At 45.0% G+C, this 144179-nt stretch overlaps 2 protein-coding genes and 2 non-coding genes across 6 annotated transcripts; 2 read left to right on the top strand and 2 right to left on the bottom strand.

Annotated features, from left to right (window-relative positions):
- Nucleotides 1-32048: 32048 nt before the first annotated feature.
- IGFBPL1 (insulin like growth factor binding protein like 1) lies at nucleotides 32049-98413 on the top strand. Its single transcript, XM_038770033.1, has 5 exons — nucleotides 32049-32566; nucleotides 83663-83772; nucleotides 85638-85754; nucleotides 95923-96075; nucleotides 98278-98413. The coding sequence occupies exons 1-4, from the start codon at nucleotides 32089-32091 to the stop codon at nucleotides 96049-96051; spliced, it is 834 nt and encodes a 277-aa protein (XP_038625961.1). The 5' UTR covers nucleotides 32049-32088; the 3' UTR covers nucleotides 96052-96075; nucleotides 98278-98413.
- Nucleotides 83056-83192, bottom strand: LOC119948317. The gene has a single exon (XR_005456722.1). It is a non-coding gene; the product is annotated as a small nucleolar RNA SNORA7 (small nucleolar RNA).
- Nucleotides 98414-113763: 15350 nt separating the features above from the next.
- On the top strand, nucleotides 113764-113901 carry LOC119948388. The gene has a single exon (XR_005456787.1). It is a non-coding gene; the product is annotated as a small nucleolar RNA SNORA7 (small nucleolar RNA).
- Nucleotides 113902-120695: 6794 nt separating this feature from the next.
- On the bottom strand, nucleotides 120696-127941 carry ALDH1B1 (aldehyde dehydrogenase 1 family member B1). Of its 3 annotated transcripts, XM_038769945.1 has the most exons (3): nucleotides 127873-127891; nucleotides 127033-127108; nucleotides 120696-122669 (listed from the first exon to the last, which is right to left on the bottom strand). In XM_038769945.1, exon 3 carries the CDS (start codon nucleotides 122662-122664, stop codon nucleotides 121111-121113), a length of 1554 nt encoding a protein of 517 aa, XP_038625873.1. In that variant the 5' UTR covers nucleotides 122665-122669; nucleotides 127033-127108; nucleotides 127873-127891; the 3' UTR covers nucleotides 120696-121110. The 3 variants fall into 3 exon arrangements, with proteins under 3 accessions (XP_038625873.1, XP_038625874.1, XP_038625875.1); XM_038769946.1 differs by lacking the exon at nucleotides 127033-127108 and having other exon boundaries at nucleotides 127873-127941; XM_038769947.1 differs by lacking the exons at nucleotides 127033-127108; nucleotides 127873-127891 and adding an exon at nucleotides 123518-123584.
- Between the last annotated feature and the right edge of the window lie 16238 nt (nucleotides 127942-144179).

Genomic DNA, 144179 nt, shown 5'->3' with positions numbered 1-144179 from the left:
TCACCCACGTCCTGCCTCCGGCCTGGAATTCCTTCTCTCCTCAAATCCAACAGACAGTTACTCTTCCCCTCCTTTAAAGCCTTATTGAAGGCACATCTCCTTCAGGAGGCCTTCCATTCATTCATTCAATCATATTTATTGAGCGCTTACTGTGTGCACAACACTGTACTAAACACTTAGGAAAGTACAATACAACAATAAAGAGATAATCCCTGACCACAAAGAGCTCACAGTCTAGAGGGGAGAGAATGACTTCCCTGACTAAGCCACCCCTTTCCTATTCTCCCACTCCCTTCTGTTCTTAACTTGCTCCCTCTGTTCTTCCCCCCTCCCAGTCCCACAGCACCCATGTACATAGCTATAATTTATTTTTTTCTGTTAATGTTTGTCTCCACCCCTCTAGACTGTAAGCTAGTTGTGGGTGGGGAATGTGTCTGTTTATTGTTGTATTGTACTCTCCTAAGCACTTAGTACAGTGCTCTGTACACAATAAGCACTCAATAAATACTATTGAATGAATGATTGAATTAGGCACTAAATACATACTGCTGATTGATGGATTAGCTGAGCAAGCACCTACTCTGTGCAGAGCACTGCACATGTGCTTTGGAGAGTACTGTAGAGTTAGATATGATCCTTGTCCTGAAGGAGTTTACAATCTAGTGGGGGAGGCATATACTTGAATAAATTACAGATAGAAAGAAGCAACAGAGTATATAAGTAACTCTGTATATATATTCATATATGTATATACACATATACATATGTATATACATATATGTATATAAGTAACCTAAGTGCCATAGGGGTTGAGTACTTAAAAATTGTTAGGTGGCACAGGAGGGCTGAAATGGCAGCTGGGGAAAGTAAAGTGGGGTGATTAGAGGTTCATAGAGTTAAACCTCCCATAGGAGATATGTTTTTCAGCAGGGCTTTGAAGATAGGGAGAGCTGTGATCTGGTGGATATGAATGGGAAGCAAGTTCCAGGTGGGAGTTGGGAGTGTAAGCAAGAGTGTTGGTGGAAGAGATGAGAGATGAGGCACAGTGAGTACATTAGCCTGAGAGAAATGAAGATCAGTCAAACATTCAGTCAGTGGTATTTACTGAGTCCGTACTTTGTGCTGAGCACTGTACTAAGCACTTTGGAGAGTACAGTGGACTTTATAGACAGGATCCCTACTCTTAAGGAGCTAATAATTTAATGGGGGTTACAGACATTAAAATAAATTGCAGAAAGGGGAAGCAACAGAGTATAAGGATATGTAAATAAGTTCTGTGGGAGTGGGGTAAAGTAACAAAGTGCTTAGGGGGTTTGGACTAAAGTACATAGGCTATGCTGAAGGGATGGAGGATGGGGTGGGGAAATGGGAGGTTGGTCAGGGAAGACTTCCTGGATGAAATGATTTTAATAGGGCTTAATATAATAATTGTTGTGGTATTTGTTAAGCAGTTACTACGTGCCAGGCACTATACTAAATGCTGGGGTAGATACAAGATCATTGAGTGAAGGAAGGCACAGTAATCACTCAACAAATATGCATGAATGAATGAGCAGAGGATATGAAGGGGGAAGGAGTGCCAGACAGAAGGGCGGATGTGAGCAAGATGTCAATTGTGAGAGAAAAATGGTAAAGGCACACTAAGTAGATTAGTGCTACAGGAGCCAAATGTGCAGGTTCGGATGTCACAGGAGAGAAGCATGGCAAGGTAGGAGAGGGAGAGCGATTGAGTGCCTTAAAGCCAATGGTAAGGAGTTTTTCTATGATTTTCTATGATGTGGAGGTGGATGGACAACCATTGGAAGTTTTTAAGGAGTGGAGAAACATAGATTAAATATTTTTTTAGAAAAATGATCCAGGCAGGAGAGTAAAATGTGTACTGGAGTGGGGAGAGTCTGGAGGCAGGGAGGTCAGTGAGGAGGCTGATACAGTAGTCAAGCCAGGATATTTATTATTCATTCATTTATTCAATCATATTTATTGAGCACTTACTGTGTGCAGAGCACTGTACTAAGTGCTTGGGAAGTACAAGTTGGCAACCTATAGAGACAGTCCCTACCCAACAGAGGGCTCAAAGTCTAGAAGGGGGAGACAGACAACAAAACAAAACATATTAACAAAATAAAATAAATAGAATAAATATGTACAAGTAAAATAAATGAATAAATAGAGTAATAAATACGTACAAACATATATACATATATACAGGTGCTGTGGGGAAGGGAAGGAGGTAAGGAGGGGGGATGGGGATGGGGATGAGGAGGAGAGGAAGGAGGGGGAGAGGAAAGAGGGGGCTCAGTCTGGGAAGGCCTCCTGGAGGAGGTGAGCTCTCAGTAGGGCCTTGAAGGGAGGAAGAGAGCTAGCTTGGCGGATGTGCGGAAGGAGGGCATTCCAGGCCAGGGGGATGATGTGGGCCAGGGGTCGACGGCGGGACAGGCGAGAACGAGGCACAGTGAGGAGACTAGTGGCAGAGGAGCGGAGGGTGTGGGCTGGGCTGTAGAAGGAGAGAAGGGAGGTGAGGTAGGAGGGGGCGAGGTGATGGAGAGCCTTGAAGCCGAGGGTGAGGAGTTTTTGCCTGATGCATAGATAGGTTATTACAAATGCCTTGGCCATTGGATCTGTGACCTTTGGGCATTTGATATTCATTCCACTCTCAGCCCCACAGCAATTATATATGTATCTTTGAATTATAGATTATAGATTATTTATATTAATGTCTGCCTCCCTCTCTAGACTTTAAATTCATTGTGGGCAGGGAATATGTCTGCTAACTCTGTTGTACTGTACTCTCCCAAGTGCTTAGTACAGTACACATGGTAAGTGCCCAATAAATTCTTTTGATTGATTGAACCTGCATGGGGTCCATTTGGCTGGAGAAAAAGGGGCACAGCCTAGAAATGTTTTTGAGGAAGAACTCACAGGATTTTGCAGCTGACTGGCTATGGGGGTTGAAATAGAGGGAGGAGTCAAGGATAATGCTAATATTTGTGGGATTGAGAGACATTGAGGATGATGGTGCTGTTACAAGTGATATAAAATTAGGCAGAGGAGAGGTTTTGGGAGGGAAGATGAGTTCAGTTTGAGAAGTATTAAGCTTTATATGTCCACTAGATATATATGTATAAATGTTCTGGAGACAGGAAGAAATGCAAGATTGCAGAGGAAGAGAGATGATTGGGTATAGTAAGGTAGATTTGGGAGTCAATCATGGGGATATGATAGTTAAAGCTGCGGGAGTGCATGAGCTACCCCAAGGAGTGAGTGTAAATTGAGAATAGAAGGGGATCCCAAACTGAGACTTGAGGGGCACATAAAGTTAGGGGGTGAGAGAGAAGAAGAGCCAGTGAAAGAGACTGAGAAGAATTGAAAAAAGTAAAGGAAGAACCAGAAGAAAATTGAGGAGCAGCATGGCCTTATGAAAAGAGCACAGGCCTGGGAGCAAGATGACCTGGGTTCTCTTCTGGCTCTGCCATTTGCCTGTTGTGTGACCTTAGGCAAGTAACTTAACTTCTCTGTGCCTCAGTTTCCTCATCTGTAAAATGGTAATTTAATACCTGTTCTTCCTCCTACTTAGACTGCAAGCCCATGAGGGACAGGGATCATGTCTTACCTGATTAACTTGATTAACTTGTAACTACTCCAGTGCTTAGAACGGTACCTGACACATTCATTCATTCATTCAACCATATTTATTGAGCATTTACTGTGTGCAGAGCACTGTACTAAGCGCTTGGGAAGTAGAAATTGGCAACATATAGAGACGGTCCCTACCCAACAATGGGCTCACAGTCTAGAGGTGAGACCAGCAGGTTTTGGTGACGGATTGGATGTGAGGGGTGAACGAGAGAGCAGAGTCGAGGATGACACCAAGGTTGTGGGCTTGTGAGACGGGAAGGATGGTAGTGCTGTCTACAGTGATGGGAAAGTCAGGGAGAGGGCAGGGTTTGAGAGGGAAGATAAGGACATATTGTCCTTATCTCAATATGTCTTGGACATATTGAGTTTTAGATCAATCAATCAATCAATCAATCAATCGTATTTATTGAGCGCTTACTATGTGCAGAGCACTGTACTAAGCGCTTGGGAAGTACAAATTGGCAACACATAGAGACAGTCCCTACCCAACAGTGGGCTCACAGTCTAAAAGGGGGGAGACAGAGAACAGAACCAAACATACCAACAAAATAAAATAAATAGCATAGAAATGTACAAGTAAAATAAATAAATAAATAAATAGAGTAATAAATATGTACAACCATATATACATATATACAGGTGCTGTGGGGAAGGGAAGGAGGTAAGATGGGGGGATGGAGAGGGGGACGAGGGGGAGAGGAAGGAAGGGGCTCAGTCTGGGAAGGCCTCCTGGAGGAGGTGAGCTCTCAGCAGGGCCTTGAAGGGAGGAAGAGAGCTAGCTTGGCGGAGGGGCAGAGGGAGGGCATTCCAGGCCTGGGGGATGACGTGGGCCGGGGGTCGATGGCGGGACAGGCGAGAACGAAGTACAGTGAAGAGATTAGCAGTGGAGGAGCGGAGGTTGCGGGCTGGGCAGTAGAAGGAGAGAAGGGAGGTGAGGTAGGAGGGGGGCGAGGTGATGGACAGCCTTGAAGCCGAGGGTGAGGAGTTTCTGCCTGATGCGCAGATTGATTGGTAGCCACTGGAGATTTTTGAGGAGGGGAGTAATATGCCCAGAGCGTTTCTGGACAAAGATAATCCAGGCAGCAGCATGAAGTATGGATTGAAGTGGAGAGAGACACGAGGATGGGAGATCAGAGAGAAGGCTGGTGCAGTAGTCCAGACGGGATAGGATGAGAGCTTGAATGAGCAGGGTAGCAGTTTGGATGGAGAGGAAAGGGCGGATCTTGGCAATGTTGCGGAGCTGAGACCAGCAGGTTTTGGTGACGGTTTGGATGTGAGGGGTGAATGAGAGAGCGGAGTCGAGGATGACACCAAGGTTGTGGGCTTGTGAGACGGGAAGGATGGTAGTGCCGTCAACAGAGATGGGAAAGTCAGGGAGAGGACAAGGTTTGGGAGGGAAGACAAGGAGCTCAGTCTTCGACATGTTGATTAGATGGTGGGCAGACATCCAGACGGAGATGTCTTGAAAGCAGGAGGAGACACGAGCCTGAAGGGAGGAAGAGAGAGCAGGGGCAGAGATGTAGATTTGGGTGTCATCAGCATAGAGATGATAGTTGAAGCCGTGGGAGCGAATGAGTTCACCAAGGGAGTGAGTGTAGATAGAGAACAAAAGGTGACCAAGAACTGACCCTTGAGGAACCCCTACAGTAAGAGGATGGGAGGGGGAGGAGGAGCCCACAAAGGAGACTAAGAATGAACAGCCGGAGAGATAAGATGAGAACCAGGAGAGGACGGAGTCTGTGAAGCCAAGGTTGGATAGCGTGTTGAGGAGAAGTCGGTGGTCCACAGTGTCGAAGGCAGCTGAGAGGTCGAGGAGGATTAGGATAGAGTAGGAGCCATTGGATTTGGCACACAGGAGGTCATTGGTGACATTTGAGAGGGCAGTTTCGGCCGAATGTAGGGGACAGAAGCCAGATTGGAGGGGATGGAGGAGAGAGTTGGCATTGAGGAATTCGAGGCAGTGGGTGTAGACGACACATTCCTGCCCACAACGCGATCAGTATTTTTGTGAAGGCAGCTTGGCTTAGTGGAAAGAGCAGGGGCCTGGGAATCAGAGGACCTGGGTTCCAACTCCAGCTTTGCCATTTGCCTGCTGTGTGACCTTGGGCAGTGGTCACTTAACTCCTCTCTACTTCAGTTTCCTCATCTGGAAAATGGGGATTCAACAGAACTTCTCACCTTCCCAGTCAAAGCCTGTCCTCTCCCCGGCTTTCCCATCACTCTAGATGGCATCGCCATCCACCCATCCACCCTATCTCACAAGTCCATAACCGTGGCGTTATACTCAATTCACCTCTCTTACTCACCCCGTGTATTCAGTCTGTCACCACATCCTTCGCATCTCAAAAATTCACCCCTTCCCTTCCATCCAAACCATTCCTATGTTGATCCAACCACTAAAAACCCACCTTGACTATTCTATCAATCTGAAAAGCAGTGTGGCCTAGTGGAAAGAGCACGGGCCTGGGAGTTAGAGGACCTGGGTGACCTTGGGCAAGTCACTTCACTTTTCTGTGTCTCAGTTACCTCATCTGTCAAATCTTAATAATAATTATTATGGTAAGCAGCGTGGCTCAGTGGAAAGAGCATGGGCTTTGGAGTCAGAGGTCATGGGTTCAAATCCCAATTCCGCCAATTGTCAGTTGTGTGACTTTGGGCAAGTTACTTAACTTCTCTGTGCCTCAGTTACCTCATGTGTAAAATGGGGATTAAGACTGTGAGCCCCTGCCGTGGGACAACCTGATCACCTTGTAACTTCCCCAGTGCTTAGAACAGTGCTTTGCACATAGTAAGCACTTAATAAATGCCATTATTATTATTTTATTATTTCTGTGTCAAGCACTGATCTAAGCATTGGGGCAGATACAAATTAATCAGTGACAAGCACTGATCTAAGCACTGGGGCAGATACAAGTTAATCAGGTTGTCCCACTTGGGGCTTACGGTCTTAAATCCCATTTTACAGATGAGATAACTGTGACCCAGAGAATGTTGATGATGATGATGACACTTGTTAAGCGCTTACAATATGCCAAGCAGTGTTCTAAGCGCTGAAGTGAAGTGACTTGACCAAAGTCACACAGCTGACAAGTGGCAGAGCCAAAATGAGAACCCATGATCTCTGACTCCCAAGCCTGGGCTCTTTCCACTAAGCCACACTGAGCCCCACATGGGACATAGATCGTGTCCAACCTGATTAGCTTGTATCTTCCCCGGCTCTTAGTACAGTGCGTGGCACATAGTAAGCACTTAAATACCATTGGAAAACAAAACAAAACAAAACATGTTTTGGCCTCCAGCCTCTCCCCTTTCCGGTCCATACTTCATTCATTCAATCGTATTTATTGAGCACTTACTGTGTGTAGAGCGAGAAGCAGCGTGGCTAAGTGGCAAGAGCCCGGGCTTGGGAGTCAGAGGTCATGAGTTCTAATCCCGGCTCCACCAGGTGTCAGGTGTGTGACTTTGAGCAAGTCACTTCACTAGTAAGTGCTTAACAAATACCATAACAATTTTTATTAAAATCATCAAAAAGATACGAGGCGAGATAATGCTTCCAAGGAGAAGGGGATGATCCACAGGGTTGAAGGTGGCTGTGAGGTTGAGGAAGAATAAAACAGAATGGATTCATTGGGGAACTTGGAGAGAGCAGGCAGTGGAATAGAGGGAACAGAAACTGGATTTTAGTGAGTCAAGAAATTACTTGGATAAGAAGAATGGAGATAGTAGATGTATAAACCTTGTTTGAGGAGTTTGGACAGGAATATTACCAGGTAGTTGGGGTTAAAATTGGATGGTGGGGTGGAGACAAAAGAGGGTTATTTTAGACAAAGGATGATGGGGGCATATTTAAAGGCAGAGGGAAAGGAGACATCTGAGAATAAGCAGCTGAAGGTGATGTCAAGGAGAGAAGAAGAGTGGGCACAAGTGTTTTATAAGGTGTGAAGGGATGGGATCAGAGACAGAAGTGGAGTGGGTAGATTTAGAAAGAAGTCAGGAGATTTCCTCTTGAAGGATGCAAGAGTGAATGCTGAGGTAAGAGGGAGCTCGGGAGGATGATGGGGAGACTTTGGGGCGTTCCCATGGATAGTTTGAAGTTTGTCAAGAAAATAGTTGCCTAGGTTATCAGGGGCAAGAGAGGTAGGAGATAGAAACACTGAGGGCTTCAGGAAGGAGTTACAAGTTTAGAATATGTGGTGGGGACAATGACCTTGGGAGTTGATGACAAAAGAGATACAGTGTTGTCTAATGGAAAAAGTACAGGCCTGGGAGTAATGAGAAGTGGGACCAGAACCCAGGTCCTTCAGACTCCCACACCATGCTCTATCCATTAGCCCACACTGTTTCTCTTAGCTTCTCACTGTGAGCCCCATTTGGGACAAGGACCGTGTCCAACCTGATTAGCTTGTATCTACCCCAGGGTTCATTGGGGTGCCTGGAAAATAAATAGGAAGTGCTTAATGAATACAATTTTTTTTAAAGAGAAGCAGTGTGGTTCAGTGGAAAGAGCACGGGCTCGGGAGTCAGAGGTCATGGGTTCTAATCCCAGCTCCACCACATGTCTGCTGTGTGACCTTGGGCAAGTCACTTAACCTGAGCCTCAGTTACCTCATCTGTAAAATGAGGATTAAGACCATGAGCCCCACGTGGGACAACCTGATTACCTTGTATCCCCCCAGCACTTTGCACATAGTAAGTGCTTAACAATTGCCATCATTATTAAAGAGAAATAATAGTGTTGAGTGGAATAGAGGGCAGAGTTATAGTTGGTGAGGATGAATTTGAAGAGGCTGAAGTCCACCTACCTGGTTTTCTGTGAACAGCACTCAATATTGTGACTTTGCACATAGTAAGTGCTTAATAAATGCCATCATTATTATTATTATTATTATTATGAGTGGAGAAAGCATAATTTGGAGGTGATCATATTATCTGGAGATTGGCAGTGTAAGACTGATGGAAGGGTATCTGAGTGAGGCATAGTGGCCTGGGATAAGTGAAGTGGCTGTAGAGATTGGAAGTAATTGCAGGGAGGAGAGATATTATAATTATATTTGCTTCACATTTTTCAACATTCATTCATTCAATCGTATTTATTGAGCACTGACTGTGTGCAAAGCACTGTACTGAGCACTTGGGAAGTACAAGTCGGCAACATATAGAGACGGTCCCTACCCAACAACGGGCTCACAGTCTAGAATGGGGAGACAGACAACAAAACAAAACATGTAGACGGGTGTCAAAGTCATCAGAACAAATAGAATTAAAGCTGTATGCACAACATTAACAAAATAGAATAGTAAATATGTACAAGCAAAATGAATAGAGTAATAAATCTGTACAAATATATACAAGTGCTGTGGAGAGGGGAAGGAGGTAGGGCTGGGGGGATGGGAAGGAGGAGAGGAAAAAGGGGGCTCAGTCTGGGAAGGCCTCTGGGAGGAGGCGAGCTCTCAGTAGGGCTTTGAAGGGAGGAAGAGAGCTAGTTTGGCAGATGTGCAGAGGGAGGGCATTCCAGGCCAGGGGGAGGACGTGGGCCGGGGGTCGATGGCGGGACAGGCGAGAACGAGGTACAGTGAGGAGGTTAGTGACAGAGGAGAGGAGGGTGCGGGCTGGGCTGTAGAAGGAGAGAAGGGAGGTGAGGTAGGAGGGGGCGAGGTGATGGAGAGCCTTGAAGCCGAGAGTGAGGAGTTTTTGCTTGATGCGCAGGTTGACAGGCAGCCACTGGAGACTTTTGAGGAGGGGAGTAACATGCCCAGTGCGTTTCTGCACAAAGATGATCCAGGCAGCAGAGTGAATTATAGACTGAAGTGGGGAGAGACAGGAGGATGGGAGATTAGAGAGGAGGCTGATGCAGTAATCCAGTCGGGATAGGATGAGAGATTGAACCAGAAAGGTAGCAGTTTGGATGAAGAGGAAAGGGCGGATCTTGGCGATGTTGCGGAGGTGAGACCGGCAGATTTTGGTAACGGATTGGATGTGTGGGGTGAACGAGAGAGCAGAGTTGAGGATGACACCAAGGTTGCGGGCTTGTGAGACAGGAAGGATGGTAGTGCCGTCTACAGTGACGGGAAAGTCAACATGCCATACCAACCCTACTCAGAGCTGTAATTAGGCATATTTGCTCTTGGAATAAGTTTCATGAATTGCATACCTCTGCCCTTCTCACCCTGCCCTGTATCCTCAGCTGTGGGAGGAGAATGCTGCTGTAGTCGATCTTGTCCCCCCATTCCACCTCACTTCTCTAGAAGTTTGGGCCTAATAATAAAGAATAAGTGTGGTATTTGTTAAGTGCTTACTCTGTGTCAAGCACTGCACTAAGCCCTGGGGTAGATACAAGATAATCAGGTCTGATACAGTTCCTGTCCCACATGGGGCTCATAGTCTAAGTGGGAGGAAGAACAGGCAGAAGCAGCGTGGCCTAGTGGATAGAGCAAGGGCCTGGGAGTCAAAAGAACTCTTCACTTAACTTGTCTGTGCCTCAGTTACCTCATCTGTAAAAAGGGAACTTCAGACTGCGAGCCCCATGTGGGACATGGATTGTGTCCAAGCTGATTAACTTGTATCTACCCCAACACTTAGTACAATGCCTGGCATGTAGTAAGCACTTAACAAATACCATTTAAAAAAGTATTAAATTCCCATTTTACAGATAGGAAACTGGACCAGGTTGGTGTGGGCCATAAAAGAAAACAAGAAAATTTGCTAGTTGGAGCTCTGCACCCCCTTCTGGACTATAGTAATAATGATGGCATTTGTTAAGTGCTTACTATGTGTGAAGCACTGTTCTAAGCACTGGGGGGGATACAAGGTGATCAGGTTGTCTCATGTAGGGTTCACAGTCTTAATCCCCATTTTACAGATGAGGTCACTGAGGCACAGAGAAGTTAAGTGATTTGCCCAAAGTCACACAGCTGACAAGTGGCTGAGTCCGGATTTGAACCCATGACCTCTGACTCCCAAGCTTTACACTAAGCTATGCTGCTTCTCTAGGCAGGGAGAGCATCCAGTGTCTGTAGATGCGGGTGCCACAAAGTATCATCCTTATTTTGAATAAACAGGAAAAATCCCCCAAGATGAATTGATGAGCTGCTGCAATTTCTCAATATCTCATCCACTGTTACAGTAATTTAAACTGTTAGTCTATGACATGGGGGTGGAGCCGGGGAAGAGAAAGGTGGGACATTGTCGTGACCTGGGTTTTTACCTCTTCTGGAGCAGTCTTTCTGCCCCACTCCATCTCCCCTAGAGGACCTGTGGAGGCACAGGAACAACTGCTCTTGGAGCCAGTAGTGACTGGGCAGTGGGGATGAGGACAGATACTGAGTTTGATTTTTTTAGAAGTATTCTCTCTCTGTCTCTGTGTCCCACTATGATTTCACTGTGTCAAAAGATTGGCAGATCTTACAGTCATTGAAATCCTGTCCACTGGAACCAATCAGAGGGTAAAGAAAGATTGCACCTAGATCTGCAAAGCACAGAAACTTTTCAGGACAGCGCCCAGATCTTTTCCAGACAAGGTGGAATTCTCAATTTGCCCAACAGCATGTATGCTATGTATGTACGTATGTACAGTGCTCTGCACACAGTAAGTGCTTAATCAATCAATCAATAGTATTTATTAAGTGCTTACTGTGTGCAGAGCACTGTACTAAGCGCTTGAGAAGTACAAGTTGGCAACATATAGAAACAGTCCCTACCCAACAGTGGGCTCACAGTCTAGAAGGGGGAGACAGAGAACAAAACCAAACATATTAACAAAATAAAATAAATAGAATAGATATGTACAAGTAAAATAAATAAATAGAGTAATAAATATGTACAAACATATATACATATATACAGCTTAATAAATACGATTGAATGAATTGAGTGTATGAATGAATATGCCAGCCGTAGAGTCGTAGAACAGGAAGGTCAAGTCTGTCGGGCAGGGTTTTTGGACTTCTAAACCTAATTCCTTATATCCAAAAGTTTGCAAATTCCAAAGTAGGCTTGTGCCTTTTTAGTCAGAAAAGAGGTGTAAGGGGGCAGCTGCTCTACTTCTCCCACCCTAGCTAGGCTACCAGAGCTTCCCATTTAGTTCCCTTACCACTACTATATTGTGAAAAAAGCATGACCTAGGAGCCAGAGGACCTGAGTTCTAATCCCCACTCTGCCTATTGCCTGTTGTGTGGCCTTGGGAAAGTCATCTACCCTCTCTATGCCTCAGTTTCTTCATCTGTAAAATAGGTATGTAATACCCATTCTTCCTCCCCTTTAGACTGTGAGCCCCATGTGGGACAGGGACTGTGTCTCACCCTACTATCTTGTATCTACCCCAGTAGTTAAAACAGTGCTTGGCCCATAATGAGTACCTAACAAATATATCTTACTATTATGCTTAATTATTATTGTTATTAAAAATTATTAGTAATTCTTATTGTTACTACTAATAATAATTCAGGGGAAATGTGACAAAATACATTTCTTTATGAATTAAAGAGTTTAGCCAGGGCCTTCAGCCATTCACCTGCCTCCTCACTCACACTCCTTTCCCCTGTAAATCCATATTACTCCCTCACAGAGATCTCCGCTCTCTTGACCCCATCCATCTTTCTGAGCGCCTCACACCCCACCTCTCCACCCTCTCCTCTCTACCCAGTTTTGATGATCAGATTACTGCTCTCAACTCTACCCTTTCTACTCAGCTAGACTCACTCGCTCCCCTTTCTCTTCGCCGCTCTCGTACCACTAACCCACAGCCCTGGATCACTGCCACTGTCCGCCTCCTTCGCTCTTATGCTCGAGCTGCCGAACGCTGCTGGTGAAAGTCTAAACACCATGCCAACCTCGTTCACTTCAAGTTTATCCTTTCCTGCCTTAACTCAGCCCTCTCCTCTGCCAGACAAAACTATTTCTCCTCCCTTATTGACACCCATGCCCATCACCCCCGCCAGCTCTTCCGTACATTCAACTCCCTTCTCAGGCCCCCGGTTCCTCCCCCTCCTCCTTCCCTCACCTGCAACGATCTGGCCTCCTACTTCATTAACAAAATCAAATCCATCAGGTCCGACCTCCCCAAAGTCTCTTCCCCCCTTCCCCAACCCCCCAGCTCTCAACACTCTCTGCTACTCTCCCATCCTTCCCAGCAGTATCCTCAGAGGAGCTCTCCTCCCTCCTCTCAAGTGCTACTCTGGCCACCTGTGCTTCTGACCCCATTCCCTCTCATCTCATGAAATCTCTCCCTCCATCCCTTCTCCCCTCCTTAACTTCCATCTTCAACCGCTCACTCTCCACTGGTTCCTTCCCCTCTGCCTTCAAACATGCCCATGTCTCTCCCATCCTAAAAAAACCCTCTCTTGACCCCACCTCACCTTCTAGTTATCGCTCCATATCCCTCCTACCATTCCTTTCCAAACTCCTTGAACGAGTTGTCTACACGCGCTGCCTCGAATTCCTCAACACCAACTCTCTCCTCGACCACCTCCAGTCTGGCTTCCGTCCCCTACATTCCACGGAAATTGCCCTCACCAATGACCTCCTGCTTGCCAAATCCAACGGCTCATACTCTGTCCTAATCCTCCTCGACCTTTCAGCTGCCTACGACACTGTGGACCACCCCCTTCTCCTCAACACGCTATCTGACCTTGGCTTCACAGACTCCGTCCTCTCCTGGTTCTCCTCTTATCTCTCCAGTCGTTCATTCTCAGTCTCTTTTGCAGGCTCCTCCTCCCCCTCCCATCCCCTTACAGTGGGGGTTCCCCAAGGTTCAGTGCTTGGTCCCCTTCTGTTCTCAATCTACACTCACTCCCTTGGTGACCTCATTTGCTCCCACGGCTTCAACTATCATCTCTACGCTGATGACACCCAGATCTACATCTCTGCCCCTGCTCTCTCCCCCTCTCTCCAGGCTCGCATCTCCTCCTGCCTTCAGGACATCTCCATGTGGATGTCTGCCCGCCACCTAAAACTCAACATGTCCAAGACTGAACTCCTTGTCTTCCCTCCCAAACCTGCCCTCTCCCTGACTTTCCCATCACTATTGACGGCACTACCATCCTTCCCGTCTCACAAGCCCGCAACCTTGGTGTCATCCTCGACTCCGCTCTCTCGTTCACCTCTCACATCCAAGCTGTCACCAAAACCTGCCGGTCTCAGCTCCGCAACATTGCCAAGATCCGTCCTTTCCTCTCCATACATACCGCTACCCTGCTCGTTCAAGCTCTCATCCTATCCCGTCTGGACTACTGCATCAGCCTTCTCTCTGATCTCCCATCCTCATGTCTCTCCCCACTTCAATCCATACTTCATGCTGCTGCCCGGATTGTCTTTGTGCAGAAGCGCTCTGGGCATGTTACTCCCCTCCTCAAAAATCTCCAGTGGCTACCAATCAATCTGCGCATCAGGCAGAAACTCCTCACCCTCGGCTTCAAGGCTCTCCATCACCTCGCCCCCTCCTACCTCACCTCCCTTCTCTCCTTCTACAGCCCACCCCGCACCCTCCGCTCCTCTGCCGCTAATCTCCTCACCATACCTCGTTCTCGCCTGTCCCGCCATCCACCCCCGGCCCACGTCATCCCCCAGGCCTGGAATGCCCTCCCTCTGCCCATCCGCCAAGCTAGCTCTCTTCCTCCCTTCAAGGCCCTACTGAGAGCTCACCTCCTCCAGGAGGCCTTCCCAGACTGAGCCCCTTCCTTCCTCTTCCCCTCGTTCCCCTCTCCATCCCCCCATCTTACCTCCTTCCCTTCCCCACAGCACCTGTATATATGTATATATGTTTGTACATATTTATTACTCTATTTATTTTACTTGTACATACCTATTTATCTATTTTATTTTGTTAGTATGTTTGGTTTTGTTCTCTGTCTCCCCCGTTTAGACTGTGACCCCACTGTTGGGTAGGGACTGTCTCTATATGTTGCCAACTTGTACCTCCCAAGCGCTTAGTACAGTGCTCTGCACACAGTAAGCGCTCAATAAATACAATTGATTGGTTGATTGGACCAAAGGAGCAGTGTACTCCCTCCAGTTTCAGGATCATTCCAAAGCATTCTGCTGAAGCCCCACATCCGAGTATTTCACTACAAATAGCCCCAGAAGATTATTGGTTGGACCCCCTTCTCAAAGGAGGGCAGGAAGGGTGAACACTGGTCTAGAGGGACTCACTTAGACTTCCTAAAGTTCAGTGCTTTTTGGAGACATACTGCTTCTGATCTTCCTACCGAGATGGCGCAAGGCACGAGAGGCTGTCTGACATAGAGCGGGAGCGGAGGGCCCGGGGCCAGGGGACCGAGTGTGGGTGGTTGGCAGGCAGCAGCCAAGGCCCTGACGGGGACAGGCTGCCCTTGTCAGTGGAGGAGTCCGGGCACAGGGGGCGGGGGGGGGGTCCAGGAGATTCTGGGGATCTGGAGGGTCCAGGGTGTGGCCTCGTCGGTGCAGGTGATCCCAGAGGCAGCAGGATCACCGGGAAACGCCCCCTCCATGCCACTGGACAAGGGGTCGCCACTGTGGGAGCACTGGGTCCCGCACGGGCCTAACCAGCAACAGGACCATTGGAGGGCCGCGCTGCGAGACAAAAAGACACGGATCGTCTTGATCGGTATCGGGATTTTGTTCCTGACCTCCATCTTGACTTCGCACCTACAGAGAAATCCCCAGCCGGCACACTGAGCTCTTCTGCTGCTAACCTCCTCACTGTGCCTCGTTCTCGCCCGTCCCGCTGTCGACCCCTGGCCCACGTCCTACCTCTGGCCTGGAATGCCCTCCCTCCACACATCCGCCAAACTAGCTCTCTTCCTCCCTTCAAAGCCCTACTGAGAGCTCACCTCCACCAGGAGGCCTTCCAAGACTGAGCCCCCCTTTTCCTCTGCTCCTCCTCCCCTTCCCCTCGCCCCCACTCCCTCCCTCTGCCCCAATGCCCTCTTCTCCCCACAGCACTTGTGTATATTTGTACATATTTATTACTCTATTTTATTAATGATGTGCATATATTTATAATTCTTTTATCTATTTTGATGGTATTGACACTTGTCTACTTGTTTTGTTGTCTGTCTCCCCCCTTCTAGACTGTAAGCCCGCTGTTGGGTAGGGACTGTGTTGACGAATTGTACTTTCCAAACACTTAGTACAGTGCTCTGCACAGAGTAAGCGCTCAATAAATACAATTGAATAAATGAACGAAAAGTATGGGAATGAGACTCCTCAGTTTCCTCATTTATAGAATGGGGATTCAATATCTGTTCTTCTTCCTACTTAAACTGTGAGCCCCATATGGGACAAGGACTGTGTATGAGCTGATTATCTTGTTACCTACCCCAGTGCTTAGTATATAGTAAGGACTTAACAAATATTATTATTATTATTATTATGCTAACCTTCTCACTGTACCTTGATCTCATCTACCTCACCACTGACCTCTCACCCACATCCTACCTCTGGCCTGGAACACCCTTCCTCCTCACATCAGAGAGATAATTGCTCTCCCCAACTTCAAAGCCTATTGAAGGCACATCTCCAAGAAGCCTTCACTGACTAAACCCTCCTCTCATTGAATTGTATTTACTGAGCGATTACTGTGTGCAAAGAACTGTACTAAGTTCTTGGGAGAGTACAATATAACCATCAAATAGACACATTCCTGCCCACAATGAGCTCACAGTCTAGAGGGGGAGACTGGGAGACTTCTCCCACTCCGTTCTGCATTGCCCTAACTTGCTTCCCTCATTAATCCTTCCTCCCATCCCCACAGCACATATCTGTAATTTATTTATTTATGTATATTAATATCTGTCTCCCCCCTAGACTGTGAGCTCATTGTGTGCAGGGAATGTATCTGTTGCTATATTGTATTCTCCCAAGTGTTTAGTACAGTGCTTTGCACACAGCGCTCAAGTGCTCAATAAATATGATTGATTGAATGAATGAAAGAATCTTTGGGCTGTTTTGTCCAAGATAATGATTTGGGCTTAATTTCATTTTAGTATTTATTAGATTTCTAGATATCAGATCAATCAATCAATCAATCGTATTTATTGAGCGCTTACTGTGTGCAGAGCACTGTACTAAGCGCTTGGGAAGTACAAGTTGGCAATATATAGAGACCGTCCCTACCCAACAGTGGGCTCACAGTCTAGAAGGGGGAGACAGAGAACAAAACCAAACATATTAACAAAATAAAATAAATAGAATAGATATGTACAAGTAAAATAGAGTAATAAACATGTACAAACATATATACATATATACAGGTGCTGTGGGGAAGGGAAGTAAGACGGGGGGGATGGTGAGGGGGACGAGGAGGGGAAGAAGGAAGGGGCTCAATCTGGGAAGGCCACCTGGAGGAGGTGAGCTCTCTGTAGGACCTTGAAGGGAGGAAGAGAACTAGCTTGGTGGATGTGGGGAGGGAGGGCATTCCAGGCCCGGGGGATGATGTGGGCCGGGGGTCGACGGCGGGACAGGTGAGAACGAGGCACGGTGAGGAGATTAGCGGCAGAGGAGCGGAGGGTGTGGGGTGGGCTGTAGAAGGAGAGAAGGGAGGTTAGGTAGGAGGGGGCAAGGTGATGGACAGCCTTGAAGCCGAGGGTGAGGAGTTTCTGCCTGATGCGCAGATTGATTGGTAGCCACTGGAGATTTTTGAGGAGGGGAGTAACATGCCCAGAGCGTTTCTGGACAAAGACAATCCGGGCAGTGGCATGAAGTATGGATTGAAGTGGGGAGAGACACGAGGCTGGGAGATGAGAGAGGAGGCTGATGCAGTAGTCCAGACGGGATAGGATGAGAGCTTGAACGACCAGGGTAGCGGTATGGATGGAGAGGAAAGGGCGGATCTTGGCAATGTTGCGGAGCTGAGACTGGCAGGTTTTGGTGACGGCTTGGATGTGAGGGGTGAATGAGAGAGCGGAGTCGAGGATGACACCAAGGTTGCGGGCTTGTGAGACGGGAAGGATGGTAGTGCTGTCAACAGTGATGACAGGGAGTCAGGGAGAGGGCAGGGTTTGGGAGGGAAGACAAGGAGTTCAGTCTTGGACATGTTGAGTTTTAGGTGGCGGGCAGACATCCAGATGGAGATGTCCTGAAGGCAGGAGGAGATGCGAGCCTGGAGAGAGGGGGAAAGAGCAGGGGCAGAGATGTAGATCTGGGTATCATCAGTGTAGAGATAATAGTTGAAGCCGTGGGAGCGAATGAGGTCACCAAGGGAGTGAGTGTAGAGTCCTCTCCACTCTGGCCAGGAGGGGAGATTATAGCTCAGCATGGTGTTCCTTTGAATCAGGAGGGAAGAGGGTTGATAAAACCACACAGACACCCTAGTCACTAACAGTGGCTTTATTCAAGACTAGGCCCTCTAATTGTTATTAGCTTAGTTTCATTGGCATAATTGCTCACTTGCCTAATGGGTAAGCAGACACTTATGTGCTCTGAAGTCCAACTCCAGTGGGCCCCCATTCAGTGACCCTGAGAGTCACTGTGTGAGCATTCCCACTACACCCAGCAGATGTGTGGGTCCAGACCAGTTGGGCACTGGTATTTCTAACCTGGCCTTTTTTATCCCTGTCACTGATTGCAAAAGCGCAGAGCTCTGTCATCACAGCCTTAGAGTGCTTGGCTCCTGGTTGGTACTTTTCTATGCTGGAGAAGATTGCAGGCCTAGGCACAAAAGGGGAGGAGAACACATTTTCACCCACATACCCTTCCCCCATGAACGTCCTGCCTAGATGCCTGTCTTATCAAGGCACTTGGCCTGTTTATCTCAAGACAGGACAAACTTGTTCCTTTCTTACTGAGGGTCAGGATCCCTGGTCTGTTTCCCGAACGATGATGATGATGATGATGGCATTTGTTAAGCACTTACTATGTGCAAGGCACTGTTCTAAGCGTTGGGGGGGATACAAGGTGATCAGGTTGTCCCATGTGGAGCTCACAGTCTTAATCCCCATTTTACAGAGGAGGTAACTGAGGCACAGAGAAGTTAAGTGTCTTGTCCAAAGACCCACAGCTGACAAGTGGCGGAGCACGGGTTAGAACCCACGACTTCTGACTCCCAAGCCCGGGCTCTTTCCACTGAGCCATGCTGCTTCTCGAATGAGCTTTAATCAGTTTAGGGGAGAGGGTGAGCATGGGTGGCACACTAGACTGTAATCTCCCTGTGGACAGGGATCATATCTACCAGCTCCACTGTACTGTACTTTCCCAAGTGTTTAGGACAGTAAGTGCTCAATGAATACAATTGCTTGATTGATTTAAATTCCAGAGACCCCAAGACATATTACTGTCTTTTCACATTTACCCAACATTGGATTAAAAAGCTCAGAGAGAAATCTACAATCCTTTCCACCCTGGGCACTCAGGTTGTCAGTCCTGCTGATAACAGTTGTGGTCTTTTTGTAAGGCTTCTCCTTAGTGTTCTACTTAATTCTCCCCCTGATGGGCTGTGCACAGTTTGGGCCCAGTAAAACAAGATGATTTCTGCAAAATGTTCTGCCCACTGCCATTGCCACCCAGTAGTCAATGGTTCTGCTGCACTGTGTGATGCAGGGGTTTCAGGGTACGGAAAGGGTACACTAAGGCATTTTCATGGACACAGTATGGAAGTGTGGAAGATTCTTTCTCAAAAAACACACCATCGGCAGCATCATCTTTGAACCAAAGAACAAGTCTACTACAGCATTAGGTATTGCTTCTGGTTTGTCACTTCTCTAACCTCCCTCCCTGTTTAAATCCACCAGTTGTAGTAGTAGTGTTTATTAAGCACTTACTGAGTGCAGAGCACTGTGCTAAGCACTTGGAAAGAATACACGGGTGGGATTAAGACATAATCCCTGGCACATCTAAGAATAGTTGGCAGGATAGGCAACAGACACATAAGGGGAGATGAAATACTAAAATACTAAACCAATATACACTATAAATATACAAAATAAAAACAAAGATCAGTAGGATACTGGGGGGCTAGAGAAGCAGAAGTTCAGGATGCTCAAGACTCAGTGTCCACAGTGAGCACTCCAGTAGCCCCCACCACAGTGTTACTGAGAATACAATATAACAGAGTTGATAGACACGCTCCATGGGAAGCAGCGTGGCTGAGTGGAAAGAGCATGGGCCTGGGAATCAGAGGGCCTGGGTTCTAATCCAGCTCTGCCACTTGTCTTCTGTGTGACCTTGGACAAGTCACTTAACTTCTTTTTACCTCAGTTCCCTCATCTGCAAAATGGGGATTCAATACTTGTTCTCCCCCACCTTAGACTGTGAGTCCCATATGGGACAGCAACTGTACCTGCTCGGTTGGTATTGTGTCTACTCCAGCACTTGGAACACAGTAAGTGCAAAACAAATACCACAATTTTTATGTTTCATTTTCCCCAGGTCATCTTCTTCTTCAAACAAAAAAGGATGCTGGAGAGACCTCTGATCTAATGAAAGGTATTGGAGAAATTCCAAGCTGTTGTGAAACTCTCAGTCTTATAAAGTGTGGGCATGTCCAAATCAATTTCATTGCAATGTTATGTAGAACTTGGATCTGTTTTGCACATTCTCTGTGCAATTTGCTGGTTCTTGGAGATTATTTTAAACTCTTGTGCCAGTTCAATGCAACCACTTGAAACCAAAAATGTTCTACTCTTTAAAAAATGGGAACACTCCATAGTTTATTTAAAAAACCTGAAAACTCCAAATGTCTTCCACCTATACTGTTATTATAAGTGGCCGCTAAAACTATGTTCCAAAATACTTCAAATGGGTAAATTTCTTTGTAAATACTGGAGGGAGGATAGGAGAGTACCAAGTACTAGTACCCAAGTACCTAGAATACCTTTGAGTGTTTCCACATAAATGGGCTCTTTGAGAGCTAAGACATTAAGGTCAGAGATTGAAGTTGTCCTCAATCACTTATGTTGGTTTTTTTAATCTCATTATTCAATATTCTCAGAAGAGGGGAGGTAGAGGAAGCTGACAAGACTGTCAGCACCCATGCTGCTGCTGTGGCCCAAAAGGGCAGGAAAATATTAAAAAGAACATGAGATCCAGAGATGCGAGGGAAGTGAATCTAGACTTCCCTATTCACAGCTTTAGATTCTGGAGGATCCTTCTCCACTGTGGGAACTGTTTGGGTTGTAGTCCACTCCCCACCCCAACCTGCACAACCAGTAGGCCAACAACAAGTGCTATGAAAGAACAGGAAAAATGAAGGGCTTCCCACTGGAAAATGCACCTGTGGTACCCAGGACACCCTCATGGGCAGAAGTGCCCTAACAGATTTTGCCTGTAGGAAATGGTGTGTAACCTTCTTGGTCTGCTGTGTTTCCACACAGATATTCTCTGAGTTCCAAACACAGCAAGTTGCTATGTGAACATGGAAGGTAAGAGCAAAAATTTCTTGGATTCTTTTTAGACTGGCAGAGGGTTCCATTGGCAGGGATAGTGTTTGCAGGGTAACATGCAAGGATGTTGAAATGAGCCTGCCTGTTTGTTGGATGTATTCAGCTCATTGCTCATAGACATTTCTATTACCCTAGAAATCACACATATACTACCCACAAGTGTTAATTAGAGCTCTGAGTTCATAATGAGGGAAGAAAAGGATCCATCAGACTGACCTTCTTTTGAATTTTTAAACAAAAACTCATGATTGCCTTTAATATTCAAGGTAATGTCTTCCACTCAGACTCCATGCTACACTACAAATATTTTATATTTAAAAATGAATATCATAATTTAACTCCAGCCAAGCTTTATTACCCATGCATAATGTATGCTGTCCAAATAAAAAAAAAGTGTAGATTGCATACAAATGCACATCAGTTTTTAATGTACTTTGGTATCTCGTTATGAATATGGATTCATTTTCTGTAATAATTACACCTCGAGGATTTACAAATTTAATGCTTGTTTAGTGTTTGCATAGGCATATACTTTATATGTGTATTTATTAATCACCATAATATTTTGTATAGCTGTCACATATTTTACCTGAGGACAATGTAGTGCTTTTATCATTAGGCTGAGCCTCAGGAGAGAGAGTCATACTCAGGCAATGGAAACGATAATCCTTTATGGCTCGAATTACACAATGCAAGACACTCATTCTAATAAAGCAATATACAATGTCCAATCATTTAAGTATTCTCTAGTGACTAGAACTTTTGGCTGGGAATCTACTTCTCTTATATGCCACAAGTTCTATGGTTGAATAATATACTATACACAAAGAGGTCTGGGCTTCTTGGACAGAGGGCAACATATAAATTCAAGGTGGTAAGACTCGTTAGCTAGGGGGATAAAAACTAATATCAGCCTGACACTAAATGATGATGGAATCTCCAATTGAGTGATCGATGAGTCTCAACTCCGAGACTTCAGGATCGAGAGCCTCCATGATGGAATTGATTAGAGTGAAAGTGGTTGGTGCATGCCACTCGCACTCCCTCATCCCTGCCAGTTGTGTTCCTGTTGGCACACAAATTGCCACCAGTGAGTCAGTGGGCAAGGTGTGCAGCATATTGCAGAGTACACTCAAATATACAGGATCCATTTTTGGCCAAAGTGACAGTGGCATAGTGCTTATACTCTGCTGTAGCCCTATAACTTAGTTGGTGGTTGCCTTGGCAGTCGCTGTGATCGTCACCGCCACCATTAGCCAGCTATTTTGTAGGATTATGGAAGCTAATTACTTGTTTTTTAAATGTTCACTTACTGATTTTTGAGCACAGACTAGAGCTGTTACAGGGTTCAACCCCCCAAACCAGATGCCCTGTAATCTTTTGCTTTAGATCATTTAAAGTGAGCTGGTCAGTATAAGCCAAGACCATATTTGCGATGTGTTACATAGGAAAGCAATAATATATGGTCAGCCAAGGTACGTTTACGTAGGGTGTGCTGAGACAGGCCAGCATCTGAGTGCCTTATCTCCCTCTAGGAACCACATGCAAGGTAGATGATCACTCTCCCTCCACCCCCTGCCCTGCCACCATGAAGCTATGGCTCTCGTCAAATGATGAAATCAAAAGCTTAATGGATGTACAGAAGATTTGTTTAACTGAGCTGTGTGGCAAAGAAACATTATCATCAATTCTGCTTTTAAGCCTCATCCCTGTGCTCTTTCTCCTCCTTCAATTCCAATAATATTTACTGAGCAACACTCAAAGGATGATTGACAATAAGAGCTGCTAAAGTTGGGGCACAGATCAAAGAGCTGACATTACCCTCTTACTTAGAGAAGCTATAATCACAGGCTCTTACTTTTCCTTTCTGGGCTCTTTGGGGAGGTGGGGGCAAAATTGGGTGAAATTGTCTACAGGTCTTCCTCCACTGAGGTATGCATTGGCAGTAGATGGGAGATCCAACCCCTGCAGATAACTTGCATGCTTTCTTTCCTCTTTCTTCCTCTCCCTTTCCCTGTATCTAATCGTGATAACTTATTGTTACGTTAAGGATCTTTCTGACCTCTCCCCTCTTACATCGCACCCCTGCAGTTAACTTCAACGTGGCTGAAGCAGTGTGGCTCAGTGGAAAGAGCATGGGCATTGGAGTCAGAGATCATGGGTTCAAATCCCGGCTCCGCCAATTGTCAGCTGTGTGATTTTGGGCAAGTCACTTAATTTATCTGTGCCTCAGTTACCTCATCTGTAAAATGGGGATTAAGACTGTGAGCTCCCTGTGGGACAACCTGATCACCTTGTAACCTCCCCAGCGCTTAGAACACTGCTTTGCACATAGTAAATGCTTAACAAATGCCAATATTATTATTATTATTCCATTCACTTTCCACATCTCTAGCTCCATTTCAAATCAGCACAGAGACAAGCTGTATCTCCTCTATCAAGTAGCGTGATGTAGTGGATAGAGTTTGGGTTCTTATCCCAGCTCTGCTACTGCTCTGCTGCGTGACCTTGGGTAAGTCACTTCAGTTCTCTGGGCCTCTTACCTCATGTGTAAAAGGAGGATTGAGACTGTGAGCCCCATGTGGGACAGGGACCGTCTAACCCGATTTGTTTGTATTCACCTCAGGGTTTAATATAGGGTCTGGCCCATAGTACTTAACAAATACCATCTTCAAAGCACTCAAACACCTTCATTCCCCCTCCCCCACGTCCCTACTGTTGTATTACAACCCAGTCCACACACTTTGCTTGTTTTGATGTCTGTCTACCCCCTTCTAGACTGTGAGCCCCTTGTGGGGAGGGATTGTCTCTGTTGCTGGATTGTACTTTCCTAGCACTTAGCACAGTGCTCTGCACATAGTAATTGCTCAACAAATACGATTGTATGAATGAATGAGATGATTAGTACAGAGAGGAGGGGATTGTAATGGGCTTTCAAGGAGTTTAGGGAGTCCACACTTAACTAGGTCCCCAGTACCTTCCTAAATCAAACAGCAACCTAGGAAGGCCAACCATCTCAGCCTTGAGGAACTCCTCAAAGTTTGATCAAAGCCTCCCTGCGCCCAGCACAGATGACAGTGCTTTAGGGTGACTCCCGGCTCTGTACTATCCCCTAGGGTAGTGGTCTTTGTTGGGTGACTCCCGAGTCACATTTTTCCTTAGTGTAAGCTCCTTGTGGGCAGGGAACGTGTTTACCAATGCTGTTATTTTGTACTCCCCCAAGAACTTAGTTCAGGACTCGGCACACAGAAAACGCTCAATAAATATGATGGATTGATTGTTAAATTCTAGGTATCAACAAACCCAGGCTCTACATGACCATCAGGAGTTTGAGCATGGGCGATGCTGGAGCAAGTGTCAATCCTGTTCTCCTTCCCCTGAAGATTCACAGAAGCTTGATCTTCGCAGGTTACCATTCTCTGCAACATGGCTGCGGAGACCTCTCACCACAGAGGAAGTGACTGGTCGCATCCCGCTTTGCACATAGTAAGTGCTTAATAAATGCCATTATCATTATTATTATTATTATTATTATTATCCAGCCTTGTTTGACGGCATATGCAGAAGGAAGTGACAGAGAGCTGGGGCTAGAGGTGTACGCTGCAGGAGAAGCCCGGACTCCTGAAAGGATGTAGGAAATGAAGAGAGTGAGGGCAGGAAAAAGGACCAAGGGAAAATAAGGGGAGGAAGGGAGGAAAAGACAAGAAAGGCCGAGGGGATGAGGGAAGGAATCATTACAAGGGAGGGGCTATCCAGCTGTATCCTGGAATGATGATGTAGGCTAGGATAGCAAGATGGGCTTTCAGGGGAAGTAGATGCTCCTCGAGGATAGGGATCATACCTATACAACTTCCTACTGCAACCCAGCCCACACACTTTGCTCTCGTAATACCTACACACTGTACCTCGATTCTGTCTACCTTGCGGCTGATCCATCACCCACGTCCTGCCTCTGGCTTGGAACTCCCTCCCCCTTCATATCTGACAGGTGATTGCTCTCCCCACCTTCAAAGTCTTATTAAAAGCACATCTCCTCCAAGGGACCTTCCCCGACTAAGCCCTCATTTCCTCTTCTCCCACTCCCTTCTGTGACACACTTGCACTTGTACCCATTATTCATCCCACTCAATACACATGATTAATTCCTAAGGGTTCAAATATTAATCAATCAGTGATATTTATTGAGTACTTACCATGTGTGGAGTACTATACTAAACACTTAGGAGAATACAGTACAACAAAATTGGCAGATATGTTCCTTGACCACAGAGAGTTTACAAACTAGAGGGGGAGACAGACATTAGTATGAATAAAAAATTATGAATATGTGCATAAGTGTTGTGGGACTGAGGTGAATACCAGGCTCTTAAAGGTACAGATCTGAGTGCGCTTAGGCGACACAAAAAAGAGAGGGAGTAGGGGAAAAGATGACTTAGTGAGGCAAGGCCTCTTAGAGGAGATGTGATGTTAATAAAGCTTTGAAGGTGGGGGCAGTGGCAATCTGTCGAATATGAAGGGGGAAGGAGTTCCAGGTCAGAGGGAGGATGTGGGGCAGGGGTCAGCAGCAAGACAGAAGAGTATTGTCCCTTGCATAGATTTGGTATTTAATAAATATTTTGCTGTTGGTGATGAAGATGAAGAATACAGGAGATAAGAAAGGAAGGGGTGGAAGGGATATTTTCTTATGAAAATAACAGTAGACTAGCTAGTGTTTCAAGGGATGCTAATATAGTGAGCCAGGTATTTTCACTCTGAGTTGATAGCTCCAGCATGTGCACGAGTGCGTGTACACACACACACACACACACCCCACCCCCAACCCCAACCCCCCGACCAAGATACTTATACCCCACCTGCCTCCCCAGGGCTTGTGGAACATCCTACTCTGTTTGAAGAGTGTGACTGAAGAACTGAGGAGGGAGAGTGTCCATGTTCATGAGGATGAACAAAGATTGAAAGCGTTTAGGAACATTCCTCCTCATCCCATGCCCTCCACTACATTTTAAGCACAAACCAGTTCACAGTTTTCCTGAGAAGAAATTCAGTCCACTAGCAAATCTGGAGTGTGGCATCCCTGATCTAGTGGATATAAATGTAGAAACAAAACAAGCTTCCTAAATGCTGCTAAAAACTACAGTTCACTGACCTCTCTCTCCCTGCTCTCTCTCTCTCTCTCTCTCTCTCTCTCTCGCTCCCTTCAGGCTCAGGTCTCCTCCTGCCTTCAGGACATCTCCATCTGGATGTCTGCCCACCATCTAAAACTCAGTATGTCCAAGACTGAACTCCTTATCTTCCCTCCCAGATCTTGCCCTCTCCCTGACTTTCCTGTCACTGTAGATGGCACTACCATCCTTCCCGTCTCACAAGCCCGCAACCTTGGTGTCATCCTCGACTCCGCTCTCTAGTTCACCCCTCACATCCAATCCGTCACCAAAACCCTCCAGTCTCACCTCCACAACATCGCCAAGATCCGCCTTTTCCTCCCCATCCAAACCGCTACCTTGCTGGTTCAATCTCTCATCCTGTCCCGACTGGATTACTGCATCAGCCTCCTCTCTGATCTTCCATCCTTCTGTCTCTCCCTACTTCAGTCTATGCTTCACGCTGCTGCCCGGATTATCTTTGTGCAGAAATGCTCTGGGCATGTTACTCCCCTCCTCAAAAATCTCCAGTGGCTACCAGTCAACCTATGCATCAAGGAAAAACTCCTCACTATCGGCTTCAAGGCTCTCCATCACCTCACCCCCTCCTACTTCACCTCCCTTCTCTCCTTCTACAGCCCAGCCCACACCCTCCGCTCCTCTGTCGCTAACCTCCTCACCGTGCCTCGTTCTTGCCTGTCCCGCCATCAACCCCCGGCCCACGTCCTCCCCCTGGCCTGGAATGCCCTCCCTCCGCACATCCGCCAAGTTAGCGCTCTTCCTCCCTTCAAAGCCCTGAGAACTCACCTCCTCCAGGAGGCCTTCCCAGACTGAGCCCCCTCCTTCTTCTCCCCTCCTCCCCCTCCCCATCCCCCCCGCTTTACCTCCTTCCCCTCCCCCCAGCACCTGAATATACGTTTGTACAGATTTATTACTCTGTTTTACTTGTACATATTTACTGTTCTATTTGTTTTGTTAATGATGTGAATCTAGCTTTGCTTCTATTTATTCTGATGACTTTGCATCTGTCCACATTTTGTTTTGTTATCTGTCTCCCCCTTCTTCTAGGCTGTGAGCCCATTGTTGGGTAGGGACCATCTCTATATGTTGCCAACTTGTATTTCCCAAGCACTTAGTACAGTGCTCTGCACACAGTAAGTGCTCAATAAATACGATTGAATGAATGAATAAATGACCTTCTTGCTCCCTCATTCGAACTGATCCTTTCATCAAGAAATTTATGTCATTCATTCATTCATTCAATCGTATTTATTGAGCGCTTACTGTGTGCAGAGCACTGTACTAAGCGCTTGGGAAGTACAAGTTGGCAACATATAGAGACGGTCCCTACCCAACAGCAGGCTCACAGTCTAGAAGGGGGAGACAGACAACAAAACAAAACATATAAACAAAATAAAATAAATAAATATGTACAGGTAAAATAGAGTAATAAATATGTACAAACATATATACATATATACAGGCGGGGAGGGGAAGGAGGTAAGGCGGGGGGATGCGGAGGGGGAGGAGGGGAGAAGAAGGAGGGGGCTCAGTTTGGGAAGGCCTCCTGGAGGAGGTGAGCTCTCAGTAGGGCTTTGAAGGGAGGAAGAGCGCTAACTTGGTGGATGTGCGGAGGGAGGGCATTCCAGGCCAGGGGGAGGACGTGGGTCGGGGGTCGACGGTGGGACAGGCAAGAACAAGGCACAGTGAGGAGGTTAGCGACAGAGGAGCGGAGGGTGTGGGCTGGGCTATAAAAGGAGAGAAGGGAGGTGAAGTAGGAGGGCGCGAGGTGATGGAAAGCTTTGAAGCCGAGAGTGAGGAGTTTTTCCTTGATGCATAGGTTGACTGGTAGCCACTGGAGATTTCTGAGAATTTCCCGTCCTGATGGCCCGTTCCGCGGGTTTATCGGGAGGGGCTTCGGAGGAAAACTCTTTGGGCCCCGTGCGGGGCAGCAACTTGTCACAGGGAGAAGGTTTCCTCCCCGCGGGCCAGTGGGGTGCGGTCAGGCCCCACGGACCCCCCCACCTCCGGCGGGCTGACTCACCCCGGCCTACAACCTATCAATCAATCCATCAATCGTATTTATTGAGCAGAGCGGAGCACCCCATATTCCTGCCCGTCCTCCACCAGCGTATCCACACTCCCCCACCTTCCATCCCTGGGCTCCATCCCCCACACTCCTGCCCCTCTGCCCTCAGCACGCACACACACACACACACACACACACACACACACACACACACACACACACAAACGCACCCCCCCACGCACTCATACACATACACCCATACACACACCCATACATACACACACACGCACCCACACACACACACACCCTTACCCACACACACCCACACTCACACATACACACACCCACCCACCTTCCAATCCCGGGTTCCGACCCCAGCGTGTGTACACACGTACACACACACACACACACACACACACACACACCCCTCTTCCAATCCCGGGTTCCGACCCCAGCATGTGTACACACGTACACAAACACACACAGTCCATCCCCGGACTATGTCCTTAGCTTTCTGCAGCTTCTGGGTGGGGGGGGGGACCCAAAATAAATACCTATATTTTGTTGCTGACTTGGACTTCCCAAGTGCTTAGTACAGTGCTCTGCACACAGTAAGCGCTCAATAAATACGACAATGAATGAATGAATTTGTCTATTTATAGATTCCATCCTAATCCTCCTCGACCTCTCAGTTGCCTTTGACTTGTCGACTACCCCTTCCCCTGGAAATATTATCCAACCGTGGTGTCACTGACACTGTCCGCTCCTGGTTCTCCTCTCTCTCTGGCCTCTCATTCTCAGTTTCTTGCAGACTCTGTCTCTTCCTCCCACCCTCTAACTGTGGGAGTCCCTCAAGGTTCAGTTCTGGGTCCCCTTCTAATCTCCATCTCCATCCACTTCCTTGGACAACTCATTCACTCCCACGGCTTCTACTACCATCTCTAAGTGGATGATTCCCAGATCAACATCTCCAGCACTTCTCTCTCTCCTCTGCAGTTTTCTTCTGCCTTCTTGCATTTCCTCCTGTCTTCTGGACATCTGTTCTTGGGTGTCCCGCCAATACCTCAACTTAACATGTCCAAAAGTGAACTCCTTATCTTCCCACCAAAACCCTGTCCTCCCCTGGATTTTCTCATCACTGTAGACAGTGTCACCCTCCTTAATGTTTCACAAGGCCATAACCTTGGCGATATCCTCGACTCACCACTCTCATTCAACCCACATAGTCAATCCATCACTAAATTCTGTCAGTCAACCTTCATAGCATCACTAAAATCTGCCCTTTCCTCTCCATCCAAACTGCTACCATGTTAATCCAAGCACTTATCCTAGCCTGCGTGGATTACTTCATCAGCCTCCTTGCTGACCTCCCTGCCTCCTGTCTTCCCTCACTCCAGGCCATACTTCCCTCTGCTGCCCAGATCATTTTTCTACAAAAACGTTCAGTCCATGATTTCCCACTCAAGAACCTCCAGTGGCTCCCCGTCCACCTCTGCAGCAAACAGAAACTCCTTTCCATTGGCTTTAAAACACTCAATCACCTTGTCCCCTCCTCCCTCACCTCCCTGCTCTTCTATTTCAACCCAGCCCACACACTTCGCTCTTCTAATCAATCAATTGTATTTATTGAGCGCTTACTATGTGCAGAGCACTGTACTAAGCGCTTCTACTTGTTGTACCTCAATCTCCTCTATCTGGTCAACAACCTCTCACCCAAGTCCTGCCTCTGGCCTGGAAGACCCTCCCTCTTCATGGCCAACAATGACTCTCCCGACCTTCAAAGCCTTGTCGAAGCACATCTCCTCCAGGAGGCTTTCCCTGACTAAGCCCTTATTTCCTCTTCTCCCACTCCCTTCTGCATCACCCTTGCACTTGGACTTGTTCCCTTTATTCAACCCTCCCTCAGCCCCACAGTACTTATGTATATAGTCATAATTTATTAACTTATATTCATGTAATAATAATAACAATAATGATGGCATTTATTAAGCACTTACTATGTGCAAAGCACTGTTCTAAGCGCTGGAGAGATTACAAGGAGATCAGGTTGTCCCATGGGGGGCTCACAGTCTTCATCCCCATTTCACAGATGAGGGAACTGAGGCACGGAGAAGTTAAGTGACTTGCCCAAAGTCACACAGCTGACAATTAGCAGATCCGGGATTCGAACCCATGACCCCTGACTCCAAAGCCCGGGCTCTTTCCACTGAGCCACGCCGCTTCTCTTGTCTGTCTTCCCCTCTACACTGTAAGCTCCCCGTGGGCAGGGAACGTGTTTCCCAACTCTGTTATATTGTACTCCCCCAAGCACTTAGTCCAGTGCTCTGCACACAGTAAGCACTCAATAAATATGATTTATTAATTAATTGTTAGGGACTGTGTCTGACTCGATTGAGATAGATGGATAATCTCTTAGCCTGTTCCTTCCAACCCAAGCCTTTAGTTCTGTCTTTTTTTAGCTTGTTCCCCTCCTCCTCCTCTTCTTGTTCCCCCAAAGTTCCTGCCCTGTTAAATTGAGTTAGCTCAGTCTGGAAACACTACTAATTTGGGAATCTGCCTAGGGTAAAAATATCAATAGCCGTACTAAATTCCTTATCATCGCCAATGCGCTGAGGTTATAGACTGTCTATAAAAAGTCTAACTGTCCATAGATTCTATGGACAATTGATCGGTTTAATGAAATTACACAAATTGGTTCTGTCTACCTGCAACAGCTGTACTTTAACAGGGATTTGCAGGCAATGCGGTTTTTAACGAGACGTTTTTCCCAAGTGTTATTTTTGCCATCAGTTGCTAATTTGAGATAAGCTAGGGGGGAGAAAGGGTCTTTTCAGAGCTTTCTCTTTTTCTACTTCACGTGGCCTTTGCCTGAGGAAAGGGACCCAGCTAGGACTGTTTCTCTGCCGCTCTTTGCTTCCAGAAAGCTGGGCGCTTTGCACATCTTAACATTGCGCTCACCCGCCCTGACTTACCAAGCTGACATCGCGCGGGGACGGGAAGTGGTGGGGAGGCTTGCGAACGGACTCGTGCAGAACAGCCCTGGGAGAGGCAGGACTTATGCTCCCAATCATCATCATCATCATCAATCGTATTTATTGAGCGCTTACTATGTGCAGAGCACTGTACAAAGCGCTTGGGAAGTACAAATTGGCAACACATAGAGACAGTCCCTACCCAACAGTGGGCTCACAGTCTAAAAGGGGGAGACAGAGAACAAAACCAAACATACTAACAAAATAAAATAAATAGAATAGATATGTACAAATAAAATAAATAAATGGAGTAATAAATATGTACAAACATATATACATATATACAGGTGCTGTGGGGAAGGGAAGGAGGTAAGATGGGGGGGTGGAGAGGGGGACCATGGGGAGAGGAAGGAAGGGGCTCAGTCTGGGAAGGCCTCCTGGAGGAGGTGAGCTCTCAGCAGGGCCTTGAAGGGAGGAAGAGAGCTGGCTTGGCGGAGGGGCAGAGGGAGGGCATTCCAGGCCCGGGGGATGACGTGGGCCGGGGGTCGATGGCGGGACAGGCGAGAGCGAGGTACGGTGAGGATATCGTTGAAGTGGTCCTATTGCCGAGACTTCCCCCAGCAGCGCTTCCCGGAGGGATCGGTCTGATGGTGCTCCTGGGTTGTATCATCTGGGACTCCCCAACAAACAGATGCTGGACCTTCCCTTAGAGATGGAAGCTCCCAATGCCAAACGGGGTAGCTTTTGCAATGCCTGGAGAGCAAGGGAGGATGGAGCGAGTGGGTTAGAGGGGGCGGAGCCCTGCGCCGGGCCAGCTCGGGTTGCCAACAGCCGCCCGCTCCTCCCCGGCGGGTGGGGGCCGAAGGGTGCCACCGTCGCCCAGCTGCTCTCCTCGTCTCGGGGCTACTGCCAGGGCGCGGGGCGAGCTCTAGTTAGCGCCCGCTTCAACCCAGCAGCCCATGGCGGGATCTGCCGCCCCGCCGCCCCGTCCCCTCCCGCTCCTCCTGCTGCTGCCCCTCTGCCTGCTGCCCCGCGGCTCGGTGGGGGCGGGGGCCGGGGGCCGGTGCGGCCCCTGCCGCCCCGAGAAGTGCGAGCCCGCGCTTTGCCCCGCGCCCGAGCTGACGGTGCGGGACGAGTGCGGCTGCTGCGAGCGCTGCCTCGGCGCGGAGGGCGAGCGCTGCGGCGGGCGGGGCGCCCACCGAGCCCGCTGCGGGCCCCGGCTGGTGTGCGTGAGCCAGTCCCGCCCCTCCCCGGCGGCGCCGCTGCCCGAGGAGTTGGAGGGCACCGGGCTGTGCGTGTGCAAGGAGGACGGCGCCGTGTGCGGCTCGGACGGGCGGGCCTATCGCAGCGTGTGCGCCCTGCACCTGCAGAGCTGGATCGCCCCGCACCAGGGCCGGGAGAGGATCCGCAAGGTGCACGACGGAGAATGCAGGTTCGGTGAGTCCGCCCCGGGGTCCCCTCTCCCCGCCTTCGAGACCCCCGGCAGCCGGGGGGCTGAGGACAGGCTGCCGGAGTGCCCAGGGTTGCGCCCGAAGACCTGGCGAAGTTGAGCGGCGTGGCCCGGCTGCTGCCGCCCGTAGGGAAGCAAGCATGTAGGGGCTGCACAGGGTTCTCAAACGTGCTAAAGGGGAAACATCTTTTGTGAAATTACTTAGGAATCTACTTGGCGGGGGGCGGGGAGGTGTAGAGTTGGAGGGCGTGTGTGTGTCTTTGTCTTAGAGAAGTGTCTGTGTCTTAGAGAAGCAGCGTGGCTTAGTGGGAAGAACCGGTCGTGGGTTCTAATCCCGGCTCCGTCGCTTTTCAGCTGTGTGACTTTAGGCAAGTCACTTCTCTGGGCCTCAGTCACCTCGTCTGTAAAATGGGGATTAAGACTGGGAGCCCCACGTGGGCCAACCTCACTGCCTTATATGTACCTCAGCTTTTAGAACAGTGCTTGGCACAAAGTAGCTGCCCGAGGAGCAGCGTGGCTCAGTGGAAAGAGCACGGGCTTTGGAGTCAGAGGTCATGGGTTCAAATCCCGGCTCTGCCGATTGTCAGCTTTGCGACTTTGGGCAAGTCGCTTAACTTATCTGTGCCTCAGTTACCTCATCTGGAAAATGGGGATTAAGACTGTGAGCCCCCCGTGGGATAACCTGATCACCCTGTAACACCCCCCCCCCGTGCGCTTAGAACAGTGCATTGCACATAGTAAGCGGTTAATAAATGCCATTATTATTATTATTATTAATCAATCAAGCATATTTATTGAGCGCTTACTGTGTGCAGAACACTGTACTAAGCGCTTGGGAAGTACAAGGTGGCAACAGAGACAGTCCCTACCCAACAGTGGGCTCACAGTCTAGAAGGGGGAGACAGAGAACAAAACCAAACATATTAACAAAATAAAATAAATAAAATAGATATGTACAAGTAAAATAGAGTAATAAATATGTACAAACATATATACATCATCATCATCATCAGTCGTATTTATTGAGCGCTTACTGTGTGCAGAGCACTGTACTAAGCGCTTGGGAAGTACAAGTTGGCAACATATAGAGACAGCCCCTACCCAACAGTGGGCTCACAGTCTAAAAGGGGGGAGACAGAGAACAAAACCAAACATACTAACAAAATAAAATAAATAGAATAGATATGTACAGGTAAAATAAATAAATAGAGTAACAAATATGTACAAACATATACATATATAGAGGTGCTGTGGGGAAGGGAAGGAGGTAAGACGGAGGGGATGGAGAGGGGGACGAGGGGGAGAGGAAGGAAGGGGCTCAGTCTGGGAAGGCCTACAGGTGCTGTGGGGAAGGGAAGGATGTAAGACGGAGGGGATGGAGAGGGGGACGAGGGGGAGAGGAAGGCGGGGGCTCAGTCTGGGAAGGCCTCCTGGAGGAGGTGAACTCTCAGTAGGGCCTTGAAGGGAGGAAGAGAGCTAGCTTGGTGGATGTGCCGAGGGAGGGCATTTCAGGCCAGCGGGATGACGTGGGCCAGGGGTCGACGGCGGGACAGGCGAGAATGAGGCACGGTGAGGAGACTAGTGGCAGAGGAGCGGAGGGGGCGGGCTGGGCTTCTAACGTGTCGAACCGGAGCAAGCGGTACGTGTTCCGCCATCGACCCCCGGCCCACGTCCTCCCCCGGGCCTGGAATGCCCTCCCTCTGCCCATCCGCCAAGCTAGCTCTCTTCCTCCCTTCAAGGCCCTACTAAGAGCTCATCTCCTCCAGGAAAACTTCCCAGACTGAGCCCCTTCCTTCCTCTCCCCCTCGTCCCCCTCTCCATCCCCCGCATCTTACCTCCTTCCCTTCCCCACAGCACCTGTATATATGTATATGTGTTTGTACATATTTATTACTCTATTTATTTTACTTGTACCTATCTATTCTATTTATATTATTTTGTTAGTATGTTTGGTTTTGTTCTCTGTCTCCCCCTTCTAGACTGTGAGCCCACTGTTGGGTAGGGACTGTCTCTATATGTTGCTAGCTTGTACTTCCCAAGCGCTTAGTACAGTGCTCTGCACACAGTAAGCTCTCAATAAATACAATTGATTGATTGGTAGTCTCGGGAAGAAGACTTGGACAGAGCGCCAGGTCCCCAACGGCCCCGGAGTCCCTCATCAGTTCTGGGGTCAGCTTGGAATCCAGCCAATCATAAAGCAGCTCCTGGGCTTCGGCATAGATGCCATCATGGTCCTGCAATTGCTCTGACCTTTCCAGGTCTGCCACGAACCTCGGGGGTTTCTGGGGAAACCTGGAGTCTTTCAGAGCAAAGGCTTCTGAAACAGCAAACTGAGGCCTGCTCCACTTTCTTGACCCAATGAGCCACAGTGTCGTTATCAAACCTGGGCTTGGCGTCCGCCATCCTCGCCCGCCGCTTCCAGCGGTACAGCCCCGGCCTGCTTCCCGGGAAGGCCATGCCACGGTTCCGCGGGTCCCCGCTGAGGGAGACGCGGCCGGAGACTACAAATACAATCATTATTATTATTATTATTTGTCCTACTAAGTTTCCCTTTTGTAGGTTTCTTTGAACGGGGTGCATATTGGTAAGGTTAAGGCCCCTCCAGCCCATATTAATGCCTGTTTGAGTTGTTCTGATGTGTTTGTATATATAGCTCTGATTTTGTTTATTTATATTGATGCCATTAATGCCTGTTTACATGTTTTTGATGTCTGTCTCCCCCCTTCTAGTCTGTGAGCCCATTGTGGGAAGGGATTGCTCTTTGTTGCTGAATTGTACTTTCCAGGCACTTAGTACCGTGCTCTGCACACAGCAAGTGCTCAGTAAATACAATTGAATGACTGAATGAATGAAACCATGCACCCGGCCTCAGATCCCGGAATCCGCAACTCAGGGGAAGTTCTGAGACAGCTTCGAATTTGGAGTCTCAAATGTCTCAGCCTTTGCTTGCTTCTTCTCTCCAAATGTTGGCTTCGATTGCTATAGTAATCCATATTTGTTAAGTGTTTACAATATGCCAAGCACTGCACTAAGCACTGGGATAAGTACAAGATAACCCCCCCCCACCTTACCTCCTTCCCTTCCCCACAGCACCTGTATATATGTATATATGGTTGTACATATTTATTACTCTATTTATTTATTTATTTTACTTGTATATATCCTGTTTTATTTTGTTGGTATGTTTGGTTTTGTTCTCTGTCTCCCCCTTTTAGACTGTGAGCCCACTGTTGGGTTGGGACTGTCTCTATGTGTTGCCAATTTGTACTTCCCAAGTGTTTAGTACAGTGCTCTGCACATAGTAAGCGCTCAATAAATACGATTGATGATGATGATAACCAGGTCGGACACAGTCTTTGTTTCACATGGGGCTCACAGTCTAAGGGGAAGTATCAGATCGGGCCCTTTCCACAGCACTTGCAGCTTCTCTTCATATGGGTTGGAGGGGCCTTAACCTTACCAATATGCACCCCGTTCAAAGAAACCTACAAAATGGAAACGTAATAGGGTGAAGACACAAACACACTGCCGCCCCCCCCGAAAGTAGATTACTAAGTAAATTCACAAAAGATGTCCCCACGTTTGAGAACTGGAAGTCATTTGACTATGGCGGTCATAAAAAGAAAGTTTTCTAGATGTACAGTTATTAAATCAGTTGAACATAGAAAATAGAAAAATAAATGGACAAAGGGGCTTTATTCATTTTACTCTTAATGAGGAGATAATATTTGGCTATGAGTTGCCAAACTGTAAGGATTCTGTCAGACACATTTTTCATCTGGCTTTTCCTCCAATCTTGTTCTTTTGCTTGTTCTGCAAATAGCATTCCTCAACGGTTAATCCTTAAGGGTTTCTTCCTTAAGAGTTGCTTTGATGGAGAGGCAAACAGTATTCTTTGGGATGCCAATTCATTAGATATTTTAATCTGCTCATTTTCTGCCAATTAAAACATACTAATAACCTAATGCAAGTAATTCCTCCTTGAGAGAAAGCCAGTTTTCATCAACAGTTAAGAACTGCCCAGTCTTTTCTAAGTGTTTCAGTCACGTAGTTCATTGTCAGGCCTGCTCACCCCTTATATTCCAAATCTTTCTAAAAAAGTTGGCATCCATTTTGGAACTGGCTAGGTGTGCCATTAGAATTAATATTCCATTAGTGTTTCAATGGTCAGCCTCTGTAATGGGTTTCAAGACCTGGCCTGGTTTCAATACAGCAGATTCACAGGGTACATGCTGATACTATGATGGTCATGTCGACAATATCTTTTGGAGATGTTTAAAAGATCAGGTTGTAATTGGGTCCTTTATGCTTGTTTTCTGTATCTAATAAGTGACACCAACTAGAATTGAGATTTTCCAGTCTTTGTGTAGTCGAGCCTCAGAACTTAATACAGTTTAGGTGTGTGTTCAGCACTGACTCCTTTTATTGTACTTCATCCTCTCATGCTGGTGAAAAATGAAAATGCAACCACATAGGGGTCAGTTTATGGACAAGTGAAGTACCTCATTATGTGCTGATCCCTGAAGCAGTCTCTTATTCAGATGCAGTCACCGAATAACAGCCTCTTTCCGGAGGAGGATTCAGTGAACCTAATCAACCCTGGGTAGCAGCTGCTATTTCTTCACTATTTGTTATAAAACTATCCTTTCAGTGCTTTTGAGTCATCTCATTTCTGAAATGAGAGTCCTACAAGTCCTTAAGAAAAAAAAATATTGAGTGAAAGTTAGTTTTGTTTTATATGGCATAACATTGAGTGTTTCCAGGGAACCATAGATAAAGTGGGTTTGGGGCTTAAGATATGAATAGGAAATATAGTAGATGTTAAGAACTCAAGTGCACCTCTCTATATTTGCATATTTATATATACATATCTACTCATGGTGTGCTTCTGAGATATTCCATCCCTGGCAATATGCAAGTGGTTTCACAGAAAACAAATGATTAAACTGTCCATAGCCAAAAGTAAATAATTCCTACCCCCATCACTGCCCATCAGTTTGGGTATTGAATAGCTTGTGAGCTTCTCAGCCTTAGTAACTGTGCTGCTCTTTGCATTATTAAGGAATAACTTCCTTTCATGTGCATCAGCCTTATACACTCTCCTTGCTAATTCAAAGCAGATTTACACCAGTGAAGATTAGAATGAACTGTGTCTTTTGTGGTATGTTTGGCATCAATTAAGTTGTGTGCTTCTTTTTTCTAGTGACCTTGAATTTCTCCATTTTTTTTTTTTGCTTTTGTGTCCTCTAGACAGACTATCCTTTAGTCCAGTTGAAGTCCCGTGTGTGTGTAAATCGAAGTTTGAAAGAGGAAGGGGTGGATCCTAGAAATGTTGCAGAGGATAAACTAGACAGAATTTGATGACAAACTGAATATACACGTTGAAAGAGAGAGAGGACTCCAGGATAATGCCAAGGTTGCAGGCTTGTGAGACAGGGAGGAGAGTGGGGTTGTCAATGGCAATGGGAAAGCCAAGAAGAGAGGCAATGGGAGGAGAGGTGAAGGAGTTCAGTTTTGGATACATTGAGCTTGAGGTGTCGGTGCAACATACAAGTACTCTGTCTCCCCCTCAATCAATCAATCAATCGTATTTATTGAGCACTTACTGTGTGCAGAGCACTGTACTAAGCACTTGGGAAGTACAAGTTGGCAACATATAAAGATGGTCCCTACCCAACAGTGGGCTCACAGTCTAGAAGGGGGAGACAACAAAACATATTAACAAAATAAAATAAATAGAATAGATATGTACAAGTAAAATAAATAGAGTAATAAATACATAAAAACATATATACATATATACAGGTGCCGTGGGGAAGGTAAGGAGGTAAGGCTGGGAGGATGGAGGGGGGAGGAGGGGGAGAGGAAGGAGGGGGCTCAGTCTGGGAAGGCCTCCTGGAGGAGGTGAGCTCTCAGTAGGGCCTTGAAAGGAGGAAGAGAGCTAGCTTGGCGGATGTGGGGAGGGAGGGCATTCCAGGCCAGGGGGATGATGTGGGCTGGGGGTCGATGGTGGGACAGGTGAGAATGAGGCACGGTGAGATTAGTGGCAGAGGAGCGGAGGGTGTGGGCTGGGCTGTAGAAGGAGAGAAGGGAGGTGAGGTAGGAGGGGGCGAGGTGATGAAGAGCCTTGAAGCCGAGAGTGAGGAGTTTCTGCCTGATGCATAGGTTGACCTCTAGATTATAAATTCCTTGTGGGTAAGGGAACATGTTTACGAACACCATTGTATTGTACTCTCCCAAGTGTTTGGTAGTGCTCTGCACACAGTAGACACCCAATAAATACAACTGATTGAGGTCTCCTATGCAAGAGGAAATATGAGATTGCAAAGCGGGAGAGAGGTCAGGAATAGTGGGATAGATAGAGAAGCAGAGTGGCTTAGTGGAAAGATCACGGGCTTGAGAGTCAGAGGACGTGGGTTCTAATCCCAGCTCTGCCACTTTGCTGTGTGACCTTGGACAAGCCACTCAACTTCTCTGTGCCTCAGCTACCTCATCTGTAAAAGGGAGATTAAGACTGTGAGCCCCATGTGGGACAACCTGATTACCTTCTAAGCTACTCCAGCGCTTAGAACAGTGCCTGACACACAGTGAGTAAGTGATGCACCATGGAAAGGTTGCAGATATTGTTTGAATGTACGCGGTCCTGTTGCCATATTTGGTATGGGCCTTAGACCCTGCAGCCCACTGGCTGGGTCCAGGAACCAAACCAAATAAGGAGATAGACTCCACCCAGCTCTGTACCAAATCTGCACCAATCCAGTCCCCACTGTTTTCAAATCTACCAGTCACAGTGATCAGCAACAGCAGTATATAAGCCCGTTGTACTGGGCACTCGGGCCCTTTTCCCCTAAGGAAATGAGCCCGCCGGGTGCGTTACCCCCTATTCGGTCTTCGGCCTTACCAATAAAACTATATTAAAACTTTCAGCAGTCACATGCTGTCTGACTAATTCTTTAGTCGCCCGGCGACCTTTGGTAGCCATCCGGAACAACTGCCGCCATCATTTAGTGCTTAACAAATACCATAATTATTATTAGTAGTAGTAGTATCTGGGAATCATCCTTGAAATTGAAGCCAAGGGAGCAGATGAGCCCCCCAGAGGGGCAGGAGTAGATGGTAAATAGAATGGCGTTTATTAAGTGCTTACTATGTGCAAAGCACTGTTCTAAGTGCTGGGGAGGTTACAAGGTGATGAGGCTGTCCCATGGGGGGCTCAAGGTCTCAATCCCCATTTTTACAGATGAGGTAACAGGCACAGAGAAGTTAAATGACTTGCCCAAAGTCACACAGCTGACAATTGGTGGAGCTGGGACTTGAACCCATGACCTCTGACTCCAAAGCCCGTGCTCTTTCCACTGAGCCATGCAGCTTCTCTACTGAACATCATGAATATATTACCCACCCAAGGAACAGCCTATATAATTCTACTTACAGTGCTCAGATTTCACCCTACATCCTCAGGTACTTCAAATTTCCTCTGGGCTTGGAGGAAGAAGGAGTGAAGGAGTTATGTGGTCCACCTCACCTAAGCCACCCCTGTACTTCCTATGGGCCAACAACTGGCTTTCTTGGGGAGCTGATACTCTTCATGGATTTAGAAAACTGGGAAGAAAAACAGAGAGATGGGAGGACAGAGGGATAACTAGATCCTGTATTCTTGTGCATTGGCAAATTCCCCCAAGTGCTCTCTCCACTCCCCAGTGCTTCCAGAACTCTTTTTATTAAGATAAGGAATTGTCCTTTCTCTTTCAATCTGCATATTAAGTTCATCAAATTTTGTCTAGTTTATCCAATGCAACATTTCTAGGCTCCACCTCTTCCTCTCCATCATCATCATCAATCGTATTTATTGAGCGCTTACTATGTGCAGAGCACTGTACTAAGCGCTTGGGAAGTACAAATTGACAACATATAGAGACAGTCCTTACCCAACAGTGGGCTCACAGTCTAAAAGGGGGAAACAGAGAACAAAACCAAACATACTAACAAAATAAAATAAATAGAATAGATATGTACAAGTAAAATAAATAAATAAATAAATAAATGGGAACTACATTGACTCCTCAAGCACTTGTCATATCCTACCTCAACTACTGTATTAGCTTCCTTGCTGACCTCCGTCTCCCAGCTTCCCCCTCTCCAGCACATACTTCACTTTGTTGCCTGGATAATTTTTCTAAAACATCGTTCTGTGCATGTCTCCCCACTCCCGAAGAAACCTCCAGTGGTTGACCATACATATCTGCATCAAGAAGAAATTCTTCACCATCGGCTTTAAGGTACATAGATTAGCTCTCTCTCCCTACTTATCCTCACTCCCCTTCCGATACAACACAGCCAGTACATTTCATTTTTCTGTCACCTAATTCAGTATGCCTCAGTCTCATCTTTCTTGCTTTCTAGTTCTTGCTTACACCGTCCCTCCTGCCGGTATGCCTCCTGGTTCCCTTCTATGCATATGATTATCGACCTCCTTTTTTGTGGTATTTGTTAAGTTCTTACTATGTACCAGGCACTGTACTAAGCTGTGGAGAAGGTACAAGCTAATCAGGTTGGACACAGTCCATATTCCACATGGGGCTCACAGTCTTAATCCGTGTTTTACAGATGAAATAACTGAGGCAAACAGAATTGAAGTGACTTGCCCAAGGTCACACAGCAAACAAGTGGCAGAGCTGGGATTAGAAGCCAGGGCCTTCTGACTCCCAGGCCTGTCCTCTATCCTCTAGGCCATGCTGCTTCACTTATTGTCTGTCCCCCAACAGGTTTTTTTTTTTTTTTTGCAAAATGCCCTCTAATGTTAAATTTGATTTTTAGATAAGGTTCCACAACAAAGGCATAAAAACCCCAAAAATCATGGGATTCAGTCATGGATAGAAAACCTGCTGAAAGACAGGAAACAAAGGGAAAAGATGAATAGCAACTTTTGAGAGTGAAGAATTGTACTAATGGTACTCCTCAGTGGTCCGTGGTAGGACAGTTTTGTTTAACATCTTCTTGTGCAAGTGCCATGAAATCTCCAAGTTTACAGATGACACTAAGCTCTTCTGGGTAGTGAAATGCCATGAAGACAATAATGATAATGATATTTATTAAGCACTTATGTGCCATGCACTGTACTAAGCTCCGGGGTAGATACAAGCTAATCAGGTTGGACACAGACCCTGTCCTACATGGGGCTCACAATCTAAACAGGAGGGAGTAAGGTTTAATCCCCATTTTATAGATGAGGAAACTGAGGCACAGAGAAATCAAGTGGCTTGCCCAGGGTCACACAGCAGGCAAGTGGAAGAGCTGGGATTAGAACCCAAGTCTTCTGACTCCTAAGAACATGCTGTTTTCCACTAGGCCACACTGAAGATGGGGAGAAACCGCAGGAAAGTATAATAAAGCTGAGTGTTCAGATTCCTCATCTGTAAAATGGGGATAACATAGTTGTTCTTCCTCTTAGACTGTGAGCTCCATGTGGGACAGAGACTATGTCCGATCTGCCTATATAGTATCAACCCCAGTGGTTAATATGGTGCTTGGGACATAGTAAACACTTAACAAAAACCACTATTATTATTATTGTTATAATTATTCTTATGAAAAATGGCAGATAAGCATCAGTATGAGCGAGTCCAAGGTAAATCACCTGGAGAAAAATAATTCTAATTACAACTACATGGTGATGGACTCAGTGCTATCAGTCATAACTTACGGAAGAGATCTCTGAATCATTGCTGACCGTTCTTTTTCATCATTGGTCCACTGCATGTTGGGCATTGTCAGGAAGGGGTTATATATATAAAAAAGGGCACAGTTCTGTGTTTTATAAAACTGTGGTACTCCCACACCTGCAATACCATATGCAGTTCTAGTTGCTGCATGTGAGGAGGGATATAATAGACCTGGAAAAGGTGCAGAGAAGGACAGCCAAAGTGACTAGGTTAAAGTGACAGAACTTGGACATTTCAGTTTTGAAAAATGCAATCTGAGAGGGGATATTGTTGAAGTTTGCATAATCAGGAAGAGTGTGGACAGAGGGAACATAAAATTATTCAAAATTCTCATTGAATAACGAGGTTATAGGATCAAAACACAGAAGGAACCAATTCTTTCAACAGCTTGTGCAAAGCATATGAAATTTGTTGCCACAGGAAATCCTATAGCTTGATACGATCAGCAGGTTTAAGGGGTTTTAGTGGAAATTATTGGATAAGCAGTCCATAACGAGTCACTAGAGGGATAATTAGGATTGCTAGATGGTCCATCCCTAATCATTAGGATGGATGTCAAAGAGGACAACCATCACATGGTTTCTTCATGAATCCTGTTTGTAGTCAGAGACAAAATATTGGGTTTAATGGTCCATTGGTCTCTGTAGGGGTGCCAAATCCGGGGGGCAAAGGGAGGGGAGAGGAGGCAGGGGAAGGTGATGGGGATCATCAGCCTCATGGACTTTGGAAGGAAGCAGCTTTCCCCCCACAGCATTTTGAGCTGCCTAGCTTGCTCCTCTCAGTAAGAAAGAGGCCAGCTGTTTTTTCTTATGGTATTTGTTAAGTGCTTACCATATGCCAGGCACTGTACTAAGCACTGGGGTAGGTGCAAGCTAATCAGGTTGGATACAGCCCATGTCCCACATGGGGCTCACAGTATTAATCCCCACTTTACAGATAGGGTAACTGAGGCCCAGAGAAGTGAAGTGACTTGCCCAAGGTCCCATAGCAGACAAGTGGAAGAGCTGGGATTAGAATCCAATGAGGGTATTTCTTAAGCGCTGACTAGGTGCCAAGCACTTTTCTCAGCACTAAAGTAGATTCTATTTATTCTGACAATTTTGACACCCGTCTACATGTTTTGTTTTGTTGTCTGTCTCCCCCTTCTAGACTGTGAGCCCATTGTTGGGTAGGGACCGTCTCTATATGTTGCCAACTTGTACTTAGCGCTTAGTACAGTGCTCTGCACACAGTAAGCGCTCAATAAATACGATTGATTGAATGAATGAACCCAGGTCCTTCTGACGTCCAGGCCCGTGCTGTGTTCCCTAGGCCATGCTGCTTCTTGAGTTGGAAGCTGCCTCCACGATAAGGCTCCAGGTCATGGCACTACTGACCCTGGCCTCAAGTCAGGGCTGGGTGCTCTGACCCCTCCTCCCCATCTGTGTTGTTGGCAGAGAAAAGGTGCTTTTGTTCTAATCTGGCATTGGCCTTGAACTCAAGGGCCTAACCATTTCCCTCTGAGCCTCTATAGCCCTTTGTGTGTATATATTTCCTGCCCCCTGTTCTGTGTCTGTATGTATGGTCATCACAATATTTGTAGTCTTGAGCTAAAATCTTCAATTGGGCAGGGAATGTGTCTACCAACCCTGCATGTAGTAAGCACTCAATAAATACTGTTGATTGATTCAATTGCTCTTGTTGATCCTCCTTGTTCTTTCATTGCATGCAAACATTTCAGCTCAAATTTAACATGTCCAAAACAGAACTCCTTATCTTCCCACCCAAACCTTGTCCTCCCCTTGACTTTCCCATCACTGTTGTCAGCGCCACCATCCTTACTGTCTTACAAGCCTGTAATCTTGGCATTACCCTGGACTCCTCTCTCTGATGGAACCCACATATTCAATCTATCACTAAATCTTGTCGGTTCAACCTTCAGAACGTCACTAAAATCCATCCTCTCCTCTCCATCCAAACTGCTTCCACGTTAAGCCAAGCACTTATCCTATCCTGCCTTGACTACTGTATCAGCCTCCTTACTCACCTCTCTGCCTCCAGGCTCTTCCCCACTCCAATCCATACTTCACTCTGCTGCCCTGATCATTTTTTCTACAAAAACGTTCAGTCCATGTTTCCCCACTCCTCAGGAATCTCCAGTGGTTGCCCATCCACCTTCGCATCAAACAGAAAGTCCTTACTGTCGTCTTTAAAGCCAATCACCTTGCCTCCTCCTGCCTCACCTCGCTGCTCTCCTACTGCAACCCAGCCCTCACACTTTGCTCCTGTATTGCCAACCCACTCAGTGTACTTTGATCTCGTCTATCTCGGCGCTGATCTCTTGTCCATCTTGCCCATCTCTTGCCCACCATTCAATCTGCGCATCAGGCAGAAACTCCTCACCCTCGGCTTCAAGGCTGTCCATCACCTCGCCCCCGCCATCTCGCCTGTCCCGCCATCGACCCCCGGCCCACGTCATCCCCCGGGCCTGGAATGCCCTCCCTCCACACATCTGCCAAGCTAGCTCTCTTCCTCCCTTCAAGGCCCTACTGAGAGCTCACCTCCTCCAGGAGGCCTTCCCAGACTGAGCCCCTTCCTTCCTCTCCATCCCCCCATCTTACCTCCTTCCCTTCCTGTGTATATGTATATATGTTTGTACATATTTATTACTCTATTTATCTTACTAATACAGATCTATTCTATTTATTTTATTTTGTCAGTACATTTGGTTTTGTTCTGTCTCCCCCTTCTAGACTGTGAGCCTGCTGTTGGGTAGGGACTGTCTCTATGTGTTGCCGACTTGTACTTCCCAAGCGCTTAGTACAGTGCTCTGCACACAGTAAGCACTCAATAAATACGATTGATTGCTTGATTGATTGATTGCCCACATCCTGCCTCTGGCCTGGAACACCCTCCATTTTCATATGATAATAATAATAATGGCATTTATTAAGTGCTTACTCTGTGCAAAGCACTGTTCTAAGCACTGGGGAGGTTACAAGGAGATCAGGTTGTCCCACGAGGGGCTCACAGTCTTAATCCCCATTTTACAGATGAGGGAACTGAAGCACAGAGAAGTTGTGACTTGCCCAAAGTCACACAGGTGACAATTAGCAGAGCTGGGATTCAAACCCCTGACTCCAAAGCCCATGCTTTTTCCACTGAGCTACACTGTTTCTCATATCTGACAGACAATTACTCTCCCCACCTTTAAAGCACATCTCCTCCAAGAGGCCTTCCCTGTCTAATCCCTCATTTCCCCTTTTCACACTCCCCTCTGCAGTTGCACTGACTAGCTCCCTTTATTCACCACCTCTGCCAGCCCCACTGCACTTATGTACATATCTGTAATTTATTCATTTATATAATATCTGTCTCCCCATCTAGACTGTAAACCTGCTGTGGGCAGGGAGTGTGTCTGTTCTATTGCTATGTTGTAGTCTCCCAAGCCTTTAGTGCAGTGTCTTGCATGCAGGAAGTGCTCAATAAGTAGAATTGATTGAATCATGTCTTGGACCTTCTGTTTTTCGAAATCTAGTATTTATTTAGTGCCTGCTGAGTGCAGATCACTGCACTAAGAGCTAGAATTTCTGTAATCTATGTGTATTACGTTTTTCCTGGCCATAGTGAACTGGGAGGTGTGGGGGAGACAGGATAAGAGATGAGGAAAATATGGGATATGGCTTTCTCCATTTTTTTTTTTTAAAGTTAAAAGGTACTTGAGCATTTTCTCTGTGGAACCACTGCCCTGGGGAAAAAGCATTGAGAAGCAACTTTAAATTTATGTGGAAAATAAATACAGGAAGGTAAACTCCAAGACAGTTGTACCCAGGAAAAAAAAAATCCCTCCCCTTCCCCTAAACACCAGGAAGAATGGAGTCAGGCCACAGGAGTCATTCTTGAAAAACATACTTTAAAGTACCCCTCACCCCCTCTTTTCCTTTTCCTTGTGATGATTCTCACTGATCTTTGAAGTCTCCCTGTACTGTTCAAGGAATTCTTAATCCCTCCCTCCCCCATACTCCATACCCTAGAGCTCCACCAGCTGTTTCCAGAATACTAAGCAGGTACCTCATGCAGTAGTGAGGTATCTCCACCAATCTTCCTTCTGCAAGGGGGCTGGCAGATGTCTGGATGGAAACAGCAACAGAAGAGGGATCACCAGCAGAGTCAGTGTTGGCATCATGCTGTTTTGAAGTCATTCTGCTGATTCTTTTTTCCTGGAATTTCTACTCTGGTTTTCTTCCACCACCTTGTTCAGAGGGATTCAGTGGAGGACCTTTGTTAGCCATGTGAACAGCTCCAGACGAATCTGTTTGCAGTTCCTGGTTGAGACTCCACATTATTTACTTTTTCTGTAGGGCACATCTTGAACAGAAACAGTGAGGAAGAAACAATTTGAGTGAAAGTAAGAAAATGTATAAGTGTAGGAGGGAAAGGAGAATGAATAAACCCAAAGGTCACCAATGAATAATAATAATAATAACAGTGGCATTTATTAAGCGCTTACTATGTGCAAAGCACTGTTCTAAGCGCTGGGGAGGTTACAAGGTGAGCAGGTTGTCCCACGTGGGGCTCACAGTCTTAATCCCCATTTTACAGATGAGGGAACTGAGGCACAGAGAAGTTAAGTGACTTGCCCGAAGTCACACAGCTGACAAGTGGTGGAGCAGGATTTGAACCCATGACCTCTGACTCCAAAGCCCATGCTCTTTCCACTGGGCCACGCTGCTTCTCTATGCTGCTGCTGCTGCTCTTCTCTTAAAATGTAAGGTTCAGGGTTTTGAAATGGTTAGGACAGCACCGGGCACTCACTGAGTAATATTTTTTAAGAACCAGGGGTTAAAATGCATTCTCCAGAGCTTACTCAAAGTGTCCATGGAAGAAATAATAATAATAATAATAATGATGGCATTTATTAAGCACTTACTATGTGCAAAGCACTGTTCTAAGCACTGGGGAGGTTACAAAGTGATCCGGTTGTCCCATGGGGGGCTCACAGTCTTAATCCCCATTATACAGATGAGGGAACTGAGGTCTAGAGAAGTTAAGTGACTTGCCCAAAGTCACACAGCTGACAGTTGGCGGAGCCGGGGTTTGAACCCATGACCTCTGACTTCAAAGCCCGCGCTCTTTCCACTGAGCCACGCTGCTTCTCGAAAGTATTCTTCCTTTCAAAATGGAGTCCGTAACCATGAGATTTGACTAAGATTCTGCTCTGACTAGACTGTAATCTTTGTTGTGGCAATGGAACGTGTCTACCAACTCTGTTATACTCTACTCTCCCAAGCGCTTAGTACAGTACTTGGAATACAGTAAGTGCTCAATAAATATCATTGATTGATCCTTCCATCTCCTTCCACTCCCTCTGCATTGCCCTGACTTTCTCTCTTCATTCATCTCTGCTCCCAAACCCATGGAATTTATAGCAGTAGCTGACACTGATAAAGTCTTCAAATTCTGTTTCAAATTGCCAACCCCTAGCTTAGTGCATTCCATGCCTAGAGTATCTTCCTTAATGACAAAATAAGTTTTCATTTTCTTTGAGAAGGTGGGTTTGAAGGAAACAGACTATTCCTCCAAATTGAGAGATAGTAAGTTGGTTTCTGCCGTTCTAGATAATAATAATAATAATGAATGCATTTATTAAGCGCTTACTATGTTCAAAGCACTGTTCTAAGCGCAAGGGAGGTTACAAGGCAATCAGGTTGTCCCTCGGGGGACTCACAGTCTTAATCCTCATTTTACAGATGAGGTAACTGAGGCCCAGAGAAGTGAAGTGACTTGCCCAAAGTCACACAGCTGACAATTGGCAGAGCTGGGATTTGAACCCATGACCTCTGACTCCAAAGCCCGGGCTCTTTTCCACTGAGCCACGCTGCTTCTCTAAGTTTTGTGAGTGTATAGTGTCTGTTCCCTGCCACCCCTCCACCACTAATGCTCATATGGTGTTATGCAGGAGCATGCTGGACACCCCTTCCCCCAACAGTCGTGGGGGGGACGGGGACGACCCTTACCTGTTCCAGAGCGGGACCTGTTCATTGTTCCAGAGCCATTGTGTGCCCCTCCAAGTTCCTATTAACAGACATGACATTTCTGACATGGCCTGGGCACTTTACAACTTCTAACTTCCACCACCACCACCGGTACCACACTGCTCACCTTACAGTTCCACACCTTGCTTGCTTCCTGAAGCTGGCCTTGGACTTCAGGACCAAGAACCTGGGTGAACGCTTGTGAAGGCACTGATTGTAGTGCTAGTGGTTTGCACTCTGTTGTTCCTGCCAGTTGTGTTCCCCCTGGGTCATGGAGTACAGCAATAGAGTAGGTGGGCGGGGGTGCAACACTGCAAAATGCATACTGCAAACACAGTAGCACACAAGGAACAACCTTAATTTGTGCATCCGATGGTTGGGCTCCTTAATCCCATATCGGTCTTTTCTATCGCACTCATACCCACAGGCAAATTTCATTATTATGGCATCAGCTTCAAGTATAAAAAGACTATGTATCTGATCTGCAGAGAAAATATTTTCTGGTTCAGCTTTGACTGCTTTTTTTGATGTTCAGAATTTTAAACATCTCCCCCCCTTCCCCTCCTCCCCCTTCTCCTCCCCATCCTCCCCCTCCCCACCCTGCCTCCTTACCTCCTTCCCCTCCCCACAACACCTGTATATATGTTTGTACATATTTATTCTATTTATTTTATTTTGTTAATATGTTTTGTTTTGTTTTGTTTCCGGGTACCCCTTCTAGACTGTGAACCTGCTGTTGGGTAGGGACCGTCTCTATATGTTGCCAACTTGGACTTCCCAAGCGCTTAGTACAGTGCTTTGCACACAGTAAGCACTCAATAAATATGATTGAATGAATGAATGAAAGAAACATTCTTTTGTTCTCAATTTAAAGGGGGCCAGTGGTTTTCAGTCTTTTAACTGTATTCACTTGCCTAGTTTCCTGCATTGCATAATTCCCACCCCACTCTAAGTTTTGAAGAGGAAATGAAAGATTATTTTTGTGAGCAATGACAACAATGCCTGCCAGGGTAGGAAAAGGGAGTAAGGTCAGAATGGCATCAGGTAGGGCACAGACTGCCAGAGTTTCTTTGAAATGTGCATGCATGAATACCAGGGTTGGGAGAGGATTAGGGTCAGAATGTGGATAAAGGGCTCTCCAGAGTTATGACCTCTGGGGATGGGACACCTAATTGAGTGCCTATTGTATGCAGAACTTGGGAGAGTGTAGTGGAAAGGCAGTAGAAGAATTACAGTCTCAAGTACCCACTTGTCTTTCTCTGGTTCTTGCTTCTTTCCTCTTTTTTTGTTCTCTTTTTCCTTTTCTTTGGTATTTGTTGAGCACTTAGTATGTGCCAGGCACTGAATGAAGCACTGGGGTAGATACAAGCTTGTCAGGTTGGACATGATCCCTGTCCCACATGGGGCTCACAGTCTTAATCCCCATTTAACTGATGAGGTAGAGGCACAGAGCAGTGAAGCACTCACATAGGAAACAAGTGGTGGAGCCGGGATTTGAACGCATGTCTTCTCAACTCCCAGGCTCTATCCACTGGGCCATGCATATCCTGTTCCCTTTGTTGCTAGATTTATTTCCCCATGTAATAGCCCCTCTGTTGTTTTAGGGTTGCCAAAATTATGCAAAAAGTTAGGCAATTATGCAAATAAATTTTGTTGCTATCTAGAATCAATCTGTCTTTTTTCCTTGTTTTATTCCCTCATCTTGGCTGCTAGAATTTTACTTCATGTGTCTTCACCTTCAACATTCCATGTTCATTGTCCTTCCCAACACACCTCTTTATTCCTTACGTAGCACTCCCATTTCAGGCCTTCTAAAAAGCATTCAATTTTTTCCCCCTTATATTGGGATTGTTTTCTATTGTATCTTGGTTCTTCTTCAGACCCCCTTTGTTCCATTTAACTTCTCTGGGTTCATTTCTCTATTTCTCTTCTTTCCGTGAGCCCCTTAGAGCTTAACCAAGATTTCAAGTTAGCGAGCTTTGCCCTTGGATGTGGAGCAAAATGAGAAGTGGACCTGATGGCGGCAGTTGTTCCAGATGGCCACCAAGTCGCCGGGCGACTAAAGAATTAGTCAGACAGCATGTGACTGCCGAAAGTTTTAATAAAGTTTTTATTGGTAAGGCCGAAGACCGAATAGGGGGTAAAGCACCCGGCGGGCTCATTTCCTTAAGGGAAAAGGCCCCGAATGCCCGATACAATGGGCTTATATACTGCTGTTGCTGATCACAGTGATTGGTAGATTTGAAAACAGTGGGGACTGGATTCGTGCAGATTTGGTACAGAGCTGGTTGGAGTCTACCTCCTTATTTGGTTTGGTTCCTGGACCCAAGCAGTGGGCTGCAGGGTCCAAGGCCCATACCAGATATGGCAACAGAACCGCATACATTCAAACAATATCTGCAACCTTTCCATGGTGCATGAGGGGCCCCCATCAGACCTTTTGCTAAGAATGTAATTTCTCATATTCATTAGAATTCTTAGTAAATGCCACACATAGGAACTGCCTAACCTTCCAGAAGTTTTGGGAGGCATGTATTTATAGTATTTTGTTGTAGTTCTTAAGGCTGGCTTTCAAATAGCATCATAATGTTCATATTGCATAATAACGTCCATTTAAAAGCCTCCCAGTTTTACTGTACAGATTTGTAATTCCTAGCGTTTTTTCTTCTAAAAGGAAACTATGTGAAACCTTTATCAGTTTGTTTAGAAAAGAGGATTTGGTTATCTTCAGTGCTACAGGCCATTTTACTTTGTGGCTTTCTACAAAGATCATTATCATTCCAATCCCCACATTCTGTTCTTGAAGCAGAGAGAATATTACCAGGAGAACTCACTCTACTTTTGTAATTGCACTTTCCCAAGCGCTTAGTACAGTGCTCTGCATGCAGTAAGCACTTAATATATGATTGAATGAATGAATTCGATAAATAAAAGTTAAGTACCATCCTCTTAAGGAGCTCATTTTCATTAGATAATAAAGATGTAATCCTGAGTATTATGGCAAAATCCCTTAGTAATTGTCCAAGTGTTTTCATGTCATCATAGAAGATGTTTTAGGACTTTTCCATGCTTAATGGTTATTTCAATTCTCACTTTGCTAATTATAACTAAATACCGGGTTGGCAATTCTATAGTTTTGTGGAAAACCAAAGAAATATTTTTTCAAGAGTGTTTTATTTTAACTGAAGTAGAACACATGTTCCTTTGTGGTATTTTAAATACCCTCCATAAAGGCTTGAACAGTGGCATAGCAATTCAAAAAGTCTGTCATTAGGGAGCAGTAGCTCACAGGACATTTTTTTTCTTTAGGCTATTTTACCTTTTCATCTCAGTGGGAAATGCAGACTACCAATCTACTTTTGTTCATTCGCTTTGTAGATGGTTGTAGAGTTTGAATGATATTTTTTCTTCAGTTATGTGATCATCAAACCAAAGTACCAATACATAACCATTTCTCTGTTAGAAGGATCCTCACCTAATAAAGATTCAGTTTTGTGTAATGGTAATTAGTATTGATATTTGCTTTGTTTGCATAAATGACCAACCAATTTGTGGTAAGTTGTAGATCCCTTGCTGGAAATTTGCATTTTAAAACAGCCCGCCACTCTTTCAAGAAGAATAATTTTCATTATATTAATGAGTCCAGGGTGAAATGTGAAGAATAAATTGTAAAACAATCAAAACTTCTCTGCCTCGATTGTCCCTAAGTAGAGCAGAACAGCGAAGGGAGTGTGTGACCTTCAGATTCACGTGTATAAAACAGAGCAGTTGTTTAACGATAGAATTGTGACCTTATTTCAACTTGGAATAGACTTGATAATTTGATAGACTTCAATCACAACAATCTTTAAAAAACAACAGGGATTTTCAGAGTAGTTATATACCCCTCCCATTAAAATTAGATTTGGTCGTATTTTGGACATCCACTGGAGTTTTGTGAGCAATATACTAGATTTCTAGACCTCTAGACTGTAAGCTCATTATGAATAGGGAACCCATCTGCTAATTCCCAAGAGCTTCGTACAGTGCTCTGCACACAGTAAGCACTCAATAAATACGATTGTATGAATGAATGAATTCTCTTGTATTGTACTCTCCCAAGAGCTTAGTACAGTGCTCAATAAATACCATTGATTGATTTCTGTAAAATGTTATGAATTCATAATTGTTTTTTATATCAAGTAACTTCAGTCTATTCCGTTTATAGTTTGATGTTTTCATTTGGAATGAATTAAGGTGGAGTGCCAGTTATACAAAAATAGATGAGCAGATGGATTTACAGGGAAGCATAAATACATTACTTAAATGCAACCACTACGTTTTTAGAGAACTGCAAATCATACTGGCCATTGACTTGGCAATGTAAATAGAGAGCTGGGAACATATTTTGTTTTGGTTCTATTGAATATTTTATAGTAATATTTGGGAAAAAAATATCCTGTCACCCAAAGCAAACTTTGGGAAAGCAGCATGGCTTAGTGCAAAGAGAATGGACCTGAGAGTCAGAAGATCAGTGTTCTAATCTAGGCTCTGCTATTTGTCTACTGTGTGACCTTGGGCAAGTCACTCAACTTCTCTGAGCTTCAGTTACCTCATCTGTTAGATAAGATTAAGACTGTGAGCCCCATGTGAGAAATGAACTGTGTCCAACCTGATTATCTTGTATCTACCCCAGTGCTTACAGTGCCTGGCTCATAGTAAGCGCTGAACAAATGCCATAAAAAAAAGTTAGGGAATGCCATAATTTTACAGGGAAAGTGCCTAAGGGAAATTGATGATTTCCCTTACTCCCACTACTTTGGAAAACTAATTCACTCCCACAGTTGCAATTACCATTTCTAGGTGGATGACTCCCAAATCTAACTCTCCAGCCCCTGCCTTTCTCCTTCAATGCTATATAGCATCACCTCCTGCCTCTAGGACATCTCTGTAAGAATGTCCCCACCAATACTTCGAACTCAACATGTCCCAAACTGAATTCCTTATTTTCCATCCCAAATCCTCTTCTTCACCCTACTTTCCCATTACAGTTGGCAACACCACTATCCTTCCCTTCTCCCAAGCTCATAACCTTGGTGTCACCCTTGACCCCTCTCTCTCTTTCAGTCCTCATATTAAGTCTGTCACCAAAGATAGTAGACACTTCCTCCACAGCATGCCCAGAATCTATCCTTCCTCTCCATCCTTCCATTTTAGGATCCACCATACTGATCCAGGCACTTGTTATACCCCAAATCGATTGCTGCATCAACTTTCTCACTGATCTCTCTGCCTGCAGACTCTTGTCTGCCCAGTCCATACCTCACTTCGCTGCCCAGAACATTTTCTCAACATCGTGCCATGCATATCTCCCCACTCTTCAGAAACCTTCAGTGGTTACCCATTCCTCTCCACATCAAGCAAAAACTCCATACCATCAGCTTTAAGGTAATCAGCTCTCTTCCCATTACTTATCCTCTTTCCTCTCTCACTACAACCCAACCCACACATTTTACTCCTCTAATGCCAAACTTACTGTACCTCATTCTAATCTCTCTCACCCCTGACCTTCTCCTCCCACAGGAGGATTTAACATGTCCAAAACAGAGCTGTTTATCTTCCCACTCAAACCCTGTCCTCTCCCTGACTTTCCCGTCACAGTAGACAGCACCACCATCCTTCCTGTCTCACAAGCCCGTAACCTTGGTGTTACCCTTGAGTCCTCTCTCCCATTTAACCCACATTCAATCCGTCATCACATCCTGCTGGTCCCACCTTGACAACATCCCTAAAATCTGCCCTTTCTTCTCTATGCAAACTGCTTCCATGCAGCGTGGTCTAGTGGCAAGAATATGGGCTTGGGAGTCAGAGGACATTGGTTTTAATCCCAGCTCTGCCACTGGTCTGCTGTGTGACCTTGGGCAAGTCACTTAACTTCTCTGTGCCCCAGGTACCTCATCTGTGAGCCCCAAGTGGGACAACCTGATTATCTTGTATCTACCCCAGTGCTTAGAACACTGCTTGACCGTAGTAAGTGCTTAACAAATGCCATCATCATCATTATTATTAATACCATCACTCATTCATTCATTCATTCAATCGTATTTATTGAGTGCTTACTGTGTGCAGAGCACTGTACTAAGCGCTTGGGAAGTATAAGTTGGCAACATATAGAGACAGTCCCTACCCAACAGCGGGCTCACAGTCTAGAAGGGGGAGACAGACAACAAAACATGACAAAACAAAACACTCATCCTATCCTGCCTGGATTGCTGCATCAGCCTCCTTGCTGACCTCCCAACCTTTTGCCTCTCCCCACTGCAGTCCATACTTCACTCTGCTGCTTGGATCATCTTTCTACAGAAATGTTCAGGACATGTCACTCCCCTCCTCAAATATCTCCAGTGGTGCCTAGCCACCTTTGTATCAAATAAAAACTCCTCACTTTAAAGTGAGTGCTTTAAAGCACTCCGTCATCTTGCCATCATACCTCACCTCGCTTCTCTCCATCTACAACCCAGCCCACACACTTCGCTCCTCTTGGGCTAACCTCATTGTGCCTCGATTTCGCCCGTCTCGCTGCCAACCCTTGGCCCACATCCTACCTCTGGCTTGGAATGCCCTCCCTCCTCAAATCTGCCAGACAATTACTCTTGCCTCCTTCAAAGCCTTACTGAAGGCACATCTCCTTCAGGAGGCCTTCCCAGACTAAGCCCCACTATTCCTCATATTCCACTCCCTTCTCTGTCACCCCGACTTGCTCCCTTTGCTCTTCTCCCCTCTCCCAGCCCCATGGCACTTATGTATATATCTGTAATTTTATTTGTATTGATGTCTGTTCATTTGTATTTATGTCTCCCCCTCTCCCCCCCCCCCCCCCAACTGTCCCTCTAGACTGTGAGCTTGTTGTGGGCAGGGACTGTTAGTTTTTATTGTTGCATTGTATTTTCCCAGGAACTTAGTACAGTGCTCTGAATGAATGAGTGAATGAATGAATATCTGGTAGACCACTATTCTCTCCATCCTCAAGGCCCTTCTGAAATCTTATATCCTCTAAGAGGACTTTCTTGATTAATCTCTCCTCTCCCCACCCTTTTTACCTCACTACTGCATATATATCTGTAATTCTGTTTATCCATTTTGATGCTGTTGATGCATGTCTACTTGCTTTGCGACTGTCTCCCCGTTCTAGACGTGAGCCCGTTGTTGGGTAGGGATTGTCTCTATCTGTTGCTGAATTGTACTTTCCAAGTGCTTAGAACAGTGCTCTGCAATCAATCAATCAATCGTATTTATTGAGCGCTTACTGTGTGCAGAGCACTGTACTAAGCGCTTGGGAAGTACAAGTTGGCAACATATAGAGACAGTCCCTACCCAACAGTGGGCTCACAGTCTAAAAGAACTCTGCACACAGTAAGCGCTCAATAAATACGCTTGAATGAATGAATGAACTACTGTCACTCTAGCCCTTCTGCATCACCTAAGCACTTGGGTACTTACTCCTCCTCACTATGGCCCATATGTACTTATCTTACATCCTATTCTCCCTTCCTCTTAGATTATGAGCTCTGTGTAGGAAAGGTACTGTATCTAATCTGATTATCTTGTATATCTTCTGGGATCCCTGGAGAGAGCTTTGAGGGATACCCACAGTTAGTGTGGTGGATGGGAGAGTAAGAGCCAGTGAAAGAGGTGACACTGTCTGAAATACAATGTCCCCTTTTCCTGGAAACATTATCAAACCTTGCTTCACTGAAACTGTCCTCTCCTGGTCGTACTCTTGTTTCTCTGGCTGTCAGTTCTCAGTCTCCTTCATGGGCTTCTCCTCTGCTTCCCACCCCCTAACAGTGTGTGGGGGGGGGGTCCCTCAAGGTTCAGTTCTGGGTTCCCTTCTATTCTCCATGTACACCCACTCCCTTGGAGAACTCATTCGCTTCCATGGCTTTAACTACTTCCTCTATGTGGATGATACCCAAATCTACATCTCCAGCCCATATTTCTTTCCCATCTGCAGTTTCATATCTCCTCCTGCCTTCAAGACATCTCTACTTGGATGTCCTCTTGTCACCTCAATCTTAATAGGTCCAAAACATAACTCCTTATCTTCCCACCCAAACACTGTCCTCTTCCTGACTTTGACTTTCCTATCACTGTAGAAATCTCCACCATCCTTCCTGTCTCACAAGCTTGTAACCTTGGCATTATCCTTGACTCCTCTCTCTCATTCAATCCACATATTCAATCTGTCACCAAATCCTGTCTCTTCCACCTTTACAACATCACTAAAATCTTCCCTTTCCTCCCCTTTCAAACTGCTACCACGTTAATACAATCACTCATCCTATCCTGCCTGGATTACTGCATCAACCTCCTTGCTGACCTCCCAGCCTCCTGTGTCTCCCCACTCCAGTTCATACTTCATCCTGCTGCACAGATCATTTTTCTACAAAAAACATTCAGGATACATTTCCCCACTCCTCAAGAAATTCCAGTGGTTGCCCATCCACCTCCAAATCAAACAAAAATTCCTCACCATTGGCTTGTAAATACTCAATCACCTTGCCTCCTCCTTCCTCACCTCGCTACTCTGCTACTAAATCCCAGCCCACACACTTCACTCCTCTAATGTGAAGTCACTGTGCCTCGACCTTGTCTATCTCGCCGCCGGCCCCTCACCCACGTCCTTCCTCTGACCTGGAATGCCCTCCCTCCTCAAATCCCTCCTCAAATTCCTCTCTCCCCCTTCAAAGCCTTACTGAAGGCACATTTCCTCCAAGAGGCCTTCCCTGACTAAGCCTTCCTTTCTTCTCCTCCCACTCCCTTCTGTGTTGCCCTGACTTGCTCCCTTTGTTCTTCCCCACTCCCAGCCCCACAGCACTTATGTACATATCTGTAATTTTTTTTATATTAATGACTGTCTCCCGACCTCTAGATTGTAAGCTCGTTGTAGGCAGGGAATTTGTCTGTTTATTGTTATATCGTACTCTCCCAAGCATTTAGTACAGTACTCTGCACACAGTAAGTGCTCAATAAATATGATTGTATTGAAATACCAAGGTTAAGAAGTGTTATCCACAGCACCAGAGGTATCCCAGAGGTCGAGGAGGATTAGGACCTTGGAGAGAGTGTTCTCAGTGGAGGAAAGGAGACAGAAATTGGCTTGGACATGTTTTTTGGACCTCCCCTTCCTTTACAACCAAACTGTTACCAGGAAATGCTAATGAGTTTAAACGACAGATATACCAATGTTAAGTTTACCTATAAGATGAGATGCTTTTCCTCGCTGACATAGATGCCCCACAGCAGGACAAGCCCCAAGCCAGTCCCCTTTCCTGGGATCACCATGTTGTGACCTTGCTGCCCAAGGGCAGCCTGGGAAAACTCTCCTGTTCATTCACTCGTTCAGGTCCCTGAAGCTGGGGACCGGGTCAAAATCCTTAGGGTTCAGTGTCCCCTTGTCCTGTCCATCCACTCTGCTCCCTCAGGCAGCAGGCACTGTGGTTGTCTCGGGGGCCCAAGTGGGAAAATGAATGAATGAATCAATCAATCGTATTTATTGAATGCTTACTGTGTGCAGAGCACTGTACTAAGTGCTTGGGAAGTACTAGTTGGCAACAAATAGAGACGGTCCCTATCCAGCAGTGGGTTCACAGTCTAGAAGGGGGAGACAGAGAACAAAACAAAACGTATTAACAAAATAAAATAAATAGGATATGTACAAGTAAAAAAAATAAATAAATAGAGTAATAAATACATACAAACATATATGCATATATACAGGCACTGTGGGGAAGGGAAGGAGGTAAGGCTGGGGGGATCGAAAGGGGGGGAGGGGGAGAGGAAGGAGGGGGCTCAGTCTGGGAAGGCCTCCTGGAGGAGATGAGCTTTCAGTAGGGCCTTGAAGGGAGGAAGAGAGCTAGCTTGGCGGATGTGCGGAGGGAGGGCATTCCAGGCCAGGGGGATGACGTGGGCCGGGGGTCGACGGGGGGACAGGCGAGAACGAGGCACCGTGAGGAGATTAGCGGCAGAGGAGTGGAGGGTGTGGGCTGGGCTGGAGAAGGAGAGAAGGGAGGTGAGGTAGGAGGGGGTGAGGTGATGGAGAGCCTTGAAGCTGAGGGTGAGGAGTTTCTGCTTGATGCGTAGGTTGATTGGTGGCCACTGGAGATTTTTGAGGAGGGGAGTAACATGCCCAGAGCGTTTCTGGACAAAGACAATCCGGGCAGCTGCGTGAAGTATGGATTGAAGTGGGGAGAGACAAGAGGATGGGAGATCGGCAAGGAGGTTGATACAGTAGTCCAGACGGGATAGGATGAGAGCTTGAACGAGCAGGGTAGCGGTTTGTATGGAGAGGAAAGGGCAGATCTTGGCAATGTTGCAGAGCTGAGACCGGCAGGTTTTTGTGACGGCTTGGATGTGAGGGGTGAACGAGAGAGCAGAGTTGAGGATGACACCAAGGTTGCGGGCTTGTGAGACGGGAAGGATGGTAGTGCCATCAACAGTGATGGGAAAGTCAGGGAGAGGGCAGGGTTTGGGAGGGAAGACAAGGAGTTCAGTCTTCAACATGTTGAGCTTTAGGTGGCGGGCAGACATCCAAATGGAGATGTCCTGAAGGCAGGAGGAGATGCGAGCCTGGAGAGAGGGGGAGAGAGCAGGGGCAGAGATGTAGATTTGGGTGTCATCAGCATAGAGATGATAGTTGAAGCCGTGGGAGCGAATGAGGTCACCAAGGAAGTGAGTGTAGATCGAGAACAGAAGGGGACCAAGAACTGAACCTTGAGGAACCCCCACAGTAAGGGGATGGGAGGGGGAGGAGGAGCCTGCAAAAGAGACTGAGAATGAACGACCGGAGAGATAAGAGGAGAACCAGGAGAGGACGGAGTCTGTGAAGCCAAGGTTGGATAGTGTGTTGAGGAGAAGGGGGGTGGTCCACAGTGTCGAAGGCAGCTGAGAGGTCGAGGAGGATTAGGTTGGAGTATGAGCCGTTGGACTTGGCAAGCAGGAGGTCATTGGTGACCTTTGAGAGGGCAGTTTCCGTGGAATGTAGGGGACGGAAGCCAGACTGGAGGGGGTTGAGGAGAGAGTTGGTGTTGAGGAATTTGAGGCAGCGCATGTAGACAACTCGTTCAAGGAAAAGGGCTGACAGGTTCCCAAGGGAAGATGGTCCTGCTTGTGGATCCCTTCTCCTTGTCCTCCTTGACATTTCTTTTATGTGCTGTTGCCACTTTGCTTTACTCCTTGGGAATGAAATGATGAGGAGTGGCAGTGCCCTGGAGTCCAGTGATGGGGAGTTAAATGATCTAGGTCCATGAGTAAGATCCTTGGTGCATGTAGGGTCCCGTGACCCTCACATTCTGCCAAATGACCACCTCTGTGGCCCTGTGTGGTCCATCCCTTGTCCCCCAAGGGCAGTTTTGGAAAGTAGGGAACTGGACCCTGAACCTCTGACCTACCTTGGACTCCCAGTCATGAGGGATAGGTTTTCCCATCTGTATCCAGGGACTCATCCTGGGCTCCATCCCTTTGTACTTGGCCAGGAACACGTCCATATTGATCTCAGAAAGTATCTGCTCCCTTTTTCCTGATTCAGCAAAAGTCTTCTTTATTCTTTTGGGGCCTTGGTGGACTTTGGCCCCTCTGCCCTCTTCTACTGGGGTCCCTTTGGACATATCCTCCTGGCTCCTGGAAGACTTCCCTGAGGGGTTCATTCATTCATTCAATCATATTTATTGAACGCTTACTGTGTGACAAGCACTGTAATAAGCACTTGGGAAAGTGCAATAGAACAATAAGCAGTGACATTCCCTGCCCACAATGAGCATACAGTTTAGAGTGGGCGAGACAGACACCAATACATATAAATAAAGTTACAGATATGTGCATAGTTGCTTTGTGGCTGGGAGGGGGAAGAGCAAAGGGAGCAAGTTAGGGAGATGCAGAAGGGAGTGGGAGATGAGGAAAAGTGGAGTTTAGTCTGGGAAAGCCTCTTGAGAATGTGCCTTCAATAAGGCTTTGAACCTGGGGAGAGTGGTTGTCTGTCGGGATAGAGGAGGGAGGGCATTCAAGGCCGGAGGCAGGACGTGGGTGAGGGGTCAGTGGCGAGACAAGTGAGATGGAGGCACAGTGAGAAGGGTAGCACTAGAGGAGCGAAGTGTGTGGGCTGGGTTGCAGATGGAGAGAAGTGAGGTGAGGTAGGACGGGGCAAGGTGATGGAATGCTTTGAAGTCAGTGGAGAGGAATTTTTGTTTGATGCGGAGGTGAATGGGCAACCCCTGGAGTCTTTTGAAGAGCGGAGTTACATGTCCAGAATGTTTTTATAGAAAAATGATCTGGGCAGCAGAGTGAAGAATGGACTGGAGTGGGAAGAAACAGGAGGCTGGGAGGTCAGCAAGGAGGCTGATGTAGTCCAGGCGGGGCAGGATGAGTGTATTAACGTGATAGCAGTATGGATAGAAAGGAAAGGGTGAATTTTAGCGAAGTTGTGAACGTGGGACCAACAGAATTTGATGACAGATTGAATATGTGGGTTGAATGGGAGAGAGGAATCAAGGATAATGCCAAGGTTATGGGCTTGTGAGACAGGAAGGATGGTGGTGACATCTACAGTGTTGGGAAAGTTAGGGGGAGGACATAGTGGAAAGATAAGGAAGATCAGCCTCTCCACTCTAATCCATACTCCATTCTGCTGCCCAAATCATTTTCCTTCAAAAACATTCAGACCACGTTTCTCCACTCCTCAAGAAACTCCAATGGTTGCCCATCCACGTCCACATCAAACAAAAACTCCTCACCATTGGCTTTAAAGCACTTTATCACCTTGCTCCCTCCTACCTCATCTCACTACTCTTCTACTACAACCCACCCCACAAACCTCTTTCCCCTAATGCTAAACTTCTCATTGTACCTTGATCTCGTCTATCTCGCAGTCAACCTCTCGCCCACATCCTACCTCTGGCCTGGAATGCCCTCCCTCCTCATATCAGACAAATAATTGCTCTCCCCCACTTCAAAACCTTATTGAAGGCACATCCCCTCCAGGAAGCCTTTCCTGAGGTAGCCTCTTCTCCCACTCCCTTCTGCGCCACTCTTACCTGCTCCTTCATTCATTGATTCAATCGTATTTATTGAGCTCTTACTGTGTGCAGAGCACTGTATTAAGTGCCTGGATAGTACAATACAGCAAATAGAGAGACAATCCTCACCCACAGTGATGCTGTAAACATGCATCAATATAAATAAATAGAATTATAGCAATATAGAGATACATAAGTACTTTGGGGCGGAGATGGGGGAAGAGCAAAGATTGCTAGTCGGGGTGATGTGAAAGGGAGTGGGAGCTGAGGAAAAGTGGGGCTTAGTCTGGGAAGGCCTCCTGGAGGAGATGCACCTTCAGTAGGGCTTTGAAGTGGGGGAGTGATTGTTTGGAGGATTTGAGGAGGGAGGGGGCTCCACGCCAGAGGTATGATGTGGGCCAGTGGTCCACGGCGAGACAGGTGAGATCAAGGCATAGTGAGAAGGTTGGTACTAGAGGAGCAGAGTGTGTGGGCTGGGATGTAGAAGGAGAGAAGAGAGGTGAGGTAGGAGGGGGCAAGGTGATGGAGAGCTTTAAAGCCAATAGTGAGGGGTTTTTGTTTGATACAGAGGTGGACAGGCAACCACTGGAGATTTTTGACGAGGGTGACATGTCCTGAACGTTTCTGTAGAAAGATTATCCAGGCAGCCAAGTGAAGTTTGGACTGAAATAGGGAGAGGCAGGAGGTTGGGAGGTCAGAAAGGAGGCTGATGCAGTAATCTTGGTGGGATAGGATGAGTGACTGTACTAACATGGTAGCAGTTTGGATGGAAAGGAAAGGGCGGATCTTAGTGATGTTGTGAGGGAGAGACCGACGGGATTTCCCCACAGCACATATATATCTGTAATTCATTTATTCATGTATTTATTTATTTATGTTAATATCTGTCTCCCCCTGTAGACTGTGAACTCGTTGTGGTCAGGGAATGTGTCTGTTGTTATACTGTACTTTTCCAAGTGCTTAGTACAGTGCTTTGCACACAGTAAGTGCTCAATAAATAAAATTAAATAAATGAATGAATAAGGAGCTCTGTTTTGGACATGTTAAGTTTGAGATGACGGAAGCACATCCAAGGAGAGCTGTCTTTTAGGCAGGAGGAGATGCGAGCATGGAGAGAGGGAGACAGAGGTCTGTGTCCCATGGTCCCTTCAGTTGAGGGAGGGAAAGGTTTGTGTCCCAAGGTCCCTTCAGTCTTTAGGACCTACTTTCCCCCTTCTTAAATGGGCCCCTTTACCTTTCTTCCCAGCTTTCTGGGTTGGAAATCAAAGCTTTTGATATGCTACTTTCCTTTTGCGCTTCCCCGTCATCTTGGTGTCCTAAGGGTTTGTGGTCTTATCTACATTTGAATGCTCCCTGCTGCCTTTCTGAAATCAGGGGAGTCCATCCCACCCTGTACTACCTTTGCCAGTCCTCACTGGTTTCCTGGCCAATCGGGAATAAAATTCTCCTGCACCTCAGAGGCGGTGTCCCTTCTGGCAGCCTTTTCATCTTCTAAAATTGCACTGTTGGGCACCCAATTTTAACTCAAACCAGGCCACAAAAATTATTCGATCGTCACTCATGTGCAAGTGTGTGGACGTGGAGGTGAATAGGGATAATAGGCTTGGAATTTAAAATATCTCATCCTAATAATGACAGTACAACTAGGGCATACTTATGGAAATGTATGTAGTATTTTAGAATCTTGGGATAGTTTGATTCCTGCGTTTGAAAGGATTTCTTAATGTAACTTTCTTTGCACATGCTGCATGAAAGGAACCTTGGGTATAAAATGAATAAAAAGGTGTGCAATTTTTGCTCGCTATTCCATTCATTTCTCATTTCTGTTTTTCTATGGAAATGGAAGAGCAAAGGAAGAGAAATGCACAGAGGATTTGCATTTTCCTCTGCTTATATTGTCATGTCTCCCTCCTCTAGGATGCTATCGTTTCATATGATTGTTAGAAATAGCATCTCTGTTTAAAATGTTGATCCATTCATGTTATTGTTTTGTAATATCATTGGCTAGAGGCAGCCAAACAGTAAATTGATCAAGTGTTTTGGATTCTAAACTAAGGGAATTAAATGTCCTTGATAAGCTCTCTAAATACTGAAGTCTTTGAATATTTGTCATGGTAGAAATTCTAACTGCCTAACAAATCAGGATTTCTCCACCAATGGAAGCACTGCTACTGATTTGCATTTGCAGCATGTTACTAAGTAACTGGGGGTGGCTTGAATGCCACATTAGAAAAGGGACAAAGAAATGGGGATCTTAGGCATGAAAGCTTTCATGCTAAAGCAATTTCACATGCAGTGGTGTAGTTAGTGAAATTAAGCCATTTCATGTTTTAAGACTGTAACTTCACTAGTGATTAGCATAATTTCTTAGTGTTGCTCAGTTCATTAGTTATTAATCAATCTCATCCCATGCTTTATGGCAGATTGTCAAGTGCTATTGGGCCCCCTCGGTGTACTTCAAAGCAGTGTAGACAGACAATGGGGACAGATAATGGAGTGGGCTGCAAGAAGCAGCAGCAGGGCAGGAGCAGGTGATGAAAGAGAGCCTTGTTTAGCTCTCCAGGTTTTGAGGCATACAGCAGCTGCTTTTTATCTTCTTTTCTTTCTCTTTTTGGTCTTTGTCACCACTGTTGCTACTTTTCAGGACAGCTGGTCTCCCATGAGAATGAGTATTTCTGTTGTGTGGGGGTGGGGGGCTTGCATGTGTTTTGTTGGGGTGGTGGGTGGGAAAGGGGCATGTGATGAAGGGAGAGGATATGTGAGGGGATGAGGAAGGATCTATTTCATGTGAAACTTTAAGAATGCAGGGACCCGGTTTCTAAGGAACGTTGAAAATTTTTACGTGGTGGCACAGGGAGGTGAAGTCTTCTGCTGTGTTTGGTAAACCTTTACATGGGTCACATTTTCTGGGCCAGACCTGATCTGGCCAAAATTCTGGGTCAAGTTTGCCAGACTCCCCCAAGTTTTCAAAGACTGTCTGGCACAAGATGGATGAGTTGCAGGCTTTAGATGCAGGCACAGCTTGCCAGCATGCCTAGGCTGATCTTTAAGGCCCAATTGTCTTTAGGGTCTACTTCAACAAGTCAAGGGTAATTTACAAGGCTGTGGGTTTGTTTTGCTTTGAAATTTCCATTTCTTTACTTTGTTAATGTTAGAAGTGGAGAGAGAAAGAAACTGAACAGAAGAGATAAGCCAAAACATTGGCAACTTGAAAAGACCCTTTCTTTTTCCTTCATTGCCCTGAGGACCCAACTTTTTCACAGCAATCATTGTCACCATACAACAATATTCAGTTACAGGTAGGATGGCCGGTCATCCAGTTTTATATTATGCATCTTGGCTTTCAGCTGGTCTGTCCCCTGTCTAGTTTTTAATGCTCAGGGCTGAATTTTCCTATGTCTTGGCTCCTGCCACCAAGTTCTATGGCTAGGATGCTGTTCCAAACTTCCCACTGACATGGAAGGGAACACAAAAGCTCTGGAGCAGTGTGAAGAGAGGGGGTTCAGGAGAAACACTCTAGGATGATGCATAAGCGATAAACTCTGCAAAATGCTGCTTGTGATGTTAGCATGTCATGCTGCATGTGTACAATATGTATAACATCATACACATCTCCCTCTCCAGAATTCAGGTGGGTTGGTTGGTGGCTATTGATGGCCGCCTTAGTTATAGGTGTTCCTCACATTACTTAGTGACATGTTGCACTGAGTTTTTTTGAAACATCTCTCTAGCGAAGAGTGAAACCAGTTTTACGAAGTGAAAGGGAGGATTAAATTCCAGTTCAAAAGAGAGCAGCACATTCATATCATAGCTAAAAGTGAGAACCTCAGAGTGTTTTCAAAGATACTTAATGACAAAGATGAGACAAAAATTTGATCCCTAGAAACCCAAATTCTTTTTGCTTTTTTTTTGTGAAGCTTTTTTGTGAAGGAATTTAGAGTAGAAGGGTCAAAGAATACTGCCCCTGAAAAAGGAGGGAAGCATTTGGCACAATTCCAATGTAGAACCCGCATAATGTGGACCCAAAAGCAGGGGTTAGGTTTCAGATTCTAAAAGACAATAAATGAAAATCATTATGCAAAGAAACCGTGTGAAGTCATGGACAACTGCACTCTTACTGGGCTTTTCCTACAAAGCTGTATAGGATAAACAGAACAAAGACTACTTAGTTATTCATGTAGGATTAAGCAATGATCAGATCCCTTAGTATTATTAATTGTAATGGATATAGAAAACCTTTATGGTTTCTACATGGCTCTGTACATAGAGAAATCCTAAATGGCTGCTACTGTTTGAGTTGTTTTAAATGCTATGCTCACTGTCCTTTGAAAGAACATCTTGAAAAAAGGATATTGAGTTCCACTATATGGAGATTGGCTAATCCTTTAATTTGATTGGATTGCATTGGTCAGTAGCGTCTTGCTCATGGTTGGAAGCACACATTTAGGCCCCGGGAGATGACATTATTATTATTCAAGAATCTTCATTCACTGTGGCACAGTTTTCACTTATTACTGTGCTAATCTTCAGGCTTTTTTGCAAATTATTGAGGGAGGTAGCATAGCTTGATTGGAAAAATAACTGGATTGAAAACTCCCTTATTTTTGTTCTTCTCTCTGAGTTTGCAGTTTCCCTCAGTCATGAGTGAAGCACAGTTGAAGGCTTGGTAGTAAGAAGACTTGGGTCCAGATATGGCTCTGCCATTTACTTGTTTTCTGTGGTTCCTGAACCCTGTACATATTCCCCACATATAAAACGGGGGTGATGATAATGCTTTGTCCCAAAGATTTGAGGATGTGTTGTCCATTAGGCATTTTGAAGCTCATGCACAGAGTCCTGGACAGATGGGTTGGAGAGGAACAGAATAATTCAATTCCTATTTGCATCGCAAGAGGAATCAAACTGCCTAGGTGAAACCCCACAAATGGTCTTCTAACTTCTTTAAGCCTCAAAAAAACCCCAAAGTATTCATTATGTTACTGGAAAATTGCATCTGTGGCATAATGTTTAGGTGGTCATTGGCATTTATGATCTGCTTTCAAACATGCCAAGCATTGTGCTAAGTGTTGGGGCAGATACAGTGCAATCAGATCAGACACAGTTTATGTCTCATGTTGGGTTCACAGTCTGAGGGAGGGAGAATAGATATTTATAGCCCGTTTTACAGATGAACTTCGATCTGTTCCCTTTGGGCACTTGGTATCCACCCCACCCTCAGCCTCACAGAACTTAAGTACATATCCATAATTTATTTACATCAATGTCTGTCTCCTCCTCTAGACTGTAAGCTCCATATGGGCAGAGAATGTGTCTACCGACTTTGTTGTATTGTACTCTCTTAAGTGCTTAATGCAGTGCTCTACACACAGTAAGTGCTCAGTAAATACCACTGATGATGATAATGATGGTGAACTCCTTGAGTGCTTCAAAGCCATCATTGTCCTGCATATTTGAGGAAGACACCAACCGATGAGTTGCAATTGGCCGTTTTGGTGGCTCCAGGGGTCCTTTAGGACATTCATTTTTTCATATGATCTCATTTATTGAGTGATTACTGTGTACAAAGCACTGTACTAAGTGCTTGAGCAGGGTACTAAGCTGTTGACATTCTAACACTGAAACCCAAAAAAGATAAGTAGAGGTGACAAGTGGAAAGATAAATGGAGAGTGGAGAGCCACCATCGCCCTCCAGCTCCTGAATTATTATTATTGTCCAGTTATTCTTGGACTTAGTTGTCGGTCTCAGAATGTTATTTATTTGTAGTAATGAAGCACTGATGGGAGATATTCATAACAGGTCACAAAATATATGCCTAAAATAGTAGAAATACTCTAACTCTGTGTACCAGGTCCTTGGGAAATACAGAATAACGAAGTGACACATTCCCTGCCCACAGTGAAATAATTATGAATTCATTAAATAACTATATCAGCAGTTGGTATTTAGGAATGTGTAGCCACCTTAGTTTTTGTAAATGTCCTTGGTCAGTAGGGCTTGAGAATCTGGGTGAGCTGGGTGGCCGAGTGGAAAGAGCAGAAGCCAGGAAGTCAGAGGACCTGGATTCTAATCCCGGCTTTGCCACTTGCCTGCTGTGTGACGTTGGGCAAGTTGTTGAACTTCTCTGTGCCTTAGTTTCCTTATCTGTAAAATAGGGGCTTAAATATCAGTTCTCCCTCCCCCTTAAACTGTGAGCTCCATGTGGGAGAGGGACTGTGTCCAACCTGATTATCTTGTATCTTCCCCAGTGCTTGGCACTTAACAAATACCACAAGTATTATTATTACAATTAAAAAGATGTCAGATTTCAAATATCCTTATCTGCTACTTTCCAATAGCAGGTGCAATTTCAATTATGTCATGACACATTAAAATGAGAAGAAAATATTTCATGATGGGTAGGGAAACACTAGTGTCCTTAATTCAAGAACAAAGTGTGAAAAACTGCAAATTTCCTATCTAGAGATATTCACACTTGATTGGATGACTAACTCTTAAAACAAAATTAAAGGCTCAGCTTCTTACTGAAAAAATTGTGCTTCATTCAACTTTGGGGGAAACTGCAAATTCAGAAAAAAGAACAAGAATAATGAAATTTGCAAAAGCTATTTTCCCTTCAAAGCCCTACTGAGAGCTCATCTCCTCCAGGAGGCCTTCCCAGACTGAGCCCCCTCCTTCCTCTCCCCCTCCCATCCTCCCTGCCTTACCTCCTTCCCCTCCCCACAGCACCTGTATATATGTTTGTACATATTTACTACTCTATTTATTTTACTTGTACATATTTACTATTCTATGTATTTCATTTTGTTAATATGTTTTGTTTTGTTGTCTGTCTCCCCCTTCTAGACTGTGAGCCCGCTGTTGGGTAGGGACCGTCTCTATATGTTGCTAACTTGTACTTCCCAAGCACTTAGTACAGTGCTCTGCACACAGTAAGCACTCAATAAATACAATTGAATGAATGAATGAATGAATAAGCAAGATCAAAGTTTTCTTCTGCTATAACAAAAACACTAAATGTCCAAGTAAAAACAATAAATCTTAGGTTTTCACATCAATTTATGTCAGTTTGTAACAACTTTTTTGATTCTTTGGTTGCAGGTTCATCTGTACAAGTACTTTCTTAAACAGTGGCTAGATATCCATGATAACCAGGTACAGGGTTAATGTATAGTTTAGGGGATTAAAATGCAATAGTCTCAAAGATAGATGGCCTTTGCTAGTGTCACCACTGAATGGGTACTTTTCTTTCACATGGGAGAGTTGGGACTGCCCCGTTCCCTGCTGGCCCTAAAGGGTGATCATTTTCGAATCCATATTTCTTTTATTCTGAGGAGGATTAATACTTTTCCAGCGATTGCTCTACTAGTAAAAATTTCTCTGTGCCTTAGTTTCCTCACCTGTAAAATGGGGACTCAATACCTGTTCTTTCTCCTCCTTAGATTATGAGCCCCATGTGGATGGGACTGTGTCTGATCTGATTATCTTGTTGGACTTAGTACAGCACTTGACACATACTAACTGCTTAAAAAACACAATTATTATTATTATTATTATTATTATCATTATGACAATCCCTGGGACTGCCAAATAGCCAGAGGGTTTTAAAGTGATGTAATTTTCCAAAAGAAAAAGCTTCAGTAGTAAATGAGTGTGTGTATTCGTGTGAGTTTCTTCCAGCATGGGTCCACCCATCAGCTTCAATGCTGCTCACTGTGTTTATTTGAGAAGCAGCATGGTCTAGTGGATAGCACCTGGGCCTGGGTGTCAGAAGGACCTGGGTTCTAATCCCAGCTCTGTCACATGTCTGCTGTGTGATCCTGGGCAAGGCAGTGCACTTCTCTGTGCCTCAGTTATTTCTTCTGTAAAATGGGGATGAAAAGTGTGAGCCCCATGTGGGAGAGGGACTGTGTCCAACCTGATTTCCGTGTATCTACCCCAGTGCTTATAACAGAGCTTTGCATAGAGTAAGCACTTAACAAATACCACCATTATTATTTTTACTATTCAGTGTTCCCTGACTATGCCCAGAAAAACTGACCAGGTAACCTGAGGTGGAGTGATTTAACTAGGCTAAACCTGTCTTTTGGGGATGAGAATTTTGTTTTTATGGTATTTAAGTGCTTACTATGTGGCAGGCACTGTACTAAGCACTGGCATAGCTACAAGCTAATCAGGTTGGACACACTTCTTGTCCCTCATGGAACTCACAGTCCCAATCCCAATTTTACAGAGGAGGTAACTGAAGTTAAGTGAAGAGAAGTTAAATAACTTGCCCTAGGTCACACAGCAGACATATGACAGAGCAGGATTAGAACCCAGGTCCTCTGACTTCCAGACTCATGCTCTTTCTACTATGCCACACTACTTCTCACATTTATGAATGAAGTACTTTTTATATGAATTGGCAAGAAGCAAATCTGATGCATTGCCAACCCACCATGTGCAGTTAACTAAGGTGCAGACCAAGGCAGTATGAAGCAGTGGACCACTTGCCCAGGAGTCTGTGATTGATATCAGCTTGTCTGCCTGCTTGCAAGTCAGACTTCCCATTCACTTCTTCTGGGTCCTTCCTGGCCAATTATTCTACTGTGGCTCTGAACCAGACTTAATCTTCTCCTATAGTGGAGGCCTACTGCTGCTTAACTCTGCTAAAGAACCAATTCTTCAGTGAATTGTGCACAAGACCCATTAGTCCACTTTCCTTAAAAGAAACCCATGTAGCTTTTAGCTGCCCTACTGAAGGAAGCATGTGGCTATCTTATATTGGGTATCTTTGGAAGCATTGTGGCTGAGTGGAAAGAGCACGGGATTTGGAGTCAGAGATCATGGGTTCAAATCCCAGCTCTGCCAACTGTAAGCTGTGTGACTTTGGGCAAGTCACGTAACTTCTCTGTGCCTCAGTTACCTCATCTGTAAAATGGGGATTAAAACTGTGAGCAGCCCCCCCCCCCCCCCCCCCGGGACAACCTCATCACTTTGTAACCTCCCCAGTGCTTAGAACAATGCTTTGCACATAGTAAGCGCTTAACAAGTACCATTCATTCATTCATTCAACCATCATTATTATTATTATGGTATGTACATTCACAGATATACTTTCCGTCTTTCATTCTCAAAAGTGATACCGCTGATGGAAAAATCCCATCCTGTGCCTGGAAAATGAAGAACTGCAATAGTACTCAGTGACAATGTCACATCAGCCTGATTGGAACAAAGAGCCCTAAGTATAAGCATGGCTTAATGGAAAGAGCACGGGTTTGGGAGTCAGAGGATGTGGGTTCTAATCCTCACTTCACCACTTGTCTTCTGTGTGACCTTGGGCAATCCACTTCAGTTCTGTGTGCCTCAGTTGCCTCATCTGTAAAATGGGGATTAAGACTGAGCCCCACATGGGACTTCCTGATTACCTTGTATCTACCCCAGGGCTTAGAACGTGCTTGGCACATAGTAAGTGCTTAACAAATACCATTATATTATTATCATTATTATTATTATTATTATTACAGAGATTAAGGTGAATAGTGAAAGAGCCCTGTGCCATCATTGGGGGCTTTCATCTCTAAATTCTGTCCAGAATAGCCTCTGGAATCACCTTAGAAGCTCCTGTTCCTCTGTTAGACTTGCTGCATCCTATAGTCCTCTAATTTGCCCCTCCCTGGAATCGGCAGGTTGGGGATCTCTGCCTAGTGCACCCCAAATCCTTGCATCCGTATCACTCCCAGCACTGCACATCTGAAACCCAGGCATCTCCCCAAAGGTGAGGTGGTCATCCTACCACCCCTTTCCCAGGGCTGGTTACCGGAAGCTTACCAAGAATGTGCTCTGTCCCCTGGCTTCCCAGGTCACTGCATCACTCTGGCTCCAGGTGCTTCTACTCCAGGGAGTACCACAGGCAGACACCAATCAATCGTATTTATTGAGCATGTTCTTGCAATAATTCATAATCAGATCACAAACAGACAGCATTCCAGTCCAAACTGCCTTTCCTTAGATCTACCACTTTTTCCTCTTCATCTCTCCTCAGGGCCCTGTGTATTTAATAATTGTGGTTTTTGTTAAGCGCGTACTATGTGGCCAAGCACATAAGGGTAGATACGACATAATCAGGTCCCATATGAGTCTCACAGTTTAAGTAGGAGGGAGAACAGGTATTGAATCCCTATTATGAAGATGAGGGAACTGAGACACAGAGAAGTTAAGTGACCTGCCCAAGGTCACACAGCAGGTATGTGGCAGAGGCAGGATTAGAACCCAGGTCATCTGACTCCCAGTCCCATACTCTTTCCACCAGACCACACTGCTTCTCTATTTCCCCGTAGGCTTCTGAGAGCTCTTGTTCCTCTGGTCATCCATTCGTATTTATTGAGCATTTACTGTATGCAGAACACTGAATTAAGCTCTTGGGGGAGTACGATGAGCTTACAATCTAGAGGAGGAGACAGACATTGTTATAAATAAATAAATTACAGATATGTACGAAAGTGCTGAGGGGCTGGGATGGGGGATGAATAAAGGGAGTGAGTCAGGGAGATGCAGAAGTGAGTGGGAGAAGAGGAAAGGAAGACTTAGTCAGGGAAGGCCTGTTGGAAGAGCTGTGCCTTCATTAAGGCTTTGAAGGCGGCGCAAGTCCCTGTCTGTCGGAAATGAGGAGGGAGAGCATTCCAGGCTAGAGGCAGAACATGGGTGAGCAGTTGGTGGCAAGATAGATGAGATCGAGGCACAGTGAGAAGGTTATCATTAGAGGAGCCATGTGTGCAGGCTGGGTTGTAGTAGGAGAGTAGTGAGGTGAGGTAGGATGGGACAAAATGATTAAGTGCTTTAAAACCAATGGTGAGGAGTTTTTGTTTGAGGTCCTTTCCTCTTCTCTTGGGGAATTACATGTTCCAGTCTGACCCTCTCTGTGTCCTTTGGTTGCCAGGGTTTCTCAGTGTCATTTCTTCCTCTCAGGGACAGGAACCCTTGTTCCTCCGGAGTCCTAACCTCAGGACCCCTAAATCTCCAGGACGTCTCTGATCCCTCCTTGTGTCCTGAGTCCCTCTGGGGTTACTGCTCTGAGCTTTCTCTGAGTCCTGCTCTCCCAGGGACACGGCTTCCTACCTTTCACCTCAAAATAACTGAAAGTCTTCATCCCCAACAACCTTCCCTCCCCCTTCCTTCCCTCTCCCCCTCCCCACCAGGTCCTTCCCAATCCTTCCCTCTGATTGGCCCAGTTCCAAGCTAATAGCTACTTAATTAAACTTCCCTCTGGGTTGGGCACTTAGAAGTCTATCTTCTGACTTTCTCATTTCCTTCCTGAGTGTTGTACTGATCCCGACAGGCACTTCTCGACCACACCCTCTATCAGGCAGCTATCAAGACTGGTCACCATCAGTGCATTATTGCTGTTATAAAGATAAGTCCCCATGAGTCTGGAGTGTCTGATCAATACCTGACCTGCTGCTTCCTTTGACCAGGGCCAGACAGGCCATGGAGAGAACCATCTTTGGAGAGCTTTGAGGAAAGCCAGGGGGTCAGCAGAGATGAGTTCCCCCAACCTGATCTTTCACTGGCCCACCTACCTCTCTCCCTCCCAGCCCACCTTGACTGGCTGTTTTTTCCAGCTGCCTGTCCTACCATTGCAGTCATGACTCCTTACTTCTCGAACAACTACTAGCCTCCATCATTTGATGGAGCCTTTAGACTAGTTGGTAGTTACTGAACATTTCCAGGGTGCATGGCATTCTACTGTTCTGTGAAGGGAAATGTCCTAGTCTCATGGTCGCTCAGTGACTTTTATCACCCTGTAGGGGTGGCTGTAAAGATAGCATTCATGCATTCATTTATCCAGTCGTATTTATTGAGCATTTATTCTGTGCAGAGAACTGTACTAAGCTTGGGAGAGTACAATACAGCAATAAGCAGTCACATTCCCTGCCCACAAAAGGCTTATAGTCTGGAGTGGGGGAGGCAGACATCAATACAAATAAAGAAAATAACACATGAGTACATAAGTGTTGTGGGGCTGGGAAGGAGGAAGAGCAAAGGGAGCAAGTCAGGGTGATGCAGAAGGAGTGGGAGATGAGCAAAAGTGGAAAGGCCTCTTGGATGAGGTGTGCCTTCAGGAAGGCTTTGAAGCAGGGAAGAGTAATTGTCGGTCAGATTTGACGGGGGAGGGTGTTCCAGTCCAGAGGCAGGACATGGGCTAGGGGTCGGTGGCGAGATAGGCAAGATCAAGGCACAGTGAGAAAGTTAGCACTACAGGGGCAAAGTATGCGGGCTGATTTGTAGAAGGAGAGAAGTGAGATGAAAGTAGGAGGTGGCAAGGTGGTGGAGTGCTTTAAGGCCGATAGTAAGGAGTTTTTGTTTGGTGCAACATCATCAACAGCATCATGCTGAGAGAGCCCGGTAGATTTTCCATCTATTTTTTGAGGTATTTCTAGAACATTGACTATTGGGGGATTTAAGTACCCTGGCAGAATGCTTAAACTAGAATCATACAGTAGAGTGGTAGAGATAATAATAATAATAATAATTTTGGTATTTGTTAAGTGCTTACTATGTGCAAAGCACTGTTCTAAGTGCTGGGGAGGATACAAGGTAATCAGGTTGCCCCATGTGGGGCTCACAATCTTAATCCCCATTTTACAGATGAGGTAACTGAGGCCCAGAGAAGTGAAGTGACTTGCCCAAAGTCACACAGCTGACAAGGGCGGAGCTGGGATTTGAACCCATGACTTCTGACTCCAAAGCCCGGGCTCTTTCCACTGAGCCATGCTGCTTCCCCTGTCTTCCCAACATTCCTTGAGCTGCACCTAGAGGGATTTTCCTGGATTTGAATTCACAAGTGTTTGGAACTAGAATTCAACCAGGAGGAAATCTTGGGTGTTTGTTTTTAAAGAGCCTTAGGTCTGGTGGAAGAAAACAGTGGATTTCCCTTATTCATTACCTTATGACTTGTAGCCACGTTGGCAGTTTTGTTACAGAAGGGTGACTTGATTGGGATAGATTCCGAGTAGAGATAGGGAAGGACCAGTGTTGTGGGTAGGGCTGGATGTGGGTTCAGAATTTATAATAGGGCCAAGAGCAGGCCTAAGGCTGAGAGGAGTCAAGCTGAGACTTGAGCAGGATTGACAAAGGGCTCAGTTAAGACAAGGAATGGAACTTCGTGAGGATTGGGATCATCTCTTTGGAATCCCAGTTGCGTTTGGTTGTTTCTGGGCTGTCATTCAGCTGCCTGGGCCAAGAATTCCCTTGGATGGAGCGTATCTAAAATATGAGTCAGATACTGACTGTCAACTGCCAGTAGATGGGCACATTTGTAATTTATTCCTGAAATTTAGCCCTTTTTTAGAATGTAACTCCCTAAGAGCAGGGACTATGCCTACCTAACTGGATTTGTTTAGAGCCTGACACACCACTGTTTGCCTGTGAATAATGAATAAATACTATTGATGAAATTGGGAATTTACCCCTGTTTGTTCAGTGATTCAAATGTTTTAGATTAATATTGTACATGCACAGGTAATTTCTTTCAAACAAAACAAACAAATACTAAAATACCACAAATATAAGCCCATTATGGGCAGGGAAGTGTCTGCTAATTTTGTTGTATTGAACTCTCCCAAGCACTTGGTACAGTGCTCTGCACATACTAAGCACTCAATAAATACAATTGTTGATTGAAATGAAAGAAAATAAAGACATACTAAACAACCTGTTGAAAAGTATAACATAACAAGCAATTTAGGAAATATTTTTATTGTGAGAAGTTATTTTTCTGACAGAAAGGTGGTTTAAGGAACAGAATTTCCACTAAGGTTTTTCTCAATTACTCTAGTTGAATGAAAAGAGGAAGAAGGGAAGTATAATTTACTGGATTATTGATCACTGACTTAAAAAAGTCTTTGAGGCTCAGACATAGGGTCACCTTTAGTTTATTTAAAATGGTATGTTGTACACGTGGAAAGAAACAGAACATATTGATTAACTTTCCCTGGAAATGCATTGGCTTAAGTTCGTTGTAGGCAGGGAGCATGTCAACTAACTGTTATATTGCACTCTCCCAAGAGGTTAGTACAGTGCTCTGCACATTATAAGTGCTTAATAAATACCATTGATTGATTGACTTAAAAATTCAGAGTAAAGTGAAGCCTCAGTTTTCCCCAAGGTGAAGCATTTGAAAAACAGTCTGTGACATTGTTTTTGAATCACAAAACCTTGGCAGGTTCTTGAATTACTAATGAAGCTTCAGGAGTGGGTGTGTGAGTATATTATCCAGTGTAATTTGTTATCAGCAGGAGACAAGGATGCACAGTCAATTGAACACTGGCTAGATCCAAAGCTCAGTCTGTCATAGTGTATTAAACTCCATTCTTTTGTTCTGTGATCCCTTTAGTACGTAAATGGAATTCTTTGAAAATATAGTCAAACCAGAGACCTACTTGAAGCATTTGGAAATTCTGGGTCCAGTAAGCTTGTGACTAGTCAGTTTCCTTCCATGTCAGAAAGGACTCTTCACTTATGAACCTGAATTATTTTGCTTTGGGTCATGACAGTTTGTTGCCCGGAACAGTGGAAGCACTCCATTGTTCTCAGGCAGTGGCCAAGAGGAAAATAGGGGTGGAATTGAGAGAAGAGATGTGAGGATTGTGGCTTTTTGTCTCTCCTCCTACCCCACAGAAATGTAAAGTTTGGGGGCAATCTTTCCTGCCAAATGGCTGCTTCACAGAGAAAAATCCCTAAGAAAACATGAAATTTAGAAAGTCACAGTTTCTCCTCCTTAAGGACAACTCCTCCATACCATCCCTGACCCCTGCCTGAGTTCATCATTGCCTAGGGAAGACAAGAGCAGGTTTCTGTTCCCTGGTGTGATGATTTGTCTGGCCTCTTTCTTGACTGCAGAATACCCAAGGCTTATCTCCTCACAATTGGTGTTTCTGCAACACTGCAGAATCTTCAGTCCTATCAGTTACCTACCTTTGTTTAGAGTGTAAATGATTTGGGTATGAATAAATGGCCAGCTTTAGAAAAATTCCACTTTCCAGAAATCTCTGTTTCTTGGGAAATCCCTTTTTTTGGAAAGCAGTCTATGGGATAGCTGCTGGGCCTTTCTCTGTGCTGTGTTCATGGGGCTATCGTTTTCCCATATCCTGAGCCAAAGTTACTGAAAGCTGCCTGGGAGGCAGACCGCCTTGGCGAGGGTGTGTGGCTCCTTCCTGCTTAGAAGAAGGACCTCCCCTAGATGCTCCAGAGGGAGCTTAAATAGACTTCTCTTTCTCTGGAAAATGTGTTTATTGACATGGGCTTGATCTTAGCCCTTTCTGATTTAATTAAAAAAAGCTCTTCTGACAGGCACGTATATCTGGATGGACTGCTGGGTAGTGTTGGAAGAAACAGCTTACACGTGCATGTGGTGTTGGTAAAATTGACTGAATATGGGGGATGAGAGAAGGAAAGAGGAGTCACCATACTTGTGAGATGCTAGACCCATTTACACCAGTTGTAATAGGCTGCTAAATGGTAGTCTGTGAAAACAATATATATTTCCAGCCTACTTAAATTAGCGGTTCTCCATTGGCTGCAAAGGGAGCAGATGATTTAAAGAGTAACCACCACATTGCCCTTAATCCTCAGTGCTTTGTGAACCACAGACTGTTAATCTTTGGAAAGCAAACCCGGGATGCACTGAATAGACCTCAGATAATTGAGACTGAAGTATATTTTGGTGCTTAGACTTTCCAGAAGTTTTTTGGAAACAGCCAGAGATTTATTTCTGCATAGCTTAATGGAAAGAGCACGGGCTTGGGAGTCAGAGGATGTGGGTTCAAATTCAGTTCTGCAAGCAGTTCCAATCAGTTTTCCCTTTAGAAAGCTTAAACATTTACACCTGAGTAACATAGTACCTCAAAGCAGATGTGAATCGTTAGGTTATTGGATAATCAGAATAGCTGGAACCTGGAAGGAACTCAGCAGGAATCAATCCTTCCATCCAAATAAGGTGAACTCTGGATTCTTCATGGTAGGTTTTTTTGTCTTTTTGCTGACTCAATTAAGTGGCATTACTGCAGATATTCAGTGGTAATTGTACAGATGGGAATACCTTGTAACAGATGGCCTTCTTTCTCAAAGAATAATGCATCTTGTGCCAACTCTCTTCCACTCCCAACCGCAAACAAATTTATATTTATTGTGCATAAGTTGAAGCCCTCCCTGCAGATTGTTCAATGTTCTGTCTATATCCTTGAACTGAATAAAGAGCAATGAATGGGAGTATCAGGTGCCAGACGGGTTGGCTGAGAAAATTGGTGCTTTACTCTTTAGCGAGCTCTGCTTAATTTGGAAATTGAATCAGAGGAAGTGACAGTGAATTTCAGGATGCTGACATGCTCGCCAGGGAATCTCCCCCAGGAATTCATTACTTTTGAGATGGTGAAGACATAATAAACATTAAATGACTGGAGGGCATTTCAAAATGACCTCTGAAATACACTGAAAAAACTGGATTAATTTAGCAGTAGCCAGCTCCAAGAGTCAGGCTCTATCACATAGGGTTTGGATATTATTTTGGTTACTGATACAGAGCAGCGTATAAGAAAGAAAAACGTCAAATAGAAGAAAACTGGAATACTGCCAGTTCTATCATAACATGTATTTTGGCTAGAACACTTTTGAGGAGTCTGGAGAAGAAGCTTAATGGAAAGAGCATGGGCTTGGGAGTCAGGATATGGGTTCTAATTCCGGCTCTGGCACTTGTTTGCTGTGTGACCTTGGGGCAAGCCACTTAACTTCTCTGTGCCTTAGTTACCTCATCTGTAAAATGGGTATTAAAAGTGTGAGCCCCATGTGGGACAACCTGATTACTCTGTATCTACCCCAGTGTTTAGAACACTGCTGGCACATAGTAAGTGTTTAACAAATGCCACAATTGTTATTATGAATTATTAAATGCTCTTCTGGCAAAGTCCATCAATCTGGGTGGTATTGGGAGAAACAATTGTGCACATGCACCTGGAGTCAGTAAAATAGACTGAATATGGGGGATGAAATAGAGGGAGGCAGAGAATACTTTTGCCTCCAGGGCATCACCAGATGGATGATTTGCTATACTGTTAGGTTTTAAACCAGCCCACTAGACTATAAGTCCCTTTTTCTAGATTGTAAGAGCCTCAAGGGCACGATTGCATTTACTAGCTATTATACTCTCCCAAATGCTTAGTGTAGTACCCTGCACTCGGTAAGGTTTGATTGATTGATTGCTGGCAACTATGAGTCAAGTGCATTTTGTAAATACCCCAATTTAAAGCCTCATTCACTTGACCCGCCACTTCTCTGGTTTTATTCTGGATTGTCTGGATTTTTGAAATACTGAATTTCTAGAGCTATTAATGCCTTTTCTGAAACTCCATACGTGGTTTTCATTAGTAGTAGTGGTGGTATCATTGTGAGGAAAAGAATCAAAATGAAGTATTTTAAGAATTTGTGAAAAAACGAGTACTCCAGTGGAGTGCCAATAAAAATTTGTTTATTCGTTCACTAGTATTTATTAAGCCCCACACTGTGGTGAGCACTGCTCTGGGAGCTGTAGGTAATTATTCATTCACTCGTATTTGCTGAATGCTTACTGTGTGCAGGGCACTGTATTAAGTGCTTGGAAAGTACAATTCAGCAACAAAATAGAGACAATCCCTGCCCACAACGGGCTCACAGTCTGGACTACAAGAACTAATCCTTGCCCTCAAGGAGCTGACAAATATTCTGTATAAATATATGTAGACATACTTCAAATAATACAGGGGTAAAGGACACAGAGGTTATATAAACACAAGCAATGGAAACAGTTTTTATCCCTAAAGCTGTTCTGTCTTCAGTGCAACAAACTCTTTGGGTTCAACAGACAAGAGGAGGTAGAGAGAAACAGAGAAAGAGATTTCTTCTTCCTTTTTTTAATGGTATTTGTAAGCGCTTACTATGTGCCAGGCACTGTACTAAGTTCTGGGGTAGATGCCAGTTCATAGGGTTGGACAGAGTTATTGACCCACATGGGGCTCATAGTCAATCCCCATTTTATAAATGGGGTACCTGCGGCACAGAGAAGTGAATTCACTTGCCCAAAGCTGGGAGCTGGGATTAAAACTCAGGTCTCCTGACTCCCAAGCCTGGACAATTTCCAATAGGCTGTAGTTTCCTGTGCAGAAGATGAATTGCGCATATCTGGGTTGATTGTTAATGCTGGATAGAAAGGAGGAATATTGACCAAGTGGATAGAAGCTCTGCAGTTCAGAAAAGTTGTCTTTTGTATTTGAAGATGATGATTCTAGACAGTGAAGTTTCTGTATAGGTGTGAGTGTGGCTGAAAGAAACGATGAAGGAAAGACTGACCATCCCTGACATCCCAAGCTCACACACAGATTGTCCATTGTTGTGCTGATGTAGTTGCTGTTGGTAGCTCCTGACACTCTTTTGTTTTTATTTATAAATTATGGTATTGTTAAGCAGTTTCTATGTCAAACACTGTCCTAAGTACTCAGGTAGACAGGTTAATCAGGTAGGACACAGTCCCAGTTCCACATGGACTTCACAGTCAAAGTAGGAGGGTAAACAGGTTTCGAATTCCCATTTTTCAGTTGAGGAAACTGAGGCACAGAGAAGTTAAGTGATTTGTCCAAGGTTACACAGCAGGCAGTTGGCAGAGCTGGAATTAGAACCTGGATCCTTGGACTCCCAGTACCGTGCTCTTTCCACTGGGCAATGCTGCTTTCCACACTGTTTTTCCCCTCTTTTACTCACCAACTTTGCAAAGCTCCTAGTTGAAAAAAGCTGCTCCTTTTTTCATTTCAGTAGATCAAGTTGGTCTGTTTACTGCAGTTGTCAACCACCATTCAACTATGATACTGTGTTTCATGAGACTACTTTTACTGCATCCTTTAAAGTGTCTTCTCTCTCTGTTTTGCTTTTGGTTGCCCCACTTCAGCTTACGATCCAGCAGCTGTTAGGTACTTTACTGTTATTCATCATCATCATCATCAATCGTATTTATTGAGCGCTTACTGTGTGCAGAGCACTGTACTAAGCGCTTGGGAAGTACAAATTGGCAACATATAGAGACAGTCCCTACCCAACAGTGGGCTCACAGTCTAAAAAAGTTATTCATTCTCCTAACACATCCCACCTAATGTAGTTGTGTTGAGGGGAATGTAGCTTCAGAGCCTGGAGACTGACTTTGTCTCAGGACTTTATTATTTGTGTTTCTGCCTTACTCGTTGTTGTTGAATATGGTCCAGAAATAATAATAATAATGATGGCATTTGTTATGCACTTACTATGTGCCAAGCACTGTTCTAAGAGCTGAGGGGTTACAAGGTAATCAGGTTGTCCCACGTGGGGCTCACATTTTTAATTCCCATTTTACAGATGAGGTAACTGAGGCACAGAGAAGTGAAATGACTTGCTCAGAGTCACACAGCTGACAAGCGGCGGAACTGGGATTAGAACCCATGACCTCTGACTCCCAAGCCCGGGCTCTTTCCACTGAGCCATGAAACTGCTCAAGGAGACAGGTGTGGTGGTTGTGCTGAGTTCAGGTCTCAGGAACATTAAGAAGATTGGACAGCATCAAGTGTTTAGCTCTTCAGTCTGGTGTGAAGCCTAGTGCCATGTTGCCACCACATTGTGTTGACACTTCCCCTAATAATATGCTGGCCTCCCTGGTTTCCAGCAAACTAGCTTCTCAAATGTCTCCTCTGAGACCTTTAGGGTTTTGATCTTCTATCTAACTTGATTTGTACTCTCAAAAATTCTATCAGAATTAGTTTGAGCTTTTGAAAACTCTCTGTTATGACTTCATTTTCTGGGCTTTTTTCTGATTGAATCACAAAGCTCAAACAAATTCTGGAGGACCCAGAAGAAAAACACTTGGACGCTGGTTCACCTGGGGCAGGGGGAGAAGGGATAATGCAACACTGAGAAGGTTCTGGTATCTTGAAGAAGCTGAAGCAGAAAACTTTGAACATCTGATGGCTAAACTGTAAATTCGTTGTGAACAGGGAATGTGTATACAAACTCTGTTATATTTTACTCTCCCGAGCGCTTAGTACAGTGCTCTATGCAAGGTAAGCACTCAGTAAATATGATTGATTAGAAACAGAAAGGAACAGAGAATAAGCCTTGTAAGTGGGGCCTCTTCAAGTGGGAGAAAGCACAATAAGAGTTTACAAAAGTGGGTTGGTCAATAAAAATGGAAGCAGTTACTTGTGAGGAGAGGTGTAGGGCAATAGTAACTGGAAGAAAGGAGGAAAGGGGAAAAAATCAACACTGAAAGAGTCAGGGACAGGTAGTAGAGTTGTCCTTCGGTTTGAAGATGATGCTGCAAATTTGAGCAGACTGTAAGCTAATTGTCGGCAGGAAATGTGTCTGTTATACTGTTGTGTTGGACTTGTTATCTTGCAAGTGCTTAGAACAGTGCACTGCAAACAGTAAGCACTCAGTGAATACGATTGATTGATTTAAACTGCAGTGAGAGTGCGTGTCAGAGAGAAACTCTTGCACACTATCCAATCAGTCAATTGTGTTTCTTGAGCACTTACTTTGTGCAGAGTTCAATCAATCAATCAATCATATTTATTGAGGGCTTACTGTGTGCAGAGCACTGTACTAAGCGCTTGGGAAGTACAAGTTGGCAACATATAGAGACAGTCCCTACCCAACAGTGGGCTCACAGTCTAGAAGGGGGAGACAGAGAACAAAACCAAACATATTAATAAAATAAAATAAATAGAATAGATATGTACAAGTAAAATAAATGAGTTGATAGATATATTCCTTGCTTTCAACAAGCTTACAGTCTAGAGTTACATTGCCCAGATGCAGGGCTACTCTTTGCGATGTGTGTCTAGCCCAGGTAAAATCTGCTTGTTTGGGACCCCATTAACCTCATACCCATGGGTCAGTTGAGCCTTCTGTATGCCACACTTCCTCCTCAAAACTTTGCTGAGGCTCCCGTGGGTATCATGCACACGGGTCTATCTAGAGGAACAGCTGTGTTCTCTTCTGGCAGTGGAAAGGGACAGGAATCAGACACCAGAAGAGAAAGCAAGTGTGTTAGATATAATTGGTCTCAGGAATATAAATAACAGATGCTGAAAGATAGGCCAGCAATTAGTGGATTGTCAGTTTGGAGCACCTATTAGGCTACAATTATAAGTGAAATATTGTTATCTGCCTTGCTACCCTTTGCAGTGGCGTAATTAGCCCTCCGAAGTGCAGGGCTAAGTGTGGTTGTCCAGATTTGCCATAGCCTGAGGGCAGTTTTCTCCATATCAAAAGATGAGCTTTAATATATGTTCCTGAGTGATTGCAAGGGGAGAAGTCTGAAATATTAGTGAACAGTGCTGCTTCTATCTCTTTTGTTATAATAAAACATTAATGTGACAATGAGTGTCAGGAGTGCAGTTTTGGTGAAAAATGATTATACTTCCACTGTATGTTGTTGTTGTCTTATACTGTCGGGTCATTTCCGACCCATAGCTACGCCATGGACACATCTCTCCCAGAATACCCCACCTCCATCTGCAATGGTTCTGGTAGCATATCCATAGAGTTTTCTTGGTAAAAATACGGAAGCGGTGTACCATTGCCTCCTTCTGCACAGTAAACCTGAGTCTCCACCCTCAACTCTCTCCCATGCCGCTTGCTGCCCAGCACAGGTGAGTTTTGACTTGTAGCAGATAGCCTTCCACTCACTAGCCACTGCCCAAGCTAGGAATGGAATGGGTAAGCCTCTGCTTGACTCTCCTCCCATAGTCAAGACTGGTAGAGTAATGGAAGCTCTCCAGGTGTGACCCTGAGAGGTATTCCACAGCATAGTATTGCTTTATTTAGATCCACTTCAGTTTGCACTGCCAAGGGCGAAGAACACGGATCAGTAAGTAACCCCCTGTGAAGCTCCTACATGTTTTCTCCTTTGAGACCTCAAGTATCTGGCCCACACAAAGCCTTGTAATTTTGTTTTGGCTGAGATGATGAGCCCTGTTGTGTGATTCATCCCTGTTTGCTGGTTAGGAGAAGTTTGGGACAGATGAAAAATACTTTTGAATAGAAGAGCCATACCATGGTGAAATACTCAGATTTTGCTTTTGTCTGCTAATTTTGGAGTACTCCTGTACTTCTTCAGTTTTTGCTTTAGCGAGGAATCCAAACAAATGGCTACTGAGCACACTGTACTTAAATGAATGGATGCTCAGCATTTTAAGGTTGGCCCCGAGAGCTCCGAGCTTGTCATCCATTGGTGAGAGCGTTCATTATTTCCTTGTTTTCATCCCAGCTCCTGTGATCGTGATGCCCCCCAAGAAGATTCACAATATAACTGGGGCCCAAGTCTATCTGTCCTGTGAAGTGAAGGCGGTACCAACCCCTCTCATTACTTGGAGGAAGGTATGTCAGAAACACAAGACTTATGTTGTAATTGTGATTTATGTATTTTAGGGAATCATGTATTTGGAAGCCTGGAAGGACAATTGGACAGCAGGCAGGGGCACCAAGCTCTAATTAATTCCTCTGTACTGGGGATAGAACCAGGAAGCATAGAGTTCTTTAAGGATCTTAGGCCTATGGGTAATCCTGAATCTTGGCCCAGTTCTGAAGCATTTGGGACCTTCAGGTTATGGGTCTGGTCTACAACCAATCTTGGGGATCCTCTCTAGGTTAGTTTACTTTAGAAAATGGGGGATTGGGGTGCTGTGGGCAGGTTTGGAGCCTTCTCAGTGTCCCAGGCTGCTCAAGGATCTGTTTATACTGCTCTTCTGATGTTTAGACGAGCAGAAATATGGTTCTGGAATTGTGTAGCGGAGTAGCAATTATTTCAACAGTGTAGCGTGGCAGTTAACACCACTCATAGTTAAAAATGTGAGAGGAGATTTTGTCTAGTAAACAGATTCTGTGATGTTGAATGCATTTTCCCCAGAACTATCTTCTACGGTAGATAGATACAAGGTAATCAGGGAAGACAGAGTGCCTGTCCTACATGGGGCTCACAGTCTAACAAGGAGTGAGTAGGCTTTAATCTCCATTTTACAGATGAGGAAAATGAGGCCCAGAACAGTTAAGTGACTTGCCCAAGCTCATAGAACAGGCCAGTGGCAGAGCTGAGATTAGAGTCCAGATCCTCTGAATCCCAGGCTCATGATTTTTCTACTTATGCTGTTCTGCTTCCACTTATCCATCTGTGCAGATTAGCTTGGGTTTAGAGCTGGTGTTCCTAATGCTTCTTTTCAGCTGAGGAGGGTCACCTAATAATGGGACACAGGTGAAGTTTGGCCCACTAACTAATCATATAGCATCAAGAGCAATAACTACATCTTTATACACTCCCACACATCACTTTTCAACTGGTAGCTATGATAGCAGCGTGGCTCAGTGGAAAGAGCCCGGGCTTTGGAGTCAGAGGTCGTGGGTTCAAATCCCGGCTTCGCCACATGTCTGCTGTGTGACCTTGGGCAAGTCACTTAACTTCTCTGAGCCTCAGTTACCTCATCTGTAAAATGGGGAGTAAGACTGTGAGCCCCACGTGGGACAACCTGATCACCTTGTATCCCCCCAGCGCTTAGAACAGTGCTTTGCACATAGTAAGTGCTTAATAAATGCCATTATTATTATTATTATATATTTGTAAACAGTTTCCTCTTGTTTAAACATATCAATCAGTGGTATTTATTGAATGTTGTATGCCAGACACTGTACTAAACACTTAGGGGAGAGGACAATATAACAGATTTGGTAACCATCAAGCTGTATCATTATTTTATTTTTATAAATGTTCATGGCCTGCATTTTGACAATCACTGGACTATAACCAAGAAACAGTAAATTCAGCCAAGAGCTTTGAATGAGTAAGAAGTTTGAAAATATGACCCTTTAAGCTCCTGGCAATTCCTCTGATTTCAGTGAGCAGTTCTGTAGTGTGGGAAGGTTGGGGAAAATATTGGATGATTAACTCCAAAAAGACTCCTCTGCAAATCAGTGGTAATTGTTATTATTTTAAGGTTATTTGTTAAGCACTTCTTATCTGCCAGGCACTGTACTAGGTGCTGGGGTTGGACACATATCCCACATGAGGCTCACATTCTTAATCCCCATTTTACAGGTGAGGTAACTTAGGCACAGAGAAGTGAAATGACTCACCCAAGGTCACATAGCAGACAAGTCGTGGATCTGGAATTAGAACCCAGGTCCTTCTGACTCTTGGCTCATGCTCTATCCACTAGATCACGCTTCTCTATAACTATTCTCTAACTCTAAAGGTTACAGAATCCCCCAAGGGAGTCAAACTTCTGGAGGAATTGCCTGGAGACCGAGTTAACATGGCTGTCCAGGTCCGTGGAGGCCCTTCCAAACATGAAAGCACAGGCTGGGTTTTGGTGAGTGTCATGTTTCACTTCATAACCTTTTTATCTTTTTACCTGACTTCTGCAATTTTCCCACAAATGCAAGTGTGTTACAAACTATTTAGCCTATCTCAAATATGTTACACCTCCCCTCTGACCAATGTGTTTTGTGTAGGATTAGCCCTGCACATTTGCAGTTGTCTCTGTGAATCTTTTTGCTCTGTGACAATGTCCCTATTCCTCGAGGAATAACCTCGAGGTTTAAACACCATGGGCAGGAGACCCACTTGTTCATCCCAGGAGCCAAGTGGCCTGCCCATCTTCATTCTGCTTCCTTTATAGTTTGCCCTGCATTTTTGATACCAGCACACTTCCTACCATCATCATTTATAATGTTGTCTCGAGGTGAAGCTAGGTCCATCTACTCAGTTCTGCCAAAATGCCAGTCTTTAATACAAGTCTTGGGTACACCTTAATTAGGGAACATTCTTTTGACATTGTGTGCTTATTTGGGCTTGGCACAACAGCATCCTCAAAGAATCTGCCTGTGTTCATGGAATTCATGGAATGGGTAAGTACTACCGAATAGGTTTCCCTTCACACAGTTACCAAAGAAAGCAACCCTTCCACCATATAATTGGGTTTACTTGGATCCACTTATATCCCGCCACGACTGCTGCATCAGCTTCCTTGCTGACCTCCCTGCCTCCTTTCTCTCCCAACTCCAGTCCATACTTCACTCTGCCAATGAAGAGTGAAATGTCCGGGTCATTTTTTTAAACAAATTGTTTTGTGCACATCTCCCCACCCAAAGGAACTTCAATGATCATCTATCCATCTTTGCATCAAAGAGAAACTCTTTACCATAGACTTTAAGGCACTCAAGGAGCCATTCCAGCCTTAGTAGAAGTAATATATTTATTAAGTGCTTACTGTGTGCAGAACACTGTACTAAGTACTGGGAGAAAATACACAGATGGGAATTAGACAATGTCCCTATTCCTCGAGGAATAACCTCGAGGTTTAAAAAAATGGAAACAGTTAATAATCATTGTCTAGATGTAATTTGCAGTTAAATAATGCACACAATTAATTCAGTCTTAAAACACAACATTCCCACTCTACAACCCTGGAGATAAAAGTACTAGACAAGTGAATATTCATAATAACTTCTGTACTGAATTACCTATCCTTTTCTCATCATTGTGTAGTGTTATTATTAATGTTAGATTTATTTAGTTTGACAGAGACTCTGGGACAAATTGACCTAAGGCATCATAGAACTGAAAAGGATCTCAAGAGATCAGCTGGTCCGGCCCCCTCCCTCAAGATAGATGAATAACTAAGCCATTCAGGTCAGGCAGTGGTCCACTCTGTCCCTAAAGATCACCAAGTGTGGGGGAAAATAATGATGGCATTTGTTAAGCGCTTACTATGTGCAAAGCACTATTCTAAGCATTGGGGGGGATACAAGGTGATCAGGTTGTCCCACGTGGGGTCCACAGTCTTAATCCCCATTTTACAGATGAGGTAACTGACGCTCAGATAAATTATGTGACTTGCCCAAGGTCACACAGCAGACAAGTGGTGGAGCCAGAATTAGAACCCATGACCTCTGACTCCCAAGCCCAGGCTCTTTCCACTGAGCCATGCTATACAACCTCCCTGAGAAATCCATTTTAGAGCTTTGTCATACTTAGTCAAATAAGTCTTCCTTCCACCCAGCCAAAATCTCTCCTGCTTCCAATTAGGTTTATTCCTTTCTTTCAGTCACCTGGAACCTGGGTGTTAACTAGAAGCTATCAAGCACATTATCAGTTTAAGGGAGCAGAGCAAAAGGGTTGACTAGCCTGTCTATAATGTGGGATTGTCCATAAATAATAGTGTTTTCAGATTGATGGAGACTAGGGATTGTTTGAAGGAAAAGTAAAAAGAAAAGAAAGAGGATGAGTGATTGAAGATGGCAGTAAGAGAGGAAGTGGATGAAAGTTTGCTGATCTACTACAACCCAGCCCACAAACTTCACTCCTTTAATGCTAACCTAGTGAAGCAGCGTGGCTTAATGGATAGAGTACCGGCCTGGGAATCAGAAGGACCTGGATTCTAATCCCGGCTCTCCAAGTTGTCTGCCGTGTGACCTTGGGCAACCCATTTCAGTTTTCTGTGCCTCAGTGGCTTCATCTATAAAATGGGGATTAAGACTATGAGCCCCATGTGGGATAGGGACTATGTCCAACCTGATTACTTTGTATCTATACTTCAGCGCTTAGAATAGTGCCTGGTACATAGTAAGCTCTTGACAAATGGCATAAAAAAACCCTACTGTATGTACCTCGTTCTCACTGCCAACTCCTTGCCCACATCCTCCCTCAGGTCTGGAACTCCCTCCCTATTTATATCCAACAAACTGCCATTCTCCTCATCTTCAAAATGCTACTAAAACCATATCACCTCCAAGAGATCTTTCTGGATTAGCCTCTTTACCACACCCTAGTCCCCCTCTGCCTCACCTATGTACTCAGATTTCTACCCTTTATGCATTTGATATTCACCCTAACTGCAGCCCCGTTGCACTTATCCTTATCCTCTGTCACTTCCTCTATCTATAATTTATTTCGATGTTTATTTCCCCCACTAGACTGTAGGCTCCTTGAGGGCAGGGATCATGTCTACCAGCTCTGTTGTAGTGTACTCTTCCAAGTACTTAGTACAGTGCTCTGAATACAGTAGCCTTTAAATAAATGCCATTGATGGATTCATAGCTCTTTGTGTCAGCCATCTTCTCTACCTTGACTCATGTTGTGGATCAGCAATCTAACCTGCATTCTCATTTATGGCAAAATTGTGGCATTGAAAAGTTCTCTTTTCTTCTTTAAGGGCAGCTCATCAACCATCAGTGAAATTCTGATTTGCTAGAATCTGATCAATATTCTTGTTGCATTCTCCACCATGTTTGCCTTATTTATTTCCTTGCCAAGGTTCACATAGCTTTCCATTTCTTCAATTCTTTCACCATTTACTTAAATCAGCCCTAAAGTATATTTATTGAGTGCCAACTGTATGCGGGGCACTTTACTAAATGCTTCTTAAATGAATTTTTCTGGGCAGTATTCATTGTGCATCTGTTTGTTCTTGAGGATACTCATTTGTAGCCCAATATGTGTGACCACAAATTCAATTCTTACACATTCCTTTACAATTCTGATGCATTGTTTGCAAATATAATGAAGCCATAAATACTTAGTCCCCTGCTGCACATTTGAAATTGTTGAGCAGAATTATCTGTAAATACCTTTGGCAAGATTGTGTTCTTCAGGACTTCTTTATTTAAATTTATATGCTTTGGAATATGGAACATTGTGATTTTTCTTATCAATTGTAGTCCATCTTCCCCCTTAGATCTATATTGTAATAGTAATAATAATAATAATAATAATAATAAATAATTGTGGTGTTTGTTAAGTGCTTACTATGTGCCAGGCACTGTACTAAGTTCTAGGTTGTTCATGGACACAGTCCATGTCCCATGGGGATCACAGTAGTGATCCCCATTTTGCAGATGAGCTAACTGCAGTACAGAGAATCAATCAATCAATCAATTGTATTTATTGAGCGCTTACTGTGTGCAGAGCACTGTACTAAGCGCTTGGGAAGTACAAGTTGGCAACATATAGAGACAGTCCCTACCCAACAGTGGGCTCACAGTCTAGAAGGGGGAGACAGAGAACAAAACCAAATATATTAACAAAATAAAATAAATAGAATAGATATGTATAAGTAAAATAGAGTAATAAATATGTACAAACATATACATATATGCAGGTGCTGTGGGGAAGGGAAGAAGGTAAGACGTGGGGGATGCAGAGGGGGACGAGGGGGAGAGGAAGGAGGGGGCTCAGTCTGGGAAGGCCTCCTGGAGGAGGTGAGCTCTCAGTAGGGCCTTGAAGGGAGGAAGAGAGCTAGCTTGGCGGATGTGCAGAGGGAGGGCATTCCAGGCCATGGGGATGGGCCAGGGGTCGACGGGGGGACAGGCGAGAACGAGGCACGGTGAGGAGATTAGCGGCAGAGGAGCGGAGGGTGCGGGGTGGGCTGTAGAAGGAGAGAAGGGAGGTGAGTTAGGAGGGGGCGAGGTGATGGAGAGCCTTGAAGCCGAGGGTGAGGAGTTTCTGCCTGATGCGCAGATTGATTGGTAGCCACTGGAGATTTTTGAGGAGGAGAGTAACATGCCCAGAGAGTTTCTGGACAAAGACAATCCGGGCAGTGGCGTGAAGTATGGATTGAAGTGGGGAGAGACACGAGCATGGGAGATCAGAGAGGAGGCTGATGCAGTAGTCCAGACGGGATAGGATGAGAGCTTGAACGAGCAGGATAGCGGTTTGGATGGAGAGGAAAGGACAGATCTTGGCAATGTTGTGGAGCTGAGACCGGCTGGTTTTGGTGACGGCTTGGATGTGAGGGGTGAATGAGAGAGCGGAGTCGAGGATGACACCAAGGTTGCGGGCTTGTGAGATGGGAAGGATGGTAGTGCCATCAACAGTGATGATGGGAAAGTCAGGGAGAGGGCAGGGTTTGGGAGGGAAGACAAGGAGTTCAGTCTTGGACATGTTGAGTTTTAGGTGGCGGGCAGACATCCAGATGGAGATGTCCTGAAGGCAAGAGGAGATGTGAGCCTGGAGGGAGGGGGAGAGAGCAGGGGCAGAGATGTATATTTGGGTGTCATCAGCGTAGAGATGATAGTTGAAGCCGTGGGAGCGACTGAGGTCACCAAGGGAGTGAGTGTAGATTGAGAACAGAAGGGAACGAAGCACTGAATCTTGGGGAACCCCCACAGTAAGAGGATGGGAGGGGGAGGAGGAGCCTGCAAAAGAGACTGAGAATGAAGGACCGGAGAGATAAGAGGAGAACCGGGAGAGGACGGAGTCTGTGAAGCCGAGGTTGGATAGCGTGTTGAGGAGAAGGGGGTGGTCCACAGTGTCGAAGGCAGCTGAGAGGTCGAGGAGGATTAGGATAGAGTATGAGCCATTGGATTTGGCAAGCAGGAGGTCATTGGTGACCTTTGAGAGGGCAGTTTCCGTGGAACGTAGGGGACAGAAGCCAGACTGGAGGGGGTCAAGGAGAGAGTTGGTGTTGAGGAATTAGAGGCAGCGTGTGTAGACCACTCGTTCAACGAGTTTGGAAAGGAATGGTAGGAGGGAGATTGGGTGATAACTAGAAGGTGAGGTGGAGTCAAGAGAGGGTTTTTTTTAGGATGGGAGAGACATGGGCATGTTTGGGGAGGTCAGACCTGATGAATTTAATTTTATTAATGAAGTAGGAGGCCAGATTGTTGGGGGTGAGGGAAGGAGGAGGGAGAGGAACCGGGGTCCTGAGAAGGGAGTTGAATGTACGGAAGAGCTGACGGGCATGATGGGCATGGGTGTCAATAAGGGAGGAGAAATAGTTTTGTCTGGCAGAGGAGAGGGCTGAGTTAAGGCAGGAAAGGGTAAACTTGAAGTGAACGAGGTTGGCATGGTGTTTAGACTTTTGCCAGCAGCGTTCGGCAGCTCGAGCATAAGAGCGAAGGAGGCGGACAGTGGCAGTGATCCAGGGCTGTTGGTTGGTGGTACGAGAGCGGCAAAGGGAAAGGGGAGCGAGTGAGTCTAGCTGAGTAGAAAGGGTAGAGTTGAGCGCAGTAATCTGATCATCAAGATTGGGTAGAGAGGAGAGGGAGGCAAGGTGGGGTGTGAGGCGCTCAGAAAGGTGGATGGGGTCAAGAGAGCGGAGAGCTCTGTGAGGGAGTAATATGGATTTACAAGGGAGAGAAGTGTGAGTGAGGAGTTAAGTGATGTGCCCAAGGTCATACAGCAGACAAGTGGTGGAGTCAGGATTAGAACCCAGGTGCTTCTGACTACCAGGCCTGTGCTCTATGCAGTAGCCCCGCTGTTTTTCTATATGTCAGTGTGTTCCAGTTTCACTGAGTGTATTGCAAGCAGCACTGAATTTCCTTCAATCAAATGCTTTCATGCATTGAACAAGGAACAAGCTAGGATTTGCTATTGCAGAATCTTTTAGGTAGCTGGTGGAGGAAATGATTATGGTCAGTAGTTGAGTTTCTAGAGCCAAATCCAGTTTATACTCTGATACATTTATTGTTCAATGTAACTTGTGATTCCTTTTAGTGTGACTGAGGTGAAAATTGTAATTATGAGAGGCAAGATATTGAGCAGTAGTTATTTTTTTTTTAGCAATAGTCTCCTTTCTTCATTATTAGGTCAGTGCTTGTCCTTTTCCAGATATTTGGAATGTGCATGTTTATGATAGAGAAGCAGCATGGCTCAGTGGAAAGAGCATGGGATGTGGAGTCAGAGGTCATGGGTTCAAATCCCTGCTCTGCCAATTGTCAGCTGTGTGACTTTGGGCAAGTCACTTCATTTCTCTGTGCCTCAGTTACCTCATCTGTAAAATGGGGATGAAGACTGTGAGCCCCCCGGGGGAAAACGTGATCACCTTGTAACCTCCCCAGCACTTAGAACAGTGCTTTGCCCATAGTAAGTACTTAATAAATGCCATTATTATTATTACTGATAGTTATTTTTCAAGAAGCGTAGCTCCCATTATAGATATTCCAGATATCTGTTATATCAGTTTGGGTGCTTTCCTCTTTAAGCATTGTGAATTCAATCCATCACTAAATCCTGTCTGTCCCCCTTCACAATATAGCTAACATCTGCCTTTTCCACCAAACTGCTACCAAGTTAATACAATCACTTATCCTATCCTGCCTCGATTACTGCATCAGCCTCCTTGTCGACCTCCCAGCCTCCTGTCTCTCCCCAGTCCAATCCATACTTCACTCTGCTGCCCAATCATTTTTCTTCAAAAACGCTCAGGACATGTCACCCTGCTCCTCAGAAAATTCCAGTGGCTGCCCATCCACCTCTGCACAAAACAAAAACTCCTCACCATTGGCTTTAATGCAGTCCACCATCTTGCCCCCTCCTATCTCACCTCGTGTCTCTCCTTCTACAACCCAGCCCGCACACTTTGCTCCTCTAGTGCTAACCTTCTCACTGTGCCTCTTTGTCGCCTATCTCTCAGCTGATCCTGCCTCTGGCCTAGAAGGCCCTCCTCTTCAAATCTGACAGACAGTTACTGTCCCCTCCTTCAAAGCCTTATCGAAGGCACGTCTCCTCCAAGAGGCCTTCCCAGACTAAGCCCCACTTTTCCTCATCTCCCACTGCTTTCTGTATCACCCTGACTTTTCCCCTTTGCTCTTCCCCTCTCTCAGCCCCACAGCACTTATGTACATATCTGTAATTTTATATATTTGTTTTGCTGTCTGTCTCCTGCTGCTCTAGACAGTAAGTTCACTGTGGGCAGGGAATGTGTCTGTTTATTGTTGTATTATACTCTCCCAAGTGCTTAGTACAGTGCTCTGCTCATAGTAAGGGCTCAATAAATATGATTAAATGAATGACTATATTGTGGATTCACTGTCTTCCCCAAATATTTCCAAAACTTGTTTTGGGTTTATTGTTGGCCAAATGTGGCTTCTTATGATTTAGATGAGTAGAATTTTGGGCACCTTTCTTCCATATTGGTTTTGTCATCCTCCCTCCAATTTTGCCATTTATTAGCACAGAAGTTAAAGCTGTTTCAGCTTTATATCAATACTGCTTTTTTGCATCTCTTTTTCATCCGCTGTTTTCCTGAACTTCTTTCTAAAATGTTCATTGCCTGCTTCAATTATTTTTTGAATGTCCTTGCAAAATATTTTTTATTCCTAATTATTTTTTTCCCTTGGCTTTCATGTGTGTACTTCTTGCCATCACTTTCATCTTCTCCTCCTTGGCCCTCATTTCTTTATTGGCCATTTTCACTTGTACCTTAATTGCTGATATGGCTATTTGTGTAAGGAATCCAACAACATGTTTTTAAGTTCTCAGGCAGAGTTATAGTCATAACTTAATGTATGCAGCTAATTCACTTGCAAACATTTCGCTTTTGATAAACTTATGAACTCTTTGAATTTGATCTTGGTCATTATCAATTTCAACTTCATTTGCAGCATCTGCTGGTCTGAGCTAGTGCATAGGATGCTTTACTCTATTTTCAATACAGAGAAGATTCTTTTTGGATCTTGCTCTTGGTGATGCAGTCGGGTCTTTGACCAGTTCACTGCTTGGTAGTTTATTTGTGATGGTGATATACAGATAACTGTGGCAAAAGTGACTGATTGTGTTCCTCACTTCACTATCCTTTTCCAAACTTGCCAGTGATGCATTCTTGGTCAGTCTTTTTCTGTCCTTGGACAACGTTAAAGTCCTCTTGTAACATAATAATAATTAATAATAGTATTTGTTAAGCACGTACTGTGTCACACACTGTTCTTAGTGCTGGAGTAGATACAAGCTAATCCCACTCAACCCAGGCCCTGTCCCACATGGGGCTCAGAGTCTCAATAGGAGGGATAACAGGCTTTGAATCCCCATTTTACAAATGAGGAAACTGAGGCACAGAGAATTTAAACGACTTGCCTAAGGTCACACAGTAGACAATTGGCAGAACCAGGATTCGAGCCCAGGTCTTCTGACAACCAGGCCACGCTCAGCATATTTCCTCAAAGAACCTTCTAGTTTCCTCATCCTCACTGATACACTTATACACTTAGTCCTTTTTTCAAACTGCTGTCGTGACTAATGCGTATGATGTGTTGCTACACTGAGAAATGGTATCACACTTTCTACCAACAGTATTCTGTTCTGCAACCCAACACACCCAATATCATGTTGATTGGCCTAATCAATCGTATTTATTGAGCGCTTACTGTGTGCAGAGCACTGTACTAAGCGCTTGGGAAGTACAAGTTGGCAACATATAGAGACAGTCCCTACCCAACAGTGGGTTCACAGTCTAAAAGGCGGGGGGGAGTCTAAAAGGGGGAAAGACCACAGACCTGCGAGTCAGAGGAATTGAGTTCAAATTTTGGCTCTGCTATTTGCCTGCTGTGTGATCTTGGGCAAGTCACTTAACTTTTCTGGGCCTCAGTCGTTTCTTTTCCTCATGTGTAAAATTGGGATTCAAAACCTGTTCTTCCCTCCTACCGAGACTATGAGCCCCATGTGGGACAGGGGCTGAGTCTAACCTGATTGTCTTGTATTTACCCCAGTGCTTAGTACAGTGCTTGGCACATAGTAAGCACTTAAGCATCCTCATCATTATTATCATTATTATTTCTGCTCTACTCAAGGTTAGTTGATTGATCCCCTAGAAGCAAACTTTGTAGACATCCTCAACAATGTTCCCTTTAAATCTTAGTTCCTCTGAGTTTTGCATTTACATTCCTTGTAGTATATAATTCTACTGGGCTTTATCTATCATACGTGGTGAGGACCCTGCTAGGTGTTGCTCAGGCCGAGAAGGAGTCTGCTCCAGGTTATTCTACTTTAAATGGCATTTTGGGTAGTTTTTGCTATAGAGCATTCAGGTTGCCAGCCCTTGTGCATTATGATTGAGCGACCCCCTCCATTTTTACCAGATTGGATTTTGAATGATAAATACATAAACTCTGTTTTTCTCTGGACCCTAGCTAGGCATCTGAACAGTGTAATTAGACAAACTGGAGCTTGTCCTCTGCCACACTTCCCTATCAAGATCACCTTCACAATACACTAACATTGGGGATTTTGTGACTCTTTACACTTTATGCCACTGGATTTAATAAGTATGGACCGGTATTATTTAGAAGTAGATATATGCATTTCGACTACGTTCAGGACTTCCTTTGAGCCTGCAGGAAAGAAAAGAGAAGACACACTAGTCTGAGAGTCCATCTTGGAAATGTCTGACCTATGGAGTGATGAGCCCTATCATGTGCTGCAAGAGAGAATAAGAACAGTCATGTAATGGTGTCAACCACAGAGCTACTTCATCCAGAACACTTACACTGCTGCCCCTGAAAATTTCAGTGGGTGGTGAAGAAGAAAGACAAAATACTCCAGTGGATATGGTTTTTTTTCTTTAAATTTGCCTATTGGGGGGAAAGAAAATGCTACTGGAAAGAAATGGCAGGGAAGAAATTGATAAGTGTACATTCCCCAAAGATTCTTGAAAGGAAGGAAACGTTTTTGAATTCTGACCATTAAGAGTTGGACTGTGGACATGGTTCTGCAGGTTTATAGCTTTGAAGACACTAAAATGCTTTCCCTTATCTTTTTATTAGATAAACCCACTGACCAAGGAAGATGAAGGTGTTTACCAGTGCCATGCTACCAACATGGAGGGGGAAACACAGTCTGAAGGAGCTATAAAGGTCATGGATCAGAGTAAATACAAAAGAAGTAATTTATAGACACAGATGACAACAAATAGTGGGGTAAATATAAAGATTTATAATCCATTCAAATGCTCAGAATAGTTAACATCCTTTTTTAAAAAATCCTTTTATGGCTAGAGTAGGGCTGAAAGAGCCATGCAAGCAGGTGTAGAAGTGGGGTGATGGGGGAGAGCTTGAGCCATTGTCCTTGTATTTCCACTGACGGGTCTCTAGGGACTGAAGCCCCAGCTGTAAAATTAGATATTAGTCTGGCTGCTTAAAATTTATACAGCCATTTGCAGCTCTTTGAAAATATTATCATTTAATAAGAGGATGCTGTATTCCCCCAATGCCCTGCAGCTTCAAAATTGGATTCTGCATCAGATAAAAGTGTGTTTATGTATAAATCAGTTTATGAGAACAATCAAAATGCAAATCTGAGGTTATTGCTCTGCATGAGAATAAATGCTGGCTTTTTAAAGATTTCATAAAGGTAGTACATAGACATTACATACATGTGTGTGTATGTATTTCAAATGTGAATACAGAAATCACCTCAGATCAATCTAGAGATAGCGCCAGAACTGATTGTTTTTCAGCTCTAATCTTCCTAAAGAGATCAAAGTCATTTTTCCACTTGTGCCTTTGAAAGATTTGATCCCCTAGCTTGAGTCTTGTTCAGTACATTTCTCTATGGGAATATAAAAATGTCTCATTCCTTTGAGGCAAGTGAGTATTTCCAGGTCATGGACATTATTTAATAAATGACCATTTATTCTTCCAGTTTCCTTGCATCTTACAAGGGTATCCAGTTAACTTGCTTAAGGCAGTGATTCTGAGGCAGCAAATGCAGGACTGTTTGTTTTACAGTGGAGGAATCTCAGATCCTGAAATAGCACCTAAAACATCAGTACCGTGCTCCCTAGTTCCTTCTTCTAAGTCACCTTGAAACCTTTATGGCTTGATTTAAAAAGCCAGAGAACATGAGGGCAGTGTCATTCCTACCAAATCTGTTCTATTCTATACCCCTGAGAGCTTAGTAAAGTGTTCCACATACAGTGCTTAGTAAATGCCATTGATCAATTATTGTTATCCAGGTTTTCTCTCCTCTCACACTCTCCTCTTGCTCTCATTTTGAAGCCTAGTTAAAGAGAGGGACCAGGTGAAACTCTCAGGGAAGAACCACTAGTGAATTCATTCATTGTGCTAGTGAATGAATGTCTCTATCAGAACAGAGAAAGCAAAAGCTATGCTGAAGATTATTTCCCCCAAATATATAATTGTACTTACCTTTACCATGGCGTGAATGGCAGTTTCATCCCTGTTTAACAACTAACTACGACAGGAGGAGGTTGAGCATTGCAAATTATTTTGCTGTCATTGCTACCATTTCCTTTTTTTTTTTACTGTATTTGTTAAGCGCTTACTGTGTGCCAGGCACTGTACTAAGCGCTGGGGTAGATACAAGCTAATCAGGTTGGACACAGTCCATGTCTTACATGGGGCTCCCAGTCTTAATACCCATTTTACAGATAAGATATACTGAGCCACAGAGAAGTGAAGTGACTTGCCCAGTATCACACAGCAGACAAGTGGCAGAGCTGGGATTAGAGCCCAGGGCCTTCTAGCTCCCAGACCCATGCTCTGTCCATTAGGACATGCTGTTTCCTTATGAATAATGATGGAACATCAGCTTTTGAGAGGGAGAGCCCATCTCTCTTTGTCCTCTATTCAATACCTTGTCTTTCTTCATCTGGTATATGTCCAAAAATAAGTGGCAAAGTAAAGTAATTACCTCTCCCACCAGACCCCGAAGATTTCAGTGAACATTTCCTATCAAATAGCATTTACCTACCCTGAAGTACCATAGCAGGTGGCCTTATGGCTTTAAAGGATACCTGAAAAGCCACTGGAAGCTACAAGTTGTGGAATCTCAAAGAGGTAACACAGTTAATTACTGGCAGAGGAATTTGATTTGGTGAGTAGGCGGTGATGTACAATTTTCTCAAAATACTAGGAAGGAAGGATTGGGGCACAGATTAAATTAAGACATTTCCTGAAGATTTACATAGAATAAAGATCTGGTTTCACATTCTGGCAACTTGGCTTTTTAATTGTTCAAAGATCTGATATAGATATATATAGTCTCACTGCAGGGGGAAAATCTCCAGCACACTTAAATGTTTTGAAGAGAAAGAACTTGGCACGGTCATTTGTTGATAAATTTCATTTTTCTCTAATTCTTTTTCTTTTTTTCTTTAGGGTGGACCAATTGGCCTTTCATCTAAGTGAGCCAAGAAAATTGATTATAGATGGAGATGTCAGTAGTGGTTTACTTTGTTTAGTGATAAGAGCTAGAAAACACATGTTTTTTAATGAACTTTTTGTATGTTTTACAATTTAGAGAGAAACTAGATTAATATCCAATTGTGTAGTTTTTATCTGGGAAAAATAATGAACAATATAAACCAAAAAGCAAGTTGTGTTTTTAAACATTTGAGAAACTTGCTGTGTATGATTTTTTAAACCACGATCTTCTGCATTGCTAGGGCAGTATTTATGTGTCATAAAGGGAAAAAAAAACACTCTAGGATTTTTACAGTACTAAAGTATTTAAAAAGAGAGGGTTTATACCATGAAAATCCATTGCAGATTAATTATAATTTAGCAAGTCATTTTTTCTTTCTTAGTCATCTGGAATGTACCAATGTGGAAGAAAGTTAAAATGAAACAAACAGGAAAGGTTTTGAATTTCCACAAACCTTTCCATAATGGGATGGATGCCATTTCTGCCCTCTAAAAAGCTTAAAATCTTAGGTTAAGTGGTGATGGGAAAAAGCCTAGAAAGTCTGCCCGATCTCGTCTTGAATGTCATCTAATGGAGTTGGTCTACTTTTTGACACAGTTGTTTGCTACCTGGTTTTGTGAACATTGATGTAGAATTATGTTGTTAGATGGTAAATGTGGCTGTTGTTGCTGGACACTGTGTGGATTTTATGTTTTAATGCTCCTTCATTTCCAAGCATATAAGGCTATTTAAAATAGAAAAAAATCTGGACTATAAACAGTAGTACCCAGTGTGACTTAAGCTCTTGACTGAGAATCTGGTCCCTTTATAAGGGTGGGCAAATTCAGTTTTGAGAGATTTATTCTAGAATTAGCTAATATTTTAAAATCAAGACAACTCCTTCAGTTTCTCAAGAATTTAACCATGGAACCCATCAGGAAGTCCATGGGATTTCTTTACTTATTAATGAATTTTATATATACACAAAAATAACTTTAATACTGGATTCAGAGGCTTTTATTTTTCCTTAGGAGATCACAGTTGGGGCTGGTTAGCTGTGTAACCCCAAATTAGAGCCAAAATAAGTCATCTAGTATTTAGTGCAATCCAAGGAAAGTATGGGATTGAAAAGCTCCAGCCAGGACCCAGTTGAACGTTCTTATAAAGGCCCCAGTGACCATGGATGAACCAGATTCCCATTTAAGCAGTACCACAAATTGAAAAGAATAACAACAGAAAATACTACATTTCAGGTTTACAAGGTAGTATTTTAAGCCACTGTGGTTCAGGACTGCCAGGGCCAACCTGATTGTCTGAATAAAAGAATCCAGACACCTGTATTTTGGCTATGCAGCTGCCTGAGACCTTACTTGGGGAAATGACCGGAAATAAGGCTTAGTCTGAAATAACTCCAAAATTAAATTGCCTTGGTTTCCCATTTATGTCAGGTTGTATTTTACCACATGGAGACAGACAGACCTCTTCTGGCTAGGTTTCAGGGGATTAGGCAGCAGGGCAAAAACTAAATCCTTTCCCCTAGTTCTTCCTGAGGGAAACTCAGCTCTGCCCTCAAGAGAGGGTGGGGTTTTCCTACTATTAGCTGAGCCAGTGTCCTCTCAGAAGGCCCCAAGAGATTCTGGGAAGCGTAGTCACAACCAGCCCTTTTGTACTAGGGGTTTGTAGTCCATGTTCCCTTCCTAACAACCTTCTTGCCAGTCATGTTCAAGCATCTAGATACAGTGATGGCCTTGCTTTTGTAATATTGGCCTTGAAATTTAGACAGTTTGGTGATGTGATTTTGACATAAAATTTTATAAATGCTTGATATCTTTCTGTGGGTATTTCTGTTTGAGTACACTTAGCCATACTTGGAGTAGACATTGGGCTATTAGGCACGTGGCCTATCAGAATATTTCTAAAGCGTGTGTATGTTTGTGGTTATTTTTACAATATATCATCAGTCATTTTGGAGTCCTTCTCCTTCCCCGATAGACTGTGAGCCCCATGTAGGACAGAGACTATTTCCGATTTGATTGGTTCATATCTACCCCAGCACTTAGAACAGGGCTTGGCACAAAGTAAGCATTTAACAAATACCGCAGTTATTACTCTATCAGATAAAAAAAGGTTTCCATCTGACTGAAGAATTTCTCTGTTCTGAAGGCATCTGGTCTGGGCAAAGCTTTTTCTACTTCTGTGGAAAAGGTCAAGGGTGATTTTGTTGACTGTTGGTTCTGATTATTTTTTATCTACCCTAGTGCTTAGCCCAGTGCCTGGCATCAAGTAAGCACTTAATGAATACTATAATTAGCATTCAGCATGTTGATGAATTGTCAAGGGTGGTGATTTTTGATCTTTGGAAATTTTTTGTAATGTCTGACTTAGTTCCTTCTATTGTCAATGATTTCTTGCTAAACAACCCAGCATTTAATGTCTTGGAGCTCTTTAGTGTTGTATTCTACTGAATGAAATAGTATTCAGATCAATGTAGCATTTACAATAGCAGCTCAGTACTTCTCGTGAAGCAGTGGAGTTAAATCCAATAAGATAATTTCACCAAGATGGATCCAGCTTAAAACATGGAATTCAAAGCAATTTCCTTAGTAGTTTTTTATGGTTTGGCTAACTCTAGAGTAACTGGATCAAATTCAGATTTAAGGAAGGTGGTATGGAACCTCCTCAGAGAGTTTTATAGAATTGAGTAGATCACTCACTGCCTGAAATGTTTTAGGTGCAGCCCTAGGTAGAAGCCAAAAATGGGCTAGACAACTTGACATAGTCATTTCAAACCCTATGATTACCAGATGTTATTGGGTAGAACTAAGAATAGGTAAGAAATGTGCAGTTATTGTAAATATGATTTCTCACAGTCTTCAAAATTGTGAAGTTTCTCTAATTTTGTGGTGAGTTAAGATTAGCTGTAATGGCCGATCCTGGTTTCACCATCCTAAATTATCCCAGAAACACTGTTTCTGAGGTTTTTACAAACAGTGTTTCTGAAATATTTTAGTGTAGTGAAATAAAGATCTATCATTATAGAAATTGTATGTGTCTGAGGATAAAGTTTTCATGCAAATACACACAGGAAATGTTTGAAGTGATTATAACAAATCTGGAATCTTTGCTGTTAGCTTGTTGTAGTAATTCTTAGAACCTGGTGTTTTCAAATGTCATTCTGAAGATTTCACCGTGGAACAGAGCTGGGAGGGTCAAGAAAGCTTGTAAAACAGTTGTTGGCATAATTTTAAAAACTAGCTATTTTCCATTCCTGTCTTTTGCTGTTTTTTCATAGATGTTGTGATGTCAAATTAGTCTAAAAATAAACTATTTTAAAGTCAGACTTCATGGTCTTTGTGTAGTGTTGGAACTAAACAGTTGTTAATGGGCAGACTAGTAGTATTTTCTTGGCTGCAGCCAATGGGTCCATGAAGGTTGGCACCTATGGCTGCTAAAGCTGGAAAAATGACTGCTCTCTCACTTACTGAAAATGACATTGGAGGGAGGAAAGACCGACATGAGCCAAAACCTGCGGTTTCACTTGACACAAGCAATTTCTAGCCAATTCTCTGTATTGATACTGGATGCTGGCTTTTCAGAGTAGTAATTTCTGCACTCTTTGCTCCATTTCCCCTCAATTATTTCATACACCTCTTGACTTAATCATCTGACTATAGAGTGTAAGCTCCTTGTGAGCAGAAATCATATCTACCAATTCTGTTGTACTTTCCAAGTGCTTTGCACACTGAGTACTTAATAAATACAATTGATGAATCCTCCTTAGTTCTTTAGCTTCAGAATGTGAACACTTCCCACATTCTGTCAGTCCATATTGATTCATTCATTCAATCGTATATTTTGAGCGCTTACTGTGTGCAGGGCACTGTACTAAGTGCTTGGGAAGTACAAGTTGGCAACATATAGCGATGGTCCCTACCCAACAACGGGCTCACAGTCTAGAAGGGGGAGACAGACAACAAAACAAAACAAGTAGACAGGTGTCAAAATCGTCAGAACAAATATGATTATAGCTATATGCACATCATTAGCAAAATAAATAGAATAGTAAATATGTACAAGTAAAATAGAGTAATAAGTCTGTACAAATATATACAAGTGCTGTGAGGAGGGGAAAGAGGTAGGGCGGGGGGGATGGGGAGGAGGAGAGGAAAAAGGGGGCTCAGTCTGGGAAGGCCTCCTGGAAGAGGTGAGCTCTCAGTAGGGCTTTGAAGGGAGGAAGAGAGCTAGCTTGGCGGGTGTGTGGAGGGAGGGCCTTCCAGGCCAGGGGAAGATGGAAGCTACGGAGGGGAGGGGCGAGAGTTTTCATAAGATGAGAGGGAATAGGGTCCAAAGCACAGGTGGATGGAGTAGCACTTGAGAGGAAGGAGGACAGCTCATCTGAAGATACTGCTGGAAAGGATCGGAGAGTAGCAGAGAGGGTTGGGGGTGGGGGGGAGGATGGAGAAGGGGGAGGGGTGACTTTGGGGAGCCCAGACCTTATGGAGTTAATTTTACTAATGAAGTAGGAGGCCAGATCGTTGGGGGTGAGGGGTGGAGGAGGGGGAGGAACAGGGGGCCTGAGAAGGGAGTTAAATGTACAGAACAGCTGATGGGGATAATTGGCATGGGTGTCAATAAGGGAGAAAAAATAGTTTTGCTGGGCAGAGTTAAGTCAGGAAAGGATAAACTTGAAGTGAATAAGGTTGGCTTGATGACTTTCACCAGTAGTGTTCAGCAGCTTGAGCATAAGAGTGAAGGAGGCAGACAGTGGCAGTGATCCAAGGCTGTGGGTTAGTGGTGTGAGAGCTGCGAAGCCAAAGGGGAGTGAGTGAGTTGAGTAGAGAGGGTGGAGTTGAGAGCAGTAATCTGGTCATCAAGAGTGGGTAGAGAGGGTAGGGGGGTGAGGTGCAGTGTGATGCACTGAAAAAGAAGGATGGGATCGAGAGAGCGGAGGTCTCTGTGGGGGTAGCAATATAGATTTACAGGGGGGAGGAGTGTGAATGAGAAGGTTATAATCAGAGAGGGATTTCAGAGTTGGTGAGGGTGGAGATAGTGCAGAGGTAAGAGACGATGAGATTGAGGGTGTGACCAAGTTGGTGAGTGGGAGAGGTGGGGTGGAGCAGAGGTTGGCAGTGACGAGGAGTGATAGAAGGCGGGCGGCAGAGGAGTCACCGGGGACATCCATGTGGATGTTGAAGTCTCTGAGGATCAGAGTGGGCATGGAAAAGGAGAGAAGGAAGGTGAGAAAGGGGTCAAAATCGTTCAAAAAAAGTTGGAGGTGGGGCTGGGGGCGATAGATGACGGTTACAAGAATCTGGAGGAGATGGTAGACACGAATACTATGGGTTTCAAAGGAGGGGAAGGAAAGGGGAGGAGGGATAGTGTGAAAGTGACACTGGGATGCGAGAAGGAACCCAAGAAGGAACCCGACACCTCCTCCTTTTCCGGGAGTCTGGCGGGGTGGGAGAAGAAGAGGCCTCCACTGGAGAAAGCAGCAGAATTTTTTTTTTCCTTCTGAAGAGGCTTTTATTAAAAGCAGGTGACCTCTAGTAGGGGACAGTACAAAAAAAAAAAAACTTGTCCATGAAAAAATGCAGTATCCGGTAGTAAAAACCTTCCCAGACTGAGCTCCCTCCTTCCTCTCCTCCTCCTCCCCCTCCCCATCTCCCACCTTACCTCCTTCCCCTGCCCGCAGCACCTGTATATATGTATATATGTTTGTACATATTTATTACTCTATTTTACTTGTACATATGTATTCTATTTTATTTTGTTAATATGTTTTGTTTTGTTATCTGTCTCCCCCTTCTAGACTGTGAGCCCACTGTTGGGTAGGGACCGTTTCTATATGTTGCTAACTTGTACTTTCCAAGCACTTAGTACAGTGCTCTGCACACAGTAAGCGCTCAATAAATATGATTGAATGAATGAAAAACAGTTATTCTGCAACAACTAATGATGGTATTTGTTAATCACTTTGTGCAAAGCACTGTTCTAAGCACTGGGGGGGATACAAGGTGATCAGGTTGTCCCACGCGGGGCTCACAGTCTTAATCCCCATTTTACAGATGAGGTAACTGGCACAGTGAAGTTAAGTGACTTGCCCAAAGTCACACAGCTGACAATTGGCAGAGCTGGTATTAGAACCCATGACCTCTGGCTCCCAAGCCCATGCTGTTTTCACTGAGCCACGTTGCTTCTCTGACAACTACTGGCCGAGGCCCTGAGCCTTCCCACCCAGGGCTGGCTTCCTGGGGCTCTGGAGGAAGGGGAGCGGGAGGCCGGGGGAGGTCGGTGCCCGTGTCCGGCTGGTCGCTGCGTTCTCTAGGTCGCCTGCTGGCCCCCCGTAGGGCTCAGATTGGTCCGGGGCCTTTAATAATGATAATAATTTTGGTATTTAAGCGCTTACTGTGTGCAAAGCACTGTTCTAAGCACTGGGGAGGATACAAGGCGATCATGTTGTCCCATGAGGGGCTCACAATCTTAATCCCCATTTTACAGATGAAGTAATTGAGGCACCGAGAAATGAAATGACTTGCCCAAAGTCACACAGCTGACAAGCAGCGGAGCAGGATTTGAACCCACTACCTCTGACTCCCAAGCCCGGGCTCTTTCCACTGCGACACGCTGCTTCTTTAGTGGGTGTGGGGGGACGCCCCAGGGTCTGGGCACTGGGGGAAAAGGTCGGCGGGGGGGGGGGGCGGGGGGAGGCCCGTGGTGAGGCTCCAGCCTGCAACTCGGCCCCGGGCAGCGGGCCTAGCAGCCCGCCAGCACCCTTGGAGAGGGGCGCGGGAGGTCGTTTGGGGTCATCCTTCCCGTGGGCAGGGGTGCCCGAGGTATGGGCTCGGGCAGCGTGAAGAGAAGCAGAGTGGCTCAGTGGAAAGAGCCCGGGCTTTGGAGTCAGAGGTCATGGGTTCAAATCCCAGCTCTGCCACTTGTTAGCTGTGTGACTTCGGGCAAGTCACTTAACTTCTCTGTGCCTCAGTTACCTCATCTGGAAAATGGGGATTAAGACTGAGCCCCACGTGGGACAACCTGATCACCTTGGAACTTCCCAAGCGCTTAGAACAGTGCTCTGCACATAGTAAGCACTTAAAAATGCCATTATTATTATTATGGGCAGAGCCTTGCGGGAGGAAAGGGTGGGGAGCGTGACCGAGGTGGACCGGGGCGGGGGGGACGGGACGGGACGGGAGAAGGGGGTCTCATGGGGAGGAAAGGGAAGCGGGAGGGGTAGGGAACTGCCAGCTTACAGACGGCTCCGGGGGCCTGCCAGGACCGGCTGGAGACTCCGATCCCCTGGCCCCCGACCCCAACCGGCCTCCTGTCTGCTGTGTGACCTTGGGCAAGTCACTTCACTTCTCTGAGCCTCAGTTCCCTCATCTGGAAAATGGGAATTAAGACTGTGAGCCCCACGTGGGACAACTTGATCACCTTGTATCCCCCCCCCCAGCGCTTAGAACAGTGCTCTGCACATAGTAAGCGCTTAACAAATGCCATCATTATTATTATTATTATTACTGTGTGCAGAGCACTGTACTAAGCGCTTGGGAAGTACAGAGCCCGGGCTTTGGAGTCAGAGGTCAAGGGTTCAAATCCCGGTTCCGCCACTTGTCAGCTGGGTGACTTTGAGCAAGTCACTTCACTTCTCTGGGCCTCAGTTCCCTCATCTGTAAAATGGGGATGAAGACCGTGAGTCCCCTGGGGGACAACCTGATCGCCTTGTATCCTCCCCAGCGCTTAGAACAGTGCAATGCACATAGTAAACACTTAATAAATGCCATTATTATTATTATTCCCCCTTGTCCCCCTCTCCATCCCCCCGTCTTACCTCCTTCCCTTGCCCACAGCACCTGTAAATATATATGTTTGTACATATTTATTACTCTGTTTATTTATTTTACTTGTACATATCTAGGCTATTTATTTTATTTTGTTAATATGTTTGGTTTTGTTCTCTGTCTCCCCCTTATAGACTGTGAGCCCACTGTTGGGTAGGGACTGTCTCTATATGTTGCCAACTTGTACTTCCCAAGCTCTTAGTACAGTGCTCTGCATACAGTAAGCGCTCAATAAATACGATTGATTGATTGAACCGGCTCCGTGCACATCGGATTCCCACCGCGGGGGTCTGGCACTAACTCTATGAGGGTCCTACCGGGACTGGGGCAGGCCCAGAGGTGGGAGTCTGGGGGCTGACAAGGCAGAGTGAGGGGCGGGTTGGGGAGGAAACAAGGATCGTTGGGGAAGGGCTAACAGTTGCCGTGTGGCCCAGAAACGAGGCAACTCATTGGCTCAGGGTGGCATATACTGGTTTAATCCAGAATTCAGTGCTACACTGTTACAGACAGCAGAGAGGTCTTGCTACGATAAAAATAGTTACTAAGTTACAGTTTAGGTTGCAATAGGGTGATGTAATATTTCAGGAAAATCTATACCTAGAGAAGCAGTGTGGCTCAGTGGAAAGGGCATGGGCTTTGGAGTCAGAGGCCATGGGTTCAAATCCCGACTCCGCCAATTGTCAGCTGTGTGACTTTGGGCAAGTCATTTAACTTCTCTGTGCCTCAGTTACGTCATCTGTAAAATGGGGATTAAGAATTTGAGTCCCCCGTGGGACAACCTGATCACCTTGTAACCTCCCCAGCGTTTAGAACAGTGCTTTGCACATCGTGAGCACTTAATAAATGCCATTATTATTATTATTCCCTAGAGAGAGATTTGTCCATGTGTGATCAGTCACACCCTGGCCAGGCTAAGGAGCTTAGCTCACTAGCTCTGGAGGGACTGGCAGGGAGTGATAGCAAGCATTAACACTCCCCCTGCCCCCCGGAACTACTGACCCCAGAGGAGCTGGGTGAGCAATAAGGTTGAGCAGTTAGATCGAGAATGAGAAAATAGCAATGGGTCTTGTCACATGATCCTTTTTCACCCTAAATGTGGCCAATGGAAAGGAAGAGGATTGGGAAGTAGCAAGGTATATCTGGGGAGGAGTCTTCACAAACACTTAGTAGGCTGGAACTCTGTCACACCAATGTGGAAATGTCTCCTCTACCCAGAGTTGGGGATGCGCACTCTGTCAGACCGTATGTGGCGTCAAGAGACTGATCGGACTTCCTCGCTGGAGCTAGGAGGAGTGAGTATTTTAGGAACTTTACCCAGGAACTTGAAAGGAAGCCCCTTTGAGGTGGTTTGAGAGGTAGCCTGTTTGGGGTTACTTGAAAGGAAGTCTGTTTAGGGTGGTTTCATGTGAATATTTTTCCTGCTTGGTCTTCCCTTCTCTCCTGGATACCATCTTTTAAAAAAGGTCATGGTACTGAATTTTATTTAAAAAATTTCATCTCTTATAGCATTTATGAAAACACATGTTTTATTGGCCCACACAAGTTTTTTGAAGCGAGAAGCTGCAGGTAGTTGAGATTGATAACTCTGGCAGGACGAAAAGACAGCAGAAGATGACAACAGTATAGGAGAATATGTAAAAAAATAAAATAAAATAGGCATGGAATCATTATTCTCATTAGGAAGTATAAACTATTTCAAAGTGGGCTAAAATACCAGTAGGTTGGACTTTGAGAAGCAGTGTGGCCTAGTGGTTAGAGCATGAGCCTGGGAGTCAGAAGGACCTGGGTCAAATTCCAGCTCTGCCACTTGTCTGCTGTGTGACCTTGGGCAAGTCACTTGACTTCACAGGGCCTCAGTTTCCTCATCTATAAAATGGGGATTAAGAACGTGAGCCCCACGTGGGACATGGACTGTTTCTGACCTAACTTGTATCTACCCCAGTGTGTAGTACAGTGCCTGGAACATAGTAAGTGCTTAACAAATTTCATTTAATTATCAAAAATAGCTTTATGTATAAGTCCAATTTGTGGGATATACTTTAGCAAATGTGTTATATGTGTAAATGTGAATTGCAGTTCTAAATTATTGGAAGATTATCCTGCCAAGGGGTTGTGAAAGATCTACCATGGTAGATAGTTTCTTCTGATGTGGGTAGGGCATATGGTAGCACGGGCTTTGGAGTCAGTGGTCATGAGTTCAAATCCCGGCTCCGCCAATTGTCAGCTGTGTGACTTTGGGCAAGTCACTTTACTTCTCTGTGCCTCGGTTACCTCATCTGTAAAATGGGGACTAAGACTGTGAGCCCCACGTGGGACAACCTGATCATGTTGTATCCCCCCAGCGCTTAGAACAGTGCTTTGCACATAGTAAGCGCTTAATAAATGCCATCATTATTATTATGTTTATTATTATTATTATGCCATCATTATTATTATTATGTTGCCAATTTGTACTTCCCAAGCGCTTAGTACAGTGCTCTGCACATAGTAAGCGCTCAATAAATACGATTGATGATGATGATGATGATTATATGGTGTGGATATGGAGGGTGGGACAAGGACTGACCACTTGTATTTTACCCATGGGATAATAGATTTCAGGACTTGATTTGGAAGTAACGGGTGGGATCCAATTCACTTAAGACAAAGTAAAGCTTTTGCTTTTGTAAAAAAAAAAATTCCAATAGATGTCGTGCCTAGACTAGTAGTGGGTAGTAACTTGCTGAGCCCAATGGTTGTTTAACAGAGTGGCCATCAGATGTCAGCAACTTCTTTAGCTTTAGAGCTGTTTGGAGACTGTCAGAGAAAAAGCCGGTGACCAGATAATCAGTCTCCAAAGGAGCTGAGAGCAAAATTGAGTTTCAGCATTTTTAAAAAGAAAACACAGTTTGTTCATGATTATATGTTACTTTGTGAAAAACCTTACAGCTATTTATTCGTGAGGAGCTTGGAGCTTCCCTTACAGAACAGGTCAGCAAACTAAGCCTCTCGAACTGTAGACGGCTACAACTTGAGAGTCATGGTTTTCTGTCTCCTCTTGATACCAGATGTGGCTCCTGATCATGAAGCACCTCAGATTTGGCACTGAGAGGGTGAAACCATTTAGCTTTGCCATCACAGCTTTTGGGGCAAGAAGTAACTGGCCTGTCTTCATTCATTCGATTGTATTTATTGAGTGCTTACTGTTTGCAGAGCACTGTACTAAGCTCTTGAGAGAGTACAATACAACAAAATCAATCAATCATATTTATTGAGCGCTTACTGTGTGCAGAGCACTGTACTGAGCGCTTGGGAAGTACAAGTTGGCAACATATAGAGACAGTCCCTACCCAACAGTGGGCTCACAGTCTAGAAGGGGTAGACAGAGAACAAAACCAAACATACTAACAAAATAAAATAAATAGAATAGATATGTACAAGTAAAATAAATAAATAAATAGAGTAATAAATATGTACAAACATATATACAGGTGCTGTGTATAAAAAACACACATTCCCTGCCCACAATGAGCTTACAATCTAGAGGGGGAGACAGACATTAATAGAAATAAATATATTAATCAATCAATCAATCAATCGTATTTATTGAGCGCTTACTGTGTGCAGAGCACTGTACTAAGCGCTTGGGAAGTACAAGTTGGCAACATATAGAGACGATCCCTACCCAACAGTAGGCTCACAGTCTAGAAGGGGGAGACAGAGAACAAAACATATTAACAAAATAAAATAAATAGAGTAGATATGTACAAGTAAAATTAAAAAATTAATAGAGTAATAAATACGTACAAACACATGTACATATATACAGGTGCTGTGGGGAAGGGAAGGAGGTAAGGCGGGGGATGGAGAAGGGGAGGAGGGGGAGAGGAAGGAGGGGGCTCAGTCTGGGAAGGCCTCCTGGAGGAGGTGAGCTCTCAGTAGGGCCTTGAAGGGAGGAAGAGAGCTAGCTTGGCGGATGTGGGGAGGGAGGGCATTCCAGGCCCGGGGGATGATGTGGGCCGGGGGTCGATGGCGGGACAGGGGAGAACGAGGCCCGGTGAGGAGATTAGCGGCAGAGGAGCGGAGGGTGCGGGCTGGGCTGTAGAAGGAGAGAAGGGAGGTGAGGTAGGAGGGGGCGAAGTGATGGACAGCCTTGAAGCCGAGGGTGAGGAGTTTCTGCCTGATGAGGAATTACAGATATGTACATAAATGCTGTGGGGCTGGGAGAGGGGATGAATAAAGGGGCAAGTCAGGATGATGCAGAAGGGAGTGGGAGAGGAGGAAAGGAGGGCTTAGTCAGGGAAGGCATTTTGGAGGAGATGAAAAGGGGGGGGCCAAGGTGGAGCAAAGATTGTAGCTCCACTCCTTGCCCTCTGCCAGCAGAATACAGCCCCACTTGGCCAGGGAACCATTACAGTTCCCATAACACTACCATCCCCATAGAGGTTGGGGAAGAAGTGTCACCCTCTTGAGTTCCTGGTCTGAAGCAGCTAAATGGTGGTGCTGACAGAAGAGGAGGTGATATGTGAAGGAGGCAGAGGAGGAGGTGAAGCAGCATGGCATAGTGGATAGAGCATGGGCCTTGGAGTTAGGTCAGGGGTTCTAATCCTGGCTCTGCAAATCACTTCACTTCTCTGTGCCTGTTACTTCATCTGTAAAATGGGGATTGAGACCACGTGATTTGCCAGGGGATGTGTCCAACCTGATTTGCTTGTATCCACCCCAGTGTTCAATGCTTGGCACATAACACTGAACAAATGCCATCATTATTATGTGAGATGGCAGCAACACCAGGCTTGCTGCATTGCCACTCTGATACCCTCATTCCCCTTACTTTTCAAATGAAAAGAAAGAACATTGTTTTGTTCTCACACTCTCTCCATTTATCTTTCTACTTTTTTCTGTCCTCTTCTTATTTCTTTTTCCCCTTTTCTCTTTCATTCTTTAATCTCCCTGTTTTTTTCTCTGTCCCCTCTCTCCAAATTCCATTCAGAAATAGCAAGCTGACAAAGTTAACTTCAAATTATTATTATTTTGGAATTACGCTCATTTCCTCCACTGCCACTTCAGCATTTTCGCGTCATCTATGCAGGAGGTTACTCACCCTCTAAGAACTGTTACTCCCCTCCAGTAGGATTTAGGTACAGATCTTTAAATACTATTGCTTCCCCCTACCTGTAATTTATTTTCATGTCTGTCTTCCCCCCTAGATTAAAAGCTCCTCGACGGCAGAGGACATGTCTAATTCTCACCTATGTATTTTTCCCAGCACTTAGTAAGCACTTAATAAGTACTATTATTAACTATTGTACTCTCCATGTGCTTAATACAGTGCTAAGTTCACAGTAAGTACTTAAATACTGTTTATTTATAGTGTTTGTTAAGCACTTACTATGTGCCAGGCACTGTTCTAAACACTGGGGTAGATTCAAGCTTATCAGATTGGACAAAGTCCCTGTCCCCCATGGGATGCACAGTCTTAATCCCCATTTTACAGATGAGGTAACTGAGGCACAGAGAAGTGAAGTGACTTGCCCAAGGTCATAGCAGACACGTGGAAGAGCTAGGAACAGAACCCAGGTCCTTCTGAATCCCAGGCCCATGCTCTATCCACTAGGCAAAGCTGCTTCCTGTGTGTCAAGCCCTCTTCTAAGCACTGGGGTAGATAAAAGTTAATCAGGTTAATCAGGAGGGAGAATAGGTTTTGAATTCCCATTTTGCAGTTGAGAGAACTGTAAAATTGTAACTAATATAGTAATTGTGTTTACATTGTTTTATTGGCTCTGCATACCAACTGCTCAAATGTTTCATTTTGTTTAGTTCCTTTACACAGAAACGTTGTCTACAGGATTGGGAATGAGGGAAAGGGGAAGGAGAATCAGAGAGATGTTAGCAATATTCAGAACTATCAGTTTTCAAACCTTGCTGCTTCCTTCCTGGCAACACTGGTTCCATCACTTATTCATCTCTGTCACCATCGCTTAATTCCATGTACAGTTCCTGATTATTGACTGCCATAATCTCCTTCTCATTGAATTTCTAGTCTGCTGCCTTTTCCCCAGTTTCAGGCATTCTGTCCACTGCAGCTGAAGTAATTTTCCAGGCTCTCTGCTTCACCCATGTTGTTTCATTCTGGCAGCTCCCCAGTGATTCCATCACCAGTAATAAGACAGTCCAACCAGTGTAGAGCTTCAGCCCAGGGCTTTCCCTTCTGCCAAGATATCACAAATATGGAGAGGAAGAAGAATTAAAAGAGGGCTTAAGCCATGAGGCTATCCTTGTGTTTACAGACTGGTGTTTAAGACCTATGCATTAAGAGCTACACACACTCTGAATTCACCTGCTCCAAGCTTCGTACCTGTAAGTCTGGGCAATTTGGGAGCTGCTGTGCCTATGGGCACAACTGTCCTGAAGTAGCCAGCCCCATAGTTGCCAACTTTTCATTTTGAGTATGGGGACATAAAGGGGACAGGGCTTTTAAGAAAGGAGCAAGCTGTTAGCCAGGCCACAGGTGTCACCATCAGATTGGTTCGGTCCTTAACTCCTGCAACCTTTCCAGGATGTTTGGAATGATCAGAGGAGGAATTGGCCCTCAGCCATTAAGAAGACACCCCCCCCCCCCGCTGCCCCCCCATACTGGTGGAGAAGGCAGAGCTGAGCTCTAAGTGAGAATGAGAGAAAGAAGCTGAGTTTCTTGGCTAGAGTTGAGCGGGAGGCCTGATTCCTTCCCCAAGAAACTTAGTCAGAACCATTCCCTCTGGTAAGATATTTCTCTCCCTTCAAGTTATACTTGGGATAAAAAGTAAGGGTAGTGTGAGGTCAACTTCTAGACTGTGAGCCAGCTGTTTGGTAGGGACCGTCTCTATATGTTGCCAACTTGTACTTCCCAAGCGCTTAGTACAGTGCTTTGCACACAGTAAGTGCTCAATAAATACGATTGAATGAATAAATGAACTTGGTTATTAATGCTATTGGGGGATAATTGCAACCTAAATTTGGGTTTTCAGGACTCTCTCAAACAGTTAAACCTGGGCACTTAGTGGCCTGCTGTTTAGGACTGATTTCTAGGTGGGTGGTCTGTTCATCTGTTCACAGAGAAGCAGCGTGGCTCAGTGGAAAGAGCACAGGCTTTGGAGTCAGAAGTCATGGGTTCAAATCCTGACTCTGCCAATTGTCAGCTGTGTGACTTTGGGCAAGTCACTTAACTTCTCTGTGCCTCAATTACCTCATCTATAAAAATGGGGATTAAGACTGTGGGACAACTTGATCACCTTGTAACCTCCCCAGCACTTAGAACAGTGCATTGCACATAGTTAGCACTTAATAAATGCCATTATTATTATTATTATCTGAAAAATCTGCAGGTTTGCAAAATTCTTCCCCAGTATTCTATGATGTTTCTCTCTCTGTTCCAAATTACATCCCATATTGTTATCTTTGTGGGTACAGCTCTGGGACCAATATGACCTTATTTAGGGGTAGCTAGTGGGTGGTCTCAACTCCATAGCTGCCTTGGGTGGTGTTGAACTTGGGGTGGTCAATCCTTTTAGCCCTAGTTTGATTGTAAACAGCAAAGCATCCCTGAATTCAGTCCAGGGAGAAAAATGTTTCTCCTTCTGATTTTAACACCAGTAGATAGGGCTTCCCCTCTCAGGATGGCACCTGGAGAGTTTCCAGTACTTGACCAGTCTCAGCTATGGGAGGGAGAGTCAAGCAGAGGCCTACCCATTCCATTCCTAGCTCGGGCAGTGGCTAGCGAGTGGAAGGCAACCTGCTACAAGTCAAAATTCACCTATGCTGGGCAGGAACGGCATGGGAGAGAGTCGAGGACGGAGACTCAAGTTTACTGGAAGAAGGCAGTGGTAAACCACTTCCGTATTTTTACCAAGAAAACTCTATGGATACACTACCAGAACAATTACAGATGGAGGTGGAGCGTTCTGGGAGAGATGTGTCCATGGAGTCGCTATGAGTCAGAACTGACTTGACAGCATTAAACAAGACAAGATAAGGCTTGGGAGAGGCAGGAAGGCATCTTAGAACTAAATGGTCAAGAAGATTGATTTGGGGGTGTTCTTTTGACCAGTTTGGAGGATCTGGGATAAGCTGACTTTTATCCCACAACTAGATGCCATGAGGGCAGTGGTCCCCCATAGCCCCCTTAGGCTTCAAATCACAAAGGCCTCAAGACAATTGGTTCAGTTGCCTTTGTGGAAGTTTGGTCCCAGCCCATCGTCCTCCAAATTAAATGCAAGTATCTGGTTGCTGTCTTCAAAGGGTTGCATGATGACTGACACCACCTTGTTTGTCTTGTATTCATCACTCATTATACTCCCAACCTTCTATTCCAACTAAGTTTGCTTGCTTGTAGCACCATACATATTTACACAAACCATCTTTTCTACTTAAATAAACATCCTTGGTCCTTTCTTTCATATCGCCCCCCCGCTGCGTGTTCCTACTTCTGCCAGGAAAATTTTCCTTATGAACCTCACCAATTTCTCCAACTAGCCTGCAAAATCCATAATCCTTACTCCCTTTCAAAAACTCATTCTTATGATTAATGTTTCTATAGTATATCTGTAATTTATTTACTCATGTTAATGTGTCCCTCCCCCTCTAGACGGTAAGCTTGTTGTGGGCAGGGAATGTCTCTACCAACTCTGTTATATTGTACTCTCTCAAGTGTGTAGTACAGTGCTCTGCACACAGTACCTTCTCAATAAATATGATTTATTGATATATTCATATTGATGGTATATTTCTCCATTCCACCTCCCCTAGAAAACTGTGAGCTCTTTGATGGCAGAGAATATGCTTGTTTTTTAACCTGGACTCCAAGTGTCTACCACAGATCTATGCATCCCGTGAGAGCACAGGCTTGGGATCCAGGGGTCATGGGTTCTAATTTCGACTCCGCCACTTGTCAGCTGTGTGACTTTGGGCAAGTCACTTAACTTCTTTGGGCCTCAGTTACCTCATCTGTAAAATGGGGATTAAGACTGTGAGCCCCACGTGGGACAGCCTGATCACCCTGTATCCCCCCCAGCGCTTAGAATAGTGTTTGGCACATAGTAAGCACTTAACAAATGCCATTATTATTATTTTATTATTATTCACTAATAATTAGCTGACTGATGGAACAAGGTGTTCTCCACTTTGGAGAACTTTGTTTAACCATGGCAGCTACAGCACTTGTGTATCCCAAGCAGTGGGCAAGGGATGGGGGTGGTTCATGCCATGAGGGATCTGGACAAGCACTCAGAAGACCCTGAATTGGGGTGGAGGAGGGGAAAACATGTAAATCCGGGAGGGAATTATGTTCATTGTTGGGAGGAGTTTCTTGGTTGTGATGGGTGTGTGATCATAAAGGGATATGATCCTCATTTCTCCCATTTGTCCTCCTTTCTATGTTGCCTTGGATCTGAACACTTGACTTTGGCCAAGTCACTTCACTTCTCTGTGCCTCAGTTACCTCGTCTGTAAAATAGGGATTAAGACTGTGAGCCCCCTGTGGGACAACCTGATCACCTTGTAACATCCCTAATGCTTAGAACAGTGTGTTGCACATAGTAAGCGCTTAATAAATGCCATTATTATTGTTATTATTACTTGATGCTTATCCCAACCACAGCACTTAAATATATATCTCTATACTTGCCCTTCCTCCATCAGTAATTTAATTTATTTTATTTATTTATTTTATTTTAATTTATTTATTTCATTATTTTATTTATTTTTATTTTTATTTTTATTTATTTATATATATTTATATATTTATATTATATATTTATATATTATTTACATATAAATCTCATTTATTTATTTATTTATTTATTTATTATATTTATTTTATTTTTTATTTTTATTTATTTTATTATTTTATTGATTTATTTTAATATCTGTCTCCCCCTCTAGACTGTGAGCTCCTTATCAGCAGAGAATGTGTCTACTAAACTCTACTGGACTGTGCTCTCCCAAGTGCCTAGTACAGTGCTTGACACACAGTAAACACTCGATAAATATCATTGATTGATTAAGTGATTGGTGATCCTCGCTCTGTCAGGGTTCTGCCTCCTGGAACATGCCTCAGTGACTAGTCAGGGACCAGTAGGAAGTTTCAGTTCAGAAAGACCAGTTGTGAATCCAGATCGCCATGTTTGGACCCTTTGGGAAATGTTAAGCAGCAGTGTGGTCTAGTGGATAGAGCACGGGCCTGCGAGTCAGAAGGACCTGAGTTATAATCCTGTCTCTGCCTGCTGTGTGACCTGGGTCACTTTGCTTCTCTGTGCCTCAGTTCCCCCATCTGTAAAATGGGGGATTAAGACTGTGAGCCCCCTGTATATATGTATAAATGTTTGTACATATTTATTACTCTGTTCATTTATTTATTTTACTTGTACATATCCATTCTATTTATTTTATTTTGTTAGTATGTTTGGTTTTGTTCTCTGTCTCCCCCTTTTAGACTGTGAGCCCACTGTTGGGTAGGGACTGTCTCTATATGTTGCCAACTTGTACTTCCCAAGCGCTTAGTACAGTGCTCTGCACACAGTAAGCACTCAATGAATACGATTGATGATGATGATGGGACAAGGACTGTGTCCAACCTGATTACTTTGCACCTATTCCAATGCTTAGAATAGTGCCTGGCACATAGTAAGCATTTAACAAATACCATTAAAAAAAATGTTGCCCTCACAACACAGTGTGTGATCAGAAACAGAAGCTTCACATTCAGCCAATCAGTAGTATTTTTTGAGCATCTACTTTGTGCAGAGCCTTGTAATAAGTGCTTACAATCGATTACAATTGAATTAGAAGACAAGATCCCTGCCTGCAAGGAGCATACTGCTCTACCAGTGTGTATTATCCTTGAACAGAAGGCTCCTATCTCACCTCCCTTCTCTCCTTCTCCAGCCCAGCCCGCAGCCTCCACTCCTCTGCTGCTAACCTCCTCACTGTGCCTCATTCTCGCCTGTTGACCCCCGGCCCACGTCCTCCCCCTGGCCTGGAATACCCTCCTTCCACCCATCTGCCAAGCTGGCTCTCTTCCTCCCTTCAAGGCCCTACTGAGAGCTCACCTCCTCCAGGAGGCCTTCCCAGACTGAGCCCCCTTTTTCCTCTCCTCCTCCCCATCACCTCCACCCTACCTCCTTCCCCTCCCCACAGCACCTGTATATATGTTTGTACAGATTTATTACTCCATTTATTTTACTTGTACATATTTAGTATTCTATTTATTTTGTTCATGATGTGCATCTAGCTTTATTTCTATTTATTCTGATGACTTTACACCTGTCCACATGTTTTGTTTTGTTGTCTGTCTCCCCCTTCTAGACTGTGAGCCCGTTGTTGGGTAGGGACCATCTCTATACAGTGCTCTGCATACAGTAAGCGCTGAAATACGATTGAATGAATGAATGAATAAAGAAAAGTCTGATTAGTTAATCATTCTAAAAGCACTTTTTAAAAGCTTTACAACTGATTTAACTACATTGGTGTGAACCCAAAGGCATAGCATCTTGTGTTTGTCAGCCTCTGAGCATCTTAAATAATAATAATAATGATGATGGTATTTGTTAAGCGCTTACTATGTGCCAAGCACTCTTCTAAGCTCTGGGGTAGATACAAGGTAATCAGGTTGTCCCATGTGGGGCTCACAGTCTTACTCCCCATTTTACAGATGAGGTAACTGAGGCACAGAGAAATTAAGTGACGTGGCCAAAGTCACACAGCTGATGTCGCAGAGCCGGGATTAGAACACACAACCTCTGACACCCAAGCCCGTGCTCTTTCCACTAAGCCATGCTGCTTTTTTTTGGATAGAGTGCAGTGCTAAGTGCTTAGTACAGTGCTCTGCACACAGTAAGCGCTCAATAAATACGATTGATGATGATAGAGTGCCTGTTCCTCAATACAGGGAAGCACTTTGTATAATCACAATTGCTTTATCTCAACCCCACCACCAAAACTGTTTCATTCTATGAAGTCTTCACTAGAGATTATTATCTTCACAGCCTCACATGTCCCTGTGAGCAATCTGCTGTTGAATGAAAGCTATGATATTTGATGAGGGGCTGGTGGATCCAAGGGAAGATTCTAGGTGCCTTCTGAATTTTTAATGCTGATTTGAATCTGATTTCCTCTCTAGCAAAGTTATCTTGAGCCATCAAGGCAGTGACTGTCTTTCACAATTAGTATGACTAGGCTAGAAAGATTGGCACATAGGAGTTTTATTGTGAAGGGGAATAAAGGGCACAAATGATCCATACCCTCAGTCCAGTGCAAATGACAGTCTACCTTCACGTCAATCACAATTAATGGGAAAGAATAAATCACCCAATTATTCTTGTTCCAGCAAACCTCAAAGGGACAGAGTTTCATTGCACATGGCTCTATAGGAGCTGTTAGGTTGAGAAGTTTGCCCAAGAGTTGCAAATAAGAAAAGTGGATATATTCATTGTGTTACTCCCTGAGTTTAAGTCCTCAGGCTGGTTTGCCTCTCCTTCTTAAAAATGCTATTAAGGATTGCCGGATGGAAACATACATTGAATTCCTAAAGAGAGATCTATATAAAAAATAATAATAATGATGGCATTTATTAAGCGCTTACTATGTGCAAAGCACTGTTCTAAGCACTGGGGAGGTTACAAGGTGATCAGGTTGTCCCACGGGGGGCTTACAGTCTTAATCCCCATTTTACAGATAAGGTAACTGAGGCACAGAGAAATTAAGTGACTTGCCCAAAGTCACACAGCCAACAATTGGCGGAGCAGGGATTTGAGCCCATAACCTCTGATTTCAAAGCCTGTGCTCTTTCCACTGAGCCACGCTGCTTATCTATCTTCCCCTCTACTGATGGCTACTGATTTTTTTCACCTCATCTGGTACTTTTACCTAAGGGGCAGGTCTAGCCTAGCAAAAGAGAAAAATAATTTAGGTATAAAGCTCCCACATACTTTTTTCTGCATTACCTTGCTATTTCAGGTGAAGGCTTTTGGGGAGCCTGAATCAACTGTATAATAATGATGTATCTGTTAAGCACTTACTATGTGTCAGGCACTGGGGTAGATACAAGGTAATCAGGTTGGACACAGTCCCTGTCCCACAAGAGACTCACAGTCTTAATCCCCATTCTACAGATGAGGTAACTGAAGCATATCAATTCTCTACTCCACTTTGCTAGCTGCTAGAGTAGATGTGGATTCAGTATGTACTTCTTTTTAGTGCCTAATAATTTAAGAAACGTCTTCTAGGGTTAAATGAAAGGACAATCCAGCCCAGGATTCTGGAGGAGCAATGTAGTGGTTTCCATCCTTGGCATCCAGCCTCAAGGATATGGATGTTCCTTCTAGTATCCCTAACTTTCTCTCCTCTTAACCCATTACAGACCTATCATCCCATAATTTATCTAAACCCTTTTTTGAATTTATTGATAGTTTCTGTCTGCACGGAGTCTTGTAGGAATTAATTCCACTGACCCCTCTCTGTGTGAAGAAGAGTTGTGTTTACCCTCAAGCTTCAGTGGATTTTCTCTAGTTCTGTTACTCCCCGTAACATTGTGCAAAGGGTACTGAGCCTTGGATTTGGAAGCGTCAGTTCAGGGAGTCTGTATAATGATTAAGTGATAATGCTTCCTCTACCTCAGCCTAGTACATAATTAATTTTTCACTGCTGCCCGTTCCTGAGAAAAATCCAATTCTGAAACCTTTGGCTTTCATTTACTTTTCATAACTTGAGTAATTAGTAAGAAGAAATAGCAATATCTGGGCAAAAGATGGGAAAAACATGGGATGAATTACTCTCTGGGTGCATTTATTTGTAGTCTAACCAGGAAATTTAGCTGCGAACTCATTTTTCATTGTAACATGTGGTCTTGCATGAAGTATTCCTTGACGCTCCTAGAGGGAGGGAGGAATTTTCTTGAATAGGTAGAACAAAGAGAAGGGAACTGTGTCGTGCTTGTGTATTTCCCTCTCTGTCTGTGGCTCTTCAGGAAAAAGCCTGTTATTCCATGGAGAAAACTTTGTTAGCTCCATCTATTTCCTTGTGCAAAAAGCAAGGAAAGCTATCATTTACGTAGCCCTGAGTAATGGCTCTGCTCATACCGGGAATTGAGGCCAGAATAGAAGACAGCCCCAAGTATTACAAAGAATGGTTGAAGTTGAGACCCAAAGGGGAGTGTTTATGTGCCTGAAGGTGGAGTGATGGATACAGACTGGGGGAGAGGGTGTCCCTTTCTGGCCAGGCTCTTCTCAGAGGTCAATTATTCAGGACAAGTCTAAAGGGAGTGAAAGAGGAACAAAGATAAGAGAGGATTCAGAATGTAATTTGTTATTCTGGAGCTATGGGGCAGGCAGAAGAAAGGAAAGAAATGGGGAGGAAAAATGAAGAGTCTGGCACTTTTCCAATGTGCAAAAATTGAAATGAGACTTCATCTGCAACTTCAACAAAATGCTATTCTTGGAAGTATCTTAAAATACAATCATTTCTTTTTCTTTTTTTGTGTTCTATCCTGCAGTCAAAATATGAACTTGAAATACTCTAAGGCAATTACAGCACCTTGGTAGTCATTAGTTTCACATTCTATCAGTTTATTTTATAAACTTCCACTTACAAAGATGGCTGAACTCATAGTCCAGAAAGTCAGTAGCAATTACTGTTTTTTTAAAAAGAGAGACAAGTAAAGGGCTACCAGTAGTAAAGGAAAATGAGATACAAATCACTGAGTAAAAGACAAAAAGAAACTACATCTACAAGCAGCAAGCATATTTCTGTTTAAAGCAAAGAACTTGACAGTGTGGGGATCTGCTGAGATTTAGGTTGCAATGACTGCTAATCTATAGTTTGCAGACCTTCCTGGGGTCATTTTGAAAGTTAGCATGGGAGTGCAGTCTGCACAGGGCTACGGAAAAGAAAAGTCCCACTGCTGGGTGGTTCCAGAATTGGCCCAAACTGGAACTGGACAAGTGGGGATTGAGATTTTTATTAAGAATTCTTCTGAGGAATCTTGATTGTCACCGTCTTCACTTCTGTGTAGGCTTTGAGCCCATCTTCCCCCAGCTCTCTTCCATTTCCAGACTCCTTGAAGCCTCCGAAAGGGGTGTGGCAGGTGACAATGTTGTAGGTGTTGACCCACACTGTCCCCGCCTGCAGCGCTTGAGTAACGTACATGGCCTTGTCTAGGTCTTTGGTAAACACTGCAGCTGCTAATCCATATCTTGTGTTATTGGCTCTCTTGATCACCTCCTCAATCTTCTTGAATCTGAAGACAGGCTGCACGGGTCCGAAGATTTCTTCCTTGGCAATCCGCATGCTGTCTTGCACGTCCCCAAAGACAGTGGGCTTGATGAAGAAGCCTCGCTCTCCAAAGCGCTCTCCCCCACACATCAGTCGGGCGCCTTCCTTCTGGCCAATCTGGATGTAGCCAAGGATTTTCTCAAACTGCTCTTTGTCCACCTGTGGCCCTTGCTGGGTGTTCAGCTCAAAGGGGTTCCCAACTTTCCTCTGTTTGGCCTTCTCCACGGTTCGCTCAAGGAACTCCTGGTAAATGGACTCCTCCACATAGGTCCGAGACCCCGCGCAGCAGCACTGGCCCATGTTGAAGAATAAGGCTTCGTGGCACTGCTCCACTGCGTGCTCCATGTCTGCATCGGCCAAGACGATGGCGGGGCTTTTGCCTCCCAGCTCTAGGGTGACTCGCTTGAGGTTGCTTTCGCTGGCTGCCTTCTGGATCAGATGCCCCACTTCAGTGGAACCCGTGAAGGCCACTTTGTCAACGTCCATGTGGTGGGCCACGGCTGCCCCTGCGGTTGGCCCGTAGCCCGTGATGATGTTCACTACCCCGGGGGGGAAGCCGGCCTCTTTGACCAAGGAGGCAAAGTACAAGGCAGAGAGTGGGGTCTGCTCTGCGACCTTCATGACCACGGTGTTGCCAGTGGCCAGGGCTGGGGCCAGTTTCCAACCCTGCATGACCAAGGGGAAGTTCCAGGGAATGATTTGGCCACAGACCCCGACAGGCTCATGCCTGGTATAGCAGAAATGCTCCCCATCCATGGGGATAGTCTTCCCATGCCACTTGTCTGCCCAGCCTGCAAAATAGCGGTACACTTTAATCACTTCATCTAGGTCCAGGACGTAGGATTCTTGGAAGGGTTTGCCATTATCCAGAGTCTCCAGCGAGGCCAGGTAGACGCGATCTCTCTCCACCAGGTCAGCCAGGCGGTAGAGCAAGCGGCCCCGTTCGGAGGCATCCATCCGACGCCATGGCGACCCCAGTTGGAAGGCTTCCCTGGCCGCTTTCACTGCCAGGTCCACATCCACCTTATCTCCTTCTGCTACGTGGGTGATGACCTCTCCCGTGGAGGGATTGACTGTCGGAAATGTTTTCTTGCTGACCGCATCTCTCCATTCATTGTTGATGAAGAGCTTGTCATAGTGAATGTCGGGTTTCAGAACTGGGTTTGGGAGGTTAGCTGAAGAGGAGTAGGAAGAAGTCATGGCCCAGAGGCTGGAGAATCGTGGGGTAAGAAGACGAAGCATGATGCCTTCAAAGGAAAGACCACAAATAGTCATGACTTTTCATGTTCCTGTTTAAATTGTGTCCTAAGTATGCCTCTGGTCAAGTGCAGGAGGACCAGAAAGCACAATTAAATATGTAAGATTTTCAGTCTTACTACAATGTTTTGCAACTGCATGACAAGTGAGATTTTGATTAGTTTATTTTTCTCTTGTTATAGCAGGCCGGAGTGGCAGGTAGGTGTGCCTTGTAAAGCCGGAAATTTAAAATTGGGGACATCCAGCAGGCCAGGCAAATTCTCATGCTACTTGGCCACTGGGCAGAACTTCCGGATAGGGAAGGAAGGAAATGATTTCCAAGGTCACCAGGGACGGGTGACACCTTGCATGATGACACAAGGGGGAATGGGAGACGAGAGAGGTGGTGCTTTGGAACAGCCGGCCAGCCTCCTCTACTGCCCCTTCGCTTCCCTCCTGAAAATGTGTGGGACACTCAGAGGGCCCTAGGAAGATTTGTGAATGTTCTCCAGGATAATCTATCTGTAGAGGTGTCATGAGAGAGAAAGAGAAATCTATATCACTTTGATGCTGCCTCCTTCCTCACTGTGCTGGAGTGAATATGGTGCCATTGGTCCAGGGGATTCAGGTGTTCCCTTTAAGTGGAACCTGTCCCAGTGCTCTCCCCAATGGACACTCAGTAAGCATTTTGGCAATGCTGATGAGCAAAGGAGAGGAAAAGCAGAGCATAGAGATATACCAAGACACTTCAACACCCACCACCACCCCAGTCGTATTTCTCTCCAAGTCAAAGGGACATGGAAAGAAGAGAGCAGCAGAAGTTGCAAACCCTCAACCCTCCTTCCATGGAAACATTTACCCTCTGGCAACAGATCTTGTTTTCAGATCAGTTTTATTTGTCCAGCAAGGATCCAAATAGTTCACTTGGAAGGAAAAAAAAAAAAAAGATTGTCATTCGTGAGTGATTTCTGGAGATTTCCTTCCAACCAAAATGGTGGTGGAAATTAGGAAGGAGGTAGATCAGAACAAAGGGGACCACAATCAATCAATCAATCAATTGTATTTGAGCGCTTACTGTGTGCAGAGGACTGTACTAAGCGCTTGGGAAGTACAAGTTGGCAACATATAGAGACAGTCCCTACCCAACAGTGGGCTCACAGTCTAAAAGGGGGAGACAGAGAAAAAAACCAAACATACTAAGAAAATAAAATAAATAGAATAGATATGCACAAATAAAATAAATAAATAAATAAGTAATAAATACGTACAAATATATTAACATATATACAGGTGCTGTGGGGAAGGGAAGGAGGTAAGATGGGGAGGATGGAGAGGGGGATGAGGAGGAGAGGAAGGAAGGGGCTCAGTGTGGGAAGGCCTCCTGGAGGAGGTGAGCTCTCAGTAGGGCCTTGAAGGGAGGAAGAGAGCTAGCTTGGCAGATGGGCAGAGGGAGGGCATTCCAGGCCTGGGGATGACGTGGGCCGGGGGTCGATGGCGGGACAGGCGAGAACGAGGCACGGTGAGGAGATTAGTGGCAGAGTAGCGGAGGGTGTGGGGTGGGCTGGAGAAGGAGAGAAGGGAGGTGAGGTAGGAGGGGGCGAGGTGATGGACAGCCTTGAAGCCGAGGGTGAGGAGTTTCTGCCTAATGCGCAGATTGATTGGTAGCCACTGGATGACCACAAGATGAGTGAACAATTTTTCTCTTGGTGAGTGTAACTGGGCAAGGGAGAAAATAAGGTAAGAGAAAGTGCTGTCACTAACTGATTTGGCCAGTCTTCACTGGGAAGGTTCTGCTGCTAATTCCATTACTAGAGCTGGGTAAATTGTGTTAAATAGTGTTAGAATTTGGGATGAGGCCGCATCACTACTACCTATGTGATCTTGTTTTAGACTTTTGTTTTTTCACCTCTATCAATTTATAAACATGCTCAAATTATTGAAATAATAGTACTGTGCACATTGCTAGAGAACTATAGATTTTTCTAGCAGTAATTTGCAAGGGTTTAAAGCCTTAAAGAGGATTTAAAAACAAAATGAAAACAAAAACAACAACAAACTATGCTATCAGAAATAGGATATCTGAAAACATCTGCAGTTGAAAGGAGGATTGGTCTTCTTTACGAAGAGACTATTGAAAATTGAAGAGGGCTTGTGTTCTTAATTCGATGTATGAAGACAGTTAAACAGAAAAGTATTCTGGTTATATTTTCTGGTGCTGTTCCCTACAGCAGCTGATGTAAGTTAAAGGGCTTAAACCCCAAGCAAGCCCAAAGAAGGGGCCCCACACCAGGTGGATCTGGTGTATGTATATGTATTGTTTATGTCAGCACCATCTTCTTCCTCTCCCTGCTCCAAAAATACTCCTGCCCAGCTGGAAATTGGCACCCTTACAAAACCCTAGAAGCACCAGGAGGGAAAAGGTGTGGGTGAGAGAATTCCAGTAGGATTTAACTCTTGTGGGATCACTCCTGAAACCCTACGAACTGCCTAAATGGAATTTTCTCCTCTAATTGTAGCCCAGCCCTTGGACATAATTAACTAAGAAACTGACCAGAAACACTTACAGAGCTGGAAACAAAGGATAATGCAGAAAGCAGTCGAAACAATTTCTCATGAAGCAGTAGGGGAAAAGGCATTAGAGTTGAAGATGGCTGTTAGGGAGGGGTCACGTGTTTTGATAAGGTGCGAAGGAATGGGGTCCGATGAGCAGATGGAGGGGGGTGGATTTTGAAAGAATGCAGAAGATCGTCTCTAGAGATACTGTCCTCTCCCCTGCTTGAAACTCCCTGCCTCTTCAGAGCAGGCAGACCACCACCCTCCAGATCTTCAGAGCCCTTCTAAAACCATATCTATAGTGGGCCTTCCCCCATTAATCTTTCCTCTCTCCACCCTGTATCCACCGCAACTGGCATTTAAGCATTTCCTGCCACATAGGCACTTGTCACCACAACTCTTAAAATAGTTACGTATGTATCTTATAAACTCTATTACTGCTCCTATTAATCAGTGGTATTTATTCAGCACTTACTGTAACTGTAATTTTAAGTGTCTGTCTCCCTGCTAGACTGTAAACTCCTTGAGGGCAGGGGTTATGTCTTCTAATAATTATGGCAATAATAATGATAATGATAGTACTTGTTAAGCACGTACTATGTGCCAAGCACTGTTCTAAGCCTCGGGTAGATACAAGTTTATCAGATTCTATCTCTCGCACACTCCGAAGCCTCCTTTACAATGTTCTGCAGACAGCAGGTGCTCAATAAATGCTTTTGATTAAAACAACTAGGAAACAGTAGGTTAGACTGTACTTGTCATTTTCCACTCATAACAACTGCTATTTCCAGTACTTAATTAGTCCTGGGAGAAAGAGATGGCAGGGACTTTCCCTGCTGTGCTCAAAGGTTCAGAGCCTAGGTGTCAAAGATATTCAACAACATCTCAAGGACAGTCATCAGGCATAACTGACTTGTCTTTTTGTAGATCTGTTTCTCGCTAAGACTGTGAGCACCTTGAGGATAAGGATGATGTCTTTTGCTTCTGGTTGTGGGCAAGAAATATGTTCATTATATTGTACTCTCACAAGCACTTAGTACAGAGAAGCAGCAAGGCTTAGTGGAAAGAGCCGGGGCTTGGGAGTCAGAGGATGTGGGCTCTAATCCCGGCTCTGCTACTTGTCTGCTGTGTGACCTTGGGCAAACCACTTAACTTCTCTGTGCCGCTGTTACCTCATCTGTAAAATGGAAATTACAACTGTGAGCCCCACGTGGGACAGCCTGATTACCCAGCGCTTAGAACAGTGCCTGGCACCTAGTAAGTGCTTAACAAATACCATTATCATGATTATCATTGCAGTGTTCTGCACACAGTAAGCGCTCAAAAATACGATTACCTGACTGTTGTACTCATGATGATGATGATGGTATCTGTTAGGCACTATGTGCCAAGCATCGAGTGCTTAACACAGTCCTCTGCACACAGTAAGCGCTCAAAAATACGATTACCTGACTGTTGTACTCATGATGATGGTATCTGTTAAGCACTATGTGCCAAGCATCGAGTGCTCAACACAGTCCTCTGCTCCCAGCAGGTGCTCAATTAATACCACTGATTCCATAAGGAGTTTTTTTTTTTTTCTGGCTCCAGGACAGGACACTTGGGTCTCGGCTATTCCTCCTCCGGTTCATCTCCCCTCCGCCCCTCCAAGCGGGGGCAGGGAATCGGGTAAAGTCCAACATTCCCCCTGGTCCCCAGGAAGGTGTAATGGTTTACAGCACTGGTACTGGGGGCAGCAAGGCGTCCTCCTGGTTGAGCGCGGGCAGCAGGGCATGCCCCGGGCCCTGGCAGGTGAGGGGGTCGGGGGGCAGGCAGACTCACGGGGAGCAGGTCACTCTCAGGGTGGCACCGTCACAAGTGTACACTCCTTGCACGCCACCGTCCAGGTCTTCCCGGCCTGGAAAACCCAAGGATGAGATCCTCCCGGAGTGATTCTTGGGACAACGTATGGTAGGGAATTCCGGTCCTGGGGGGCCCCTGGGGGTCTCAGGGGAGGGTCTCTGCTCTGGCCCCTGGGGGTCTTGTGGGAGGGTCTCTGTTCTGGTCCTTGGGGTCTCTGGGGAGGGTCTCTGTTCTGGTCCTGGGGGTCTTGGGGGGTGGCCTCCCCTTAAAATTCGAAAATTCCCCCTTTTAGACTGTGAGCCCACTGTTGGGTAGGGCCCATCTCTATATGTTGCCAACTTGTACTTCCCAAGCGCTTAGTCCAGTGCTCTGCACATAGTAAGCGCTCAATAAATATGATTGATGATGCTGATGATGACTGTCTCTATATGTTGCCAACTTGGACTTCCCAAGCGCTTAGTCCAGTGCTCCGCACACAGTAAGCGCTCAATAAATACGATTGATGATGCTGATGATGACCGTCGCTATATGTTGCCAACTTGGACTTCCCAAGCGCTTAGTCCAGTGCTCTGCACACAGTAAGCGCTCAATTGATTGATCGATTGATTTCCTTTTCGGCAGCGCTGCCCCTCCCCGCCCCCAGCCGATCTGGGAAGGGAATCAGAGCAGCAGCCATAGTATTGGGAGTAGCGGCGCCTAGCACGTAGTGAGAGCTTAGCAAATAGCATAATCAGGAGCAGCAGCAGCAGGATTGCGAGCGGCTGGCAGAGAAGGGGGAGTTCCGCGGCGGGGGGGAAAGGCAGAGCAAAGGCACGTTACCTGCCACCGAAGTGAGAGCTGAGCAGGGATCGGCTTCTGTTCCTCCCTCTCCGGCCTTTTTGTAGCGCGGCCAACGAGCCTGCCCTCATGCAGCTCCTCCCCTAACGTCGAACTCCTCCGACCCCTTCCCCCTCGCCCCCGCCTTATTTCCCAGGCTCGTTGAATTGCTTGTCGGCTGGGCCCACTTTTCCTGGCTCTTCACCTGCACATCCAAGCTATGACATCCAGCTCCCCACCCTCCCCGCGGCCCCACTAAAGGTAGGAAGTAAAGTCAAGTCGAAGAGAAATGGGAACGATGCCTGAGAGTGTTCTCGTTTTCCTAGAGAAGCGGATCGAGACGGTAAAAACAGCATTACGTTGTTACCAACACAACTGTCGGCATCTGTTTGTCCATATTGATTACTCTATTTGATTTGTACAAGTTTAAGCAGCGTGGCTCAGGGGAAAGAGGACTTGCTTTGGAGTCAGAGGGCAGGGGTTCAAATCCCTGCCCCGCCAATTATCAGCTGGGTGACTTTGGGCGAGTCACTTCACTTCTCTGGGCCTCAGTTACCTCATCTGGAAAATGGGGATTAAGACTGTGAGCCCCCCCGTGGGACAACCTGATCGCCTTGTAACCTCCCCAGCGCTTAGAGCAGTGCTTGGCACGTAGTAAGCGCTTTATAAATGCCATTATTATTGTCATTAGTATTATTATTTTATTAATCATCATCAATCGTATTTATTGAGCGCTTACTATGTGCAGAGCACTGTACTAAGCGCTTGGGTAGTACAAATTGGCAACATATAGAGACAGTCCCTACCCAACAGTGGGCTCACGGTCTAAAAGGGGGACACATCATTAATGATGTGTATATAGCTATAATTCTATTTATTCTGATGGTATTGACACCTGTCTACTTGTTTTGTTGTCCGTCTCCCTCTTCTAGACCGTGAGCCCGTTGTTGGGTAGGGACCGTCTCTATATCTTGCCGATTTGTACTTCCCAAGTGCTTAGTACAGTGCTCTGCACACAGTAAGCACTCAATAAATACGATTGAATGAATGAATGAACTGTTGCCAACACAAACAAAATCATTCTTTCGATCCCGCACAGTTGTGCAATTAGGTCCAGAAGAAAACAGATTGAAAGAAAAGAATACGCTATATAGTGCTCCATCTCATCTTTCTCTCTGTTGACCCCTTTGCTCATGCCTTTCCTCCTGCCTGGAACTCCCTCCGCGCTTCACATCTGGCAGATGACCACAATTTCCATCTTCAAAGCCCTAGTAAAATCACATCTCCACAGAGCCTTCCCTGACTAACCCCTCTCATCTCCCTGCCCAATTTTCCCTCCCTTCTCTGCAGACTATGTACTTGAGTCTGTACCACCTAAGTACTTGACTCACCCCACCCCCATGTGCGTATCCTTACACTAGGTTCCTTCCCCGACTTATAATTTATTTCAATGTCTTATCTCCCCTACTAGACTGTAAACTCCTTGCAGACAGGGGTTGTATCTACCAAGTGTATTATATTCTCCCAAGTGCTTAGTACAGTGTTTGTGCACAGCAAAAACTCAATAACTGAGTTCGTAAATTAGAAGAAGCATGGCCTAGTGGATAGAGCAAGGAGCAATGACCTGGATTCTAGTCTGGGCTCTATTACTTGTCTGCTATGTGACCTTGGGCAAGGAGAAGCAGCGTGGCTTAGTGGAAAGAGCACGGGCTTGGGAGTCAGAGGACATGGGTTCTAATCCCAGCCCTGCCACTTGTCTGCTGTGTGACCTTGGGCGAGTCACTTAACTTCTCTGTGCCTCTGTTACCTCACCTGTAAAATGGGGATTAAGACCATGAGCCACACGTGGAACAACCTGATTCGTTTGTATCTACCCCAGTGCCTAGAACAGTGCCTGGCACATAGTAAGCGCTTAACAAATACCATTATTATTATTCTCTGTGCCTCAGTTACCTCATGTGTAAAATGGCTATTTGAGATTGTGAGCCCCATGTGGGACAGGGACTGGGTCCATCCCAATTTGCTTGTGTCCACCCCAGGACTTAATATAACTGATTGACTCTCAAATAGATCAAATATTAGCCGCAAATAGATTAAACAGAAATCCCGATTTAGCCACGATAGTCAAGATATTTTGAAGGCTCTCCTGGTCTCCCCATGTAGACTGTAAGTTCCCTGTGGACAGGGATTGCATCTACCAACTGTGTTGTACTGTACTTTCCCAACTGCTTAGTACAGTGTTCTGCACACAATAAGTGCTCAATAAATACCACTGATTGGTTGATTGAAAATGATAGAAAAATTCATTCATTCAATTGTGTTTATTGAGCACTTACTGTGTGCAGAGCACTGTACTAAGTGCTTGGGAAGTACAAGTCGCCAGCAGATAGAGATGGTCCCTACCCAACAACGGGCTCACAGTCTAGAAGGGGGAGACAACAAAACAAAACATGTAGACAGGTGTCAAAATCGTTAGAATAAATAGAATTATAGCTATATGCACATCATCATTAACAAAATAAATAGAATAGTAAATATGTACAAGTAAAACAGAGTAGTAAATCTGTACAAATATATACAAGTGCTGTGGGGAGGGGAAGGAGGTAGGACGGGGGTGGGGAGGAGGAGAAGAAAAAGGGGGCTCAGTCTGGGAAGGCCTCCTGGAGGAGGTGAGCTTTCAGTAGGGCTTTGAAAGGAGGAAGAGAGCTAGTTTGGCAGATGTGTGGAGGGAGGGCATTCCAGGCCCGGGGAAGGACGTGGACTGGGGTCGACGGCGGGACAGGCTAGAATGAGGCACAATGAGGAGGTTATTGGCAGAGGAGCGGAGGGTGCGGGCTGGGCTGTAGGAGAGAAGGGAGGTGAAGTAGGAGGGGGCGAGGTGATGGACAGCCTTGAAGCCGAGAGTGAGGAATTTTTGCTTGATTTGTAGGTTGACAGGCAACCACTGGAGATTTCTGAGGAGGGGAGTGATATGCCCAGAGCGTTTCTGTACAAAGATAATCTGGGCAGCAGAGTGAAGTATAGACTGAAGCGGGGAGAGACAGGAGGATGGGAGATCAGAGAGGAGGCTCATGCAATAATCCAGTCGGGATAGGATGAGAGATTGAACCAGCAAGGTAGCGGTTTGGATGGAGAGGAAAGGGCAGATCTTGGCGATTCATTCATTCAATTGTATTTATTGAGCGCTTACTGTGTGCAGAGCACTGTACTAAGCGCTTGGGAAGTACAAGTTGGCAACATATCAGTGGGCTCACAGTCTAGAAGGGGGGCTCGATGTTGTGGAGGTGAGACTGACAGGTTTTAGTGATGGATTGGATGTGTGGGGTGAACAAGAGAGCAGAGTCGAGGATGACACCAAGGTTGTGGGCTTGTCAGACAGGAAGGATGGTAGTGCCGTCTATAGTGACAGGAAAGTCAGGGAGAGGACAGGGTTTGGAGGGGAAGATAAGGAGTTCAATCTTGGACATACTGAGTTTTAGATGGCAGGCAGACATCCAGATGGAGATGTCCTGAAGGCAGGAGGAGATACGAGCCTGGAGGGAGGGAGAGAGAGCAGGGGTGGAGATGTAGATTTTGGTGTCATCAGCGTAGAGATGATAGTTGAAGCCATGGGAGTGAATGAGTTCACCAAAGAAGTGAGTGTAGATAGAGAACAGAAGGGGACCAAGAACTGACACTTGAGGAACCCCTACAGTAAGGAGATGGGAGAGGGAGGAGGAGCCCGCAAAGGAGACTGAGAATGAATGGCAGGAGAGATAAGAGGAGAACCAGGAGAGGATGGAATCTGTGAAGCCAAGGTTGCATAGCGTATTGAGGAGAAGGGGGTGATCCATGGTGTCGAAGGCAGCTGAGAGGTCGAGGAGGATTAGGATAGAGTAGGAGCCATTGGATTTGGCAAGAAGGAGGTCATTGGTGATCTTTGAGAGGGCAGTTTCGGTGACGTGTAGGGGACAGAAGCCAGATTGGAGGGGGTCAAGGAGAGAGTTGGTGTTGAGGAATTCGAGGCAGTGAGTGTATATGACTCATTCTAGGAGTTTGGAAAGGAAGTGTAGGAGGGAGATAGGGTGATAACTAAAAGGGGCAGTGGGGTCGAGAGGGTTTTTTTTTTTTAGGATGGGGGACACGTGGGCATGTTTGAAGGCAGAGGGGAAGGAACCAGTGGAGAGTGAGCAGTTGAAGATGGAAGTTAAGGAGGGGAGGCAGGAAGGGGTGAGAGTTTCTATAAGATGAGAGGGAATGGGGTCTGAAGCACAGGTACCTTGTACCTTCCTCCAGTTCTCTTGCTTCCTGTTAATGTTTGGATTTCCACAACCAGACTAGGCCACGTTTGGTACCCAACACTGCAACTAGATATTTTAGTACCCAAGGCAAAAAAAGAAAATTTCAATCAATTAATGGTACTTATTGAGCTCCCACACCGAACTAAGCACTCAGGAGAATACAACAAAAGCAAAATCAATGTCCCTTACCCTCATGGAGTATATAATCTAATAGGGAAGACAGGCAGAAATGATTCATAAATAGTAGGAGTGAAAGAATATCAAAGATATAACAGTAATAATAATAATTATTATTATAATGGCATTTGTTAAGTGCTTACTATGTGCTTACACTGTTCTAAGCACTGGGGCGATATAAGGTGATCAGGTTGTCCCACGTGGGGCTCACAGTCTTAATTCCCATTTTACAGATGAGGTAACTGAGGCTCAGAGAAGTTAAGTGACTTGTCCAAGGTCACACAGCAGACATATGGCAGAGCTGGGATTAGAATCCATGACCTCTGACTCCTAAACCCAGGCTCTTTCCACTGAGCCACTGATGCTTTTCTAGTACAACTATATCAGGATGAATTAGTCAAATAATTGAATACAACGAACAAATATCCATAAGTGCTGAGGGTAGGATTACAATGCATTAGTGCTTAGGGTGGCTGTTGGGTTGCTGCAACTTGGATGCTGTGAATCATTTGATCAATCCACTGTATTTATTGAACACTTACTATATTCAGAGCACTGTACTAAGCGCTTGGGAGAGCACAATACAGCAGAATTAGTGGATGTATTCCCTGCCCATAATGAGCTTACAGTCTAGAGGTGGGGGACAGACATTAATATGAATAAAGTGATTTATACTATATAATTTAAAGATATGTACATTAGTGATATGGGAGTGGGGTGACTATCAAATGTCCAAAGGACACAGATTGAAGTGCACAGATGATACAGAAGGGAGAGGGGGCTGGGGAAAAGAAGGCTTAATCAGGGAAGACCTCTTGGAGGAAATGTGACCTTAGTAATGCTTTGAAGGTGGAGAGAGTGGTGGGCTGGCATATATGGAGGGGGAGGGAGTTCCAGGCTAGGGGGATGACATGGAAAAGGGGTTTGTGCCACAGTGATAGACGAGATCAGGGCACCGTGAGTAAGCTAGCGCTAGAGGGTCGGAGCGTTTGGGCTGGGCTATAATAGGAGATTAGTGCGATGAGGTAGAGTGGGGGGATCTGATTAAGTACTTTAAAGACAATGGTAAGGAGTTTCTGTTCGATGCCGAAGTAGTGAGCAGCGATTGGAGGTTCTTGAGGAGTGGGGAGACATGAACTGAATGTTTTTGTTGATAAATGATTTGTGCAGCAGAGTGAAGTATAGATTGGACTGGGGATCGGAAGCTGGGAGGTCAGCGAGGAGGCAGATGCAGTAGTCAAGGCAGGGTAGGATAAGTGCTCGGATCAGCATGGAAGCAGTTTGGATGGAGAGGAAAGGGTGATTTTAGCAATGTTTTGAAGGTTGAACCAACAGGATTTAGTGACACTGAATATGTGGGTGGAATGAGAGAGATGAAGTCAAGGAGAACACCAAGGTAATGCGATTGTGAGGTAGGAAGGAGAGTAGTATTGTCTACAGGGATGAGAAAGACAGGCGCAGAATAGGGTTTGGGTGGGAAGATAAGGCATTCAGTTTTAGACATGTTTAATTTGAGGTATCAGTGGAACATCCAAATAGATATGTCTTGAAGGCAGAAGGAAATGAGAGATTGCAGGGAAGGAGAGAGGTCAGGGCTGGAGATGTAGATTTGGGAATCATCTGCATAGAGAGGGTAATTAAAGTCATGGGAGCGAATGAACTCCCCAAGGGAGTAGGTGAAGAGGGAGAATAGATAGAGAAGCAGCGTGGCTCAGTGGAAAGAACCTGGGCTTTGGAGTCAGAGATCATGGGTTCAAATGCCAGCTCCACCACTTGTCAGCTCTGTGACTTTGAAGTTAAGTCACTTAACTTCTCTGTGCCTCAGTTCCCTCATCTGTAAAGTGGTGATTAAGACTGTGAGCCCCACATGGGACAAACTGATCACCTTGTACCCTCCCCAGCGCTTAGAACAGTGCTTTGCACATAGTAAGTGCTTAATAAATTATTATTATTATTATTATTATTTTGAGAAAGCCTCAAGGGACCCCTACTGTCAGAGGGGGAAGGCAGATGATGAACCAGCAAAATAGATTGAGAAAGAGGGGTCAGAGAGATAGGAGGAGAACCAAGAGAGGATAGTGTCAGTGAATTCAAGGTTGAATAATGTTTCCAGGAGAAAGGGGTGGTTTACAGTGTCAAAGGTGGCTGAGTGGTTAGAAGGATTAGAATGAAATAGAGGCCATCAAATTTGGCAAGAAGAAGGCTTCCTATCCTGCCTTGATTACAATGTCAGCCTCCTTGCTGACTTCCTAGCCTCCAGTCACTCCCCACTCCAGTCCATACTTTATTTTGCTGCCCAAATCATTTTTCTGCAAAAAGGTTAAGGCCATGTATCTGCACTCAAGAACCTCCAGTGGTTGCCCATCTACCTCCACATCAAACAGAAACTCCTCACCATTGGTTTTAAAACACTCAATCATCTTGCCCTCTCCTACCTCACCTTTCTAGTCTCCTACTACAACGCAGCCCGCACACTTTGCTCCTTGATATCATCCATTTCATTCATTCATTCAATTGTATTTATTGAGCGCTTACTGTGTGCAGAGCACTGTACTAAGCACCTGGGAAGTACAATTCGGCAACATATAGAGATGGTCCCTACCCAACAATGGGCTCACAGTCTAGAAGGGGGAGACAGGCAACAAAGCAAAACAAGTAGACAGGTGCCAATACCACCAGAATAAATAGAATTATAGCTATAATAATAATGATGGCATTTATTAAGCACTCACTATGTGTCAAGCACTGTTCTAAACGCTGGGGAGGTTACAAGGTGATCAGGTTGTCCCACGGGGGGCTCACAGTCTTAATCCCCATTTTACAGATGAGGTAACCGAGGCACAGAGAAGTTAAGTGACTTGCCCAAAGTCACACAGCTGACAGTTGGTGGAGCCGGGATTTGAACCCAAGACCTCTGACTCCAAAGCCCGTGCTCTTTCCACTGAGCCATGCTGCTTCTCTATACACACATCATTAGCAAAATAGAGTAATAAATATGTACAAATATACACAAGTGCTGTGGGGAGGGGAAGGGGGTAGAGCTGGGAAGCGATGGGGAGGGGAGGAGGAGGAGAGGAAATAGGGGGTTCAGTTTGGGAAGGCCTCCTGGAGGAGGTGAGCTTTCAGTAGGGCTTTGAAGGGAGGAAGAGAACTAGTTTGGTGGATGTGTGGAGGGAGGGCATTCCAGGCCAGAGATAGGACTTGGGCCAAGGGCCGACGTCGGGACAGGTGAGAACGAGGCACAATGAGGAGGTTAGCGGCAAAGGGTGGAGTGTGCTGGCTGGGCTCTAGAAGGAGAGAAAGGAGGTGAGGTAGTAGGGGGAAGGTGATGAAGAAATTTGAAACTGAGAGAGAGGAGTTTTTGCTTGATTCATAGGTTGACAGGCAACCACTGGAGATTTTTGAGGAGGGGAGTGACATGCCCAGAGCGTTTCTGTAGAAAGATAATCCGGGCAGCAGAGTGAAGTATAGACTGAAGCAGGGAGAGACAGTAGGCTAGGAGATCAGAAAGGAGGCTGATGCAGTAATCCAGCTGGAATAGGATGAGAGATTGAACCAACAAGGTAGCCATTTGGATGGAGAGGACTGGGCGGATCTTGGCGATGTTGTGGAGGTGAGACCGGCAGGTTCTGGTGATGGATTGGATGTGTGGGGTGAATGAGAGAGCGGAGTCAAGGATGACACCAGGGTTGAGGGCTTGTGAGACAAGAAGGATGGTAGTGCCGTCCACGGTGACGGTAAAGTAAGGGAGAGGAAAGGGTTTGGGAGGGCAGATAAGGAGCTCAGTCTTAGGCATGTTGAGTTTTAGATGGCGGGCAGACATCCAGATGGAGATGTCCTGAAGGCAGGAGGAGATACAAGCCTGGAGGGAGGGAGAGAGAACAGGGGAGGAGATGTAGATTTGGGTGTCATCTGCACAGAGATGATAGTTGAAGCTGTGGGAGTGAATGAGTTCACCAAGGGAGTGAGTATAGATGGAGAACAGAAGGGGACTGAGAACTGCCCTTTGAGGAACCTCTACAGTAAGAGGGTAGGAGGGGGAGGAGTATCCCATGAAGGAAACTAAGAATGTACGGCCAGAGAGTTAAGAGGAGAATCAGGAGAGGATGGAGTCCGTGAAGCCAAGGTTGGAAAAAGCGTTGAGGAGAAGGGGATGGTCAACAGTGTAAAAGGCAGCTGAGAGGTCGAGGAGGATTAGGATAGAGTAGGAGCCATTGGATTTGGCAAGAAGGAGGTCATTGGTGACCTTTGAAGGGCAGTTTCGGTGGAGGGGACAGAGGCCAAATTGGTGAGGGTCAAGGAGAGAGTTAGAATTGAAGAATTCCAGGCAGCGAGTGTAGACTCTTTCTAGGAGTTTGGAAAGGAAGGGTAGGAGAGAGATAGGGCAATAACTAAAAGGGGCAATGGGGTCAAGAGAGGGTTTATTTTTAGGATGGGGGACACGTGGGCAGGTATTCCTCACTATTGTCTTTTAAGCTCGCCATCACCTCGCCCCCTCCTACCTCACCTCCCTTCTCTCCTTCTACAGCCCAGGCCGCACATTCCACTTCTCAGCCGCCAACCTCCTCACTGTGCCTCAATCAATCAATCAATCATATTTATTGAGCGCTTACTATGTGCAGAGCACTGTACTAAGCGCTTGGGAAGTACAAGTCGGCAACACATAGAGACAGTCCCTACCCAACAGCGGGCTCACAGTCTAGAAGGGGGAGACAGAGAACAAAACAAAACATATTAACAAAATAAAATAAATAGAATAGATATGTACAAGTAAAATAAATAAGTAAATAGAGTAATAAATATGTACAAACATATATACATATATACAGGTGCTGTGGGGAAGGGAAGGAGGTAAGGCAGGGGGGATGGAGAGGGGGAAGAGGGGGAGAGGAAGGAGGGGGCTCAGTCTGGGAAGGCCTCCTGGAGGAGGTGAGCTCTCAGTAGGGCCTTGAAGGGAGGAAGAGAGCTAGCTTAGCGGATGGGCAGAGGGAGGGCATTCCAGGCCAGGGGGATGACATGGGCCGGGGGTCGACGGCAGGACAGGCTTCGTTCTCACCCGTCCGTCCTGCCGTCCACCCTTGGCCCACATCCTACCTCTGGCCTGGAATGCCCTCCCTCCACACATCCGCCAAACTAGCTCCACCCTTCAAAGCCCTACTGAGAGCTCACCTCCTCCAGGAGGCCTTCCCAGACTGAACCCCCACCCTCCTTCTGCTCCTCCTCTCCTCTCCATCGCTCCCCCTCCCTCCCTCTGCCCTACTCCCTTCCCCTCCCCACAGCACTTATGTATATTTGTACATATTTATTTCTCTATTTTATTAATGTATGTATAGCTATAATTCTGTTTATTCTGATGGTATTGATACCTGTCTACTTGTTTTGTTTTGTTATCTCTCCCCCTTCTAGACTGTGAGCCCGATGTTGGGTAGGGACCATCTCTATATGTTGCCAATTTGTACTTCCCAAGCACTTAGTACAGTGCTCTGCACACAGTAAGTGTTTAATAAATACGTTCGAATGAATGAATGAAAGGGAGGGGATTCGCAGGGAACTACGCAAGGTGAGGGGGATGAGGGTTGGCGCCTGTTACAGAGGGATTCTAGGAAGGGGGCAGGGAGGTGGGGTGGGGGTGGAGTAAAGGGAGGGAAAGAGCTGGGTGGGAGAGGGGAAGGGGAAGATGAGGGCTGGGAAGGGCTGGTGGGAGCAGGGGAATTGATAGGTCATGGTGAGGTCAGCGAGGTAAACCATAGCACTGAGAGCAGGTTAACAATTAACTTGCAATAGCAACAATAAAATGAGCGGTTGATGCCCAGAGTAGAAGGTTGAATTGTCCACGGGTTCATACAACTGAAATAGTAGCAACATTAACATTGTTAGGGAAATGCATGTTTTTTACCTGACTCAATCTGTGTGAATTGATTGATGCCATCTAAATTTAGTCTTTTTCCTTATCTTTGCAGTTTCCTAAGACTCAAAAGACTCTCCCCCACGTCCTCCTCTCCATCCCCCTCATCTTACCTCCTTCCCTTCCCATACAAAATATGTTTGTACATATTTATTACTCTATTTATTTTACTTGTACATATCTATTCTATTTATTTTATTTTGTTAGTATGGTTTTGTTCTCCGTCTCCCCCTTTTAGACTGTGAGCCCACTGTTGGGTAGGGACTGTCTCTATATGTTGCCAACTTGTACTTCCCAAGCGCTTAGTACAGTGCTCTGCACACAGTAAGCACTCAATAAATACAATTGATTGATTGATTGATAGAGGAAAAGTAAACCTTGTGATCATCAGCAATAATTAGTTAATATTCACTATATACCCGAGTACCTGACATACTCTTGTCAGTTCTCTAAAAATGTCCAAAGTTATTTCACTGTTTTATCTCTCAATCTTTTTAATCCAAACATTTGCAGAGGCTATTCACCAGATTTTGATAACACAAACCAGGTGTTTCTTACACTGTTTCTTACACTGTTGGGTAGGGATTGTCTCTGTTGCCGAATTGTACTTTACAAGCGCTTAGTACAGTGCTCTGCACACAGTAAGCACTCAATAAATACGATTGAATGAATGAATGAATGAACAAACTTTAACAAAAAAATTAAAAATCAAAGATAGTCTCAGGAAAAAATGATTACAAATACACCTTTTGAGAAGGGTGATAAATCAAAGGATTGAATGAAGTGTTGAACTAAGAACAAAACAAAACTGACCTGAATCTTTGCCCTAAACTCAATCTTTCTTTAATGTTTGAAAACACTGTTAATAATGCTTTTTAAAATGTTTGCCTTTTGTCAGAAGTTCAAGTGGAAGTACGAAAAAACTTTAAGGAAGAAGGTTCAGACATTGCCACCCAAGGTGCCTTGAAGCAGAGTTCTTCCCATCTCCTTCAGGAAGCAGTCTCTGATTTGATTTCCACCCCTCCCAAATTAGGTCATTCCCACAGCTTCCCTTAGCACTTATTTAGGTAGTGATTAATTCACTGTACTTACCTAACCATTTGCTGTTGTTGTCTCCACCACTTGTCAGCGGTGTGACTTTGGGCAAGTCACTCCACTTCTCTGGGCCTCAGCTCCCTCATCTGGAAAATGGGGATGAAGACTGTGAGCCCCCAGTGGGACAACCTGATCACCTTGTAATCTTCCCAGCACTTAGAACAGTGCTTTGCACATAGTAAGCGCTTAATAAGTGCCATGATTATTATTAAAGGAGTTTCTGTCCTTGACTCTCTCCCATGCTGCTGCTGCCCAGCACAGGTGAGTTTTGATTTGTAGCAGATTGCACTAGCCACTGCCCAAGCTAGGAATGGAATGGGTATGCCTCTGCTTGACTCTCCCTCCTCTAGTCATGACTGGCAGAGAAACTTTCCAGGTGTGACCCTGAGAGGGGCCTAACCATTTTTACTTATTTATTTATATTTTCAAAATCTATTACTATTTTTCCCCTGTTCCCATTATTTGTAGATAGTTTTGAACATAGATTCGTGTCTCCCCATCTCTCCCATTAGATTGTAAACCCCTTGAGAAAAAGGGGCGATTCATTCAACAATCTATCAGTGGTATTTATTGAGTTTACTGTGTGCAGAGCACTGGACCAAGTGCTTGGGAAAGTACAATACAGTAGAGTTGATAGTTGTGAACCTTGCTCACAAGGAGCTTACAATCTATAGGGGGAAAAGGAGATTATATTCTCCCAAGAACCCAATGCAGTGAATGCTCTACCCACTGTAGCAAATAACTACTGGTGGTGATGATGATAATTATGATAATGGTAATTATGATGGTGATGACTATGATGTCCTGGTCCTCTTCTCAACTCAATTCTCATGAAAACATTACCCCACTCCAATTTGTGAATTTAGCCAGCCTAGTTCTTTTTTTAACATTTGAGAGTGTGCTAAGCAAAGTGCCCTCATAGGCATGGAAGGGAAGAGAAAAAAAAATTTCACTTCTTCCCAGCTCCCCTTAAGCTGGATTTACATCCAACTGGAGAGAGTCACTTGATAAAAGGAAGCTAGACAGTGTCGAAGGGATGTAGTTGCAGCCACAATCTCAGAACAAAGAGGATTTCTGGTATTGCCTTGGCCAGTGGCTGCACACTATGGGGAGGGGGAGAGGAGAGGAATATTTTCTTATTATTTATTTTATTTTTTAGTAGTATCTGTTAAGCGCTTACTATGTGCCAGGCATAGTACTAAGCACGGGGGTAGATACAAGCTAACCTGGTTGGACACAGTCCATGTCCCACATGGGGCTCACAGTCTATTCATTGTGTATTCTGAACATTGATCATGTTCTTCCTAATGCCTTCTCAGGGGCACCCTACTTCTTAAATGGAAGGATCTAAAGGCTTGGCATCTAGCACCAACACTCCACTAAGCTCTCCTTACAAACATTTTCAAATGCAGATCTCAGAACTGAGGCAATGATTGTGCCATCCTCTGTCAACTTTCCTCCTGTTCCCCAGTTTAGACCTGAAAGACAATCCCAGTGAGAAGTTTAGGAGGGACAAAACAACCCATTTTTGTGTCCAGCTCTTCCAGGCAACCACCCATCACCCCTTTTCTGCCCTGTATGTGGCTCCTCTGAGGGAGGAGGGTGGTCATTCAGGCAATCCGGAAATGGTCTGGTCTGGGGCAATCCTTTTCCCCCTTTTCCCCCTTTTCCCTCTCTCACCCACGGAGGTGAGAGAAAGGAGGGACCTGGGCTGACCGCTTGCCCTGCCCCAGCGGTTTGGGTCCCCAGTCAGGTGGCCATGGTGTGAAGAACCTGTAACTGATGTAGCCTGACCCAGACCCAAGCTTTCCCTCTAGATTGTAAGCTCGCTGTGGGCAGATAATGTGTCTGTTATTGTTGTATTGTACTCTCCCAAGTGCTTAGTACAGTGCTCTGCACAAAGTAAATGCTCAATAAATACGATTGACTGACTGAGTCCTTACTCTGTGCAGAGTACTATACTCAGCTCTTGGAAAAGTACAATAAAATAGAATTGGTAGACAGAATTCCTGCCCACAAGGAGTTTGCAATCTAGTTGAGGAGTCAGGCACTAAAATAAATTATAGATGGGGAAGTGGCAGAGTATAAGGATACGTACATAAGTGCTGTGGGGCTGGAGGGGCTAGAGTTGGGATGAGTATCAAAGTGCTTAAGGGGTAATACAGACACAAGTGCATAGGCAACATTCATTCATTCATTCAATCGTATTTATTGAGCGCTTACGGTGTGCAGAGCACTGTACTAAGCGCTTGGGAAGTACAAGTTGGCAACATATAGAGACGGTCCCTACCCAACAGTGGGCTCACAGTCACCGTGTTGAAGGCAGCTGATAGGTCAAGGAGGATTAGAACGGAGTATAGGCTGTTGGATTTGGCAAGTAGGTCATTGCTGACCTGTGAGAAGGCAGTTTCCATGGAGTGAAGGGAGCGGAAGCCAAATTGGAAAGGATCAAGAAGAGAATTGGAGGAGAGGAAATGGAGTCCACAGGTGTAGACAACTTGCTCAATGCATTGGGAGAGAGATGGTAGGAGGGAGATGGGGAGTTAACTGGAGAACTGAGGGTGAATATGGTGAGGAAATGAGTTAGGGAAGACTTCTTGGAGCAGATAAGATTTAAGTAGGGCTTTGAAGATGGAGGTGGACAATTACTGTCACCTCAACTCTCCTGATTACCCTCTCTTTTGATGTCCTTTCCCTGTTATTATTATTATTATCAAGTCCTGTCAAGTCATTTCCGATTCATAGCACACTGTGGATATATTTTCTCCAGAACGTTCTGTCTTCTGCCATAATCCGTAACCTTGCTAATGGTTCTTCCATTACCATTGTTATGGTCTCTATCCATCTAGCTGCTGGTCTGCTTCTTCCATGCTTTCCCTGGACTTTTCCTAGCATTAGTGTCTTCTCCAGAGAATTAGTTCTCCTGATAATGTGTCCAAAATTTGCTAATCTTAGTCGAATCATTTGGCCTTCCAAAGACCACTTTGGCTTAAATTTGCTCCGAAACCCATTAGTTTGTTTTTCAGGCAGTCCATGGTATTGGCAAAAGCCTTGCCCAACACCAAATTTCAAAAGAATCAATGCTCTTTCTGTCCTGTTTTTTCACTGTCCAGATTTTGGATCCATACATTGTCATTGGAAACACCATAGAATTGACAGTTTATATTTTTGTGACAATTGTTACATCAGCACCTTTCATGAGTTTTTCCAGGCTCTTCATAGCAAATCTTCCTAACATTAATCTTTGGCATATTTCTTGTCTATTAGGTTTCCAGGTTAGTGATTCTCTTTGTTTTCTCAATCTCTTTTCTCTTACTCTACCTGTTTCTGCCACTATCTATCTGGATCTCATTCCCTTTCTGTGGATGTCTTTCAGTCCTTACCTGTCTGTCTCTAATGACTCTCCCTCCCTCTCTCTCTGTGTTTCATTTTCTGCCCTTTTCTGTCTCTGGCATTCTCTTTCCCCTTTCTCTGGCTACTGGATGTGGACTCTTTGGCTCTCAATCAGTCAGTCAGTGATATTTGACTCACCTCCTCCAGGAGGCCTTCCCAGCTTGAGCCCCCTTCTTCCTCTCCTCCTCCCCATCCCCCCACCCTACCTCCTTCCCCTCCCCACAGCACTTGTATATATTTATACAGATTTATTACTCTATTTTACTTGTACATATTTACTATTCTATTTATTTTGTTAATGATGTGCATACAATTTTAATTATATTTGTTTTGACGATTTTGACACCTGTCCACATGTTTTGTTTTGTTGTCTGTCTCCTCCTTCTAGACTGTGAGTCCGTTGTTGGGTAGGGACCTTCTCTATATGTCGCCAACTTGTACTTCCCAAGCGCTTAGTACAGTGCTCTGCACACAGTAAGCGCTCAATAAATACGATTGAATGAATGAATGAATTTTTGAATGCCAACTTTTTTATGGTATTTGTTAAGCACTTACTATGACCTAGACACTGTGCTAAGCACAGGTGTAGATAAAAATAATCAGGTTGGACACAGGCCCTATCCCACATGAGGCTCACACTCTTAATCCCCGTTTTACAGAAGAGGTAATTGAGGCACCTCTTCTTTGAATCAATGCCTTACCGTGGCAGGAGAGTTTGCGTACACCAATGAAGCTTAGAGCTGTGCCATTGAGAGGTACTGTCTCATCAGAGTTCCCATTAATGGAAAGGTCTAAGATAAAGGGTCAGACAAAGTTGATTTACCTCTGCTGGGCAGCAGCGGCATGGGAAAGGGTCAAAGACGGATGATCAAGTGATCGAAATGTTGATCAAAAACAATGGCAGAAACTTACATTTTTACTGTGCAGAAGAAGGCAGTGGTAAATTACTTCTCTATTTTTACCAAGAAATCTCCATGGTTTAATGTCCATAAAAGTTGCTATGAATTGGAAACAAGTCAATGGCAATTAAAGAAAGAACTGAGGAACAGAGAAGTGAAGTGATTTGCCCAAGGTCACAGTTGGAGCAGAGATTAGAACCCAGATCCTGCTGACTCCTAGGCACGTGCTCTATCCACTAGGCCACACAGCTTCTCTGCTACTCTGTGCAGAGCACTCTACTAAGTTCTTGGGAGGAGCTTGGCCTATTGCAGACCTGGGAGTCAGAAGACTAGGGTTTCCAATCCTGGTTCTGCCACTTGCATGCTGTGTGACGTCGGGGAAGTCACTGAACTTCCCTGTGCTTCAGTTTCCTCATCTGTAAAATTCATTCATTCATTCATTCAATCGTATTTATTGAGCGCTTACTGTGTGCAGAGCACTGTACTAAGTGCTTGGGAAGTACAAGTTGGCAACATATAGAGACGGTCCCTACCCAATAACGGGCTCACAGTCTAGAATGG

The sequence above is a fragment of the Tachyglossus aculeatus genome, chromosome X4, assembly GCF_015852505.1.
Source record: "Tachyglossus aculeatus isolate mTacAcu1 chromosome X4, mTacAcu1.pri, whole genome shotgun sequence".
NCBI classification, from domain to species: domain Eukaryota; kingdom Metazoa; phylum Chordata; class Mammalia; order Monotremata; family Tachyglossidae; genus Tachyglossus; species Tachyglossus aculeatus.
This window is presented reverse-complemented; position numbering and strand designations above follow the sequence as displayed.

Bases quoted from the DNA above. Each gene is read 5' to 3' on its own strand.
- IGFBPL1 (XM_038770033.1), top strand. From the start codon at position 32,089: ATGGCGGGATCTGCCGCCCCGCCGCCCCGTCCCCTCCCGCTCCTCCTG. The intron at 32,567-83,662 runs GTGAGTCCGCCC...TTTTCATCCCAG, and splicing joins CGACGGAGAATGCAGGTTCG to CTCCTGTGATCGTGATGCCC. The intron at 83,773-85,637 runs GTATGTCAGAAA...CTAACTCTAAAG, and splicing joins CTCTCATTACTTGGAGGAAG to GTTACAGAATCCCCCAAGGG.
- ALDH1B1 (XM_038769946.1), bottom strand. From the start codon at position 122,664: ATGCTTCGTCTTCTTACCCCACGATTCTCCAGCCTCTGGGCCATGACT.